General features: G+C 44.8%; 2 protein-coding genes across 12 annotated transcripts; both read left to right on the top strand.

The window, feature by feature from the left end:
- The first annotated feature begins 10,407 nt into the window (after positions 1–10,407).
- Positions 10,408–42,204, top strand: CEP43 (centrosomal protein 43). 4 transcript variants are annotated; one of them, XM_044760946.1, is made up of 13 exons: positions 10,427–10,634; positions 11,769–11,822; positions 14,592–14,646; positions 15,106–15,194; positions 15,644–15,781; positions 20,338–20,418; positions 22,666–22,725; positions 29,704–29,930; positions 32,162–32,274; positions 33,682–33,750; positions 37,803–37,842; positions 38,718–38,814; positions 40,125–42,204. In XM_044760946.1, exons 1-13 carry the CDS (start codon positions 10,533–10,535, stop codon positions 40,197–40,199), a joined length of 1,200 nt encoding a protein of 399 aa, XP_044616881.1. In that variant the 5' UTR covers positions 10,427–10,532; the 3' UTR covers positions 40,200–42,204. The 4 variants fall into 4 exon arrangements, with proteins under 4 accessions (XP_044616883.1, XP_070373604.1, XP_070373578.1 ...); XM_044760948.2 differs by lacking the exon at positions 22,666–22,725 and having other exon boundaries at positions 10,408–10,634; XM_070517477.1 differs by lacking the exons at positions 38,718–38,814; positions 40,125–42,204 and adding an exon at positions 38,030–38,203 and having other exon boundaries at positions 10,425–10,634.
- Positions 42,205–54,566: 12,362 nt separating this feature from the next.
- On the top strand, positions 54,567–128,993 carry CCR6 (C-C motif chemokine receptor 6). 8 transcript variants are annotated; one of them, XM_070517130.1, is made up of 5 exons: positions 97,610–97,826; positions 100,604–100,738; positions 110,209–110,313; positions 126,292–126,392; positions 126,492–128,993. In XM_070517130.1, the coding sequence occupies exons 4-5, from the start codon at positions 126,384–126,386 to the stop codon at positions 127,605–127,607; spliced, it is 1,125 nt and encodes a 374-aa protein (XP_070373231.1). In that variant the 5' UTR covers positions 97,610–97,826; positions 100,604–100,738; positions 110,209–110,313; positions 126,292–126,383; the 3' UTR covers positions 127,608–128,993. The 8 variants fall into 8 exon arrangements, with proteins under 8 accessions (XP_070373440.1, XP_014713875.3, XP_070373231.1 ...); XM_070517196.1 differs by lacking the exon at positions 100,604–100,738 and adding an exon at positions 111,412–111,451 and having other exon boundaries at positions 97,623–97,826; XM_070517264.1 differs by lacking the exons at positions 97,610–97,826; positions 100,604–100,738 and adding exons at positions 107,734–107,869; positions 111,412–111,451.
- Positions 128,994–135,480: the final 6,487 nt, after the last annotated feature.

Genomic DNA, 135,480 nt, shown 5'->3' with positions numbered 1-135,480 from the left:
TAACAGTTTTTGTGGGTCTGGGGCTGGGGAAAGCTTTGCTGGGTGGTTCTGGCTCAGGGCTCATGAGGTTGCAGCAAGATGGTGGCCGAGGCTGCATTTCCCTGAAGGTTTGACTTGGGGATTAGTTCCAAGATGGTGCCCTTACATGGCTACTGGCAGGAGGTCTCAATTCCTCACCATGTGCACTCTCCTTAGGGCTGCTTGAGTGTCCTCAGGGCATGACAGCTGGCTTCTCTAGAGCAAGTGATTTAAGGAAGCAAGGTGGAAGGCAGAGGGTCTTTCTTTAGGACCTAGCCTCAGAAGTCAAACTTCGTTATTTCCTCCACATCTTACCGGTTGCACAAGTCATCCCTATTCTGTGTGGGAAGGGATCACACAAGGATGTAAGTGCCAGGAATTGAGATCCTTGGGGCCGTCTTGGAGGATGGCTACCAGATGCTAAAATTAGTCAGTAAAAGTTTAATGGGGGAGAAGATATTTGCACTATGTTGCTCATAAAATGCTTATTAATCAAAGAGGAAAACAATAATTATACCATGGAGAAACCTGACAAATATCACTTAACCAAGAGTCGTAGTCAGTTTGGGCTGCTAGCACAGACAGGGTGGCTTATGAACCACAGACATTGATGTTCTCACAGTTCTGGAGGCTGGAAGTCCAGATCAGGGCACAGCATGGTCAGGTTCTGGTGAGAACCTGCTTCCAAGGGTTGCAGACTGACAACTTCTCCTAGCATCCTCACACAGTGGGAAGAGACCTAGAGAGCTCTCTGGGGTGATCCCATTCATGAGGGCTCCACCCTCACGATCTAGTCACCTCTTACAGACCCACCACCTAACACCATCGCATTAGGAGTTAAGACAACATATGAATTTTGGGGGGACCCAAATATTCAGTCCATTGCATTAAGCGATCAAAATTTGCCTCACCAATAATGGGACAAACTGACATCATGTGCTTCTTATCTCGTGAATTGAGGACACATCACTTATGTGATACTCCTGCCCCAAATGTATAATGTAATCTAATCATGAGAAGACATCAGATGAACCCCAACTGAAGGACATTCTATAAAATATCTGATTTGTACTCTTCAAAAATGACAATGTCTTGATGACAAAGAAAGGCTGGAGACACTCCAGATTTAAGGAGACTTGACAAGTGATGATTGTGGATTGAATCCTGAACTGGGAAAAACATCTGCTATTAAGAACATTATTGGAGCAAGTGGCAAAATTTGAATATGAACGGTCGATTAGATGTCCGTAGTGGTGTGCCCAGTTATATCAGAGCTGATTGTTAAATATTCAGGATTTTTGAAAACTTGATGTTAAACTGTTGGCAACCTGAAATCAGCCATGAGGAGCCATTTACCATGGAAACTGGCAAATATTATGAATCAGCTTCCTCCTCCTCCGGGGTACCAGCAATGCCAGTCGACAGTTGTATTGTAACAATGTTTATTTCCTGATTTTGATCATCATACTGTGGAGGGCAACGTTCTTGTTCTTGGGGAATACACAGTGAAGTATTTAACAGTAAAGGGACTCAGTGTCTGCAACTGACTCTCAAATAGTTCAGGAGAGATCAATAGATCGATCGATAGATGATAGATAATGATAAACCTAATATGATAAAATAGTGACCATTGGTAAATCAGGGGAAACAGTTCTTTGTACTATTCTTGCCACTTTCTGTAAGTTTTAAATTTTTTCAAAGTAAAAAGTCAAGCAAAAAAGCCTTGTAACACTTAATGTTCATAGGTTATTAAGTCCGGGAAATAGGACTGACTTGCTCAAAGTCACACGGAATGTAGATCTTTGATCCAAAGCTCTCGTGACGCCTTGAAGTGGCTTTTTCTTAAAAATTTAAAAATTTCTTTAAAATTTCTTATGATAAAATTAATGTGTGAATACTTTTTTTAAAAGATTTTATTTTTCCTTTTTCTCCCAAAGCCCCCCAGACACAGTTGTGCAATTTTAGTTCTTCTAGTTGTGGCATGTGGGATGCCACCTCAGCATGGCTTGATGAGCCGTGCCATGTCGGTGCCCAGGATCCAAACTGATGAAACCCCGGGCCACCGAAGCAGAGTGAGAGAACATAACCACTCTGTCACGGGGCGGGCCCCTTGTGAATACTTTTTATATTTTAAAAATAATCGGTTACACGTAAATTTTTCTGTTAAAAACTAAGTTGTCATTTTGTTTCCTTTTGGAATTAAAGTTGCCAAGTTTCATTGGGTTCTGAATTCAGAGGTGCTAAGAAGAGCTGGCAGTCACTTGACCGGGTGGGAAAGAGAGGACTTATATTAGGAGGCAAAGGGAATTTAACCTGGACCAAAAAATTTACTCAAAGGCCACAAAGTTGATAGATAACTTGTACTCACATCATGCTAATAATTAGGGTACTGTTCTACAGTGGGGTTTCTCGACATTGGTTTGACTGATATTTGGGGCCTGATAATCCTTTGTTGTGAGCGGCTCTGGGCATTGCAGCATCCCCAGCCTCTATCCATTGGATGCCAGTAGCAGGGACCCCTCCTCCCCAGTAACTAAAATGTCTCAGACATTGCCCGATGACCCCTGGGGGAGCAAAATGGCCCCAACTGAGAACCACTGTTGCAGTCAGTGCTATAGAAAAGTCAGAGAAAAAGAGGAAGCTGGTGTACATACATAGACATACATAAGTGAAAGACGTTTTAAGAGGCTCAGGGTCTCTGTTGGTGGACATACCCCAATCTTTGTGTGCTGTGTGTATTTTAATCTTCCCGTGTATTTTTTTGATTCACCAATTAAATCGGCCTAATTTTCTATTTCACCCATGTTTTAGAGAATGAATTCACATCCATTTTGGAATTAAAATAGTGCTGGCATCTAATGGTTTTAATTAATTTGTCTTAGCCCTGGTATATTGGTCAAATTCTGAGCTTCGATGTTGAAGATATTTAATTAATGCATTAAAAGAGTACGTCAAAATAGTAACAGCAATTCAGAGTAATTTTTAAAGTCCCCATTCTTCAAGTTTGAGTAGTACACAATTTCTGGACACACTGAGGATATGCATTTCCAAAGTTTGAATGCGCCATAGTCTGGTATGATAGCTATGGTGTTTGTACCAATGGATTATGCACAGACACGCACTTAGCAAGAAGAGAATTAAATTCATAAAGAGAGCTAGGCATTGCAAAGCCAACTAAATAAATAAAACCTCAGAGAAGCAGCAGAGTAGAAGAAAACCACTTTCATATTGTTCTCAGCATTGAGGCGTGTCTAATTTAAAGGTGTCCGTTAAACGGAGAGCCCACTAACTGATGGTAATAGCTGTCCACTTCCATGTCACATCTTTGAGCAGTTAACGAAAAATAATGAGAAAGGGGATCCCTGCTGTTGTCCTGGTGCACACTGTCCCCTGGTGGCACTGAACGTGTCTTGGCAAGATAGACTCACCGTTCCTATCTCTTAAATTCCATATCTCCCTCATTCAATCATTTTCTTCTATTTTATTTAATTCGACTTGATTTGATGAAGTTACATTCTATAAATATTGAGAGAAGCAAAATATGGAAAGAAAATGGGCTGGGAACAAAATAGACTTGGATAGTTAATCTTGGCTGCTACCAAGCTGTGTGACTGCAGGTAAAATACCTAACTTTTCTGAGCATTAGCTATCTCATTAGAAAATGGAGTTAAAAAACAAAAAACAAAAAAAAACTAGCTCAGTGTGTCATGGGGAAAATGAAGTGAGGCTGTGTATACAAAATAACTAATAGCTAGTAAACAGCTAATGACTAAGAAAATAATCATAGCTAATATTCATATCGTGTTTTCTATGTTTCCAAACTTGAATACTATTTAGCAATCTTTCTAACTGTACATATTCACACTCCGCCACACACACACACACGAAGACTTTGACCCCATTTAGAAATGGGAAACTAAGAGATTAAGAAGCTTGCTAGAGTCAATACAACCAGTAAGTGGATTTGAACCCATGCAATGTGGCTCAGAAGCCAATACTTGCAACCACCACACAAATCCGGTTATGGATAAACCCTTGTTAAAATAAGGAACTAAGTAATTTCAATAAGGTATGATGAATATTCCAACAGAGGAAATTTCCCAGCATGTTACTGTCTTTTGCACAATCTATAAAATATTTATGAAGACTCATTGGTTATTAAGAACCTTACTCATTCTCCACCTCTATTTGAACTATCCTGACCCTTGCAAGCAAAGGATGGCTGACCTCAAGGGAGAAAGCATTCATGCTCCTGAGGGCAGACTGAAAGACTATCTGTGTGATTCAATGTACATTTTCAATTTTTTAATATTAAGGAATCAGGAACTTTCTATGCCAAGAATATACAGGTGGGAATTCACAGGCATTTCTTTATTCTAACTTCCTGAGTTTATTATCAGAATCTAGCTATTTAAAGAGTTTGTTTCTATAACACATTCATATTTCTCAAATCCATCCTCTTCTCTGAACCTTCACTTCTGCAGCATGAGTCTAGGCTCCCCGCCTTTTTTTTCCCTGAAGGCAAATTTTCATTATTTCTAGGTGCCAATCAGAAATATATTGAATACACATATGTTCACACAAGAACTTGTACACGTATTCATAGAAGCATTATTCGTTATAGCTCAAACTAGGAAATAAACCAGATGTCCATCCACTGATGAATAGATAAATAAAATATGGTACATACATACAACAGAATATTACTCGGCATTAATAGGAGGTGAAGGACGGATACAGGCTACAACATGGATCAACCTTGAAAACATTATGCCAAGTGAAAGAAGCCGGTCACAAAGGCCACGTGTTACAGATTTCATTTATAGATATTTACTGGAATACGCAAAATGGCAGAGACCTGAGTAGATTATCGGTTGCATAGGACTGAGGGGTAGGGTGGAGAGTGACTGCTAATGGGTGTGGGATTTGTTTTAGGAGGGGCAAAAATATTCTAAAATTAGAATGTGCTCATGTTGCACAACTCTGTAAATATACTAAAATCATTGAATTGTACACCTTCGGTGGATGAATGCATGGTATGTAAGTTATTTCTCAATAAAGCTGTGAAAAAGAGAGCAATACATCGAACGGCTTGGATAAGGAGATGAGTTAACAATGTAAAACTGTCAATTGTGCAGTTGTTTCTTCTTTATAACATTCTTAAATAATATATGGAGACTAAATTGGTTAATGAACCCCAAAATTAGTAACGTATTTAAGGGCATCTTTTCATTGTTTTATTTTAAATATAGTTTAACTTCAATCCATCAGTTTTGGTGAGATATGAAGATTAATAAATTAATAGCTCTCTACCTCCTTAGCTCATCAGTGATTCACTCCCCGTTTCTCCCTCCTATGAGTGTCTCTTTAATTTAATTTATTTGGGGGGTTCTTTGAATTTAATAGTGTTTTCCTTCCATTATTAAAATGAATTGTAAGCCACAGTATTAAAAATCCCACGTTGACAAGTGTATAAGGAGTGATATCTTCAGCCTTAAATTCCTCAAGGAAATGAATGTTTTTGGACTGAGCTTCTATTTTATTGATTTTATGATAGGAAAAAACACATGAATTTTAGGGCCAATTCCCTCACAGTGTAAAACTACTCGCTGGCAGTAAATAAGGAGTTACATTACCTCTTTTGAGGAATTAGTAATTGAAATTATACCCTAGTGACTTAGAAGGAGTTACCTTCTTAAGCTGCTAAAAGAAATGAAATGGAGGATTGTAGTTTAGCTGAAAGAGGAACTCTAGTTGCAGACTTAGGAACCACTAAATAAAAACCAAGGTGACGGGCCTGCCTGCCCACTTAGTTCCTTCCTTCCTCTCTTGGTTGGCCCTTCCCTCCCTCCATCCCTTCCCCAGCATCCCCGCCCCCTCCGTCCCTCATTCTTCCATTTTTCATTCCTTATGAACGTATTCACGGAGCCCCTGCCACATGCTGGACGCACATTCCTCTTACTGCGGCCAGAGTTTCACTTCTCATTACTTAGCATGTTTATGTTGATTATGTAACATTCAGCTCCTGCTGTTCATTCAGAGTATTTGGCAAAGTTCTCATCTTTCCCTAATTTATGTCAACTTGTTATACGACGTGGGCTGTATCATTTTATCCCTTCATTTTCGGAGTAATTATTTGATCTTAGATACACCTTTCTAAGTCCCAGCTGACTCATCTTAATAATGATAATAATAGCAATGATAATATACAATGTTCATGGTTATATGCAGATAAAATTGAATGGTTTAATGTATGGAGCTTAAATCGTGGCTCATTGTGGATGGTGAATGACACTTTTTATTGAAGACCCTCTGTATACATAATATCATACTGGGGAATAACAGTTTTACAAAAGAAATGTGTTACAGTCTCTGACCGACTTTTAGAAACTTATGTTCTTTATTATTTTTCAAATTTAGAATAATGTAATTTTGTTATTTCTTTTATTACACGGCATGTGGCAACAAGTTCAAAGAATTTTGAGCTATTCCATAGGGAAAGAAATTAGTGAGCTATTTCTCCTTGATATCCAGTGAATTCTTGATACATAAATAGCCTCCTCTTTTGAGTGGATTCCAGGCCTGGCTTAATCCTCCCTGGGCCACTGGACTAATTCTCTGGCCTCCAGTATCACTATATCCAACCCACCCACCCCCTCTTGCTTCTGGATGCTTTCTAAAATCCAAATGGGCCAATGCCACATTCCTTTCAAAAGTATGTTTAGCAGGTTATTTTGCACCTTCGTGATAAAAGTCAAACTCATTTTACTTTCTCGACAAAGGCTTCGGCGATCCAGTCGTTTCCCATCTCCATTACTTGCCGAACTTGCGAAGAGCACGCTGCCCTAGGCCTCTTGGCCCTGGTTCTGGTATGTGTGGCTCCTTCTGCCTAGAATGCCCCTTTCTTCCTCAATCATCGGGAAAGCTCCCATTATGATCGTGCTTGTGTCTCTCGTTAAGTGTCATCTCCATCAGGCAGCCATCCCTTGTCCCTTCCAGGCCCACAAGCTGCTCCTTCCTCTGCGCTCCCAGAGGCCTCACCTGAGTCTTCACATGCTGTCGTAAGAGTATGTCCTTTGTCTGGATCCCTGAGACTGCCAGCTCCTCAGCTGTGGGAACTGGGTCTTGTCTGTCTCCTCACCACCTAACCCATCTGAGGTTCCATCTAGAGCGCTGAATCCATAAACGGTCTCAAACTGTCTTCTGACATCCAAACCTGGATACTCGGCAGACCCCTCAAACTCTTCCTTCCCCCAAAATGCATCATCGTCTGCGTGGACCCAGCTCCTCCTGGTGCTGCTCCTGTCATTGATACAGTTTTCTCCCCTACCCACAATATTGTCTCCTCTGTCTAAAGGCCACATATTCCATGGTCTGCTCCCATTGTTTTTGGACCCACTGGTTCCCGTTTTCTCTCATGCATCCTAGTTCTAACACATCGGGTCCCCTGTTCACCCACGTGGGCCCCGCTTCCCCTCCCTTCCCTCTTATATTGTCCTTGACGTTTGGAATGACCTTCCTTCTCTCACCTTGTTCTGATTTGTTCTCCTCCTTAAGGCCGTTCTCGAAATTAAGCTTCTTAATGAATCCTTGCTTTCCTGATCTCAGGAAAGAGGTGTCATTTCCAACAAAGTATCTTATTTTACATTACGAAACTCCGAAGTAGGTTACTACTTCACAGTTGAGGGGACTGAGGCTTAGAAAGGCTTATTAAATGGTATAAATCCTCAGATTCAGGAAGCCTGATGGATGCCATGCTGTGCTGGTAAATGTTTAACAACTGGCTCTCTGTGAAAAGAAAAAAAAGCCCCAATTCATAGTATTTGCCAGTCTCCGTGGTGTTTCCTACCATAGTGGATTTCAAGCTACCAATGTGACATCAGGGGAGCTTCAGGCTCAACAAATAGCTTGTACACCATGCCCTAGGTTGATACTTGGCTGTCATATTCTTCCTTCTGCAATTTGATATTTTTAAAAAAACCAAAACTGACTGCAGTCTTTAAAATTACCATTGCCCCATATCCCCAAATGCTAGAGAGATTGTGCCAGTCAGTGTGCCCTTTCCAGGGGTGTCCCCTCTCATTTAGTCATAACAGCAAAGCTGCTGCAACATTCCAGGGGGTACCACCACCCCACTGACCACCAACAGTGGGTCCTTCTTGCCACCTGGCTGGTGAGTGACCCAATTCCAGAACCCTATTCTGAGACTTGCTTCACAGGGCCAAATCTGGGGTAACTGGCTTGGTTTGAGTGCCATGGAGGCAGAGCCTGAGGTAAGGATTTGAGTGCCAACAGTTGATTTGGGACGGGATCCCAGGAAACCCCAGTGGGGGAGTGGGGAAATGGGACAAGGCAGGGACACGAACTAATAAGAGCTGTGCTATGGAGCAGGTTTCTGTGTAACTGGAGCTCAAAGCTGAACCACTGGAGCCATAGTAGAAAGCGCCTTACAGGTACCTCCCTCCTCTCTGGGGTGAGGGAGTTTGGGTCCTGATCCACTCACTGCCAGCATTTGCAGGTATGAATTCCCTGGCACTTCAGGTCTTCCCCAAACACAGGCAGAGCGGGTTCTGATGACCAGAAAAAGAAGATTATCTCAGGTGGGGGCAGTTGGAGGCTGGCTCAGGGCGCAGAAAAATATTCAGTTCAAGGGCATGTTTGCTCTGCCTAACGGCACTATTATACCCCAACAGTGTGGATGCTGTGGGTTGTTTTTCAACTGACCCATGGACAAAGCTTGAAGATGCACTTATAAATAAGAGAAGAAAGTAAACTCTTGGTAGTATAAAAATGAAACTCAAATTAACAACATTAGGAGCGGTAGGGGTGGAAAGGTGAGAGAGAGTATAAATATAGGAATTTCCTCATCTCCCACAGCACGGAGCCAATAGGCAAGGCGTGAAATTTATAAATAATGATTGAGGTAAACAATTTAAAGTCATGAAATCTTCCACCAGTCGAACTAAAAGGAACGTAATTTTTAAACTTAGGAGTTGGAAGAGAAGATAGATTTTTATCCTCTGGAAAGATGCTATTTGCAGCTGATAAGTCGAGACGTATAAGTATGTTACTTAGAGTTATAATGAAAAGGACAAGAAGAACTAAAACAAACAACTGTCACTGGGTCTAGGGAATGGTACCAGGTGATGGATAGGTGAGTAGGAAGGATCAGAGACTTCTACTTTTCCTTTAATATTTCCCCTTTTGTTTGGGTTTTTAACCAATGGTATGAATTACTTCCATAACAAACAAAACAAATGCAAACAAACCACAGTCTAATTACAAAAAAAAAGTTGGGAATACCCCTAAATAGAATACTATGCAGGAGTTAAAAAGAATGAGGCAGGATCTATATGTTCATACATCAAAAGATGATCAAGATTTATTAAGTGAAATTAGTAATCTAAAAGACCTTAAGCATAGGATCCAAACTATGGAAGGGGAAAAAGCTCATGTGTGTAGTAACCTATCTATGTACAAAGTTGTCTGGAAAGATACATACTGTACCAATTTTAACAGACGCTGCCAGTGGGGAGAAGAGTCCTGCTCGGCAGGAATCTCCACTTCTACTTTCTTACTTGACATACACCATTTGTGTCTCAGAGATGATCTGCAGCCCATCTGCTTTAGGACAACCAGAGCTCCTTGTGAAAATGATTCCTAAGACCTACTGCAGACCCACTGAGTGAGAACCCCTGGGGTGGAGTTCTAGAATCTGCACTTTTTTCTTGCACGCTTCCTGGTACGTAGCTTTGAATTTCCTTACCTTTCCCAACACGTTCTTGCAAAACTATGCAAACACACGGGGTATAAAGAACAGCCCAACAGTATATTGAACGTCCATACACCCTCCACTGTAGCCGACAGTGTAGACGCGCGCTCTCCCGGTGAGCGCGCGCACATACACATACCCGTATACGTGTACACGTTCTCTCTGCGCGTGCACACACACGCATGCATGTACGTGCCGGCCTGGTGAGAGGGTGCACACAGCGCAATGCGCACAAACGCATGCATGCACACACATTTCGGCCGCACTTTGGAGAGAGCAGGCGGCAGACATCAGGACTCTATCCGCCCCGCCCCCATCCTTCCTCTCCCCCGGCTTCCAGCACGCTCGTTTACACAGAACAGCCCGCAGGCGCACACCGGAAACATTTTAGACACCTCTGCTGCCCCAGTCTCCCCGCCCTCCCCTCCCCTCCCCTCCCCTCCCCTCCCACGCAGCTTCCAACGCAGTCCCTCAGCCTCCCGCCTCCGAATACCCTGAGGCCCCGCCTCGCGCTCGGAGGCCCCGCCCCCCGCCCTTCCGCGTCGCCCCCGAGCCCCGCCCATCACGCCTGGCGCCTAGGCCCCGCCCTCGCCCGCGGCCCCGCCCCCGGGCGTGAGGGCGGGCGGTGCGCGGGCGCCGGGGGCGTGGCCTCGGCCTCGTAGCCGCGCGCCGTGCGGAGTGTGCGGCGGCCGTTGGCCGTTGGCCGTTGGCGCGGCTTGGGCGGTTGTCTTGGAGAAGCAAGATGGCGGCGACGGCGGCCGCGGTGGTCGCGGAGGAGGACACGGAGCTGCGGGACCTGCTGGTGCAGACGCTGGAGAACAGTGGGGTGCTGAACCGTATCAAGGTGGAGCGGCGGCCGCGCCGGGCCTGACGAGGGGAGGCCGGCCGCGCGCGCCCGGGGCCTGCGTGCACGGCGGGCGTCACAAAGGGGCGCGGGGAGCGCCAGCCGGCCTCCCGGGCGGGGACGGAGGGCGGCCCACCTCGGGCCGACCGTGCGGGGGTCGAGGGTCACTTTCGGAGAGCCCCGCCGCGCGGCTGCGGGCGGGAGAGGCGCCCCGGCCCGGAGCCCTCGTCCGAGGAGGCCCGACCCCTGCCCTCTGCCCCGTGACCCCGCTCCTTGTCCGGGGTTCCAGCCACCCGCCGCCCCCCGACCCCTCTCCATGTCCGGTGGTCCAGTCGCCCGCTGCCCCCCTGACCCCGCCATTCGTCCGGGGATCCAGTCGCCAGCTGCCCCCGCTGCCCCTGCCATTCGTCCGGGCGTCCAGCCGCCCGCTGCCCCCCTGACCCCGCCATTCGTCCGGGGATCCAGTCGCCCGCTGCCCCCCGACTCCTCTACATGTCGAGGGTCCAGTCGCCCGCTGCTCTCCTGATCCCCGCCATTCGTCCGGGGATCCAGTCGCGCGCTGCCCCCCCGACCCTTCTCCACGTCCAGGGGTCCAGCCGCCCGCTGCCCCCCGACCCCGCCGTTCGTCCAGGTGTCTAGTCTCCCGCTGCTCCCTGACGCCGCCGTTCGTCCGGTGGTCCAGTCTCCCGCTGCCCCCTGACCCCTCTCCAGGTTCTGGGGTTTGGTCTCCTGCTGCCCCCCGGGTCCCTGCGCGGCTGCACCTGCTGGGCAGCGAGCACCTCCAGCTCGCGTTAAGCAGGCGGGTTGCCCGCGCTGGGGGCCTGTCTCTGGGAGTGGACCTCTCCGACGCTGTCCTGACTCTAGGCGGGATTCAGGTGGGGAAGCAGGGCTGAGAGTGCTGATGCTGAGAGAAGGTGCGAGGGGGCAGTCGTGGGCTTGGCCCGCGGAGCGTTAGCTCTTCAGAAGGCTCAGGATGCTCTTCCCACTTCCCTGCAGTGTCGTGGGGCTAGTTTTCCTTTCACCTGGCTTTTAGATGATGTGGATCGAGCCTGTCTTGGCTCGTATTGACTTCTTGTCATGAAAGTTGTCTTGAGATAATTTTTGTTCCTTTACCCTTTTTTTCCTTTTTTTAAGGCTGAACTCCGGGCAGCTGTGTTTTTAGCACTAGAGGAACAAGAAAAAGTAGAGGTATGAAATCCACAAATTTTAATATGATCGTATTCCTTGATGTTTAATTTCAAATTACTTAAAAACCATTCTCAAATGCTATTTATAGTAGTGTATAGCCAGGGATAACTTTGAACTATTATGGATTACATTTTTTTCTATTGGGAGAGAGTCAGAATTATTCTCTTCTTGTGTATATTTTAGAATTTTGCAGTAATTTAAAGAAAGTTAAGGTACCACAGGAGCTCTGAGGCCAGTACTAACTCTTAAGTGTCATAGATCCCTCTCCATAGGGGAAATCTGAGACACAAGGTCATAGGAGTTACATGAAGAAATGATTCTGTTGTCACTGAGTTTACTGTCTTGCAGGATCCCTCAGAACCTTCAGTACGCGAATGTGCATTGGGGAATATAGTATGTGGCTTTTCCCAAAGTTATTTCCACCCAGTTGTCTTAAAATCGTGTAGCCTTTCTTATTGTCACAGGTGCAGCCACTTCTCTGTACCAGTGTATGTCGTTTTTTCTCTCTACCCCAAGTCCCACCACCATCCTGAGTAAGCATCTTGGGCCTTGTGGTCAGCAAGAATCACTCCACAGTCCAGATCTTGAACTTGGTCTGTGACGAGTCGGTCCCCTCCCCAGCTCGCTTCTGTAGACCTGGATGCCCGCTCCTCTGTAACTCCATGGAGCTCTTCAGTTCTCAGCTCTTCTGTTTGTCCAGGCATCAGTCTTCTCTTGGCTGTCTTTTGTTCTTGACTGCCCTGGACCCTATGGTCTGTATCTCAGAAACCCTAGCTACCTTGCCTTCCGGCCATACTTGGTCTGGGAAGAAGTCCTGATGCTCATTTAATTCAGCAAAGTAACTCCCTTCCCGGTGCGCACTGGAGCAATGTCTCCCAGCGCCGTGCTGGCTGATGTCCCTAATGGGTGGATGGCGACCTCAGCGAGGTCCTGAGCAGGCCCTGCGCTCCACTCTGTACCAGCACCTCCCGGCAGCTCCACCGTAGCCTCCACACACTGTTTCCTTCACTCCCCACAGGCGGCCTTGTCTCTTCCGTCACAGGGGACATGGGAGCATCAGGGCCTAACTGGTGCCCTCCTCCGCAGTCTGTCGCTCGCCTCAGGAGAAGCTGCCCCGCGTCTGTGTTTCACTGTTCCTCCTTCCTTCCTGCTTCGCTAGGGAAGGCTCTGTGTCGTTCGAAAAGGATCGCTTCCACTGGGTTTGCCTTCTAGGTGCTGTCACCTTCTCTGCAATTTGCTGGATCTTTGGCCTCCCCCCTTCTGTTGGTTCTTCTCTTGAGCCTGGAGTCAAGGAAAAAGCTGTTCCCTTGACTCATGTTCTGCTTTTAATACCTCTCTTTTTTTTCCCCTCATGACCTAGTTTTGAAAGAATGTGTGTGTCTTATACCATTTCTTATGTTCTAGGCACCCTTTACTCCATTAACATCTTAAATCCATCGCTACTGCACTGAAGTAATTGCTCTTGCTGCGGTCAAGAAGAATCTCCTAATTGAGTGTATTTTACTTCTTATTTATCTTAGTTGCTCTTGGTGGCATTTGATATTCTTAATTCCTCCTTCCTTCTTGAAAATCTCCCTTGACTTTTGGAACCTTTTTCTGTTGTTTTTCTTTTTCCTTTTGATCAGTTCTTGGTTTCTTTAGCATGGTCTTTTTCCTGGACTCCTCCCTTAAATCGTTGGTGTATTTTCCCATAGTTCTCATTCTCTGTTCTCTCCCAGGATGGCCTCAACCACACCAGTAATTTCAGCCCTCTATCTCTGGTCCGTATCTCCCTCCGGAGCTTCAGACCTGTATGGCACACTGCTTCCTAGTCCGTTCTTCCTTATAGGGACCATACTTTATCCAGACAGGAAATCGGAGAGCCCCTGGACCTCGCCCTTCTCTCCACCTGTTCAGTCGGTCACATGGTTCTGTGTCTGTCACTTCTGTACTTGAAATGTCTCAGGAGTTTCTCTGCTGCCCCCTTTGCCTACACTTAGTTATTTCTTTTCCAGGTTACTTTACCCCTTTCTTCTCTCCATTGTTCCCTTCGCTGGTGTCCCTCACCAGCTTCCTAAAGTCCTTTCTCCGCATTGCTCCTAGATTGGCTATTTACAGTACACATCTGATCTTGTCCCTCCATTTTCTTTAAATATTTCAGGTTACTCAGTGCCATTTTACATCCGCATCAGCAGTGTGTGAGACTACCACTATACCTGTAATTCATGTGGTCTGCTTAAAGAAGCCCTGATGTGCTAGAAGTATTTTTCTGTATTTTTTCAAATAAACGTGTAATGACAAAAATAAGTAAGATGGCCTATGCACTACATAAAATCATCTCACATACTCCTGGTGGACTAGGACTTGCAAGTGTGAATTCAGAGTCTTGTTCATAGGAAGTATGGTGTAAGTATAGTGGTATAAAGTGACAAAGGATCAGACGTCATGTTTTTGAAATGAAGTTTTTATAAGTAAATTTAATGTCATTTCACGTGAGTATTTGAAGATCTAGCTTCTAAAGTAGTTTAATAAGCAATTTATAAAACATTCAAAAAATTTAAAATAAATACAAGTCTTCATACATGGTTTTGTTTTACTAACTTTGGGGTATTTTTAAATGGCACGAAACAGTTCTTGTAGTAATCAATAGTTGTGAAATGGATTTAACCATAATTCTATGAGTTACAATATTCTACTTACATCTTTGCCCGAAAATTAAACTTTAATTTACATTTTGTAGTGGTTTTTAGGAATATATATGACACTTAAACAAATTTCATTTTTTAACAGAACAAAACTCCTTTAGTCAACGAGAGCCTGAAAAAGTTTTTAAATACGAAAGATGGTAAGATGTTCAGTTGTTCTTGTTGTCTGTCTCTGAATTTTCAAATCTTGACTCCATTTGGGAGAAATCAGGAATTTCAGATTATTTTTTGAAGTCTGATTCTTATACATCTTTGTTTTAAGAATGTATTTTATTGTACAACTGTTGCTGTTAAATATTATTGGTCATGGGAAATTGTTGGTTAAAGCCAGTTTTACTATAAAAAGCAGAACACTAATCTGTCTATGAAATATCACATTGTCTTACTAATAGTTCCAGACTAGTGAGCCTAATGAAAAAATGGGGAGACGGAGATTTTCATTACTTAATTGTATTATTCAAAGAGAAGAAATTTGTAATTAAACAACTGTAGAAACCTCTTTTCTCCCTTGAATTTGGTTTGTTTTATTTCACAGTGTTTGTGCAGAGGCTCCAGGGTTCTTAATGATTTGCTCACCGCTTCTCTTTCACTCTTTGCAGGCCGGCTGGTGGCCAGTCTTGTGGCCGAGTTCCTTCAGTTCTTTCATCTTGACTTTACCTTAGCTGTTTTTCAGCCAGAAACTAGCACAGTAAGAATAATGATTTTTGCATCTACCTTTGAAACCATCTTTGATACAAATGAGTTCATTGTAAGCTGAAAGTTAACAAAATTTGACAGCCTATAGTGTCTTGTGAGAAGATTATTTTTTGCAGTTGATTATCTGTTTTTCTTAAAAGCCATCTGAGCTGGCAGATAGCTGGCCCCACTGTCCTGGCTTCTTATGACTTGAAAGGAGCATTACTGTAGAGTTAATTCGTTATGATGTTAGACTGCATCTGTTCATCGAGACTTTGGAGCAGAGACTTAGTAAAGAAATATTTAATTTTTAAAAATGGATACTTCATTCATTAGAAAAACAGTCTCAGAATTTAGAGATGTCTTTAAGTTCTGAAAATTTTTTCCTTTAATCTCTGAAAATAATTTTGCTGTATTTTTGTGCACTTGTGTTTTACTTCTTCCATCTTACTTCTTCCCTAGTTTCAAGGTCTCGAAGGTCGAGAGAATTTAGCACGAGATTTGGGTATTATTGAAGCAGAAGGTACTGTGGGTGGACCCTTATTATTAGAAGTGATCAGACGCTGCCAGCAGAAAGAAAAAGGACCCGCCAATGGGGAAGTGAGTACCACTCTATTCGTTACCTTTTTCTGTTTTAATTGGCGGCCTGGTGTAGCCATGCAGGCATCACTGCATGCACAGTGAATCAAGGCTTAAATAAGAAGACGCTATTCCTTAAAAACGAAAGGAGACACACTCAGGTTGTCTGCACGCACTTTGTAAAGAAGACTGGGCATGTGGTAGCTCTCAGGCTGCTGCTGTGCCTGCTTTGGGGGTTGTCATCTGAGGGTTGATTTCAGGAGCCTGGCTGTGCGCAACCAGTCCCAGCTCCTCTTCTGACTCGCCGCGGGCCCTGGACACACTACCCCTCTGGCTCCTCCTCTGTAGCATGGGGCTCGGAGCCCACCTCCCGGGCCGTGTGAGTGAAGCTCGCACGCAGGAGCTGGTGGGTGTGAGATGCTGGAAGCACTCGCCTCACTGGTAGTCATTATAAAAGGGCTGAAAGACAGGCGAGTTCATAATTTTTGAACTTAAAGACTTTTTTAAACTAGGTTTAAAACTGTTTAAGCTGTTGATTTTGCTTAGTTTCTAAACATTTTCAAACTTCAGTTTTTTTTGATTGGCCGTTACCTTTCTTATTTTTTTTCTTTTTAGAAATCCTGCTAATGAGATTAATGGTGTGATTTCTATTTACAAACATTAGCTTTACATAAAGATACTGTTTCGCAGACGTAAACAACATCATAATGGTTCTAGATAGCTGGTTAAATGTATGCTTTTAGTCTGTTCATAGGTAAAAATATGGAAGGTTATGGGCTGCCATTTGTCCATTTGGAGGGTCTCAGAGTGTGGTTTCTGTTAGATCTTTGAAAATCAGCAACGCTTGACTGAGTACCTATTGCATGTAAGACATAATAAACAGATTTTATTAATTGAAAGATAAAAATATAAGCAAGTTACTTGTCCTAGAAGAGTTGAGAGCTATTCAAGAGAAGATATGCTCACATAAGGAAAGGGACGTTTAAGTGATAGTTTACAATTTCACAGGAAGTGTCGTACGATACATGATCAGTTCCAAACGCTTCATGGGGAGTGCTTCTTAGTTCAGTGGAGCGGTGGCTGTCTCCTGTTGAAGTTTTGTTGAATTCACCCTTGTGTGAGGGCAGGAGGTCGTCCAGGAGAGGACTGGGAAGGGTGTTGCAAGAGTGCTGTGGCTGCCGGGCACGGGCCGGGAAGCGGGGAACCTGATCCCGGAGGAGAGCGCACGCCTGCCCCTCAGCTCATGCGTTTTAACTTCGTCCATTCGTCATTCGTAATTATTTCATAAGTTTTTGGTGTGTGCTAATTATATGAGGAGCATCGTGCTAGCTACTAGCGCATACAGAACAAACAAATGTAAAGAGCCCAGTCTTGGTTCCTGCTGTCTCCTGGGCCACAGTCTGTAGTTGGTGGTGACATCCCTTGGCTTCTGTGGCCCTGACCTCTGTCTCTGTACCTGCCCTTTCATTTCCCTTCCTGGCTGCTCTTCGGTTCACCTCACGCAGGGGTGGTTGCCCACATTTTTCTTTCTGGTTTACTCTCCCTTCTGTAGCGTGTGGCCTCTGGAACCAGACAGCCGAGTTTCACGTCCCAGCTCTGCCACATGCTCTGAGTGGCCCTCTTGAGTCCTGAAGTTTCCTCCTGTGCAGTGGGGATGAGAAAAGTGCCGCCCTGGTGGGCTGGTAGGGGGACCACAGGGCTCAGTGTGTGGAAAGCTCTGGGGACAGCACTCGGCAGTGGCGGTCATATAGAGGGCCATTATTATTCTTACTGCTTCTTGCCTTCTTTTCATTACTGTATGATGGCCCCCTAAGTCCAGCCCCTTCCTTTCCCCCAGCTGGAGACCAGAGTTTCCAGCCCTTCACAAAACATTCCACCTGGTTAACCCATTAGTGCGTTTGGATCCTGTGTCAAAAACTGACTTTATTCTCTTCTAACAAAGTGAAAGTCACACAAGGCCAAAAAAAGTCCTCCCTCCCCACTAAAAACCATGTAGTTTTAGTTGTTCCGCACTTCTCAGTTTGTACCGATTATGTTCCTGTGACTCCTTGGTTTCAGCCCGAGGAGCTCCCTCTCCTTTCGTGCCCTGGGTTCAGTCGGTCTGCCAGTAGACTTGCTTTCCCTCCCGTCCCGGGCAGCTCTGGCGACAGGTCAGGGGTGAAAGGTGGATTCCTGGAAAGCTGTCTGTGCTCTGCTGAACAGGATGTCTGCCTCAAACTGAGAGACTCAGTAAGAGCTTTCCTGTCTAGTTGGTTTGACTTGAAAACCAAAGCTCAGGAAACGTATTCTTCAGCACACCTTTCTGCTGTCTGGGTCCAGAGCCTCCCCAGTCAGTGCACCTTGTTTCATGGCTGCGATTCTGTCAGACAGACTCAGAATAGGATTTCTGGAGCTTCAAAAGGTAATTGTTTGACACTCTCAGAATGCAAAACAGTTAATTTGGACATTTCATCTCCACTTTTGCTAGCTTTCCCCCCTAATGTCTGGGTATCTCACTTTAATGGTTCGTGTGTGTATGTGTACACATATAAATAAATCAACAAATTAATATTTAAAGTATGGAGCTCACAGCTATCCATTTTTGCCCTTCCATCATCTACGAGTGTTTATCACTTTGAGAGAAAATGTGATTTATAATGAAATAAGAAATTATAGCTTTTATTGACCTTTTTTTGACTTGCTGTTGGAGAAGAAAACTAGCTGTGGATTAGTCCGTTGAGCTCAGTTAGTGATGCTTTTACCAAAAGTGCATTTTAAAACTCCCTTCAGAATCAGGTTCCTGTGCCCCACGACCTTTAACATGACTTTGGTTAGTTTTGGAGGATGCCCTCCAGCCGTAGATAATTAAAGCGCTTTGTTCTCGAAGCTCCTCCGTGAGCCGTTTTCATTCCCATTAGCAGCTTACAGTCTGGTCCCTGTCCCAGTTCAGCAGCATCTTTCCTCCTAGGTCTTCTCATCTTTTCAGTCTTTACTATTCACTGTTGCTGAGTTAATTTTAAAATTCAGCTCTTGATCTATTCCTTTCCTCTTTAAAAATTGCCGTGCCTATATAATGGCAACTAAATAATCTCCAGATTCCTCAACTTTAAGGTCCTGTGTGATGTGACGCCAACCTGTCTTTCTAGCCTTGTGCCTTGTTTTGAGATGTGGAAACTTGTACCTAAGCCAAACTGAGCTTATCCTTAAAGTGGCTTGCTCTCTTGCCTTCTCCTGTGTCTCCGCCCCAATGCTACGTCGTGCCCTGCCCAGCTGTGGGGTTCCTCATTCCCATCCCCTCCTCAGCCCTGACTTTTAGGAGTGTTTCCCCACACTCTTGCTCCCTGCCTGCTGGCAGCTCTTGGAACTGAGCACCTCTTCTGCACGACTGTCATGGTCGTCTCTGTCCCTGCGTCATGCGTTCACTGGGAGCGGGGCTTTGTTCTGTCCTGTAGCCCCTGCAGGGGTTCTTCACAGATTGGTGCTTGTGGTCACTGGGAGGCTTTTGAAGACTTTGTGCAGGAGTGCCCATTTTGAAGACAGATCTGAGAAGGTGTTAGATTAGTGAAATTGAAAGAAGTTAGAAGACGAGAAGAAGCGAGATCCCTTAGAAGGAGATGTGGCCAAGAGTGGCAGCAGTGGGGACAGACAGCTGGGCAGGGAGGGCCCTTTCCAGGCAGGACGGACAAGACGCGGTAGATTCACATTCAGGCAGGGGGACAGGGCTTAGAGCCCAATATGGGAAAAAGGAAGGCGTTCAAAGGCGAGATTGAGCTTTTTAGCCCAGAGAAGATGTTGCCTTTACCAGAAATTATGGGACTTAGGGAGAGCCGAAGGGGTGGAGAGCAGCATGTTTTCTTATTTAAAAAGTTGTAGTTGTTGAAAGGATTTTTGTAACAGAAAGCCAATTTTTAATATGCACAGTGTATAGAGCTTGTGATGATAGAGTGGATCAATTTTAGGAGGTGATTTCCATTCAAGAAACGTTAAAAAAAGAAATTCCTTCTTTGCGTTTCGCATAGTGCTGAGAACCTAACAGGTCCTTCTCTGAAGTTTGTGGTTCTGTGGTGACGGTGCAGGAGGCAGCTGGACAGGAGTAAGTGCTGTAAGAAATGACAAAACCATGGGAGCATAAAGGAGGAGGATGCGTCCTGCCGTGTGAGAGGGGACGTGTTATATGACAGCGTTGCTATTGGAAATTTTTCTTGAGACAAAATGAAGTCAGGGCGCAAATCCAGGGAGGGGAGAAAGAGTGACCATGTGGCTCCCACACAGTGTTCCTGTGGGGTCGGGATGGGACTGTGGAGGGGAACGCCTGTCCCTGGGAAAGGAACATTGGAGGCCATTAATGCGGAGGCGGCAGCCTGTTCAAGGTGATTGAGTGAAATACTTTGCAGGTAATTAGAATCTAAGTGTGTTTTGCTTCGTTTTTTTGGTAAAATAAGGGGAAAATCTAAAAAGAGTATTTACGTTAATAGGAAGAAGTAAAAATACCAACGTTGTGTAGTGACTTTAAATGCTAAAATTCGGTTGAAGTATAATTAGTTTATTCATGTTTTGTTTTTAAATATGTTTTAATTTTAAACTGTGAAATATTTTAGGGTGCGCTCGAGCTGTCTGACACACATTCTCCGCCAAAGTCCCCGGAAGGAAAAGCAAGTGCGCACACCGTTCCCAGTAAGGTGAGTGGGCGCGGGGCACCCTGACGGGGGCTCCACGGCTCTGCGTGTCTCTCTAGTTTTCTTACAAGTCCTCTTGTGGTTTGGTAACACAAGTGCTGTTTAGTTTCTGGAAAGTGCTTTTTTCCCTTTGATGAATTTTGTATTTTTTAAAAATTAATCTTTGACTTCGTTGCTGTTTTGAATTTTGTATTGTAGAAAGGAATATGCTCTTAAGAAAATTCTAGGATGTTTGGATTCATTTGGTACTTTAAACATTTTTTTCTTCAATTAACAAGGAGGTTTACTTATTTTTTTTTGATAAATTCCTAGTTTGAGAGTATTAGGTTCCAGAATATGAAATTATTGTGTTCAATATTGTTGGCCAGATTTGGAATTGTAAATCATTTTGGTTTTTTATATTAATGAGCTATTTTTTGAGGATTTATAAGAAAATCTATGTGCTCTGGCTACGTGTGTGTGTGTGTGAGAGAGAGAGAGAGTTGTTAAAGTTAAGGCCTTCTGATTTTGGGGATTTGGCATAATGGAGAAAAAACTTGCGTGGCACACTCCAAGTTCAAGTCAAGGATATGTACTAACAGGAGTGGATGGAGGGGCGATGTCAGGAGTGTGCTGTCTCCTGCAGCTGGCCAGGGTCCAACCTGCTTGAGAGCCCCAGCTGGCTCCCCAGAGCGTGGTTTGGGCAGATTGTGCTGTGTGACTTCCTCAAATGGCCATTCCGCAGAAGTAGACCAATGCCCTGGAGTACCTTCCAGAAGTGGTTCCTGGTGCTGCGTTGATTCGTAGATACAAGCTGTATCTTTTTAAATTTGGTCAACTTCTGGAAGGTGGAAATTAGGCTGCTAGAGTTCTTTTTTTCAGATGCCCAGGCACAGACACCGATGAATGCTTCCTATTGTTATTTGTCGCTGGTTCTTTGATGTTGTTGCTCCATTTTATTTTTTAAATTTAGAAATCAAAGGAAATCTATGCTTTATTTCTAACCAAGGAAAGAGACTGTCATGTGGTTTGTAGTTGTTCGTTTTCCCTGAGATCTAATTAGCCCTTTTCTGTAGGGAAGGTTTGTCCTCAGTGTTCATGGGAGGCTGTAACGACGATAACGGAGAGAAGAGATTGGGAGTAAACTTAAAACATCTCTTTAAAGTAACTGCCAGTTAAAAGAGCCTTTGTAAAAAAGCTTTGCTTTCTATGAAAATGTCTGGCTTTAGAGGGATTAAAATTAGCATATTCCGAAATACTTACCAGTACCTATAGCATTGAGCTATTTGGAAGTTCTTTTTTTAGCAAATTAATATTTTTTAAAGCAAATTAGCAATACTAACCTTCCACATATGGTGTGTCTGCAAGATAAAATATTGTCTGGTTTCCATATTCTCTCTACATAAAATTTATTTTTAAGATCTAAAAGTTATGGTGAGAGTCTTAAGTTTTAAATTGGTTAGGAAATGTGGCTGTAAATACAGAGAAGTGATGGTAATTTTTGAGATTAATTTGGAGAACAGAAATCTGTTTGTAGGTGGATCACAGTCCTACCACCTTCTGAGGGTTTCATCCGTGGAGGCTCGGCTCCCAGCACCCCAGCCTGTGTCAGCAGTGGGCTCTTTCTGAACACAATAGCTTCTCTCTGGGGGAGCTGGGGCAGGGTCTGTTTTAAGAGAAGGCCTTCTTTTGGCAATTAAAAGATAATTCCCCGTCGTCCTAAAGGATGTGGATTTGGGCTTCTGGTACTTGCCCCACTCTTGGCTCGCCAGCTTTTTTCTTTCTCTCAGTGGTCTTTGAATAATTTGGGTGTCTCAGTAGGGCCTGTGCCTTCGGGTACCTCATCAGTCTTGAGGACACTAGGGACTCTGGGAAGTTGTGGCCAAGAGCAGGATCCAGCCCGACCTTTAGGAACTCCCTTTGTGTGCTCCTGTGGAAGGTGGGGTTGGGCCAGGGCACTTCTTGAAGGGGGCTGCGTAGGAGCTTGAGCCTGGCTGTCTTAGAATGCTGCTGAGTGGCGCGTGAAGTGAGAGGCTCTGCAAGCCATGGAGGTTGACGGGGAGGCTTCAGTGTCCACACTGGACACGGGGGAACCTCTGTAGGAAGAGAGTTAAGAAAAGACAAAAAAAGTGGGTTTCAAAGAATGTATTAATTAGATTTTCCATTTTTAAGAAATTTTCTAATAGGAATCTTAATTGGTTTGGGTATAAATTAGTTTATTTTTACAGATTTGTATTTTGTGGTAAAATGTCATTTTATTCTCATGCTCAGATACCAAGGTATAGAGGACAAGGTAAGAAGAAGACGAGCGGGCAGAAGCCTGGTGCCAAGGTAACCGCACGAGGGCGGGGGGAGCGGGCTGCCTGTGGCGCCCCCGCGGCCTTGGCCGGAGCCCTCTGTGAAATGTCGCTTCCTTTTGTCTCTTACCAGACCGTGCTAGTCACGGTGGCGTAAAACAAACAGTGACTTCACTGCAGTTTTTACCCAGGTGAAAGCATACTGTGGTGTTTGAAAACTGTGCTGTCAGCTTTACTTTGAGAATTCCTTGTTTTGCTGGCAACAAAAAGTTGAAAATGTTTCTTTTCCTTTTGAATGGACAGTCATTTACATATTCCTAACTTTATGATTCTTATCTGAGGTAAAAAAACATCAAACTGCATTTTGGATAAGTTGCAGTCAATAAATTAAAGGCTAACCTTAGCCTTCCCTTGCAGACGTCTGTGTCCGTGTCGAGCAGCTGACTGGGCGGCTGTGCACCATTAGCCGTCCTCAGCCCCGGCTCGCCCTGCTGCTGCCTCCCCGACAGATCGCAAAAATCGACTAAGCCAGGAGATTAGCCCTTTATAGCATTTAAACATGAGAGGTCTTAGAAGCATTATTAATGGGTATGGTTCTTCCATTTACTTGGAATAAGGTAAAACTAACTTTCGGTTCTGAGAGATTCATTAGTCCTTGTGCAACCTGGCTTTATTTATACATTATTTTCACTAAGTTGAGGACCTCCAAAATTAAAGGGTTTTAAAAAGTCCTCTTTGCTGTGTTACGTGGCTTTCGTGCTAGTGGTTTCAGTGGTCACCCCGTCACTGGATTTGTTCACACTGTTCCTTATGCACCCTTGCACGAGAAGACGTTTTAAAATGTTACGCACAAGGTGTTTGAACGTTCACGTACTGAAAGCCGTTGTGTTCAGTGCTGTGGGGAAGACAGATTTAACACGGTTCTCACTTAAGCAGTCTTCGTCTGATTAAGAAACGTAATATAAAACAGCATTTTTTTATAGATGCTTTTAGTCAGTTTCTTGTACTTTTTTTTAAAGTTAAAAGTGTATTTCATATTAAATTTTTATAATCTTGTTGGTGTCATGGGTTTTAAAGAAGTTAAGCCATTTTGAAGAAGTTGACTCCTGGAACCAAAGCACGCTGAGAGACACACGGGCACTTTGTGTGGGGGACGCAGCCACGGCGGTCCTCCTGTGGCCTGCCCCGGGGGCTGGCGGAGGAACCTGCCACCCGTAGCCTGGGCTTGTGGGCTGTAAGTCGGGCCCCTCTTATGTCAGTGTTGGACTCCTGAGCCCAAGGTGCTTCCTCGATCACTCAGAACCTTTCCTGCTGCTTGCCCGATCATGTTTCTGAAGTGCCTTAAACGAAGTCTGCATTGTACCAGCATTGCCTGTTTCCAGCCTGAGAGATGAGCCCTTAACTCTTCATCCCTCTGCCCTTCTGCTTTGCCCTGTGCATGCGGTGGGTTCCAAGTATCCTTAGTATCCTAACATTCTTAACATCTTAATAATCCAAACAACAAGCTGCGTGTGGTCTTTGAGATTGTACCCAGCCAGACTCCAGGGGGGAACCGTTCATAGGGGAAGTGAGTGGCATCTCCCAGTTGGGCAAAACCCTAAGTGGTAGCCCTGCCTTCCAGGAACCAGGCATGCAGAGCAGGGGCCGCGTGCAGAGCAGAGTCGCGGGAGGGCCCTGGGCACCCAGCAAGGAGCCCTGGTGTGTCTGCTTGTTTCTTTTGCATGTGGGAGGCACAAGTATTTGTGGTTCATTCAGAGACTCTGGGCTGTTTTCAGAGAAGCTATATTCATATTAGAGATAAACTTCTAAAACTCATTCATATATATATGTATATGTATGTATAATTGATTTGTACTTAGTATTATAAACCTGTCAATATGCAAAGCAAAATGTAAGGTTTTTGAACTAAATTAATTTCAGTAAAAACAAAAGTTACATTTCTTGTTTTTGTTATTATTGCAAAACAAAGTATGGATAGAAGAGTTGGAATACAAGGTGGATAAATATTAGATGAGATTTTTGCTAATGAGTTAAATGTTTTAAATATATACATATTTTTAATGAGTTATGTGTTTTAAATATATATTAACACTTCCAAAGTATCATCTGTAATAATGTATTTCATTATAAACTATTTAGTTGTACCAAACATGGTGCTGGTTGTCTGAAAAAAATACATACATATCAAAAATTAGACTTTTGGTAGACTCTACTAACTTAATTTTTTACCATTCAGTTGAAAAAGCTGAATGAGGTATTAGATGTTTTTTTGTTTGTTTTTAATATTTAGAATAAGCTGCTATTTATCATCACATTAAATGTAATATGAGAGGTTATCCTTTCTTTCCATAATCGGTTTTCAGGTGTCTTAAAACTAATGTATACTGAGGAGTTTTTTGCTTCAAGTTCTTAAACAACATTTCTTAATTCGTTGTTCCTTGTATTTGAAATTCTGGGGTACGCCAGGTTTATGTCGATTTAGGCAGCGATGGGGGTCACGTGACGTGTGTGTTTGGGGAGAGTGTTTCGGCGTCTTTTGCAGTCCCCTCGGTTTTCTAGATGAGCCAAGCATTATGATTCCCTCCCACGGAAACGCACCCACACCCGCCCCATCCTGAGTGAGTGAGCACCCGTGGGTGAGCCCGCTTCCCAGCACTTGGGCCTCAGCAGTCCTGCTGGCCAGCTGCTGCAGATCTGGGACCCGAAGTCTTGGCGCTCCTTGTTTGCCGAGCTCTGAGCTGCTAGCTGGAGAGGGTGAGAGTGGAGCCGCTGTGCAGGGGGTCGTCTTCAAATCTGATTGTGAAGCCAGAGGTCTAGTTGTCTTGTGCACTGATAGGAGTGACAGATTGTTTTAGAGCACAGGGAGAGAGCTTCTCTCGAAAAACTTGAGTTTTTAGAAAGGTGGGTTTAAGTGTTTTGTGGTTCATGTTTTACTTTCTGCGTGAATGAGTTAAACTTTTAAATATATGTGTGTGTTACAACAGTAGTAAAATTACTTCTCCAAGTAACTCATCAGTAAGTCATGGGGCAAACACTGCCTTTGGTGGAGTGGAGGAGGGGAACTGGGAGCTGAGGCGTTAAATATTGCATGAATTTTTTGAATACTTTTGCAAAACTGTGGGATTTCTTTGGCTTTGATATTTCTCTTTTATGAGCAGTGCAGATTAAGCTTTTAGTTTGGAAAAACAAAATTATTTTTTCTATGTTTTTAAGACATTCTAGTGATAAATCAGTTTTTGGCTATGGAAAGTTATTTTCACTGTAAAACTTCTCTGTGATGCTAATTTCTGTTAATCTAGAAATGATTGAAATCATGAATGTGTAAGTGTACTGTAGAAAATTAAAGATATACTAGAACTTTCGTAGAACTTTACTGTAATTTACCATAAAGGTTGCTAGTCGTTAGGTCCCTCCATGGGAATTTAATGGCTGCTGTAGTGGTGTTCAGTAGGTCTCTCGCTTTTACGAAAAGACAAAACTTTATTATAAAGTTTTAGTTATGTATTATAAATACCTCTCTGAGTTCCTGGTCTGCTGTAACAAAGTAGCACAAACTTGGTGGCTTGAAACAGCAGAGTGTATCGTCTGACTGTTCTGGAGGCTGGCAGTCCGAGATCCAGGCGTCTGCAGGATCCATTCCTTCTGAGGCTGTCGGGGAGAGTCCGCTCCAGGCCTCTCCTCCAGCTCCTGGTGGATCCCAGCACGTGGAGGCGCTCCTTGGCTTGTAGACACGTCACCGCAGTCTCTGCCGTCCTGAGCACATGGTGTTCTCCCTGTGTGTCTCTGTCCTCTCTTGTAAGGACACCAGGCATCTCGGGTTGGAGGGGTCGTGTGCTACTCCAGCATGGCCTCATCTTAACGAGTTATACCTGTAGTGGCCCTATTGGTAAAGAAGGGTGCACTCTGACGTCCTGGGAGTTAGCACTTGAACTTATCTTTTTTGGGGGGACACAGTTTAACCCATAACGACCTCCAAGGCCTCTGGGCTTGTCCAGAGAGTGAATTCTCAGCAGAGTCATGGGATTTTTTTTGGGCACACATCTTTGTTTTAAACCATTGTTGGCCTTGGCTATTTAGATTCCTCCTAAATCTTAACTCCACTTTATCCACATCTAGGCGATAGAAACGCAGGTAACTGAAGTTTATGTATGGAAGATACAGAGCTGTCTGGAGCCGTGAGAAAGGCTTTTTAAGCACATCCCGGGGTAGATCACGAGTGCTTTGTCGTTGCTCAGAAGCTTCGGGCTTCTCCAGGGAAGCTGCTCTGGAAGTTCTGCAGGCCTTTTGTTTCATCTGAAGAATATTTTGATAAGTCTTTCACCTCTTAGTGTGAATTTTCTTTTAATAGTAACAGTTATTTGGAATTAAATTTAGTGAATTCATTAGTAACCCAGTGGGGTTTTGGTCTTTTTGGTAAAAATGAGCCATAGTTATAATGACATGGTCGTATGTGGTTTAGAAATTGATTTTGAGAGTAGTTCCAAAGCAAATTGTTTTTAAAGTTTAATTTTACCCTATAGAGAAATAGAACTATAGTTTTAAGACAAATTATTATTTTTAAAAATATATATTGTGTTGAACATCATAATGTGCTTCTCCATGAAACTTATCTTTCTAAAACATCTTTCTTTCCATACCAGCAATATTGCTAAAACCAGTCAAAAAATAATCATGGGTATATATTGGTTACTAAGCTGAGATAGCTCATTTTGTGAGCTTCAATTCCGTTGGTAATGTGAATTCATGGGGAAGAAAGACTTCGTTGGAATAATTGTTGTTTCTTCTAATGTTGCTTTACGTTTATGTTTCAGTTTGTTTCATGTCAGTTATCCTTCTGAATTTTCTCAGGAGTGTTTTGAAGGAGAGAATTTGCTGCTGTCTCAGTATCCATAATTGTACGTGTGTCTGCATATGACAAGACTTCAGGGTGTTCAATTCCAAATGCATATATCTTTGAAAAGATGTCAGTCAATTTTAGAACATTTATAAGTCAGAAATTATAAGCATGTGAATCTAATTAAGAAATACATAAGGGGCCAGCCCAGTGGTGCAGCAGTTAAGTTTGCATGTTCTGCTTTGGTGGCCCAAGGTTCGCTGGTTTGGATCCCAGGTGTGGACCTACACACCGCTTGTCAAGCCATACTGTGGGAGGCGTCCCACATATAAAGTAGAGGAAGATGGGCATAGATGTTAGCTCAGGGCCAGTCTTCCTCAGCAAAAAAGAGGAGGATTGGTGGCAGATGTTAGCTTAGGGCTCATCTTCCTCAAAAAAAAAAAAAAAAGAAATACATAAGTATATTTGATAATACCAGGAAAACTTCAAGAAACTTGTTAGTAAATTTTTAAAAGTTTCTGCTTCTTTGAAAATATCCTGTGTTGTCTAAAGGATGCTTTGTATTTGTTTTTCCAGACATGTCTTTTTACAATCATTAATTTGTCTATATTAATAGCATACGGAATGTATAGCACTATACAAGGCCCTAAAAATTGTATGGCATGCATCTTGGCTGCTGTCAGCTAATCATGGCCTCTAACTAGTGTAAAACTGTAAGCGTAACTCTTAATGCAAACACAATACATTGTCTAGACACACATTAAAAGTGAAGTCATCCTTGGAGTGTCTTATTCTGTAATTTCTAGCCCACGTTATTACCACCCTGCTTCAGCAGTCAGTAACTTTTCCCCAGCCACCCAGCCCTTCTTTGTTAATTCCTAGTAATAATTCGAGTTGGAAAGTACTAAGCTAGTTCAGTTCTTGAGGAAATCTGTGCCTGGGAAAATTAAACTCCTTTGGATTGTGTAGGTGGTAGCAGAGCATGGGCTGCGTTCCTGCTGCGTTTCAGGAGAGTGCTTTTCTCCTACACACAGCCACTGCTCTCTTTAGTGTGGAAGGCTGAATCGTGGGCAGTTGCTGTTTTTAACCCACAAACACTGCAATTTCACGTGACTCAACCTAATATCATAAGATAAGTATTAATCACACTTTGGTGTTGACCTGACCCCATAACTCCCTGGGGACCTTGGCAAGTCACTGAAATGTCACTACATCTCCTTTTCCATGTCTGCCGAGAAAACAGGACCTACCCCCACACCATAGGGTTATTTTGAGCATTAAATGACAACACGTGAGAAGCAATTGAATGCTTTCCATAAATGTTAGCTACTTGCATTTTTATTCTCATGATTTTTTTTTATTATTATTATTGTTGACATAAACATGCGTAAGGGCAAAAAGAAATCTGACCGAGGGTAGAATAAAATGAGGTTGTGAAGGTCGGAGCTACCTGTGAACAAGAAATCCAGTGTGCTGAGAACACCGTCGATGAGGAAGACGTGGGTACAAGTGCGGAGCATTTTGTTCGTTGGTTTAAGATACGTAGAAACACACACACAGGTGTCCGAGGGCGCTTAAGGGAGGTGGATGAGGGAGCTCCTCAGAAAGTGGATGAAGGCCCTCGCTTCCCCTGGCAGGTCTGTCCGCTAGAGATGCGCATGGGAAAGGCGGCACCTTTCACCTTGGCGCTGGATGGAAACTGCCGCTCTTACTGACGAACACTTTGTTTTCATACTTGGTTCACTTGTGTGAACTAATCTTCCTTTTCTCCTTTACTAGTAATGACTTCTTCTATTTTCAAGTTGAAAACATGTTAAGATAATTTATGATGCAATGATATATATGTAAGAGGAAATGGGGAAGTTGTTTATAAATGGGAAAGGTATAGTAAAGAAACTTCCAATTAGGGAGGGAGAAAAGGAATGGGAGAAACATATTTCTTTGACATTTTTCCCCTTCAAAAGTTAGCCATGCTATGAAGCCTGGGGATGAACTGATAGGTTGTGGGGTTACTCTGCACCTCTTGCAGTTGCAGGACTCCACACCCACACGCACACACGCAGACACACATACACAGAGATTTGCGTATGTTCATGAGTTCTTTTCATTACTTAAAGTATCTTATTAAAGTTTGTTTCACCACGGAGACCTTTTCTCTTTCCTTCTCTCTTTTTCTAGAGGGCCAGCAGCGATGCTAGTCAGAGTGATACAAGTACCTCCTCATCAGAACCGAAGAGCAAAAGTAGTCTCCACTTATTGGGCCATGAAACAAAAATTGGATCTTTCTTAAGTAACAAAAGTCTAGATGTCAAAGACAAAGCTGGTCTTTGTCCAGATGAAGATGACATGGAAGGAGATTCTTTCTTTGATGATCCCATTCCTAAACCAGAAAAAACTTATGGTTGGTGAGTAAACTGTGGTTTTGGATTATCAGACTAGACATTTAAAACTATCATTTCTGAATGTTTTATTTTATATGGTTCTATAATTATTGAATTCATAAGTTTGATTTTGTGTCATTAAAGCTTTTTCTGTTATAAAACAATTCCAGGTTTTAAAGACCCTAGATAGTAATGATTTCAGTGGATAAGTGTATACTGAGTGCCTCCCAGGGGCCAGGTGCTGTTTCAGGTGCAGGGGACAGCAGTGATGCCACTGGCACAGATCCCTGCCTCGGGAAGCGCATCCTCTTGTGGACGGAGGCAGCAGTAAGTAGGAGTCACAACATGCTGTGCCAGGACACAGCCGCTGCTACAGAGAAGGGAGGGAGTGTGAGGTGTCAGAGGACGCTCGCTTCGGCTGCTGTTTGGGCAGAGAGCTCAAGGAGAGGAGGGAGTGAACCAGGCAGATATCTGGGCTTCTGGAACTCTGGGGAGAGGAAGCAGCAGATGCAGAGGTGTGTGGCAGGCCGGAGAACGGCAAGGGAGAGTCGGAGGAGGTGGCCTCAGGCGAGGGGGCTGGACTGACCGGATGGGGGGTTCGGCTTGACTTTCAGGAGAACTGGAAGCTCTGGGGGTCTGAGCAGCAGAGTGACTAGATCCGATGTGCATTATGATGGGATAACCGGCTGCTGGGTCTCCAGGTGTGGATTCGGGGTGTCCAGGTGGGAAGCTGTTAGGATAATCTGGGTGAGAGATGATGGTGGAAGTACAGAAATGGGTGGTTTTGGATGTCTTTTGAGGTTAGATCCAAAAGGATTTGCTGATAAGTGTTAGAGAAAAAAAAGTAGTATCAAGGGGAGCTCCATGGTTTTCAGGCTGCCTAACTAGAAGGTTGGAGGCACCGTTTGCTGAGATGAAGAGTGGAAAGAGCAAGACTGGATTGCACAGGTTGGGGATTCAGCAGTCTAAAACTCACTTTCGACATGTGAAGTTAGAGAGGGTTGTTAGTGGAGAGGTGAAATCGGCTATCAGATAGGGGTCTGGGGGTTAGGGAGGGCGTCTGGGCTAGAGAGACAAATTAGGGAGTTTTCAGTTTTAGAGAACGTTGAAAGCCGGGAGACTGCAGGAGGTCACCGCACAAGTGGGCATTGTGACGCCTCGAGGTCAGCGAGATGAGGAGGAAATGGAGAAGGGGACCAGAGGAACCTGGGGAGGGAGGCCTGGAAGGAGGAGGCCCGAGCAAGCAGCCGAATTCAGTTCAGCTGGAAATCAGCCATTGCATTTAGCAACATGGAGGTCAGAGATGACCTTGACAAGCAGAGCAGTTAGGCGGCATGGGGCAGTGGGTGTTAAAGGATTCGAGTGGGGTCAAGAAAGAATGAGAGAAGAGGATTGTAGCTGATGAATAATCTTCTGATGAGTTTTATTGTAAGGGGTGCAGAGGAATGGCTGGTGGCTGGCGGCGGGGATGTGAGGCTGAGAAACATTGAGGTGGGAAACAGCAGCATGTGTGTGTGTTGATGAGAACAGTCTGGTTCCAGAGAGGGACAATTACAGGTGTAAGGGGGTGAGAGACGGTCCCTGGAGCACTGCGTGTTCGTGCCCAGTGCCGGAATCCAGCGTCTTTGCTGCTGCGTGGGCACAGTTCGGGTGGGCTGGATGTGAGGGTAGGGGCCTGTGGAAGCTCTTATCTGAGTTCACAGTTGAGGAGGGAGAGAGGGGGCTGGAGATGTGAGGGCCGAAGGTAGTATGAAGTCATCGATAACGAGGTGAGGAGAGTGGGCTGGGGGAGAGTGTAGGGTGCTGGGCCCCGTTAGATGTCTGCTTGAGGGTGGCGCTCGTGCCTGGGAGAGGGCTCAGCTGCGGGGCTGTTGGGGCTCTTCTCAGCAGTGTCATGGCGGAGGTGTAGTGGCCTGTGCTAGTCGACTCTTGTGCTGTCCCCTGCCTGTGTTTCTGGGCGATGGTAGGGGCTTCTGATAAAATCACAGACGGTGCAGATGGTGAAGAAGAGCAATTTAACCTGTCAGCCCAGACAGAAGTCTAGAGAGGGGAGCTGATTTCCCCTGGTAACTTGCTGAGTGATTTGTGATTGCTCCTTAGTCTGCACTGCCTTGTAGGTATACTTGATGCTTTTGCAAAATCTGTGAGATGTATCTATGTCCCAGCCACTGTGTGCCTATAAGATGTATTGCAGTTGCTTGTGTTGCAGGGGCAGAGGATGAGTACCATTTAACTGTACGCTTGTTTCTTGTCAGGAGAAGTGAACCTAGTAAGCCAGTAGGAAGCCTGGCATCGCTCTCTGACGCCCCGCCCTTAAAGAGCGGACTCAGCTCCCTAGCTGGAGCCCCCTCATTGAAGGACTCTGAAAGTGAGTGCCCCAAAGTCCCCAGATTTGCTGACTGAAGATGTGGACTTTGAATACTGATGATATTTTTTTCTCTGATTGATTAAGTAGTCTATAATCATCGTTTACTTTTTCAGAAAAATGTGTGTAAAATCATAAAACTAGATAATAATTTTATCACTCAGATATTTCCTGTTAATATTTTATTTTTTTGTTTCTTTTTAATATGGTTTTATTCTCTATATTGTTTTGTATTTTGCTTTTCCTATGCCATCAAAATACTTTTAGGAAGTTGACTTTTTAGCTGCCTTACACAATAAATAGATATTATAATTTTAAACCATCTCTCTTGTTGGATATTTAGATTGACCTGAGTAGGATTTGAATTCAATTAATTTCTAAGAATTTGTTTTTGTAGATTCTGTGATGTATGGTAATCATCATAGGAGCGTTGAAGTGTTGTGCTGCCTTCAGTGATTTGGATCTGGTGTCTCTTTATGTGTGGCAGAGGCGGGGCTGCCTAGCGGCCCTGGAATAGCCTGTGGCTGCAGGACTCACTTTCCTGCCCCTCCCCACGTGGGTGGTGACGAGACCAGGGATTTAAAAAGCATGGCCCCAACATGTAGATGTGTAGATGAACTTTGTGTGCTGTTATCCTAGTAAATACAGGGTTTATTTGGCAAAGTGTTTAGAGCATTAATGTGCCTCTTTTGAGAAAGTTTCCTAAAAAGTCGATCTTTGTTAGGAAATTGCATTGTGAGTTTTGCAGGATTTTTCCCTGCTTACTAACCTTTTTCTATCCCACGATACAGCTGTAGGATTTCCCGGGACAGGTAAAGGAGATGGTCCGTGGCTTCTCTTAGCCTGTAGTAAATTAGCCATGTATCTGTTAATACGGCCCACGTCAGTTTCCCTCTTTTTCTTCTTTGCCCTGGTTGTTGTCACCTTCAATAAAGGAATCTAGAATGTCCTTGTCATGTCACTCTTTAACTAGGCAATAAGGATTTAGAGAGGACATTGAAACTAGGGACTGAAGAAATAAAACCATTGAGGACACCAGTTTGGTAAACGAAACAGCAATTGAATTGAAACAAGATGTAGAAGTTCAAAGGGAGAATAAAATTGATGAGAAGAATTAAGGGTAGTTCGTGAATTCATGCCCAGTGGGGCTTCTTAGAGAAGATGAAATCTGATAGTTGGGCAAAACATTATTTTGATCACCATATTTCAATAGTAGTATTACGTTTGGTTAAAAAGGGATGTAATGCCTGATGTAAGCAACCATTAGTCACCGTTTGTAATTTTTTCTTGGTTTTCAGTTACTATGTTTCTGTCATAAAGAATCCCTATCCTAAAAAAAAAAATGACACGGTTTAGAGACTGTTGTAGTTTAAAAGTCAATTTAATGTGAATATTTTTTCCTGTTCACAGGTAAAAAGGGAAACACGGTTTTGAAAGATCTGAAATTGGTCAGTGATAAAATTGGATCACTTGGATTAGGTAAGTAGATTTCCAGTTTTAGTGCTGATGACTCTGGGGTGGGTATCTTTTTAGAGTAAAATCGTCGGCGGAGTGACTCGATCAGCTTGCAGGGAGCACCTCCCAAGCAGATGTGTGATGGTTTGTATGTCTCTGGGGCTCCTGCATATGCCAGGGAGGGAGCTGGCAGCAAGCGGGCTCTGTCCTCGTGGGGTTCAGTCCAGCAGGGGAGACAGGCATCAGACAGGTCCCTGCAGATTCCTCAGTGTCGGGAGAGTCAGGACGCACTGGGATGTGGATGGGTGGTCAGTGGGCTTAACCGAGCCTTGCCATTCGGGAAGCCCTCTCCTAGGAAGTGACTTCTCTGCCGAGACCTGGCGGGTGAGGGAGAGGGACAGAGACTGCAGTGTGGACTGAGAGGACAGCTTGTGCAAAGGCAGTCACTTCTGGGTGCTGGGAGTCCGTGGTCTAGGCCCCAGGGAGCCGGTCTAAGAGGGAGGCAGACTTGTAACAGGAAAAGCTGGGGTTCGACACTGGGTGTTGTGTTCAGTTCTGCTGTGTGGGAACAGTGGTTTGTGACCCTGAGGAATTAAATTCGTCCTTCCAGAAGGAAGAGCCTCAGTGTGAGTGCTACAGAGCCCTGGGCCTGGTTCTCACCCAGTGCTCTGTTCTGTGCAGAACGGCAGGCAGGCAGGCATGACGGGCGTGCTTTAGGCACACCTGCCTCCACGGCCGCCCGGAAGGGGCTGGTTCAGCGCAGGTTCCCTGTGAGACGGGAAGTCTGCACGACCTGCTGCTGGGGTCTCCCCATCTGAGTGCTACGCGACAGGGCACTGGGCCTGGCTTTACAGGCACGCTGGGAGGAGGAAGGATGTGGCCCCTGCACGCCGTTTGCTCTTACAGCTGCAAGGGCTGAGTGGGACAGCTCAGAGAAATGCCCCTCCCTCTTCTGGAGAAACAGTCTAGAGAGTGGGAAGAACTGGGGTTTGGAAGTGGGTAGGTTTCAGTAAAATCCCAGAGGTGGTCCTGATTGTTGAGTAAGGTAGGTAGGTAAACAGGCATTTCCTCATCAGTTAGGTGGACCTAGTAATGTCCACTTCGCTTTAGAGAGTGACCAGACAAAAGTACAGCGCCCAGCACGGTGGATTCCTCATAAATGTTAGTTCCCTTTTTGTGTTCCTCTCTCTCCCCATTTGCAGCAGAATAGGCCTTCCCTGGGCTGCCGGACTCTGTTCAGCAGGGACCTGGACTCGTGCTAACGGCTGAGGTGGTGGTTACTGGCCGGCCCGCTGGGTGGGCCTGCTCCCTCCTTCCGTTTGTCTTTCCCCGTTCGGTGTGATTGAGTTTTCAGTTAGACGTTCTTGCCCACGGCCCGATGGAAAGTCTGCTCCCAGGTTTTCACCATAGGCCCTATCTCCATGGACAGCCACACCCAGAGACACACTTCTAGCCTCCACATCTCCACAGCCGGCCCACCCCCGTCCACTTCTGGGTTTGTTTGTGTCTCACCTTTGTGGTGCTTCCCTCTGTTGCCGAGTCGTTTATCTTCTCTCCGCCTGCTCTGTTCTCTCTCAGAGCGAGGCGGTCTGCAGTCTGGTTTAAGGCGGAGCTGCTGAGAATTCCCCTTGGCGAGGGGAGGGCTTCTCCTGCCTCTGCGGCCAATGGCTGCGGTCGTGGCGCGCTCTGCGGCCTCGCTCCACTCTGCCGGGACTCTGTGGACCTCGGCTGGGTGTTGGGACCTTGGGTGGGTGAGGTGAGACTCACCAGGTCACCAGCCAAGGGTCAGGATTCTGTGTAAAGAAGCATTTTTATTTAGTTTTGTTTCATAGCATTGTAATAGTATTGTTTTCTGTTTGTTTTTTATTTTCATTGTAGTACACAGTATTCTCAGTATTTTAAGTGATACATAATGTCAGAATAAACATGACTAGTGATACGTGCCTGGCAGTGTATCAAGAAACGGTCTATTGAATTCACATCCTGTGAGGTGGGTTCTGTTGTTCGCTCTGTTTTTACAGATGAAGAACCCCAGGGAGGGAGGTTGCCTAAGATCATACATACCGCTTTCAGAACCCTCATATGGCAGCGAAGAGCCCTAACCACGGGGTTTCACTGCCTAGACATTATTTAAATACCACTTCAGTGGGAAAATAAATTCTGAGTTCCAAAGGAATAATTACAAATAAAGCTTTACAGTACAACTTACGTTGCCTGTTGAAAGCAGGACTCAGCTGACTTTTTCCATAAAGGCCAAATAGTAGCTACTGTAGACTTCCTGGGCCACGTGAGGCCAATTCAAAGACAAATATTTACTGAGTACCGTGCTGGAACACAACCTGAGATCCTGACTTCCAGAAGGCAGGGGGTCTCTCAGCTCTGTCATCCACCTGCAGCCTGGCCCTCCCCCGCCTGAGCGAGTGCTCCCCTCTGCTCTCTGCTCGTGTTCTTGTGGGCGCTGTGGCTGGTTGGGAGGCTGCCTCAAGATTGAGGAGGAGCGCCTGCTGCCGACTCCCTTGCCGCTTCCCGACCAGCCGCTGGTTTGTTTAATCGGAAGGCTTTGGCTGGCGCTGTGGCCAAGTGGTTAAGTTTGTGCGCTCTGCATTGGCGTCCCAGGGAAACCACAGGTTCGGATCCTGGGCGCAGACATTGCACCGCTCATCAGGCCATGCTGAAGCAGCGTCCCACATGCCACAACTAGAGGGACCCACAACAGGAATATACAGCTGTGTACTGGGCTCTTTGGGGAGAAGAAGAAAAAGAGGATGATTGATAACAGATGTTAGCGCAGGGCTAGTCTTCCTCACCAAAACATACCTTGGAGAAAAAAAAAGGTTTCTACACCTCAGCCTCCCCTCTTCTCCGCCTGGCAGCTGCTCTCTCAAGTGCTGTACACCCCTTCACCTGTGAGGCTGCGAGTCCCCTGGGCGGCGAGTGCAGCTCGGCTCTTTCTTCGAGAGAGGAGAGCAGTCTGGAAAGCTGACGCCCACGTGCTGCCGATTGCCTGGGACCCTCGTTCGCTGTCGGCAGTGATGTGGGTGTAGCCGTAGCTGTGATTCCTGCTTTTTCCGTTTTCCGGTGTTCTCTCCTCCCACCCCATACGGTCCATCCGTCTGTCTGTCTGATTGTTAGGACGCTTGCCTCCCCCCAGCCCTTACCCCAGTCATCTCTGGCCTGGACTTCGCAGTAGCCTTTTGTGTCCTCTGCGTTCTTGCCTCCCCTGAGCACGTGTCTTCCTTCCTGCAGTGGTCAGAGTGTCTGTGGAAAACAGAAGTCAGCTAGCGCTCTCCTGCCCTCTCTCACTCCTGCCCCCTCCCGCTTTGCGTTGGGCTGAAGTCCTGATCCGGCGCAGGAGGTCCTAAACGGCCTCTGCTGTCCCTTCGGCTCTGCACACCTTTTGTCTCCCCCCACGTTCGGTATTTGATGGTGACACTAGCTTCCTCAGCGTTTTCAAACCACTGCGCCTTCCCCATCTCAGGGCCTTTGCACATGTTTCTGCTTCTTGGAAAACACTGTCCCCAATAATCTGTACATCTGGTACCTTCTTCAGGTTTCAACTCAGCTGTCACCTCAGAGAGTTCCTCCTGAACACTCAAACAGCATCTCATTTGTTCAGCTGTTGGCTGCCCCTTTCCCACCACGACAGTGTCAGCCCCTTGAGATTAGAGATGCCGGCTTTTCCGCTGCCATGTGGGCTTCAGTGGCCCAGCAGTCACTCACATGCTTGATAGTGAATAAGTCGTGGGCTTTTGCTGGGAGAGGGTCACTGTCTGGCTGGCCACGCAGGACTTGAATCCCCTCCACAATGCCCTGACCTAGAGCAGGTCCGGTCTGACACTTGGAAGGACTCCAGGGGTGGTACCAGTAGCACCTCTGAACAGCGCGGTGTTGAGCCAGGCCGCCGAGGCAGATGTGTGAACTTAACTGCTGCGCCACCCGGCTGGCCCCTGAGACTTTGTGTTTATGATGCAGTATTCAGTAATGTAGGTTTTTTGAAGGAAATCTGTATGTGTAATTGTAGATAAAGCATGAAGTGTGTGCATATAAATATGTATATCTTTTCTTAAACTTGTCAGGGACTGGAGAAGAAGATGACTACGCTGATGACTTTAACAGGTGAGAAAAATAGTTGGGCGGCAGCTCTGTAAGCACTAAACGATTTCTGAACGCAGGACAGGGCGACGGGATTACAGGGCGCTTATGTTAGTGTATTGGAGTCTCTTGTTCAGATTGATTGAAGGGGGGTAAAAGAGGGAGAACCCCAAATCGTACACGGGACTTTGAGGCGTGTTTTTGATTTTAGCTTAGAATGTGGAGGTCTGCATTACGTTCAGGAATCTTGGTGAGGATGCGATGAAGAGACAGCGCTGCCGGCGGGGCTCGGGAGCCACTCCGTCTTCACCGTGTTGTGGGAGCGCCGTCTCTCCTCCCCCGTCTCTGCTGGGAATTGTCTGCATTCACCTTCGAGAACTTATCCCTCAAATTATTGTTGTGATTCAGATGACATTTCTTAATTTTTTTCAGATAACTTTTTTGTAAACAGAAAGACAGTATCATCTGTGAGTTGGCTAATAATTAATTTGGAAGTAATATTTGGTGTGGATATGATTAGAAATTTTAAATTTGAGTCTAAGAATCCTAGATAATTGCCAGTTTTTCCATTTGGGAATTTTTAAATCTTTTTACAGTAATTTACAGCTTTTTGAGAGATGGCCGATGTAGTAGAAGAAACTTTACAAATCTGGGCTGGCTTCCTCCTTGCCACGGTGACCAGAGTCACTGCCGTGGACCTTAGTTTCCTCACCTGTGAGACTGACTCGACTGTCCCTGTCCCTGTGCTAGTTATGTTAAGGGTCACGTGAGATAATGTGTATGAAATGAATGCTATTTAATATTTTATATTTATTTGAAGGATTAAAATAAATCTTTGAAAGGTGGAAGTGGTCGTTGGTCTCTTTAAATGTTCTTGTTTTTCTTTCCCCTGAAATTAGTACCAGCCATCGCTCAGAAAAAAGTGAGCTCAGCATCGGTGAGGAGATCGAGGAGGACCTGTCTGCGGAGATCGAGGACGTCAACACCAGTGACAAAGTACGGGGCGAGCGTTTCCCACGTGTGCTGTTTGTGCCCATTGGTCGCCTTGATTTAAGTGTAAAGCTTCAAAAATTTACACAGATTAGGAGAAAAACAATTGAAATTGTGAAAGGTTATGACACAGTTACCTGGTCCAAGTCTCAAAAGAATGTCTTTAATGAATGTGTAAGATCGTTTTCAGGTGTCACTTCCTTTGGTAACTGAGTGCTTCTGAAATGTCTGTGCATTGTTCTGGGGACCAATTGCTATGGGTTTAGGTGGCCCCAGTGGGTCAGGACTAGAGTCAGAATCAACCCCCTCAGTGGTGTGGGCAGTCGGTATAGGCAAGAGGTCACCTTCAGAGGAGACGGGGGAACCGGTGTGTGCGTGCGAGCACTGTGAGTGCAGGAGGCGAAGCGGAGCTTGGGGCACAGGCCGTTGGTGAGCTCTGAACAGGCGGGTCCAGGCTGGTGCTGGGACCCACGGGAGACAAGACAGCAAAAACGCAGTCAGCCTGTACAATTAGGAGTCCATTGGAGATCCACATTTTGCCTTTTTTCTTGGGCAGAGAGCAGAATATTCTTAGATGTGTGTTGCATGTGAGGGGTAAGGCAGCCTCTCAGGGTCGCACGTCCGAGCCCATGGAGAGCTGGCTCGCTGGCTCAGGCGAGCCTGCGTCTCGGGCCGGGGTCTGCTCGCCACAGCCGGGATGGGAAAGCTGCTTTCCAGAATGTGGAGGGAGTCTCCGAAGGCTTGTACCCGTCAAGTGATGATCACCCAGGGAGAAGGCCTCTGAGGAACACAGCACTTTCAACAAAAATGACGCAATCTGAGCCAGCAAAATCTGGGCTTGCCTTTTTGTTCTTTCATGTACTGGTTTGCCTAGGCAAGCTTCAGCCTTTGGTCCTCACTTGGTGTATTCGTAGGTGGAAGTGTTAATGCCTGCTCGTAGGATTGGTGAAGGTTGTGGCAGCGTGTAAAGCACCTTCTCTAACTGCTGACACATTGTAGGCTCATAATGATTTGTCTTTCTCTTTCCTTTGGATCTCATGTCATCCTTCAGAGGCCTAAACATGTCGCTTTAAAGTTACCAAAGAATTCCAGAAGGGTTACTTTAGCCACCAGTTTTCTCGTTAATGTAGAGTTTAGCTATTAGCTCAGCTTTTTGGTATTATCACAAATTTCAAAACAGGAAGAAGAAGCTGAGGTAAAGGACTCAGGAATGTGAAGCAGTTTGTAGAGTATAAAAGAGGGAAATATATTTGAAAAAGTATTTCAGACTCTGCTTGCATCCTGACACCAGTTCTTTTCTTTCTTTTGAACAACAGCTTGATGACCTCACACAGGACCTGACTGTGTCCCAGCTCAGCGATGTTGCAGATTATCTGGAAGATGTTGCATAGACGTGAAAGAAGGAAGTATTCCAATCAACAAAGGACAAAGGACTCTGATTGGTTCCATTTTTTTTTTTCCAGACAATCATTCTTTGCTGGAATGTCTGCTCCCTATTGGTGCCTTGTGTTTCAAGAAGACTGCAGATATTTTTAAAAATTAACTTTTCATTATACTAAACAAGATGCTTCCAATTTGAGCCCATGTGTGGAAGATTTAATATTCTTAATTTGGTTTAGCTACACGTTTCTCTCTGGAAGTTATCTACACTCAAATTCATTACAAGGAGCGAACCCGTGAAATTACCAGTATTAAGAGCATCTGAAAGGTGTCAGTAAAGCTGCAGGCTCACCCAGCTGCGCGTGCGCGTGGCCTCAGCCGTGTGGAGTCCGAGCCTGCTGGCTGCTAGGTGGCTCTGCAGAGCGCTGGCAGATGACCTGGTAAATTTGTGGTACTGAAGCCTATTGCTGTCAGTTAAATTGGATGTGTCAGCTTTATTTTGTATTTCCTTCCATTTGGAAGGTTCGTTAGACCATTAAGGTTATATTAAAATATTCTTCTGTGTGCTACTTAGTTTTGCTTGTTTTAAAGAAATCTGGAGGTGGTTATGACTTTAAATTTGTGGAATTGTCACTGGCAGCATTTGCAGTCGCCGCCCCTGTGTCCATGTGAGAAGCTTTAGTCACAGGTTCTCTTTGTTATGGTTATAATTTATTATTTGTAAAGATGCCTCAAAACATATTAAATACCAAAACGCATCTGAAACCATTAAGCAATGCTTTTATTTCAGATCTGTAAGGTGCTTCTATTAAAATCCAAATTGGACTGTAACAGTAGTAATGGCCTAAGACCAGATCCAGTGTGCCGAGCTGTTGACACTGTACATAGTTTCCTTGTAACCCTTTAAAAATGGAGCCAGTGAGAGAATGCCAGACAGTCTCAGTTATACTGTGCCCGTCTGCTGTTTCTGTAGGTTACTGATGTGCTGCAGTGTTGAAAGAATGACAGGAAGTGGTGCCCGCGTGTTCATATGAGTAAAGCTGTGATTGTGTGTTACATTTTGTACTTTTCAATTTCACTTAAATCATGGCTTTTTATTAAAAGTCACCTTTATTAATAAAAGGAACAAATTAGACCTAATTCATTGATATCAGTAAGTGACCAGCAGACTTCATGGTTTGTGTAATGCCAGCTTTTGATTTCATGTTAGCCTAAGTATTACAGAAATCTTTGCTGGACCCTAAAATATCAAGGTAAATGATAATGTAAGGATTAAGCTTATGTAACATTAGAATCTGACTTTATCAAATTTAAGTGAAACTGAGCCATCCATATCAAGAGGAAGTAGGACAGAAACTGGGCACGGGTGGCCTGGAAGCCTGGCCCTCGGCCCTCAGTCTGGGGGCCGCTGGCTCGGATGCAGTCGGCCTTTCCTGTCTGAGCAAATGGCGCTGTGTGAGGACGTCGTCTGTGGTGCCCGCTCGCCGCATGCTTGTTACAGCGCATCCCCGTGGGTGCCATCTGGCCTCCAGTCACTGCTGTGAAGGCCAGAGTCCGTGTGGCGCTCCGGAAGCTCTGTCAACGGTGTGCTCCTGTCTTACAGGCTGGGAGCAGCTCCATTTCAGTGAAGTGATTTGAAAGTTTAGCAGGGGCAGCTGTTTGTGGAACATTTTTGAACAGTAGCATCAAAACTTGTCATTTTTCTATTTCCCAGAGAATCTGACCTTTTGATAATATCTGGGAGGATAGCGAGAAAAATGCCGAACATGAAACTTCCTTTGTCATCAGCACGACATGCATCTGAGTGAACAATTTTAAGTAGCTCAAGCTGTGAGAAAGTTTTGTCTGCACCTGTGTTCCTTGACTAGATAGAAGGTTTTGAGTGTGACCAGTGTTTTCTTTTTGTTACAAAATACATGTTTATGGTAAAATCTGTATTTTAGAGTGGAGTTTTTCAAATGCTAGATCTTGTTTATGTATGCGGACTCACAGTGAATAAAACGCTCCTGCCTTCTGTTTTGTGGTGTGTGACAGCACGCGTCAGGTGCGGGCGCGCTCTCATCCTGCCCCACAGTGGCCTGTCTGCAGCACTCTTCACCGTCTTCTCCTTGCCCCTGCCCCAGCCCCCCGAACCAGCCCTGCCGCGTGGGCCTGTCTGCCGAGGCGGTCCCCTGCTGGGTGTATTTGCTTCGAGTCTGAATCGCCCTCCCCCAGAGCTGCCCCAGCTGGCCTATTTCCGTTTCGTTCTCAGGAGCTCCAGCCTGAAGGGGATGACCGTTTTCCCTCCCCTCGTGTCACCGTCACCGTGCCCTGTGTGGTTTACTCCTCTCCGCTCTAACTGCACGGGGCCTGTGGATTGTCCATGAGCTCCATTGGAGCAGGCACTTCTTTACCCACTGCGTACCCGTGGTACCTAGAGGAGCATTTCGCCCCAGCATGTGCTCAGTAAGGGTCCCTGGGGATGTGAATGGACGCTGGCAAGGGGGCCTGGGAAGTGCAGTTTCTGCTGGGCAGCTGCCTCCCAAGGACCAGGCTACTCAGGGGACAGCTGTCCAGACCCTAAACCTGGAAGCCCAGCTTCAAGTCTGAGGGGTGGGCTCATGGCTCAGTAAAGGCCATCTAATGGACAGTGGGTCCCTGGCGGCCCCTCCCACCACCAGGGCTCATTGGAACATTGCTCCTGAGGGAAGTGGACTGTCATCTTGTCTGTGGCTCGGCGTGGATGTTGGCACAGGAGAGGAACAGAGCAGGATCCACAGGGGCTGGGTTGATGACCCCCCTGGACCTGCACGCGAGGGTGCTCAGCCCCCCTGCCGCTGGCTAGGTAGGGTTGCCCCGTGTCCTCTGCCACTGCACCCTGACCCACCCCTGCCATCTTGACACTCTACTGCCGGCCTCCTTCTAAGAAGGGGCATGTTTGGGGAAACAAGTGCCGGGGACATCCAGGCAGCCACACTTAGGCATCCTCCACACCTCTCAGAACTGCACGGCCCAGCCAGGAGCCCTGCACGTGAGGAGAAGGAGCGGCATGTTGCGAAAGGCTGAGGCGAGCAAATGGAGCAGCTTAGGTTAAAGGAAACGGTCAGAGAACAAAGTCATTTAAAAGTAAAAACCTAATTACATGACCAGAGATTTGAGAAAACTTGAACCTAAAAGAGGCTTGTATGAAAAAGGTACAGTCAAGATAATTTTTGATTAAAAACTTGGGCTAAGTCATTCAGTCCAAGGGCTGACTGATGAGATAAGTAAAAAAAAATATTAGTAACCTCAAAGGTAAAGAATCTGCCTGTTTACCAAAAATGACCAAGATGGGCGCAGTATAGCCAAGAGATGAAAACAGAAGGTGGATTGAGGACCACAGCATCCACATCCAGGAGAGGAGTTGCAGGGTTGAAACCAGGACAGTCAGACATCGGCAAGGATGCCCTTAGGTTCAGGGACAGCTGAGTGCTGAGCTGGGTGACGGAAGACAAGGCCCGTGGCTGGATGTCCCCCCGTGAAACTGGACAATTTTTATTGCCAAAAAAAAGACTTCCAAGATTCCTTGAAAGAAATGAGAATGAGAATTGCCAACACTGGATGCTAGAAGTAACAGAGCCATGATTACAAAGCTAGGAGGAAAAAATGATTTTTGAGCATAGAATTTCTGCCCTGCTGAGAAAAGAGTCTCCCTGCCAATGGGAAATGCGTCGCAAGGCAAGAGAAGCTGAGCCTGGCATCTCATGGGCCAGCCTCGGGCGGGCGGGCAGGGAGAGAGGCCGAGGGCTTTGCTGGGCCTGAATCTCAGGAAGGACTGGAAGAAAAGGGACAGGTGGGAGCAACAGACACCAGGATAAAGGGTCCAGGTGACGTCTAGGGGGTCTTTCGGATATTCTAGCTCGAGACAGTTGTTTTTGGCAATTTTTGACAATTTATGCAATCTTCAGATTTGATGATGAAATTATTTTTTCCATGAATGTTTGACTTTCAAACACTTGTAGTTTCTAAAAAGCCCATTTTGGAATGTTTTGTAAGTTGCCAGACAATTGGACGTAGATCTTAATCATACTTGTTTTCTTGTAAGTCACTTATACTTTGTAAAACTGAGTGGTTTTACAGATGAGTAATACAGATGAGGGTAGCTCTCCTGAAATGAAGATTTTTGAAGAAGTTGTCTTCTCACTTAAAGAATTTGGCATCTCTCTCCCCTTCTACTCTGGGTCCACGTGGTATGTGGTTTTTGATCTTTTTATCTGACTAAAGTTTTTTTTTTTAAAGATTGGCACCTGAACTAACAACCGTTACCAATCTTCTTTTTTTCTGCTTTTTCTCCCCAAATCCCCCCAGTACATAGCTGTATGTTTTAGCTGTGGGTCCTTCTAGTTGTGACATGTGGGATGCCGCCTCAGCATGGCCTGATGAGCGGTGCCATGTCCACACCCAGGATCCAAACCAGTGAAACCTTGGGCCGCCAAAGCAGAGTGCGAGGACTTAACCACTCAGCCACGGGGCCGGCCCTTGACTAAAGTTTTAGCTTTGGTACAGAGAATGACCTGTGCCAACCACGCTGAGTCTCGTGTTGGCCCTGATGCCACATGCTCCCTCACACCTGTGCTTTGCCTTCACACCCTGTTGAAACACGTCGTTGCTTCTGCGTAGGACACACCACTTTCCTCTCCCCTCTCCTCCCTCAACCCCCCTTCCCAACTCACACACATGGGCAACTCCTGGTCTCCTCCTCTTCCCAGGCCTAGCGGCCCAGCGGCTTGCCATCTGTTCCCTCTTACTCCCTGCACACCCCATTGTAAGGAAAACATTACCAATATTCCAACAATGCCTCACCCATGTTCGGGATGCTAAGTGCCCGTGCACACCACATGGCACAGCCGCACGCGGGGTTGTCCCCAGCTGACCTCTTAGCCTTACTCAGGGAGAGAAAGGGACTTGCCGTCTCACCCTTGGCTGGATGGAGGCCCAGGGTGTGGGCATTATCGTCCAGCTCATGTCTTTTGGGGGTGGAGTGGCAGTAGAGGAGCAGAGTGAGGGCAGTGAAGGCCCCTGAAAGCTCAAGAAATCAAGAGGCCAGCGGGGATGACTGGCTTTGTGGAGTGTGTCTGGCCATCTTCGGGGATGGATATGAACATGCCCTGAAGGTACGGTGCTTCTCTCTGGCTTTGCTGTTCTGAAAGAAGAAGCATTTACATTAAATATTTTAAGTCTCCTCCTTCCACGGAGCAAAAGTAAAACCAAGGACAGATCTGAATGGCATGGCTTCTAGCTGTGCTCGGGGGGGTGGGTCTGCCCCGGAGCTGTAACTCTCTCTCATCTGTCTCAGATTTCTAGCCCTCAGTCTGTACGGCCTGAGCTCCGTTATCTGACGTGGCCTTTTCCTCTACCTCCCCTTCATGCCCTCGTCCCCCAGTGCCAGGCATCGTCACCAGCCCCGCAGCTCGTCTCTGCTGGGCGTGGCTCCCCCAAGCCGTCCTGTCCCTTGAACAAGTAAGTGGCACGTAATTGTTTCTCTAATATTTTTTCTTTACATTTTAAGGTATGCTATTGTGCACAAATATATTGATTACATTTATAGAGGTTGCTGTATACGAAAGATTATAAATGAATGTGAATGACATCCACTACTTTCATTTATCATGATTTATTATGGGACACATTCGCTTGACCTACCTTGATTTATTAAGCACATGTTTCTAAGAAAATATTCATCAGATTACAAAGAAACAAAAAGACCGCCTGTACCTAAAGCTGTCTCCATCAAGTTTCTTAGAGAAAATGTATTCCTGGGGTTAAACGACACACTTGTGAATGGAATTTCTCAGCATAATCCCAAACTTTGGAACTGCTTATGCAAATTAATACTCTGTACATTTCAGCAAACATTTGCTGGTTGATTGCTGTCCTATGAGTCCTGCAAACATGGAGAAGATGTGGTCCCTGTCCTGTGGTGAGCCACCAGGTCCCTTTTCAGTGAAGGGCTGCGCAACCCAGCTGCTTGGGCACTTTGACGGCCCCACCAAGGCCCACCTGGGCTGCAGAGAGCCACGTCACCCAAGGTGGACCCCCGCCCTGGTGGCCCTCATCCAGTGATTACAGTGGCTGATCTGTGTGTGGACATAAAGGCCTGGCCAGCTCACCCTAAGTCTTAAGGGCCATTCTGGCATGGGGGGCCCTGTGGGCTCTGCAGAGGCTGCTGTTGACTCGCTTGGTGACCTCTCCTCCTGCCTCCTCCAACTTCCCTCCCACCACTGCAGCCATCAGGGCATTTCTGAGCAGGCACAACACCCTGCTGCAAAACTCGGTCTCCAAGAGATGGCTTCCTGGAGAGCCCGCTCTGCGCCACCTAGTAATGGGGCCCTGGGAAAGCAAGGTCTATGCAACCGTGTGCTGAGGGCTGGGATACAAGAGAGCTGCCCGCCGTGCCTCTTAGAGACGTGACAGAGAAGAAGGAACCTGGACCCTGCGCGGGCACTGGAAGAGTGTCACGCATGACTACCAGAAAGATGGTGTTTGAGATAATCTTTGAACTTTGGTATCCTGGAAAATCGATGGGCTGGTGAGGTCTGCCCAGGATTGGCATCCCTCCTGGAATCACAGGGAATGAGCAAAAGGCCATTCTCAGAAGGACGGGTATCCCCAACAAGGAAGTGAGGTGGGTTGCAGGGAGGTGGGAGGCAGGTGAAGAGTGATGGAGTGCATGAGCAGAGTGATGGAGTGCATGAGCAGAGTGAAGGAGTGCACGAGCAGAGTGAAGGAGTGCACGAGCAGAGTGAAGGAGTGCATGAGCAGAGTGAAGGAGTGCATGAGCAGAGTGAAGGAGGCAAGAGCAGAGTGAAGGAGGCACGAGCAGAGTGAAGGAGTGCACGAGCAGAGTGAAGGAGTGCACGAGCAGAGTGAAGGAGTGCACGAGCAGAGTGATGGAGTGCACGAGCAGAGTGATGGAGTGCATGAGCAGAGTGAAAGAGTGCAAGAGCAGAGTGATGGAGTGCACGAGCAGAGTGAAGGAGTGCACGAGCAGAGTGATGGAGGCATGAGCAGAGTGATGGAGTGCATGAGCAGAGTGAAGGAGTGCTCGAGCAGAGTGATGGAGTGCATGAGCAGAGTGAAGGAGTGCTCGAGCAGAGTGATGGAGTGCACGAGCAGAGTGAAGGAGTGCATGAGCAGAGTGATGGAGGCCAGAGCAGAGTGATGGAGGCAAGAGCAGAGTGATGGAGGCAAGAGCAGAGTGATGGAGGCAAGAGCAGAGTGAAGGAGTGCACGAGCAGAGTGATGGAGGCCAGAGCAGAGTGAAGGAGGCAAGAGCAGAGTGATGGAGGCAAGAGCAGAGTGAAGGAGTGCACGAGCAGAGTGATGGAGGCAAGAGCAGAGTGAAGGAGTGCACGAGCAGAGTGATGGAGTGCACGAGCAGAGTGATGGAGGCAAGAGCAGAACAATGGAGTGCACGAGCAGAGTGATGGAGGCAAGAGCAGAACAATGGAGTGCACGAGCAGAGTGATGGAGGCAAGAGCAGAGTGATGGAGTGCACGAGCAGAGTGATGGAGGCAAGAGCAGAGTGATGGAGTGCACGAGCTGAGTGATGGAGGCAAGAGCAGAACGATGGAGTGCACGAGCAGAGTGATGGAGTGCACACATGAACTCTACTCCATGGGTCAGAATCCCGGATGCTTAACTTACTGGCTGAGTGCTGTGGGCAAGTTATCTATTAGAATTCTCAGTCTCCTCATCTGTAAAAGGGAGCGTAAATGCATCCTGACCTCACAGGGCTGCCGTTGTATAAAGCAGATAGTGCTGTAGAGTGTTCAGCGTCGTTCTTGGCAGACAATAAGCACTCTGTAAATATGAACGACTCTTACTAAGGAGGTGAGAGTCCCAGGTCTTAGCTTTACGTGACTGTTGAGGGAAGGAGAAGAGAGAGTGCTTTGGGTGATGGCTTAGTTTCTGATGAATTTCTGTTCCTCTTCCAAGGCTTGATTAAGATGTCACTTCCCCCAGCAAGTCTTTCTTCATCCCTGAGCTGCCTCCCGCGTAATGTGTTTCCATGATCAGGTTTGCTCTCATGTCCCTGTCGATGGTATCATAACTTGGAGTTCTTGTCGTGACTCCACCACCACTTAAAAAAGACTTTGGTATATTAGCAAAATGAAAACCACCAAAAAAGTTGCAAAAATCACGGTATGCCATAAAAGTTTACATTGAATATGGTTTTAACATGCAAACATGCATTGTCATAGGATTGAAAAATCAGCACTCTTAGTGCACTCCACGCTGGGCTGTCCAGGGGTGAGGTTCAAGCTTAAACTTGCATTATGAGCATCTTTATTCCATCCTGCTTGATTCAGGCTGTGTGATAAAGAAGCCTGATGAAACATCAGGAATTGTCCCGATGTTAAAAACTAATAGAAAGAAAATACTTTTCAGATTGTGCTGAAAATAATAATTCATGAGATAAATTTTGAATAGAAATAATGAATAGGTTCTTGTATTATTTGATCATTCAATTAATGGAGAGGAAGGCATCATGTAAACAGATTGTAAAACTATTTAAATGAGTTACTGATTTGACATAAAATATTGAAGATAAAACCATAATATGCCCTTATGATGAGAATACTAATGAAAAACTGGTTAATGAATATCATTGAAAGAACATTTATATTACTAAAATTATATGAGTCATTGAAAGAAAATTTGAAATGCCCTAAGACCTAAACTTATATGTAAAAAAAGAACTTGGAAAAGCTTTCCAGAATTTTACAATTCTGAAACTTAGATGTTTCCAAAAATGAATTATAAAGATTGATGAAACTCTTAAAATACATCAATAATTGAAGAACCATTTTGATCATTCTAGAGTAAAATTATTTTCTTTTATTTCCATAGAAAGGTATTTTAAAAAGTCATTCTGATGTGAACACGTGATATCAAAAAGTACACCTCTAAAGCAGTGTAGGAAATATGTATTATAACGATATGTCAGGCAGTAAATAAAAATGTTTTATTACTTTCCTACATTTTGTGATGTTTGTGGCATTTGTCAGATTTTTAAAATTTATAATTTGTTGGGATTTTGTTTCTTGTTCAAACTATTTACATTCATAGCTAATTTTGTATACGTAATTTTGCATTCCTTTTCTAAAAGAAGGTAATCCCAAATTTTATAAGCTTCAAACACTACAAAACAAGGCTTTCCCTGGTCAGTAGGCTAGGAGTCTACTGAAAAGAAAACAGTGGAGATGGAAAAATCAGTTTAAATCTATTCTCAAGTAGCATTGGTTAGTGAAAATATGTAGTAGTCTCAAATTTGAGCAGATCTGTGCCTCAAATAACTTTGAGAAATATTGAAAGTTTCCTGAAACTCAGGCCCTGAGAACCTTTGATGGAAGCGTCTGTGACTGACATTATCACCCCTCGTCGTCCGTCATCCTCACCCACCATAGTGCCATGGGAATACAGCATGCTGAGCTTGGTCCAAGAGAAACGCGCCTGATCGTCTCGCGGTCTGACGGAGGCCCAGCTTCTCTCGGGTATGATGCCTGCTCCAGGGTTTCACCCGCATCAGCTGCTTACTTTGCAGCTCTCTGTTGTCGTAACATCAAGGTTCTCGGTTGCAAACAACAGGCTCAGTCTGTCGCTAACTTAGACAGAAATGGAATTTCTTGGAAAGACAAAGGACAGAGAATCAGGCAAGAACAGGCAGAAACCTGGGGAGGTTTGTCACAGAAACGGTCTGGCGCGGCTGTGGCAGGACACTGGACGCGCTGTGGTAGACTCTCTCCGCCAACACTGCTGTGCCGTCCCCTGGCCCTACTTGGGCAGTCCAAGTGCTGAGCCCGGCCCTCGCCCTGAAGAGGCTGGGAAGGAGGAACCTCTGGTTTCCTGTGGCTTCAGTAGTGTGCGCTGCCTCCTGCAAAGACTCACATGGTAGAGAACATTCCCCAATGAGACGATGAAAGTGGAAGAGCATGGGGAGTGGCCACTGCAGCCGCTCCTCTCAAAACTGCACCACTGCGACTTCTCAGATGTCTCGTGGTGGGGAGAATGGGTATAGTTACTGCTTACTGAGTGATTACTACGTGCCTGGACTGCGTGAAGCACTTTGTGTGGATTCTTATATCACCCTCATGATAACTCGACAAGACAGCAAATCAGTGAGAATAAGCTAGACTATGGTGCAAAGTCTCAATGGCTTCACCCAACACACGTCTATTTTTGTGCTCATGTTGAGTCCACTGCAGACCTGGGCAGCCATTCTCCATATGGCAGGTCAGGCCCCATCCTCCATCCTCCATCCTCCATCCTCCACCCTCCATCCTCCATGTGGACGCTCAGCCCCCATCCTCCATCCCCCATCTTCCACTTGGAGGTTCAGCCCCCATCCTCCATCCCCCATCCTCCACATGGAGGCTCAGCCCCCATCCTCCATCCCCCATCCTCCACTTGGAGGCTCAGCCCCCATCCTCCATCCCCCATCCTCCACATGGAGGCTCAGCCCTCATCCCCCATCCTCCACATGGAGGCTCAGCCCCCATCCTCCATCCCCCATCCTCCACATGCAGGCTCAGCCCCCATCCCGCATCCTCCACATGGAGGCTCAGCCCCCATCCTCCATCCCCCATCCTCCACATGGAGGCTCAGCCCCCATCCCCCATCCTCCACATGGAGGCTCAGCCCCCATCCCCCATCCTCCACATGGAGGCTCAGCCCCCATCCCCCATCCTCCACATGGAGGCTCAGCCCCCATCCCCCATCCTCCACCTGGTGGCTCAGCCCCCATCCCCCATCCTCCACATGGAGGCTCAGCCCCCATCCCCCATCCTCCACATGGAGGCTCAGCCCCCATCCTCTATCTCTACTCAGAAGCTTGGCCCTCGACCTGCATCCTCTAACTAATAATGAGTGTTGGCGGGGATATGAAGAAATTGGAAGCCTTATACATTGTGAGTGAGGATGTAAAATGGTGCAGCTGCTTAGAAATTCCTTTAAAATACTAAATGTAGAATTATCCTATGACTCAGAAACTCCACTCGTATGTATGCGCCCAAGAGGAAAGAAAACTTATGTCCACAAAAACTTGTACGTGAATGTTCTTAGCCATACTGCTCATAACAGTAAAAAGTGGAAACAACCCAAATGTCAACTTATGAACGGATGTGTCAAGTGTAGTGTATTCACACCGTGGAATACTGTTTGGCAATAGAAGGAAATGAAGTACTGATGGACGCTACAACATGGATGAGCCTTGAAGACATTACGCTGAGTGAAAGAAGCCAGTCACAAAAGCCCACATATTATAAGATTTTGTATAATTCCATTTACATCAAATGTCCAGAATAGGCAACTCTTTAGAGACAGGAAGCGGTTGTCTAGGGGAAAGCAGACGGGTGAGCGGACTATGGGAGGGAGTGCTAATGGCTAATGGGTATGAGGCTCTTTTTGGGTAATTAAAACCTCTCAAAATTGATTGTAGTGATGGTGCCATGACTGTGAATACCCTGAAAACTATAGAATTATACGGGTGAATTGTATGGAGTGTGAATGATGCCTCAACGAAGCTGGTAAAGTAAGCATTGGACCGTGATATGAGCTGCATTATGGTATGCTCTGGCCTGCCATGCACAGCCGGGCCTTTCTCCTGGACCCTAAGTTTGTCTCAGCCATTCCAGCTCGCTGCTAGCCCACTTGCCCTTTGGTAGGTCATGCCCAGTAATGGGCATGGGACTGTAGGCTGTGGAGAAAATATTTTTGTGTTTCTGCCAGTTAGGGCTTTCTGAACACACTTTACTGGGACCCGGGACAAAGAACAGACCTTGGAAGTGACTGAACAGATAGAGATTCACCTCTCTTGTGGTCTGTGCTTCCATTTCCAAAGGGTTAGGGGTCCAGGAGCCAGGGAGACACTCCAGGGGGCTCTCCTTCTGCAGACATTTAATCACATTCTTAAGAGGAAGAAAGAACCCAGGATTCTTCCCCCTCCTTTTCCTCAGGAGGATTTATTTCCACTGGGAAGACTAAGCGTCTTTTCCTCTCTCAGGAAGGGAGAGGAACAATGTGTATAGAAGCCCCAGATTCAAATTTTGGGGGATCCTCACCTACAATACAGACCCCGGAATGGGTGAGGTGATGTCAGCCTGGCCCTCAGTGCACTGCCACAGAAGGGAGAAGAATTAGAGGAGAGGAAATCAAAAGGGTTATTGCTCTCAGGAATAATTTGTCCCTGCCCCAGCAATCTGTTGATGCAAATAATCCATAATAAATCTCTAAATCAAAATTGGAGTGAGTTTATTATATGAGCCAGGTTGAGGACTATAGCTTGGGGCTTCCTTCCCCAACGAAGGAAGCTTTGTGAAGAGGCAGGGTGTACGGAGTGGTTATATACCGTCTTGGAACAAAGAACATACATCACATATGACAGGAATCTCTCTTTTACTGCTGTCAGGGGACAGTTTGCTGGCACAGCAGGTCAGCGTCACAAAGTGAGCACAGCAGGTCAGTGATCACGAGATGAGTTAAACCAGGTCAGTAATTAGTCCTTAGTTTCCGAGAAGAAATGCTTATCCCTGAAGAAATGCTGATATGGGGGAGTCAACATCCCTGTTTTAAGGTCATCATTCTTGGCTTTGGGACATTGTCAATGTTTAAAGCACATGTACAGCAGATGCTCAGCAGGCCACATCAGGCCTTTCTGAAGAAACAGGGTCAGGCCGAATTAGTGTTAAGCCAAATGGCTCCCTCAAATATGCCAATATATCTTATTGCTTTATATTATTTCATCAAATTCCATGTCTACTTTCAAGACAATAGAAAAAAATACAGCTATGGAAAACTTACCAAGGCCGTGTCCATTTCTGCCCTTGTCACTATCAGAATCAATTTAAGGCCACTATATGATTGATCGTGGTGGCATCTCAGAATGACTCAAAGTGCTCCTGGTTTGATCTCAAACTTTGTCAACATAGTCATGTGATGTGCCCCCTACTGTGATTTCTCACAAACGATTTGGATTACTTCCATTGAATTTAAATAAAGTTGAGGCAACCACCTTTCTTAGCTGTCTATGATCTTTCAAGGAGTTGTACAAGTGTACACGATGAGTCTGAAGGATGATCTGGTGTGTGTGCTGCAAAGCCTCAGATCAGGAAGCAGAGCTGAAACAGTAAATTGGGAGATGGAGTGACTTTTGGAGGTCGGGCCCTTGTTTTCTACATTTCACTACACATATTGCTATAGAAAGATGAATGTCAATACACTGACTGCCTAGTGACGTTTTGAAATGTAATTCTTTCAAAAAACGGAAGCCTGAGTAATTTTCTTTGGTCGTACTCTGTATCAGCAGAGAAGGGGTCTGTTATACAATCAAGATAAATCATAGTAAATGGACGTCTGAATGGCTTCATTGGCCCATCCATTACCTTGAAACCAAATGATTATTTAGTGAAATCTGGATAGTTCCTAGGAAGTCAGTGGCCAAAATATTCTGAGCTTTAAGTGCCAAGTCAAAATATGTGATGAAAGGAGCCTCAGGCGAAAGGAATGGTCAATTTTTGCCCATAAAATACGTGTTTTTGGTGAAATAGCAAATAAACATAGTGAATGAACGAATCTGAGTGGCAAATTGGAAGAGGGCTTGTTTGAAAGAAGGAATCCTGGGCCACAGTCAGAATAACTGCTGTATGACCACCTCTCTGCACGGCCCACTTCTCTGGAGTCTGCCTCTCTCAAATGAACTGAGGGTCCTGACACCGTGGCTGGTGTGTTCACACTGGAATGGAGAACCCCAGCCTCTCATGGGACCTCGGGGGCTGTGGAGAGGGTACTAGAGCACCCTCTAGTACCTATAACATACAATCAAGTTCTAAAATTTAAAAAGAAGACTTTGCCTAAAACACCTGCTTTGTGAGAAGCTATTGCGCTAAGTGTCTCCAGCCTCAACCTTCTACGACCTTGAGAACTGCCCATTTCCGTGGTGCATGTAGAGCTGCTGGCCCCCGTGAGGTCGCGGTCAACATGCTGCCTGGAAGGTGCAAGCACCTAGTAAATGAAAGCAACACTTCGTAAAGACAGCAGATGGGACTTCTAAGTGACCAAGAGAACACCTTCTGGAGAACATCCATTCCCGATGCTCCAGAAGGAGCCTTGGGACTCCGTAAGACGACGAGCCGGCATGCTGTTGGCTGGGGCAACAGTGCTCAAAGTCAGGCAGAAGGATCAGCGAAGTTATTTAATGTCTTAGAAGCAGCCCTCCCTTCCCCAACCCTCCACACCCCCACCCCGCCAACTGCCTAAAACCACTTCACGTTTTTCTGGTCATATTTGGGTATTTAAATAAGATCATCTACATAATGTGCCCAGTTGTAGAGACAAGTAAAATTAGGTCACCTACCCATTTCGCATTTTCAGTCATAGTACTTGAGTAGAAGGGGCAGCTTAACTCCAGCTATTCCATTTCTTTGAAAAAGAAAGTGATAAAATGTTGCCATGGGCTTATAAAAATATTTGGCAATGTACCTCCCAAGAAACAGCAAAGAAACTTACAATTTTTTCTACCGAGAAAATAAATTGAAGGCTCAGAAAACTAGGAAATAGAGTGCTTGACCAACTTTCTCCAAAGGAAGGAATAGATATTCAGTTGATTTACTGTGGTCAAGCGTTGGGAGGAGAAGGTACAAGGATGAGAGGGATGGGCAAGGACAGGAGAGGTGAATGCTGGGAAGCTGGACGGCAGGAGGGTGAGGACACACGCAGGGACCGCAGGAGTGGGGGCCCCGGGGAAGAAAGGTAAGTTGTTTTTGTTCTCATGGCGCTACTGGTGTGGGGCTCCTCTTAGAGGGGGCTGTCGAGTGATGTCACTGCTGAGTCTTGTGTCAGTCATGGGCCCCCACACACAGTGCTCTAATCACTTCTACTAATTATTGACTTTTCTGGATCAGTCAGTCACAGAAGCTTCCTGGGAGGAAATATTCTCCGCTGTGGTTTTGTAGACAAAATAGTCTCATGTCTTGAAGGACCTGCTTCAGGACGTGAAATCCAGCAATTTCCCCAGCCCACTTCTGAGACTACTGCAGTACAAAGGGAATATGTATATATAGACATATTTATATGTGTTTAACCGGTTGTTTTTATAGCTGACGTCTACTCCTTGACCTACGTGGTTCTCAAAAAAGCGGTCGATACAGATCTTCAGAATTCTCAGGAATTTATTCGTATATTGAGAAAGCAGTGAAATCTTAAGTCTCATGAAATATTTTAAATATCTCACGAATACTCAAGGCCTGTCTGTGAGATTGAACACAGAGCCAAAGAAGCAAAGCCTTTGCCAAGATCTAAGCACCAGGACTCCCGATCCTTTTCCACAAAGCATGGTGCTACGAGTGCTATTTAGCACGCCATCTGCCCTCGACTTTAACCATCGTAATATGAAGTTTGCGCATATACTTTGTGCATAGAGGCTAACTCCTCCTTAATCCTGTGGCCTTTAAGAGGCATTAGAAATATAGGCCACCTTAGAATGCATAGCAGAATAGGAAACTTTGCAGACAATTATCTTGCTATTTCTCTCCAGAGTAGCAGAATTTTCCACTGTGGTTTGGCTTCTGTGGTTTCAGAAATAATGTGTGTGCTGAGAGTGTGCCCTGTTATGTAATCGCCAGTCTTTATTCAGCCATACTTACACAGGTAAAACTCTGGTGAGTAAAATGACTCAGAGATGCAGCGCTCCGGCTTATTATATTTTCTCTTTAAATGAGAGATTTGGAAATTTTAACATTGCAAACGTATTTAAAATGCGAATTAGTTTACTAATAATCTTAATGCATGTCCACGTTTTTAGCTGGTTTCTGCAATGATCTAGGCTGTCTCATTAATTCAGGGTCATCATCCTCAGTGTCGATTACTGTTTGGTACCTCAGTTCCTGCTGCAGGGCTGTAAGGAAACAATACATTAAGCATCTAAATGCTGCCATTTTCCAGCTGCCACCTCTTCTGTGGCCTTTGAAGTCACCTTGCAAATGCCGTAGAGAATGTGGAGCCACAGAGAGAGGAGCCTGGGGCCCTGAAGAGCTGTGTGGAGGCAGATTCCTCTCCCTCTAAAGGCTGAGAGGTGATGAGATTTTCACACGCATGAGAAACAAAGCTCTAGTGTGTGAAGTCACTGAGGTTGGAAAGCTGACTGTTACAGCTGCTGTTACAACTCACCCTCCAGCCAACACAAATTTTCATTTCGCAAGAATCATGAAAGGTCAGGCGGAATGTATACCAACACGTTCCTTAAAAATCCCTTTTGACGTTCATTCGTGCTTTCAACACGATTAGGAGTCTGCTCTCTGCCAGGCATTTTACAAAAATAAATCCCTTCTTTTAAGTTGTTTTCTTGTTATTTGCTTTACTCCTAAAGGTATGAGTAGGAAGAAATTTCAGTAGCACGTTTCTTATCAGTGGGGTTCAACCAAATACAAGGTTTACTGAAGAGGTGAAAATAACACCGTGGAAGGAAATAATTGCCCTAAGAGCGGGGAGGCGGATGGCAATACCCATCACGGAGGGATCCCATTTTCTCGCTCTTTTTCGTGGATCATCAAGAATAGTTCTTGTTCACCAAAAAAGTTAGTCATGCTAAGAGCTTGAGCAGGACTTTTTCTTTTGTTATTAAAAACAATTGGTATACCACTTAAGTCCATAATCCGGGTCAAAGCGATCTGTTGGAAAATCACGGGGAACGTTGTACTCCGTGGACGGCGTTAGCAGCATTCCGCCCAACAGAATCCTATTTGCAATAAAACACCAATGTATATGATTAAACTTAATAGATTTGCAAGACCCATTTATATGGAACATGCACAAAACTACATATCTACGCTAGAGAGGAAACAGGAATACCTAAATAATTAGATGTACCACGGATTTGGGCAAGAAGATTCAGTAATGTAAGTGTGTCAATTCTCTAAAACTCTATAAAGTCAGTGTACGCTCTTTCAATTCTCATAGAGTTTTAAAAAAATGGAACTTGACAAACTACTGCTGAATTCATATGGTAGGAAATACATTGACGGATTATCCTTTCCACTCAGTCGCCCATTTTCCTCTGTTTACCACCTGCCTGTTCCCTTTATAACCTTTACACCATTTAAAATCGTAGGGTTTTTCTGTCCATTTCCCTCGCAGACAATAAACTCCATAATGGCAGGGATGAGGGATAATCTATCTTGTTGATCTTTGGATGTCCAAGTGGTCCAGCGCCTGGCTTATAGTAGGCATTCAATAAATACCATTGAAAGAAAACCTAAGGCACATTTGAAAAGTAATTTTGTATGCTTATTAAGAAACACAGGAAGAGAAAGTGAAAATTGTTGGTTTAGGGTAATGGATTTGAGCTGGGATTTTAGGTAATGAATTTAGTGTTGTTACATGGTTCTCAAAAGGAAAACAAGTCTCTTAATTTAAATATGAAGGGGCCAGCCCTGTGGCCAAGTGGTTAAGTTTGGGTGCTCTGCTTCAGGAGCCCAGGGTTTCACCAATTCGGATCCTGGGCACAGACTTAGTACCGCTCATCAAGTCATGCTGAGGTGGCGTCCCATATAGCAGAGCCAGAAAGACCTATGACTAGAATCTCTAACTAGGTACTGGGGGGCTTTGGGGAGAAGAAGAAACCAAAAAAAAGAAGATTGGCAACAGATGTTAATACAGGTGCCAATCTCTAAATAAATAAATAAATAAAAATTTTAAAAAATGAAATGGTCCTCATCACCTAGGCACTATTGACTCTATAATTTCAGTCAAATGGCATCAGATGTGAGGGAAGAAGTGATTTAGTAGGTGTGGATAGAAAAAGCACTAGCAGGGGCTGGCCCCGTGGCCGAGTGGTTAAGTTCGCGCGCTCTGCTGCAGGCGGCCCAGTGTTTCGTCGGTTCGAATCCTGGGCACGGACATGGCACTGCTCGTCAGACCACGCTGAGGCAGCGTCCCACATGCCACAACTAGAGGAACCCACAATGAAGAATACACAACTATGTACCGGGGGGCTTTGGGGAGAAAAAGGAAAAAATAAAATCTTAAAAAAAAAAAAAAAAAGAAAAAGCACTAGCAGAAACCAGCTAGTTCTGGCTCAAAGATTTGGAAATGGGATGCCCAGTGCTGAGATTGGGTGGGCATCCCCCACTTTTCTTATCCTGTGCCCCAGCCCTCAGACAACCCCAGTGGCAGTGGAAGTGCACAGCTGCCTCATCTCTGAGGGAGGAAGGAGAACCCTCCTCTCTGATGGGAGGAAATGAGGTCCCAAGAGGGGGGAACAGATCCACCTGAGATTTTCTCTCCATCTCTGCTCCTGCAGCTTGGCCCTGGAGGCAGACACAATCCAAGGGAGTGAGGGGTGATGTGGGTTATTGAAGCCAGAGCTGTCTGGTGGGGGGACCAAAGGAATCGTTGGAATCCTGGGAGCTTTCAGAGAGGGAGGAGCCCAGAAAAGTGACCCCATAACATTGTTTGTGAATCCTGGGCACCCCTGAGCTGTGCATGCATGGATCTGACCCTGTACAGCTTACTGTAAGACATCTGGTGCTGAACTATGGAACTGTGGGACAAGTCACCACCCAGGCCCGAGACTGGCTACTGGGTGCCATATACATAGGACAGATGTGAATAGTCCTGCCACAGCTCTGAAAACTGATCTGTCTTTGGAAACACAATCCATGGAAGGCCGGCAGGAACTTGGAGCTGGAACCCGAGTGGATTGATTGTCTGCGAAATAAAAAAATACCAATATTCTTCATGGAAGTGAAGCAAGACCCAGAAGCTTATGGTATTCAAATTTGCCAGATACAAGCCAAAATTATGCTGTGTACAAAGAACCAGGAAAATCTCAACTTGCACAGGAAAAGACAATCAACAATTGCACATACTGAGAGGACGCCGAGGATGGAATTATCAGATTAAGACTTTAAATAGTTATTATAATAATGCTCCTTGAAATGAATGGAAAGATAGAAATTATCAGCAAAGAAAGAGAAGACATCAAGAAGAACTAAGTGGAAATTAGAACTGAAAATGAAATAATGAAAATGAGAAAATGAGTAAAAGACTTCACTGGGTGGGTTCGATAGCAGACAGAGGAATGAGTCAGTGAACCGGAAGATTAATCAACAAAGTTATCCAACTTGAACAACAGAAAGAAAAGAGACTGAAAAAAACCGAACAGAGCCAGGGAACTTTGAGATAGCACCAAGAGAGCCAACATTTGTATCATCGGAATACCAGAAAGAGTAGGGAAAGAGTTTGCTCCTCACTGCAAAGGAAATCATCAACAAAATGAAAAGAAAACCCTGGGAGAAAACATTTGCAAGTCAAATATCTGATAAGGGGCTAATATCCAAAATATATAAAGAACCCAAACAACTCAATAGCAAAAAAGCAAACAATCTGATTAAAAAATAGGCAGAAGATCTGAAATAGACAATTTCTCAAAGAAGACATACAGACGGCCAAGAGGCACATGAAAAAATGCTCTACATCATTAATCATCAGGGAAATGCAAATCAAAACCACACTGAGATATCAGCTCACATCTGTTAGCATGGTTACTTTCAAAAAGACTAGAAATAGCAAGGGTCGACAAGGATGTGGAGAAAAGGGAACCCTCGTGCACTGTTGGTGGGAATGTAAATTGGTGCAGCCACTGGAAAAAAGTATGGAGGTTTCTCAAAAAATTAAAAATAGAACTACCATATAATCTAGCAATTCCACTTCTGGGTATTTATCCGAAGGAAATAAAAACACTAACCTGAAAGATATCTGCACTCCACGTTCATTGCAGCATTATTTACAACAGCCAAGATACGGAAATAACCTAAGGGTCCATCGATGGATGAATGGATAAAGAAGATGTGGTATATACACAATGGAATATTATTCAGCCATAAAAAAGAATGAAATCATGCCATTGACAATGACATGGATGGACCTTGAGGTCCATCACCAAAATAACCCAATTCAAAGATGGACAAAGGATCTGAGTAGATTTCTTCAAGGAAGATATAAAAATGCCCAATAAGTACATGAAAAGATGTTTGGCATCATTAGTCATCAGGGAAATGCAAATCAAAACCACAATGCTACCACTTCTCATTCAGTAGGATGTCTAGAGTTAAAAAGTCAATAAGAACAAATATTGTTGAGAATGTGGAGAAACTGAAACCCTCATACACCACTAGTGGGAACACAAAATGGTGCAGTTCCTTTGGAAAACAGGCTGGCAGTCCTGCAAATGATTAAACAGAGTTACCAAATGACCCAGAAATTCTACTTTTAGGTGTACCCCCAAGATAAATGAAAATATATGTCCACATAAGAACTTGCACATGGATATTTACAGCAGCGTTATTCGTAGTAACCAAAAAGTGGAAACAACCCAGATGTCTATTACTGGATGAATGGATAAATAAAATGTGATATATCCATACAATGGAGTATTATTTGGCCAAAAAAAGGGGATGAAGTACTGATACATGCTGTAACTTGGATGAAATTTGAAAACACTATGCTAAGTGCAAAAGCCATTCACAACATGCATGTACCATATGATTCCAGTGATAGGAAAGTCCAGAATGGGTAAATCTATAGGGACAGAAAGTAGATTAGCAGTTGCTGTCTGGGGATGGTGTGGCAGGGGGCAGGAATAAGGAGTGGGTGCTAAAAAGCGTGGGGTTTCTTTTTGAAGTAATGAAAATACTCTAAAATTGACTTGGAGATGGGTGCACATATCTACGAATATCCTAAGAACCTATTGAATGGCACTTAAATAGAGGAACTGTATGGTATGTGAACTATATCTCAATAAAGCCATTTTAAAAAAACACAAAAGAGAAAAAAAAGCATGGAAAAGACAAGGCTGTCCACTCTCGTCACTCCCATTTCACATTGTACTAGAGATGATAGTCAGTGCAGCAAAGCAAGAAAAAGAAAGCACACAGATCTGAAAGAAGATGCAAACTGTTCCTATCCACAGACTTCATGATTTTCTGTGTATAAAGCCCTTGGGCTTGGCATTCCATGCAGCCTTCATCCCCTGCACCTTATCTGGCTCCTTGCTCATGCATGTGTTTAGCTCTGTGACGAAGGGCCCTGGCTTCTGCAGGACACTCTTGTCACTAAGGTCCATGGCAACAAGAACTGACCTTGGTGTCATCCATCCTCGTGGGGTTCCAGCTCATGACTTAGGGTCCAGCTGCCTTTGATCTCTCCTGTTCTTTATCCATTCTCCTTCCTTCCTGTCTGTCCTGTGGACTTCAATCTCCAGCATCAGATGCAGAGAAAATGGGCTTACAGACCAGTTATGCACCTATTCTACTGGTTTTGCTTCTCTGGTTGAACTCTGACCCAGTTATCCAACCTCTCAGTTTGATCATCACAAAAATGGGGATAATGCATCAGTTCATATATGTTAAATTGAGACAGCATACGTTAGAAGTCTGTATTTCTCACGTAAGACTCTTGGAGGATTCTCTGTTTTCGTCATGTAGTGATTTTTGGTTTTATTTTAGAAATCGAATGGTGTTAATAAACTGTTTTGTTTATTTCTGTGTGCTTCTTCCCCAAAGACAAAAGATGCACGTTGTGTGTCGTGGCTGTGAGATGAGGGTGTTGACAAAATGTATTGTGTTTACAAAGTTCCTGTGAAAATTCCCTTTGTTTCTAGAAATATTCTGGCTTGTTACTTTTTCTATTAGAGAAAAGAGAGGGATCTACTTTTTCTTTCTTTTTTCGCTTCAGACACAGTGAAAAGGATGTTTAATGTCCCCAGGAATATCTGCTCAAAGAGAGACGAGAATCATATTTGGGTAACAACACTGGTCCACATGTCTACACAGTGGGACTTATTTAAACGGGTCAAAATTCCTCCCCTTTTTGAAGGAGACCACAGAGTCCCATTGTGGGCAGGGCTCCTCCCAGTGTCCGTCCCTCAAACCATGTGGGCCCATGCCAGGGGGTAGGGCGGTGTGAAGTGGTTGGGTCGGGCTATTGAGACAACAAAAAGCTCCCGCTTTCAACAGTGGGTGGAGGCAAAGCAAATGATGCTTGGACACTGATGAACGTTGCATCCCACAGGGACAAAGGGACAGCAGGATGGTTCGGTCGGACTCGTTTTCTCAGTGCCCTCGAACGTGCCTCACAGCAATGAAACCAACGTAATGTAGGCTTTTCCCAAGGGGGAGAAGCAACGTCTGCTTTTGTTAAGATTCTAAGGCAATTCCTGAAGGAAAGGTGACACTCAGGACTCAGAGGGAGGAGATTTCCTCGTCTTCCCACTCCTGCCAATTTACGTAGAGTGCCATCATCTCCAGAGTTCTTAGAGCAGAGAAATTTAGACATGTGTTCTATAAATCCCAGTTAGTAGGTTTCTTAACTTAAAATTTGGGATAGTTTTTGTCTAAACTAAAGTCATAGTTCCCTGGGTATTAATTAAAGTAATAAATCAAATTAAATTAGCTTAATGAAATTAAAAGGCACCATTATAGAAATCAAGTTGATTCTCCGATTTTTGCAAATGTATTCTCCAGCTGAGTGACCATGTGTCCAGAAAGAAGGGGACAATGGATTTGGTGGGAAGAGCCATCAGCTAAATTGCCTTTTGCTGTTTAAAATGAAACCTCACCAGTTTGTCAAAAAAGCAGCAAAATTTTGATGTCTCATTAAAAGAACTTGGTGATCTGGGTCAGATGTGAGAGGTAAGCACAACATCTTCACTCTGTCCGGGCCTGGCCATGAGGTGGAATTATGGAGCAGATGGGTTTTCATCCGTTCTCAGTGTCCCGGGGCCTTACTCCCTATTCCTGGCGCAGCTGTCCAGATGCCTGACCTTTCTAGTGATTTCTGGAAAGACCTGCCTTTCCCATAACCCAGTTCTATAAAATCTCGCACGATGGTATGGGGGAAAGAGCACGGGCTCCATAGAGGGCACATTCTGGATCGAAATCTAGTTCTGACGTGCACTAGATGCTTTAGGGTCCCGTTATTTAATGTCTCTCCAAGCCTCAGTTTCTGCATCTGTAAAATGGAGATAGCATCTAGTCTGCATAAAGCTTGTGAGTTTTAAACGAGAATGCGACATCCAGGACACAGGAGGTTCTCCATATTAATGCGTTGCTTTCGTCCTCGCTTCTGTGCTGTCCGAGGTGTCTAGATTATTCAGCTTAACCTGCTCTTACTGAGACCTGTTGCTCCTAAGCCACATGTGTGGATATTAACAACGATCTGTGGGACCACCAGCATAAAGTCAGCGTCTCTGCATGGTACTTCTTCCAGTCGTAGGATGTGGGTATGGAAATGGATCAATATGTTGTGAGTACTCTACTACGAGCCTAAGGCGGACCCCCAGCTTCATTGCTTCCTGGTTATGCAAGCTTGGGTGAGTTTCCCCTCCTCTCTCAATTCCACTTTCCTTGTCTGTAATCTTTCCTCCTCAAAGGCAGGAGTGAAAAATAGCAGAAAAGCCATGCACAGTGCTTGGCACGGAGCAGACACTCCAGCGTGTTAGCCAGAATTGTGAACGCACCTTTCTGATGCCTTCTGGGAGGTGGAGGACACTTGCTTCACAAGGCAAGGAGGAGTAAAATGACCCAAGCATTTATGTGGCCTTTAGAGCCACTGGAACACCTCTCTTGAGGAAGTCTTTGAAGAGGTTAAGAAAGTTTTAAGGCCATTTCTCTTTAGGGAAATCTTTGCTTGCCTTTGGAATTTTCTAACCCTGTCCCTTAGGATAAACTAGCCTAGGATAGTCAGGATGCTGCTATGGTGACAAACAATCTCATTTCCTGCTCATGCCACCTACCCATCCCAGGTCTGCCCCGACTGCCCTCCCTCAGGGAGGCAAGCTGACATGGTTCCACCATTTGGAGACCCCTGGAGAGGAGAGAGAATGGGGCAGACTGAACACCAGAACCTAAGGGCTTTGCCCAAAAGTGCAACATATCTCCTCTGGCCTCATTGTATGAACCAAAGCGAGTCATGTGGCAACACCTAATGATAAGTGGGTGGAGAAGGGCAATCGATGCTCCGAAGGCAGAGAACTGGAAATACTGATGAGCACCAGTTATTAGCACTCAGACATTAACAAGAATGCAGGGCATCTGAGCACACCCGTTCCATTTGACCCATAAAACAGCGCTGATGCCCGACGCCCGCACCACAACCATGGCAGAACAGATGGCACTGTTTGATTCCCGGAAGAAAATTCAAAACAAGACTCACCATTTTATAGTCGAATTTAAAGCGATTTTTAGGAATAGCTTTTTCTAGGAACTAACGATCAGATAAAGATGGATTTGGGACGGATAGACTTGCAACTTGAAGCGGTGGGTGATCTTATCTATAAATGAAAACCTGCATGTAGTTTCTCCTAATAGCAATTAAGTATCTAATACGTAATTTGTGTCACTGAGGGGCTGATAATAAAACCTCAGAGGAAAAGACCACAGATTGGTGGAGACCATATCGCCATTGTAAGCATCAGCAGGATGTTCTTTTTTTTTTTGGTGATAACTTTCATGCCGACAGATCTGTTGTTAAGGAGACCCCAGGTGTTCTACGTTATGTTGGCAAATTGGCCTTTCCTAAGCTCTCTCTTTAAATATATCATGTATCCCCAGTGTGTGCACTTTCAAACAAGTGTAGGTTTAGAAGAGCTCACCAGTAGCATCAGATGGCCAGTTACCTTTAGCATAAACTACGTCCACTGATAGAAATATCGCTGAATATCGAGGAATACGCACAGCAGAAATGCTAGAAGGATTGTGGATAATGGGATGGCTAGGAAAGTCCTATTGCTGGCGGGGTAAATTTGAAGGATTAAGAGCAGGACTAGAAATATGCAGACAAAACAAACTGAAATTTGCAAATAAGAAATTTGCAACATTTCCCAGGCTTGTGGTAATATATTCATTCATATAGAGTGTGTTAGTTTGGAAAAGCAAGTCGATAATGAAGATTGGGATAACAACATACCTAAAAATGCTCAGCTTAGCGTCAGGCTCAGAGTGGGTGGTTGTATTGATCACAGCCCTGTTGAATGGAACTGCCGTTGCTGCTTTTGCTGTGCCTTAGATCTGTCTTGGAAACCTGGGGAAGTCCCAGTCGTTCCAGCAAGGCCCTTGATAAAATCTCAGTTTCAGGTCCTCAAGGTGACGCATCCTTTCGTCACCTTGTGGTGTCTCTAACTATGTGCCCCTGCCTCTCACAAAGCTGTGAGCATGTGCATCCTCTGGGATGCTCAACAAGCCCTGGCTCCAGCTCTTGGTTTGTGTTCCAGAATCCTGCTGCCAAGAGTGTGGTCCCCACACTGTGTCATGTCAGCATTGTGTCACCCAGGGCTTATGGGAAACATACTCTGGGGCTCTAGCCCAGGGCTGTGGTATGAAAATCTGCGAATTCCCAAGATTTCAGGGAACTCAAATACACACGAAAGTTTGAGAAACACCAGCCCAGAGAACAACTCAGCATTCCTTCCAGATTTAGAAACGTTACTTTTCTGGTGTTCTTATTTAAAAATGGGAAGTTGCACAGCTAATCAAGGAAGGCTGCTTTGCAGCCCCTGAATTTTAAACTTCTGGTTGGAGGAGAAATGGCTTCCTTTTTTCCCACACTTTGATCTCCAATGACCACAATTGGAGGTCCTCATGGAACAGAGAGATGACACACAACTCCGTCCATGGCAGATGACCTGAAGACAACCCTGATTCGAATATTCTCTTGTCTGCGGTGCTTAGACACGTCAGTCAGCCTCTTCTACTCTGGCCATCCTGAATCTTTCTCAATTGAATAGCAAGTACTTGCAGCATCCTAACTAAGTCCATGAGGGAAAATGGCCGTACCCTGCTGAAGCAGTACCAAAAAGAGGGAACCTCAAGTTCTGCGCTGTCTTCAGGCCGTTTCCCGGAATTACGACTCTGCCCTTGCTTTGATTTCACAAGCGGCTCTGGAGGTGTATTTCCTTGATTCGCAACTTTCATTGCTTTTTGTCATCTTTTTGGCCCTGCACTTGAGAGCTAGTCCCTGGTTTCACTGTCTGCCTCTCCTGGGACACAGCTCATGCTCATTCTCTTCAGGGGACTCAAGTACCTTCTGGGCTCTGCTAAACCCTAACCCTGGTGAGTCATCTCCTCTGCCTGGTTAGGGACCTTCTGGATTTTACCCAGTCCCCAGAATAAGTGGAATCAGATGCATTCTTAAAGCGTGAGCTTCTTGGGCTGGCCTAGTGGTTAAGTTTGGCACACTCTGCTTAGGCTGTCCTGGTTCAGTTCCCGGGTGTGGACCTACAGCCCTCATTGGCTGCCACGCTGTGGCAGTGACCCACATACAAAATAGAGGAAGATGGGCATAGGTATTAGCTCAGCGACAATCTTCCTCAAGCAAAAAGAGGAAGATTAGCAACAGATGTTAGCTCAGGGCGAATCTTCCTCAGCAAAAAATAAATAAATAAATAAATAAAATGTGAGCTTCTTATGTGAAGAGGTTGAGTCTACTTGTGTGACCCAGAATCACCCAAATATTAAATGCCAAATATTAAACGTCTGCTTCCTCTTACTATGTAGAAAGCCTCAGGGGAGAATCACACCCATCCTCTCAACTCCAGGTTGTCTACAAAATCACAGCTTTGCTTGAGCCCCTGTGAGAGCTTCGGGTGCAAGAAAACTATGTGAGCTGAATTCCAAACAGAGGAAAGCCCCTTTGAGGAGAGATGGGAGGCATAAACTACACCAAACTTAGCAAAGGAGGGAGAAAGGTGGCTGTCATACCACGGGGAAGAGCAAAGCAGCTGGTTTTAAGGAATCCTTAAAGGTCAGATACCGGCCAGTGGATCAGGTTCAAGTATTGGAAGGCCTGGGACATGGGGAAGTTCAGACTCGCTTGCAGGCTCTTTTCTACTGGCCTTCTTGAGGGAGTTTGGGGGTGGGGCAGGAGCCTGGAAGTTGCCCCCTCAGTGGCGCAGGCCTGCATGAGGCCATCAGCGGCTCCTGGGAAACAGACACCAAACTCTGTCCTTTCTCCATTATCCTTTCCTGCTAGTAAGCGAAAGCCTTGAGCGACTGAGAGAAGGGCAGTGGAGACCCTCATCCCAGGACGAATGCAAAGATGCAATGAGCAGGATGAGGAACAGGGAAACTTCCTCCCACCTGAGACTGACCTCAAATACAAAGCTGAGTTCAGCCTCCATGGAAACGAGGAGCAGGAATGTTTAGAAAACCCGAACTCCAAGGTCCAGACTCACAGGGTTTGCCTAAGCTCAGAACAACAGAACGTCCCTCCTTCCACCACCAGGAGCTCAGCAGGAATAACAAGCAATAGCCACCTGTTTCTGTGGGAGGGGCGAGAGCAGGAGAGAGGAGAGCTCTCTGGCACAGGCATCCAGGAGCGGCTGAGAGCAGAAGACGGAGCGGGAACATTGAGAACAGCCCCCCAGGGCTTCAGCCCACTGGAAGCTTACGCGGCCCATCACTGGAGGGTTTTGAAGCCGGTGGTGCATTGAAGGTAATGATTTAAAACTCAACTGCTGGCTAGGTCAACAACCACCTCTCTGCTTGCACCACACATGAAATAATGTTTCTAAGGGCATAAAAATTATTTACTTCAGTCTCTCTACTGTTTATGCATAATTTTCAGCAGTTGATTGAAAGTTAACACTTAAAACAAAACGAAAAAAAACCCAACTCATTGATAATAGATAAAGCAATCAACAAAAGCAGAACTAGAGATGACCGAGATGTTGAAACCCTAACACAGAGACTTTTAAACCAGGCATGATAAATATGTTAAATGATCTAGAGAAATAGGTATATAGCATGCATGAACAGAAGGGAAATTTCAACAGCAAGATAGAAACTATAAGAAAGAGACCAATAGGAATGCCACAAATAAAAATGATGTAAAACATAAAGAAATACTTTGGCAGCCTTATCAGTAGACTTGGCTGAAGAAAGATTAATGAACTTAAAGACAGGTCAACAGAAATTATATAAAGTGATATGCAAAAAGAATAAAAAAGGGAAAAAATAGGGCATCCAAGAGCTGTGAAACAATATAAAATGATCTGACAGGGGCCAGCCCCATGGCCTAGTGGTTAAGTTGGGTGTGCCCCACTTTGGCAGCCTGGGTTCAGTTCCTGGGCACAAACCTACACCACTCATTGGCAGCCATGCTGTGGCAGGGACCCACATACAAAACAGAGGAAGATTGTCATGGATGTTCACTCAGGGCGAATCTTCCTCAGGAAAAAATAAATAAATAAGAGATCTAAGATACACTCAATTGGAGTCCCAGAATGAAAGAGAAAGAATAGAGCATAAGGAATATTTAAAGAGGGGCTGGCCCTGGGGCCGAGTGGTTAAGTTTGTGCTCTCTGCTTTGGTGGCCCTGGGTTTCACTGGTTCGGATCCTGGGCGTGGACATGGCACCACTCATCAGGCCATGCTGAGGTGGCATCCTACATAGCAGAGCCAGAAGGACCTACAACTAGAATATACAACTATGTGCTGGGGGGCTTTGAGGAGAAGAAGAAAAAAAAGGAAAATTGGCAACAGATGTTAGCTCAGGTGCCAATCTTTAAAAAGAAAAAAGAAATATTTAAAGAGATAATGACTAATAATCTTCCAAAAATAATGCAAGACAACAAATTTCAGATCCACAATGCTCAGAGAACTCCAAAAGTATAAACACAAAAAAACAAAAATTAAAAAAAAAAACATACCTAGACATATCGTAACTAAACTGTCGAAACCCAAAGACAAACTGAAAATATAAAATGCACCCAGAGTGGGGGGAAAACACTACATACAGGAGAAGACAGACAATTACAATAATTTCTTGTCAGATATTACATAAGCTAGAGGATAATGGTGTGACGCCTTTGAAGTACTGAAAGAAAAATATCTCTTAACCCAAAGTTCTATACCCAGGAAGAATGTTTTTCAAAAGTGACAGCAGAAAATGAAACTTTTTCAGACAAGCAAAAGCTGAGATAACTCATTGCCAACAGATCTGCGCTACGAGAAATATCAAAGGACATTCACAGGGTGTAGGAAGATTACACAAGAAATAGTAAACATTAAAGTAGACATTAAAAACATTTTTCTTATAATTAATTCTTTAAAAGATTGTTGACTAAAGTGAAGACAGTAAACGGGATTTATTTTATCTGTAGAAACAAACTGCATGAAAATAAGTGCACCAAGGACAGGAGGGAGGGGTTGGAAGTATAATGTCAATGCGGACTACTAAGGAATGATGATATTTTGAAATTTTCAGATTTTTTTGGGCTTAAAGTAGTAATTTCAGATCATTTGCTAGAATCAGTGAATATGGTTATACATGAAAACGTATAAACAGTAGAAGGGTCAATCTGAGACTTAGATTTTGAGGGAAAATAAGGCTTCTCATCATTTAATTCAGTGGTTCTCAAATTTAACTAATGGCAGAGTCCCTTGAGGGAGTTTGTTTAAAAACCAAGCTTTCTGGCCGCCATCCCTGAAAAGCCCAATGTGGCAGGTGTCTTAGGTAACGCCTGTCGTAACACGCAGCCTCCCACCCACATGTCCTCCAGTAGGGCGTGCGGCGTTCCTCCAGGCAGGAGATGCTGTGTCGTTGGTTACTGGGCCAAGTCAGGATAGGCCAGAGTCAAAGAGGAGTGAACTGATGCTCTAGCTGCTGAGAGACTGCAGCCTGGGGGAATGCCAGGAAAGCTCCTGCCTTTTAACAAGAAGTCCTATTCCTGTGCTGGCCAGCATGGAGAAATAGAAATCCCTGGAAACAGCTGGATGTTCTTGATAAGTCTAAAGACCTTCAACTCCAGCAACTTGGGGACCATGGAAACTGTGGGCCAAGGGCAGCCGACCAGACCACACCAGCCTCTTGGTGTGGGCCTCTGGGTCACGGCGACTGGCCCTTTTCCTCCAGAGCCCCCAAATGAGCAGCATCTCTTCAGGTTCCCATGTTGGCTTTGGGCCATGTGTACAGCCTATTCCGTGGGGCCGGGGTTGAGTAGACAAGGTTGCCAAGAGGTCCTTAGTCAACCATGGCTTTAGTCTGGAGGTGAAGATGAGGGCGGAAGTAGCCATCAGTGTTGGGCCGAATCACCAGGCTCAGAAGATGGGTGGAGACACGGGAGGAGGGGCTTCTGATACAAGCAGCCGTGGATCAAGGCTGGGCTCCTTGGGCTGTGGGGCATGGCCAGGACAGCGCTGCTTAGAGGCCAGAGTGTGCCATTCCTTCCTTGGAGGACCTCAAACGGAGGCAAGAACTGGATTTGTCTCCTTCCCTCTGTGAAACAGCAGATGAAGGATTTTCTTTCTTCCACTTAGGGGAAGTTTTAGGCTCTGCCAAATAATAACCAAAATAATAGAAACTCTGGTGTCTCCTTAATTAGCCTTGTATTTCCTCCAGGTGGCAGGAAGAGGAGTAGTTGCCCCACCTCTTGTGGCTGTTTTGTTTTTCCCTTCTTTTCTTGTTCCTCCATACCCACTTCCTCCATTTTGGGGGTTCCTGTATGTAAAGCACCGACCGACACAGTGATTGTGTCTGTCAACCTTATACCTGAATGAGTAATTTTCCCACCAACTTTCTGAAGAGATGGTTCCCAAAACGTGTTATGAGCCTCAAGTCAGCAATAACAATCTGGAGCTGTCGCTGAGCTGTTCTGTCGAAGCCTTGAGCCATCTTCTGAGAAGTTGGATCAATATAAGATTAGATCTCTGTCATTAATCTCTTAAGATGACTTAGGCATAACCTATCTGGTCTTTCTCCTCTTAGCTCTTCAATTTATAGCATCCCGGTGAAGTGGCTACATCCGCATACATCACACAAGAGGAAAGAGAGGCTGGGAGAGATTAAGTAATTGACACAAATCTCCCAGTGACTAAGGAGTAGAGCCAAGATTCAGATGTGGATCAAGTTCCAACGTTTGTTAAGGTGCATTACATCCTATTCCAGTCAAGACCTGCGTTTGTGTGTCTTTACCCCATGATCCCGTCTACTGTACTCACATCCTGCACGGCCCTGTGTCTCATTGACGTCCAAAGTCCTAGGCTTGTGCCCTTTAATTTAACCAAGAGGGAATGTCAACTTGAAAAGCAAATCCCAAAGTAGGATAGCCCAGTGTGGGATTCCGTGCATCTCTCTGCAACGTATTTGCCCGATGGCCAGAAGCATCTTTGCGTATTCTGTCCAATGAAGCAGCTTTATTTAACATGATGTTTCTGCATCTCTGTGGCCACTGGCAAGGGGGTAAATATGTGCAGGGAGGTCTGGAGCAAGGAGAAGTCGGGAAGGAAGTTGCCTGGCCCCCCACCGAGCTTCGGCTAAGTGTCCCACATAAAGGCCGCCTACCTTTTTTCCTCTTTCAAGTTAAAACCTCTTCCCCTTTTGAGATGACAAATCACAAAATCGGCTTGCCCCAGATTTCAGTGATCTCCCATTATCTCTGCATCAACTTGAGGCTGATACAAGATCAGGTCTGAAGATTGTTGCAGAAATGAGATAAGCTTTAAAAAACCCACACTCTTTAATTTTCCATGCCGATCACCGCTTCATTCATTTATTCACTCAGCAAACGTTTCTGGAGCACCTGCCGTGGGCGAGGCCCTGTTGCAGAGGGTTGGGGGTCAGCATTGAACAAAACAGACTCCCTTCCTTCCTGGGGCTTGGACGTTAGTGCCCACAAACAAGCAAATGTGCCGGGCTGGGAGAAATAGAGAAGGTAGGAGCCAGAAGTGAGGTTGGAGCTGGAAGCCACTGTGAGTCAGATGGTCCGGGAAGAAGCAGCATTTGAATAGACAGCTAAGGAAGTGAGGGGCCAGCCCTGCGGTCATCTGGGGGAGGCATTCTTGGCAGAGAAATAGCGAGGACCAAGACCTTGAATCAGGAGTGTGGCTGAGCAAACTCAAGGAGAAGCTGGGTTGCCTGGGTGACCAACATCAACAATAGTGGGTGTCAGAGATAAAGGAGGGAGGGGCGAGTCCTGTGGGTGCCCTGTAGGTGATGGTTAGGCTGCAAGGTTTTATTCTGATGTATTTGGGGCACCCCTGGAAAATTTTGAAAGGGAGACAGATGTGATCTGAATAATTTTAAAAGTCCCACTCTGTCAAGGAGGGCAGGAGACCACTTGGAAGATGAAAGCCCTGGTCCAGGATGTCAGGAGGGAAGGGAGTGAGAAGCCACTGGATTTGGGATACAGGATGTACACTAGGGCCTGAAGAGAGAGCTAAGAGGGTGTGCCGATGTGTTTGATGGGGAGCAAGAGAGAATTAGGACAGTTCCCGGGTTTGTGGCCTGAGCAACTAGGAGTCATCTGTCGCTGAGATAAACAGGACTGTGGAGGGGCAAGTCTGGGGAAGGGGAAACTGAGTTTGGTTTTAGACAGGAGATAATTGATATTCTTCTGAATGTTCTGGTGTCTGGAGTTCCAGAGAGGGATCTGGCCTGGAGATACAATTTAGAGGGTGCAGTTGAACAGTGTGTCCCCAAATTTCTTGTCCACCTGGACCGTCAGAACATGACCTTCCTCGGAAATAGGGTCTTTACAGATGTAATCAGTTAGGAGTCTCAAGAGGAAGTCATCTTGGCTTAAGGGTGAGGCATGCAGCCCACCCTAAATCAATGTCCTTATAAGAGGAGAGGACACAGAGAGACACAGAGAAGAAGGCGCTGTGGGGAGGGAGGCAGGGACCGGAGTGTTGCATCTCCAAGTCAAGGAAAACCGAGGATCGCAGGTAACAACTGGGAGCTATGAGAGAGGCACGGATGGATTCTCTGTCAGAGCGAACCAACCCTGACTTTGGACTTTTGGCTTCCTGAACTGTGAGAAAATAAATTTCTATTGTTTTTAAACCACCAAGTTGGTGGTACTTTGTTAAGACATCCCCCGGAAACTGAAGCAGGGTCTCAGGGTGTAGACGACGTTTAAAATGTTGATCTGGATGAAGTCATACAAGACCCAGCCCAGGGCACCCTGCTCTTCAGGGTGAGAGAAGGTGAGGAGGACCCAGCAGAGGAGCCTGACAGATCTCTTTTCTTTCATCGTTCCGATGGAATTTAGAAATAGGGACCGGTGGAAAACCCTGGGAAGAAATAAAAGGTAAGTTTGCAAAGTAAACAAACATTCCGGCTACGGGAATGAAGCTTTGTGCCAAGATGACCATCATTAAATCTCGTTCCTACCCCTATGCCCAGGACTAGAAAACAACTTAACAATATCTTTACTAGCTTGGGAGAGGTGTCACATGTTTTTAAAATCCACTTTACTGAGATATAATGTACATGCAACAGAATGCATTCATTTTCAGGCTTATTTCAATGAGTTGTGACAAATTGATACCCATGTAACCACAACCAAAATTCAAATATAAAATATTTCTGCCACTCCTCGAAAATTTCCTGTGCTCCTTTCCTATCAATTCTTGCCTCCCTTTCTGCTCCAATCTGTTTTCTGTCACTGTATATTAGCCGTTTCTGCTAGAATTTCACGTACATGGCATCTTACAGGATGCATTCTTCTGTGCGCGCTGTTTTCAGCATCTCCTGTGTGTGGTGTTGCATCCAGGAGTGGGCTGGAGCCCGCTGGTACAGGCTGTGCATCTCTTCCAATACTGCATCCAGTGGCATCATGTAGGCTGCTTGGCGTTGGCCAAGGCGGGACTATTTACATCACAGGAATCGGCAAGTGCTGTCAGTCAGTGTTTTTTTTCTCCTGAGAACCACTTAGCCCACCACTGGTCATGTCTTTGAATATTCAGAGTAACTTCCTGATCACTCTTCTGGCCACATTAGCAGAAAACCCAGCACCTGTTGCTGCTCCTGCTCCCCAGCTCGGCTCACACCTCACTCCCCCGCACATCCCAAGAATCCTGGGAGCTTGTCCTTGAGGGGCATGTTCTGCTTGCAAAGCCACTCAGAGAGAGAAATGAAGACTCTGATCCACCCCTGAGGCTGAATGCACCGGGGTGTCTTTTCTGTTGTCATTGCTCTGCTCACACGTTGTGGCAGGCGGACGAGTGGTGCCCTGCTAGGATAGTCTAGAACCTTGCTCAGGCCAGAGGAGTTTCAAAGGAAGTTGATGCCACCACTGAGTTAAGGGTGGATTCTGTGCTCACACAGACTCCATGTTCTTCTCCAGTGTGCTCGGCTCCCCGAGCTCCTCTGATCCATCTTGTGCAAGAGCTTTGAGCCCTGCTCACCTGTCAGGCATCCTTTTTTCGTGGTTTATTTCCCCTGGGGGTGCCCAATATTCTTTTGGCCAATGGACTCTGGTTGAGACCACCCTAATCATCAGAGCAGTTTTAGCAATGCCGAACCAAAGAAGGAAAGGCATTTCTTTTCTCCTAGGGGTGCCTTGTTTCTGATGCAACTTCTGCACCTTCTTCCCAGAGCCTCACAGTTTTGCAAACTCAGAGTCAAAGGGCAGCGCTGGTGGAGCCAGCTACAAAAAGTCTCGTCACCACCTGCCGCCATGACCTACTTGTTCTGTTTACACAACTTCTGAGAATCAAGAAGATCTGTTTCAGGGCTTTTGCTGTTTCCACTGACACAGAAAGGAGGCTGTGCCCTGGTCACCAACAGCCTCTCCAGCCATGTGTGTGTATAATTCCTGCAGTGTGCACTCTCAGTGCCCATGTCTGCCGCAGCCGTTCCCATTGTGAAGGCCTCGAAGTTTCACGAATGATCGTTCATCTGTAAGAAACTGAAACAGTTCAGTGGGATGCTCTTGCTCTTTCCACGAAAACCCTGCCTCTTGTAGTTCTGAATTCTCTTCTGGTTCTGCCAACAATTTGCTCTGTCAGCCTAGATAAAGTCAAATTGTTTCTCTGCATGAAGGAATCAACCCATGAGAACGAGGAACACACTAAGAATCCAGGACCCCCTGGCCGTCCCTCTGGGTTTGTGGTTCGACGGTGCTGGGACCATGTGAACTCCCAGAGCAGCCCCCCACGGTATCTGTTTCACTTCCAGTTTGTCCACTCGGTCCACGTGATCTCAAGTCACTTACCACTCTGTCCTTTTTCACTTCTTAGAATAACAAAACAATCTACTGAATGCCTAGCAACTTGTGGCTGATTTTAAGACGATTGGTGTGCCTCTTATCCGAGCGCTTGAGATGTCTAAATGTGGACCCATGAAGCGTGCTGCGATGCATCCCAACAAACTCAACAATCACAACCATAAGACCAGCTTCCAGGGTTGAGAGCTGGAAGCCCCTTAGAAGGTAGCTCTGGGACCCGCACTGGAGAAGGGATCCCTCTATAATGCCTCTTTTCAGTTTCCGAACTCGTCGGAGGCAGGTGAATTATTTGATAGTAATGATTCGTTTCGTTTGTTAGAAAGTTCTCCTTCGACTGAGCCGCTATCTTCTGAGACTTACTCGGTCTGCTCTAGTCTCTGCGTCTAACACAGTTCCCGGCACAGAACAAGCTCACAGAAAATATTAGGGGAACTGAGAATGAGACTGTTCCTTGCACACAGTACCTCTTCACATTTTGAGGGTAGCTTTCACATCGCCCCCTAATTTTCTCATTTGGAGACTGAACACGTTCTGTTCCTCTAATTCTTCACAAAGAGGCATGGCGCCAAGTGCTCAACCGTTCAGGCTGAGTTCCTGAATCCAGCTCATATCATTTCTTCTTCTTCTTCTGTTTTTTTTTTTTTTTTTTTTTTTTGGTGAGGAAGATTGGCCCTGAGCTAACATCTGTTGCCAATCTTCCTCTTTTTTTCTTCCCAAAACCCCAGTACATAGCTGTATATTCTAGCTACAGGTCATTCTAGTTTTTCTATGTGGGATGCTGCCACAACATGGCTTGATGAGTAGTGTGTAGGTCTGCACCCAGGATCCCAAGCAGAGCATGTGAACTTAACCACTCAGCCATGGGGCCAGCCTCTCACATCTCATCTAAGATGTGGTATTGAGATTTGGAAGAAACGATCCACCTGTCATCGGATCAGCATAGACATCTGTAGTACACCACCTGCGGTTGAGTGATGGCCCCAAATAATGAGCTCCCAACATGCCTGTCCTTTGTCATGTCATCTCACAGCAGAAGGCAGACTCAGCTTCTTGGCCTGAAGCTTGCTTTGGTCAATAGGATGTGGCAAAGGGATGGTGTGCAGTTCGGAGGCTAGCCCCTGAGAGGTCTCCATTGGAAATCACCATAATCATGAGAGCAGATTGGGCTAGCCTTGTGAGGGTGAGAGAGCACATGGGGCAGAGACGAGTTGTCCCAGCTGAGGCCGTTGCAGACCAGCCGGCAGCAGCTGACCTGTCGGCTGAACAGAGGTACACGAGTGGGTCCAGTCACACTGGCTGTCTGGCCTGGGTCCATCGAACCACCCAGCTCACCTGCAGACTTGTGAGCAATAATAAGGGGTTAGTGTTCCATGCCGCTGAGGTTTTAGGGTTGGTTCTTACGCAGTGTTATTTTGGCCATAGATAAGTGACACACCATACTATCAGTGCCACTCAAGATTATATTATGATAGAGACTTGCATCAAACTTGTGATCAATTACTCTCATCTGATAATTTTCACTTATACCAATTTCCTGACCGGGCCTGCCCACTACAGTAGCTACTAGCCATATGTGGCAATGGAGCATTCGAAATGTGGTCAGTCTAAGTTGAGATGTGCTATAAATATCAAATGCAAATTTGATTTTGAAGACTGAGTACTAAAAGAAGGGTAAAATATCCCATTGCTAATTTTTATATTGATTATATGTTAAAATGATTATATTTTAGATATATCGAGTTAAAAATATTTTGAAGATTAATTTCCCCAGTCGCTTTTGACCTTTTTAAATGTGACTACTAGAAACTTTAAAATTACATGTGACTCACGTCATATCTCTACAGGAGAGCACCACTCAAGACAGTGTCTTTCTAGCCTATGTGTTTATAGTTTTCTTGTCTGTGTATCTTATTGCTTTCAGCTCAGAATTTCAGCCAAAGGAAATAACATGGAGTCTTGAGCATTATCTGTACTATTAGTTATTCGTTGCAAATCTTAAAATTCAGCAAATCTGATAAGCCTCTCTTCCTTATCTTCATCTAAGCGATTGATTTAAAATAATTTTGATGAGCACAAGATAAATACCATAAGCCCATAGTATTTCATTAATCAGTTCCTTTCACTCTGAAAAAATGATTTACCAGTCTTGGTTGTACGCAGTGACTCAATCAGAGAAGAAGAATCTGCCTGAGAGGAGTGCCATTCAGCCTGCATTTTACCATTTTATCCAGAAGGGTTTAAAAAGAATCTTTGTGAAATGCTTTGCTAAAATCAAGATCCACTTGTGGAAATCAAGATGTGCAGTACAGGAGAAAAAATCAATATCTGGAGTATGTGAGGTGTACTCAATGCACCAACAAACTAACACATCAAGAAAGGAAATGAGGCAGGAGTCGACCAAGATGGTGCCGTAAGATGGTCCTGAGCTCCCCTCATCCCATTGAGGCACCAAATGGACAGCTACACACGGAGCAGTTCCTTCTAAAGAGATCCAGAAATGAGCTGAGTGACTCCTGAGTGACACTTTAGATGGATGAGAAAAATACCCACATCTAATTGGGTAGGAAAGGCTGAGACACACTCTCACCATAAACCCACACCTGACACAGTGCCACACCATTTGGAGGGACGCCTGACTCTTAGCTTCCCCCTGAGGAGCAAAGCATTTGGATCCTACATTTAGTGCCCCAGGTTTTAAGGTTCCTACCAGGGGACAGGTCCCCAAAACAATCAGCTCTGAAGACCGGTGGGGCATGTGTCCATGAGACACACAAGACTATGGCAAATGGAGGAGCGATTCTTAATGGATGAGCCAGCATTGACCTGGCAAATCCCCCAGGGTTCAGCAAAGAGACAGCAGGCAAAATCACCCATCTGTTGGTCTTTCCCTGAAAAGAGTTTATCTGCATACTTTAGAGCTGCGGTCCAAGGACCAAGTTTCTAATCCAGCAGACATCAAAGGGCTGGCTGCAGGCTTCCCCAGAGACCGGGGAAGCTGGTGGACAGCTCTCATGCCTCCTCCCTCCAGACCACTCCAAGAATAAAACCTGGTCACTGGAGGGAGCATATATATATATATATGTGGCTCCCCAGATTTTTTGGCTGCCACCCAAGGGACAAGCCCCCAGATCACCTGGCCCTAATAGCCAAGGCGGGTTGCATTCATGATTTCCCCAGGACTGTAGCAAACAAAGATATAGTTCTTAACAGGCACAGGACCATTTCTCCCCTCCCCCCACCATGGTTATACAGCCAGGCCCAGCACAGAGGAAACAGGCAAAAATTCCAATCTCCAACTTTCTCTCCGGAAGGGGCTTAACTGCCTCCTTTCCCAGCTGCTGCCTGAAGACACAGCTTCTAATTAGCCTGCATCTAAGTGCTAACTGTCATCCTCCCCTTAGGACATGGACAGGTCTTGGCATACCCTCAACTACTGGAAACCACTAAGCACAAAGAAGACTTGGACAATCACAGAAGTTTGAGAGACAGCTGGGAACATGGGCCAGGCTGATCGATGACGTTCGTCTCCTACAAGAGACCATTCTTGTCAAGTCTGGGAGAGGTGACTGTTTCATCTAATGTGCAGAACCCAACACAGAGAGTCAAGGAAAATGAGAAACAAAGGAATATGTTCCAAAGAAAAGTCAAGATAATTATTCAGAAACAGAGATAAGTGATTTATTTGATAGAGAATTCAAAAGAATGGTCATGAAGACGCTCGCTGAGGTCAGGAGGGCAATACGTGGACAAAGTGAGAATTTCCACAAAGAGATAGGAAATATTAAAAAAATATCAAACAAAATCACCAGAACTGAAAAATACCATAACTGAAGTGAAAAATTCAGAAGAGGGGCTCAACAGCAGACTAGATAAAGCAGAAGAAAAGATCAGAAACTCAAAGACAGGGCAATGAAATTCACCCAATAAGAGGATCAAAAAGAAAAAAGAATGAAAGAGAGTGAAGATAGCTTCAGGGACTTATGGGACACCATCAAACAGACCAATGTCTGCATTGTAGAGGTCCCAGATGAAAAACAGAGAGAAAGGGGCAGAAAGTTTATTCAAATAAATAATGGCTGAAAATTTCCCTAACCTGGGGAAAGAAACAGATATCCAGATCTAGGAAACCAAGAGAGTTCCAAAGAAAGTGAATCGAAAGAGACCCACACTGACACATATTATAATTAAATTGTCAAAGGTTAAAAGCAAGGAGGGAATCTTAAAAGAAGCAAGAAAAAGCCACGTGCCATGTACAAAGGAACCACCATAAGACTATGAGCAGATTTTTCAAGAGAAACTTGGCAGGCCAGAAGGGAGTAGGGTAACATATTCAAAGTGCTGAAAGAAAAATATTGCCAACCAAAAATATACTACCTGGCAAAGTTGTCCTTCAGAATGGAAGGAGAGAGAAAAATTTTCCAGACAAACAAAAGCTGAAGGAGTTCATTACCAAGAGACCAGCCTTACAAGAAATGTTCAAGGGAGTTCTTCAAGCTGAAACAAAAGGACACTAATTAGTAACAGGGAAACATATGAAAGGATAAAACTCATTGGTAAAGGCAAATATGTAGTTAAATTCAGAATACTCTAATGTTGCAATGATGGTGGATAAATTACTTATAACTCTAATATAGAGGTTAAAAAGAAAAAGTATTAAACATAACTATAACTATAGTAATTTGTTAATGGATTCACAATGTAAAAAGATGAAAATTGTGACATAAAAAAATAAAATGTGGGGTGGGGGAGATTTGGTATGTGTTCAGAGTTATTATCAGCTTAAAACAGATTGTTGTGAATATAAGATGTTTTATGTAAGCCTTGTGGTAACCACAAAGCAAAAATCTATAGTACATACACAAAAGATGAAGAGAAAGAAATCTAAACACACCATTCCAGAAAATCATCAGATCACAAAAGAGGAGTGCAAGAGAGGAAGAAAAGAACAAAGGAAGACAAAACAAGCAGAAAACAGTTGACAAGATGGCAACAAACCTATCAATAATTACTTTAAATGTTAGTGGACTAAATTCTTTAACCAAAAGACGTAAAGTGAAAAAATAGATAAAAATATAAGACCAAACTATGTGTTGCCTACAAGAGACTCACTTCAGCTTTAAGGACAGAAGTAGACTGAAAGGGAAGAGATGAAAAAAAGATATTCCATTCTAATGGAAATGTTAAAAAAGCAGAGGTAGGGATGGGCCCCTTGGCCTAGTGGTTAACTTCTGTGTGCTCTGCTTCAGTGGTCTAGGTTTCGTTCCCAGGTGTGGACCTAGACATCTCATCAGCAGCCATGCTGTGGCCGCAACCCACATACAAAATAGAGGAAGATTGGCACAGATGTTAGCTCAGGGTTAATCTTCCTCAAGTAAAAAGAGGAAGATTGGCAGTAGATGTTAGCTCAGGGCAAATCTTCCTCAGCAAAAAAAAAAAAAAAAGAGAGAGAGAGAAAAGAAGATGTGGCTATCCTTATATCAGACAAGATAGACTTTAAGCTAAAGATTGTAACAAGTGACCAGGAAAGTCATCATATAGTGATAAAGAGATCACTTCATCAAAAGGATATAACAATTATAAATATTTATGGACCCAACATAGGGGCCCTAAATATAAAAAGCAAATTTCAACAGATCTGAAGGAAGAAATAGATAGCAATACAACAATAGCAAGGTCCTTCAATACCCTACTTTAAGTAATGGATAGATTATTCAGACAGAAAATCGATAAAGACACATTGGACTTAACTATGTATTAGACCAGAAGGACCTAAGAGACATATACAGAACCTTCCATCCAACAGCAGCAGAACACACATTCTTCTCAAGTGCACATGGAACATTCTCCAGGATAGATCACATGTCAGGCCACAAAACAAGTCGTAATAAATTTAAGAAGATTGAAATCACAGCAAGCATCTTTTCCAAACACCATGTTATGAAACTAGAAATCAATTACAAGAAGGAAACTAGAACATTCACAAATGTGTGGAGATTAAACAACATGCTCCTGAACAACCAATGTGCCAAAGAAGAAATCAAAAAGTATATTGAGACAAATGAAAACAGAAACACATCTCCCAAAACTTAAGTGATGCAGCAGAAAAACAGTTCCAAGAGGGAAGTTTGTAGTGATAATTGTGTACACTGAGAAAAAAAAGAGAGTTCCCAAATAAACAACCTGAGTTTACACCTCAAGGAACTTTACACCTCAAGGAACTTGAAAAAGCAGAACAAACTAAGTCTAATGTTAGTAGAAGGAAGGAAATAGCGAAGATCCGACATAAATTAAATAGAGACTAAAAATACAGTTTCAAAGATCATGAAACTAAGAGCTGATTTTTTGAAGTGATAAACAAAGTAGACAAACCTTTAACTAGACTTCCCAAGAAAAAAAGAGAGAGGACTCAAGTAAATACAATTGGAAATGAAAGAGGAGACACTACCACTGACACCGTAGAAATACAAAGGATCAAAAGAGACTACTATGAACAATTACATAGCAAAAGATTGCACAACTTAGAAGAAATAGATAAATCCCTAGCAACATACAACCTACCAAGATTGAATCATGAAGAAACAGAAAATCTGAATAGGTCAGTTACTAGTAAGGAGATTGAATCAATAATCAAAAAACTGCCCAACAAACCAAAGTCCAGGACCAGATGGCTTCACTGGCGAATTCTACTAAACATTTACCAAAGAATTAATACCAATCTTCTCAAACTCTTCCAAAAAATACAACAGGAGGAAACATTTCCAGACTCGTTTTATGAGGCCAGCATTACCCTGACACCAAAGTCAAAGACATTACAAGAAAGGAATATTACAAGCCAATAACCCTGATGAACGTAGATGCAAAAATCCTCAATAAAGTATTAGCAAACCAAATTCAACGATACATGAAAGGGATTATATACCATGATCAAATGGGATTTATTCCAGGGATGCAAAGATGGTTCAACATCTGCAAATGAATAAATGTGATACACCACATTAACAAAATAAAGGATAAACATCACACCATTATCTCAATAGATGCCAAAAAAGCATTTGACAAAATGTAACATTCTTTCATGATCAAAGTTCTCAACAAACTGAGTATAGAGGAAACGTAACTTAACATAATGAAGGCCATTATGTGACAAGTCCACAGACAACATCGTACTCAACGGGGGAACACTGGAGGCATCATACTTCCTGATTTCAAACTCTATTACAAAGCTATAGCAATCAAAACAGGATGGTATTGGCATAAAACAGACACAAATCCATGGAAGAGAATAGAGAGCCCAGAAATAAACCCATCTACATGTGCTCAGTTGATTTCTACAAAGGAGCCAAGAATATACAATGAGGAAAGGACAGTCTCTTCAATCAATGGTCTTGGGAAAACTGGACAGTCTCATGTGAAAGAGTGAAACTGGATCCCTATCTTATTCCATACACAAAAATTAAATTAACCAAAAATGGATTAAAGACTTGAAACTAAGACGTGGAACCTTAAAACTCCTAGAAGAAAACATGGAGGTAAGCTCCTTGACGTTGGTCTTGGCGATGTTTTTTGGATTTGACACCAAAAGCAAGGGGAACAAAAGCAAAATTAACAATGGGACTATATCAACCTAAAAAGCTTCTGCATAGCAAAGAAAACCATCAACAAAATGAAAAGGTAAACTATGAGCTGGAGAAAATATCTGCAAACCACATATCTGATAAGGAATTAATATCCAAAATGTACAAGGAACACATACAATTCAATAGCAAAAAAAAAAAACTCAATTAAAAAAATGGGCAAAGGACTTAAATAGACATTTTTCCAAAGAAGATATACAAATGGTCAATAAGTATGTGAAAATGTGCTCAACATTACTAATTATCGGGGAAATGCAAATCAAAACCTCAATGAGATATCACCCCACACCTGTTGGGATGTCTGCTATCAAAAAGACAAGAGATAACAATTGCAGGCGAGGATGTGGAGAAAAAGGAACTCCTGTACGCTGCTAGTGGGAATGTCAACTGGTAAAGCCATTAAGGAAATCAATATAGAGGTTCCTCAAGTAGTTAAAAATAGAACTACCTTGTGATCCAGAAATCCCACTTCTGGATATCTATCCAAAGGAATTGAAATCATTATCTCAAAGAGATACCCCTCTTCCCATGTTCATTGCAGCATTATTCACAATAGCCAAGGTATAGAACACCTAAGTGTCCATAAACAGATATATGGATAAAGAAAACGTGGCCTATTTATGCAATGGGATATTATTCACCCTTAAAAAAGAAGGAAATCCCATCATTTGCAACGACATGGATGAACCTAGAGGGTATTATCCCAAGCAAAATAATCCAGGCAGAGAAAGACAAATACTGAATGGTATTAGAGCCCACTTATATGTGGGATCTAAAAAAGAGTCAAACTCATAGAAACAGAGAGCAGAAAAGCAGTTGCTAGGGGTTAGGGGGTGGGGGAAATAGGGAGGAGTTGTTTTAAAGACTGCAAACTTACAGTTATGAGATGAACAAGGTCTGAGAATCTAACGTGTAACATGGCAACGATAGTTGACAGCACTGTATCGTATAACTGAAATCTGCTAAGAGAGTAGAACTTAAATGTTCTCACCCCGGCTCCCCAATAAAGTTAATTATGTGAGGTGAGGAATGCATTAATTAACTCAATGGTGAGAATCTTTTCACAATGTATATGCATATCAAATCATCACATTGTGTACTTTAAATATCTTATTACCATTTTATTTGTCAATTACACCTCAATAAAAAATAAAGAAATGAAGCTGTTTACGATGACACACTCACCGCGTTTACCACACACTTTTCTAAGTGCTCACAAAACTACTTGTGAAACAATATGTTCTAAAATACTTCTTGGGTGTCAAGTCATGCCTAGTCTTCAGTGACCGTTTTCCAAGCTTCTTCACACCTTTCTTTTGAGAAATTAGGATGTTTGTCGTCTCTGGTTTCATGGGCGTGGTTTCCCATTCTCCAGTTCTTCCCCCATACTCAGGACATTTGTCTTCTTTAATTCTGTGAGCATCCTGTCCCGTCCTCCAGTCCTTGTCAAGTATTCGAGGCCAGTAGACTCTGCATGAAACTCATGCTGACTGTGAAGAGCCTGAAGACATCATTACTGAAATGTCAATCAAGGGAATGTGGGTAGCCATTTCCACCCTAAAACCAGATACAAAAGGTGATGTGCCTGGAGGCGAGCTCAGTTTTTCACTTAAAACATGAAGAAAATTTCACTTGAAAGTTTGGTAAACTTCAATACTTTCCCTAATACCCTCTATTTGACTTTTCTCATATATAGTACGTTCTCACAGCTCAAGGACATGTAACAAACTTTCGCTAGGTGTCTCCACCCCCACCCTGCGAGCCCTGGTGTGTCTCCTGCGAGTATGAGGGTTCTGTGGGCAGCTGGACCTGAATAGGTGGGGAGCCCCTGCTCTAGCGTATCTGACTCCCTTTGCCTCCGGGCTCTGCTTGGGCTTTCCCTCAAGCCTGGAATGTTCTCCTCCCACTCACCTTAGTGGGAAATTCCTCCTCATCCTCCACCCTTCAAGGGTAACTTCTTCAGGGAAGCTGCCCTGAGCCCCACCCAAGTCCCACGCCTAGGATGCTCTCCAAGGATCCTCACTTCTCCAGACCTTTCGTTGCACCTTGAGCTTGTGTGTGGACTTTTCTTCAGTCTTTTGGGCTGTGCTACTGTTCTTAGGGTGGGGACCACCTCTCTGCTCATCGCAGATCAGAGGTGCTCAGCCCAACATGCACCCATAGCACGTGCCCAGCATCCAGCGAGCGACAAGAGGATGCACAATTGACACCTGGGCATCATCCTTGCCCTTCGAGTTCTAAGCTGAATCATCAGTTCTGCGAATTCTTCCTTCAAAATGCTTCTCTTGCATTTCTATCTTTCTCTCTCCTTATCCCTCTGATCTGTGTAGGGGAGGAGAAAATCCTTTTTCCTGCTACCCTCTGGGGTTCTCCTGCTGGGGCCCTGTAAATTGAACTAGCCAGAGAACAGAGAGAAAAACCGAAGTTTATGAACATGGCATCACGCTTACACACGGGAGCACACCGAGATGAGTCGCTCACACAAGTGGCCAGAACTTGGGTCTATGCCTCATCTTTGGGGATTTCTGGGCAGCAGAGGCAAGTTATGGGAAGATGATGAGGAAAAATGTGGTAAACAGGGCTGTGTAGTAAGGTTTGTCATGCAGATTCAGGTTGGAGCCTTCTGCCTAACAAGAATTGCTGGGGCCAGTCCAGTGGTGCAGCAGTTAAGTTCACATGCTCTGCTTCAGCGCCTCAGGGTTTGCTTGTTCAGATCCCGGGTGTGGACCTACACACTGCTCATGAAGCCGTACTGTGACAAGCGTCCCACGTATAAAGTAGAGGAAAATGGGCACAGATGTTAGCTCAGGGCTAGTCTTCCTCAGCACAAAGAGGAGGATTGGTGGCAGATGTTAACTCAGGGCTAATCTTCCTCTAAAAAAAAAATAAAGAAAAAGAAAGATTGTTGAGGGTCCCCTTCTTCCTGGTATGGGGGAGGGAACCATGTTACAAGTGGAAATTCCCTTTACAAAAGAGAAGTGTTGTGTTTTTAGAGTTTTTCCTATGGGTTCTCAGTGGCTTTGGTTCAAAATAATCCATATGCCAAAGAGCCATACTAGGGGTGGCATGTTCTGGACTCCTCGGCCACAGGTCAGGACCACCGCACTGGCTCATTTAACTCGTCTGCCTGCACCTGTTTCTCCCAACCCAGATGACCTCCCACCTCGCTCAGACGGACTTCACTACAGCGTGGCAGCATGAACCTGCTCACTTGTGTGTGTGACCTTCAGAGGCTCCAAAGGCCCCCGGGGTTAAAGGTCAGATTCCTGACTCAGGCCCCGCCCCGTATCTCTTACAGCTGGGTTGACCAGATCTCGCTTCTCCAAGGACGCGTCCTGTTGACCGGCTGTTTGGCGTGACTGACTCTCTGTTGTTGTGTGTAGGGTTTTTAAAGATGTTTTGGGGACTTATTCTTGTATGACCAAGATAACCCAAGGATATTTTGACATGGCATAAAACCCACTGAGTTTTTATCTTTTAAAAAAATTGCCCAATGATGGACACGACAGAAATGCTCTCCTTCTCCTTAATCCTTGTCTTTTCTCTCGACCCCAGCTCTCTTCGCTGCCGCTCACGGGCGGGTGAGGTTTGGGGGTAGGTGTTGGTGGCTTATTATTGTAACACCTTGAAGTGAGTTTCCTAATATGGACGAGCACAGTGTCCTCCACAGGAAATGCTGGCTTTAAAAAGCCCGAGTCAAAACCTCTTTGTTCCGGTCTCCTCTCCAGGACAGACCGTGTTAACTCTGCTCCCACACTGTCCCCAGACCACTCAGGACTGTCCTCTCTCTGTGCCTTTCCTCATCCGCTTATTCCCAACCACATCGTGACTCCTCCGCCCCTTTTCCTGTCCGGGCATCCTCCAGGAGAAAGCGCAGGTGTCCCACTGTTTACATCATCCCCTGCAGGCCTGTCGCCAGGGGTCCTACTCAGAATCCCATGCTTGGTTATCTGTATTGATCAACCAAACTTTGTCACATCCCCCGGAAACCCCCTTGTGGTTGGTTTCAGCTATCTTTCATCTCTCGTGCTTGTATCAGTTAGCACTGAATGGTCCTACACATCACAGAAAACTTCAAGTCACAGAGTCTTCAGCGGGCTGGAATTGGGGTTTTCTGTCCTACAAAGTCCTGTAGGTACGCCGTCCAGGACAGGTGGGCCAGCTCTGCTCCACGGTCCTCACACAGCCCAGCTCTTCCCGTTCAGCCATCTGCTGTCCCTGGAGGGTGGCCCTGTCCTCACAAGGAAGGTGGTACCCTTGTTCCAGCCTGTTGGATGGTCGGTCAGACAAAGAAGGGGGCAAAGGCCATCCATCAGTTGACTCAAACTGTCCAGTACTCTGTCAACATCTCAGCCAGAGTTTCATTGTGTTGCCACACCCAGAGGCCATTGTATAGAGTCACAGTCTTCTTCCCAGGTGCCTGTGTGTCCAGGCAACACTTTTACCACCATGGAAGAAGGAGAGAACGGAAACTGGGGGAAATTAGTCTCTGACAGCCCTCGCCTTCGCAATCTTCACATACGCATGTCTTAAAGGGGACAGGGACCTCTCTCACACATCTTAACTCACCCATGTGGCCACCCATGGGCCTGAAGACAAAACAAATAATCGGAAAGTTTCAGCTGCTCGTTTCAGGGGTTTGTGCTCATTCGAATGTGATGCTCTGACCCAGCCATCATCCTTGAGCTCAACCTCTAGTAAGCACGTTGTCTCCATTCTTCCTAAAAAGGATGCAGTTTTAGCCAGTTCAAAATCAGAAAGTGAACACGTAAACGGTGAGCGTCTCATGCTATCAAGGGAGGAGAAGCTGTTGCCCTTTGAGATTTGCCCTGCAAATGGGACGGGCACAGTTGAGACCCTAAAGAGCTGGGGTAACGGGCTCGGCACCTGCCCCCCGAGGCACGTCGAGGGAAGAGGAAGAACGTAGAAAGTGCATGTGGTACAGGAGGCCCTCCCACCACTGGTGACAACCAACACGCTCAGGTTTGTTTGCTTAAAACCGCGACCCCCCAGGAAGTGAAGGAGAGACTTGAGGAGAAAAGTAAGAAACAAAAGTGATTGTGAACAAGAAAAGTAGGCTTTGTTTCCAGGCCACTCAGAGAAAGTATGTAAATAATGACTTTTACTGGTAATAACTAGAATGACTCGTCGTGGACAAAAGTCATTTCTATCGTTTTTGTATGTCCACAGAAATATCCCAGAAACCAAAGGTCGTGGTCCCAGAAGATGTCCTGATTCTAGGAAATAAGTGAAACATAGAAGTCTGGAGTCAGAACAATCCCAGTAAATCTTAATAAAAGGGTTTATATTTTAGCACAAAGCAGACACTAGGAAGAATTGACAAAGTAAGTGAAAGAAAAATATTTGAAGAAGATACTTATCAAGTGGTTGGAGAGAAACAATGTTCATGAGTTTGTTATTATAGACATCATTTCAGAAGTGCTAATATGTTAGTAAATGTCTGAAGAAAGTTGAGGAACCTGGGAAGGAAGCTATGGTCAGAGGTGGCAGGTCAAAAGACTCCACAGGCTGTGATTTGAATGCTGCTCCCAGGAGTTGTGCAGTGCACTTCCTGTGCAACTGTGAACAGCAGCCCTGTTTACAGTCACTTATGTTTAAATTAACATTCAAGCGCCCAGGGGGTCTGTGGCAGTGGACCCTTCTATGTCTGTGTGGGGGTGTGTGGATGACAACCCAGAGTGGGATGTTACAACCAAAGCAAGGAGAGAGGATAGCTGCTCAGGAGGGCAGAGAGGGGATGGGAGATTGGTTACACAGAGGAAAGATTGCTCAGATAGGTAAATATCCTTAGAATTAATGAAAGCCATGTTTCTCATGGTCAAAGAAGGACATTATGAATGTGGAAAGAGAGAAGACTAGAATAAATACATAGTGCTGAGTGAAAATTGGAGATATTGGTGGGAAGTCATGGTTTCAACATATGTAGATAGATGCAGATGCAAGTATAGATGTCAATGTGTGTGTGTGCACTAGTGTGGGAGTACGTGTGTGCGCGTGTGTGTAATATAAATACATTACCCAGTTTTTCCACCCGGAGGGCCTGGGAGCAGATACTCCAGTAGCAATCAACATGCTAGAGCCTGGGTATCAATTTCTACATCACATTCTCCACAGAAAGGATCCAGACTTGGCGAAATGGCAGATTCCAGGGCTGGGGCTGGGATGTTGCAAGATGGGCTGAAAACAGTAAGTAGCAAGTGCTCAAATAATGAGGGATTGTCAAAAAGTTACAGTGGCCACCTTTAAGGGTGACTTGGTCAAATATGCATGAATTTACATCAAAATAAATAACGTTATCATATTAATAAAAATAATAGTAGGTTATTCAGTAACCCACTGAATAAAGAAGGAATCCATGACGCCATTTTGACTTAAATAGGGAGAAGAGGATGCTTTTGGTAGTAGAATGTCAACCTCTTGGTGTAGAAGGGCTGGAGGAATGCAGAATCACCATTGGGCACCCTCATGATAACAAGTGATCCAAGAAATATCCAGGGATGCTGGACCTGGAGGGTGAGAGCTTGATGAAGAGAGGAATATTTACAGAGTTTCAAAGCTTCTCCTCATAAAATACTACTTCGTTACAGATGGGAAAAGAATGACTTGACAGTGATGACATCTGGCAGATGCCACCTTCATCATAAGGCCACAATTCATACAAGCCATGGGACCAGTCGAACCCATTCACCACCCGGTAGGACCCAGCGAGGAGAGCATGACATCATTTTTGTGATACTTCTGCCAGGAATGTGTATCCTGAATCCAGCCAGAGGAAACACTAGACAGACCCAACATTCTACAATTTGCAATCATCTAAAGGGCATGAGACCAGGGAAAGACTGAGAAACTGGTTTTGAAGAAAATCAAGGAGACTTTGAGAACCAAACACGACACGAGATTCTATACTGGATCCCTTTAGTATGAAGGACTTTAGTGGGACAAGTGGTGAAACTTGAAGGGTATTGGGGACTGGATGGTGGGGAGGGCTCTGTGCTAATTGCGCAGGTATCAATTCTTCTTGCCTCAGCTTATCAATCAATCCTTACCAATAATTAGTAAGACTGCAAAATGAAATTAAACAGTTTCCTTTACATTTTCTGCCTACTGAGAGCTGTAAAACATGATGATGATAAAGCAAATAGAAAAATAATGTTAGTAAAAGATGGAAATATAAAAGCATATTTGGAAGAAATTATTCAATGGAGAATAAGAAATGAGAGAAATATGTTCAGTGGTGGAATAGTGCAGCCAGTGGGATCAATATTTTATTTTTATCGTCATTTATCCTTTTAGCATCAGACATTTTGGGACCTTGACCTACTTTTTAGGCTTGACATTTCATTTACTTTTATTGATTAACTTTTTGTTTTTTTGTTTATTTAGTTCTGAAGCACTAACATGCAGGAACAGGAAAAAAAACACTGGAAAATTTGCTCTCAGGAGCTCCCATCTGTGCCCTAATGTGACAGATGCTTAGAAATTCAGTCCTGAGAAATAATGGGATTATGCTTGGGAATAATAATGATGACGTTCAGTTTATTCAGAGTCTCACTGAGACTTCACATTGGCACCTTTTCTTAGGAGAGGTGGAAGGGAAAAGGAGCAAGTGAAAGACAACCTTTTTGTTCTAATCATTGAAACTTTGCTTTTGGTTAATAATTAGGTCAATCTAACACATAATAATAGATGCCAGCAGGCAATACTTCTAAATAATTAGATCTTAATATATATTAAAGGAAGTAATTACCATGAGGATTAGAATGAATGTCTTGATTACTTATATTCACACCAAATCTCCAAATTCCTTGCATGTAACAGCACATTCTTCAGTCATCACAATTCAAGAATTATTACTAATTAATGGTTCTTATTAAAAAATAATTGAGTCCTACAATATTGTCCTGCTTGACTCTAGGAGGCAGAAATGGGACCATTTTATTCTTTCAGAGCAAATGAATTTTGTGGCTAGAACTGGTTTCTTCTGCAAACACAAAGGACCTTTGTTTCCAAATGGTCATTTTATTCATTCCGCCAGAGTCCCATTGGCACCCTTATAATTGTGTATTTCAACAAACCGAACAAAATGTTTAACTGTAAAATATTTTTTGTGTGTATTGAAAAAAAAAGTATGTTTTAAAACAATAAAACCGTACGTTTATCTCAGGACAATGTTTACAACGTTCGTAAGTTCTGTCTTGGTTTGGGGTTTGCTAGAAGCAGCTCCTGGATTTGAGTGGGTGTATTTCACCTGGTGGGCAGTCCAGGACCCTGGAGAGCGGCTGGAGGGGGGAGGGCAGCCAATGAGAGGCGAAGGAGGGTGCTATTCAGCCGAGCCCCACTGCGGGTAACTGGCCTGATTCCTCTAGGAAACTGGCCAAGCCAGGATAGAAGACATGCCTCAAGGGTTACCCCACCCAAAGGAGAGGGAGTGGCGTATTTAGGCACCACTGCTCGCCAGACATGGAGTGGGGCTGCTCCTGTGGGCGTTATTCCCCAGCGCCTTCTTCCTGTATTGCTTCAGCCAGCAGCCTCTGGTTTCAGAGGGAGTCCTCAGGCACGGAGGCTGGAAGGATGGCCGTCTGGACCAGAAAGACAAGGCCTGAGAGCATATGAAGGGGGCACCCACAATATGTGCTAGAAAATCACTTTCACTCATGTAGAAACAGTAAGCATAAGGCAAAGCATCTAGAGAAAGAATATGAAAAAAAAAACTGTCACTTGCCACATCATCTCTCTATTATCTGATCAAACAAACGAATGTCTTATTGATGATGAAAATGTAACTCTTAAACTTATAATAAGACTATTATGACTGCATTCTTTTGAGCTGTGTGTCTTCTTTGGCTCTTCCAATTTTTTTTCAGCAATGGCAAATATTGTCAGAAGCTAATTTACAGGTTTATAATAATGAAAGTTGGGTTTAATACCTTCTTGGAAGGCATATTCATATTCTAAACAATTCTTAACACTTTTTGGGGGGGAATTGGGGGCAAATTATCAAATTTTCCTGAGTTTACTATGTCTTCATCAATAAATGAAGACAATAATGACTACCTCACAGGATATGATATCAGAGATGAAGTATAAAATGCGTGCATGCCACAGGTGCTTAATAGATGACTATGTTACTGCCTTAGCAGGCTGTCCCAACTCTAATACATATATATTTTTTACCCTGATGGAAGATTTCATGATTTGAGTGAATTTTAATTTTTAAGAGATGGAGACTTGAACATTCACTGAAACAGGCAGCCGCCCCTGCTGCGGGTTTGTCAGTGAACCACACGTCATTCTCTTGGGGGAGAATGAGGACGTGTGAATGCAGATGTTTCCGAATGTCCAGGGTCTCATTAGTCATGCAGATGAGGTATGTGTGACAGCAATGCCTCTGCAGAATTCTTGCTTCCCCGGAGGAACACATGAGCTTGCAACAGATTCCAGGATGACACCTTCCTTCATTGCGGGGGGTTGTCAGTTCTCTGGGGAGAGTTTTCAGGAGATCTGGTAGCAAGAAAGACAGGCAAGTGTGACCTTCACCTGGAGCTGGAGGAGAGTCTGTGCCAGACACTGGATGGGGCTTGGGGCAGCCCCGGGCTGGGCTGGACGAGCGAGGTCGTCCAGGGAGTGTGATGTTTGAAGGTGACATCTAGCCCAGGTAAACTGGCCCTGACGCTACGAGATGACTGTTCTGCAAGGAGTAGGTGCGCCAGGCTCCCTGCGTGGTCTGGACGGAGTGGTGATGCCCATGGTTTCTGAAGGCAGTAGAAATTCTCGCTGTTAATTGTCCTGGAAAAGAGCAGATCTTGGAACGAGAACTCAGGGCCCCAGAGGAGGTTGCTGGGCTGGGGGATGTGTGAACGTCCTCTTCCCATGGGGCCTCTGGAGCTGGGACTAGGGCTCTGAGGCTGACTGACTCCACTTCCAGTGGGAGTGACTGGTGCCTTGCCCAGTAAGATGGCAGCCAGGGGACCACCTAGGAGGTGAGCAAAGAGGTCCTCTGTGGGTCCCCTGAAGACAGCTCTGGAGACATGAAGATGGAGGTCACTTCTAATAGGAAGCTGAGGTCCCGCATGGATTGTAGCTTCTTTTATTATTCCCAAACCTTCAGTAAGATCTTGTTTAAGGACTGGTCTTCATCATACTTTGGGAATCTAGAAAGGGCTCATTCCGTGCTTGCAGGGAAAGAGAGAAGGGAGACCAAAAGCCGTCTCCCACAGCTAGAACGGCAGTGGCAGCAAATACACCGTGGACGACGGCTGCCCCTCCAGCCTGGGCCACCCTGGAAGTCTTGTCTTGTCTCAGGCCCACTGAGAGCTGGCATCTTTTCAGGTCACCCAGGAAATGGTTTGGAATAAGATAGTCCCATACGTTGCTTCAAAATCCGAAGAAGCCTAGATAGAGTGGAGCCTTCTTCTCAGTGGTAAGGCATTTCGAGGCCAGACACCCGGCTCCACAGGAACATCTATGAGGATGTGGGCCCCTTTGACATTGGAAGACTTGTTTCCCTTCCTCTGACCCATGAATGTCTTTTCAAAGCCATTCAACTTTCTGCTCCTCGGTCTTCTCAGCAATCAGTGCGTCAAGGCAGAGAACCAGCATCATTATGTCTGAGGGGCTATGCTTTGATCAGTTCTAGACTTTTCCATGTGCTCAGGTGACTGAACTATTCCAGATGGTAAGAAGTCAAGTAACCCAACCTGATGGAGAAGAACTCAAAATCACCTCCCAACTTCACACTTCTTTGTAGTATGCCAAAAGCTGTTAGAGTAACATGAACCCCTGCAAGACAGAACTCTAGGAAAATGCTCAGGGATGGCAGATATCCCGGCCATGCCACTCACTCCGCTGATGTCCCTTGGTTTATGACATCTCTTTTCCCTGACCACTCTTCTCCTTTCACTTTAGGTCTTAATTCTGAAGAGCGTCTCTTTTCTTCTTTCCTCTAAAGCACCTCTAACATATGTCTAACATATGCGACAGGATTTTACTTAAGGTTTGGATTTATTGGAGAGCTGGCTACATCAAAGAAAAGGCCAGGATGACCTAAAATTAAATATTAGAAATTTCTGCCCCGAAATTTATGTTATTTTAATGTGCAGAGTAATGTCTTCCAAACCCCTGCCCAGATTGGTCTCTGGGCCTACATTTGATGTCCAGAGCACCCAATAGCAAGTATCCTTATCAATGAGGACAGATAACCCAAGAATACTTACATTGTTTATTGTCCTACCCAAGAAGGCACAAGCAATGTCAGTTAGCTGTTGCTTAAATAGCATTTTTACTTTTCTGAAATTTTTCTATAGTATGAACAGCCTGATACAGCAATAATTATTATCAAGGATATTGCTATACTATGCATGGGCTTGCTTGCTAAATATCAGATTTTTAGAATGTATTAGATGTACAGGAAAAGTAAGTTAGGGTAAAAAAAAAAAAAAGAAAACGTTGCTTTTATAGATGATAGCAAAATTCAACAATTAATTGCCCTAAGAACTGGCAGGGGCAAAATTAATTAAAAAAAAAAGATTTAAATGTTTTGGATGTTAAAAACCATCATTGATTTTTAGAGGAAGCAAGGGTTTTGATTAGTAATGTTGTTGAATTTGTACTTGACACCAAGGAGTAGAATTACACCCCATCGCAGTGTTTTCCTTAGTGCCAAAATCAGAGACGAAACTGGGTTGAACAGACCCTGTGTCTGAAACCAGATGGTGATCATTATGCTTCTTTTCAGCTAATCTGATTTTGGGCCACCACTAGAATATTCTGGAGTGGAGTGGTTAGAAGGCAATATAATACTTTTATTGCACACACTCTCAACCCGCTGGCCCCCTCTCTGTCTTACTCAGTTGGCTAAACCACAGCTCGGGTTGAATTCAGCTCTCCTCCTATTCAGATCTTGCACCTACATAACTGAATTTGTCTAGAAAAAGATAACAAACAATGGTGGTGTCTGATCTCTCTTTAAATTCGTGGTTGCTCACCTATTGTTGCCTGGTGGTTATATAATTCTCTACCATCTCCCCTTCATGGCTGTTTCATTCCTTTCCCTCTCTCCTCAAAGTTCTGACAACACTTTTTGCATCTTCATTCTCAGCTGATGACCTGTTTTATTATCTCACTGAGAACACAGGAACAATCAGAAAAGAACCTGCATAGCATCACCACCACACCCACTTGTCTACTGGCTTCTGTGCCCAAGGATGCTGCCTTTGAGCCTACAACTGTGGGAGAACCACCCCGCTCCTGACACAGTCCAGGTCCTCGCTGGGCACTGCCTCCCAGCCTCTTTGGTCTACTCAAGGATGGCAAACAGTCACTTCTTTCTCTTTCTCGTAGAGTCAACATTTTCTTCTTCACTGGGTCATTCCCACCAATATGCAAATGTCTCATCTCTCCCATCTTAACAAAACATTTTTGGACTCTTGTGTCATCTCTAGCTGCTGGCTGTTTCTCTTTCCCCTTTTGCACACTCCCTGAAATAAACATTCATATTCCCTCCTATCTTCAACTCTCTTCCAGTCAGGTTTCTTTTCCTATACCACTCAACAAAAAACTACATCAAGGTTGAAATGATTTGCATGTTGCTAAATCTAATGGTCAATTTTTCCAGTTTGGCATTGCTTGGTCTCCAGCAGTATTGCCATGACTGATTATTCTCTCCTTGAAACGCTTTTGCCCTTGGCCTCCAGATCTCAGATCCTGGACCTCTTCTCTTGTCCATCTATACCCACCCCCTTGGTGATCTGGCCCGCTCATAAGCTGATGACTCCTAAATTTACATCTCCAGCCCAGTGCTCCCTTCTGAACTTCATATTCAAATAAGCAACTACATATTTATATCTCCACTGGGATAGTCTAATAGGTATCTCTAACTTCTCAAGTTCCTAACTAACTTCCTGATATCCTTCTCTACCCCCAACCTGCTTCTTCTGCAGTATTTCACACTTTATTTAATGAACCCCATCCTTCCATCATTCAGGTCAAACATCTAGGAAGCATCTCTTGTGCTTCTCTTTTTCTCAAACCCCATATCCTGTCTTTCAGCAAATCCTGTTGATTTTATTTCCAAAATAGACCCTTCATATCTTACTGGGATGGTCTTCCTAATTCTACCCAGGTCCCCCCAGTATACTTTTAGCATGGCCACTAGGGTAATCTCTTTAAAACGCAAGTCAGATAATGTTACTCAAAACCTTCTACTAGCTTCCCATCTTACCCTGAGGAGAAGGTGAAGTCATTATGATGAGCTGTAAGGCCCCACGACCTGTCTCCTATCACCTATTTGACCTTAATCCCTTTTGCCTTCCCCCTGGCTCACTTCAGCCACACTGGTCTTGAACATGTTAGGCAGATGTCTGCATCAGGGACACTGCCCTTGCTGTTGCTTCATCCTGAAATGCTCCTCCCCCAGATAAAGACATGGCTCACTCCCACGCCTCCCTCAGGGCTCTAATTAGATGTTGCCTTGTTGGCGAAACCTTCTCTGTTCATTCTACTTAAAATTGCCTCAGCATTCCCTACCTGATTTCAGGCTTGATTTTTCTTCATGGCACTTATCACCATCTACCATATTATATATCTTTTTATTTATTTTGTTTATTGTCCAGCTCCCAGGACTGGGATGTGAAGCCCAGGAGGTCAAGGATTTTATCTGTTTTATACACTGCTGTAACCCTTTGGCTTAGAAAAGGGCCGAACACATAGCAAGTGTTTGCTGTAGGAACAAATGAATTGTGATACGGAGCAAAGAGGTCTTATTTGTCGAATCCACTACCCCTGATTTATACACTCTTGGGTAAATTACTTAACATATGGACATGCAAGTTTCTTCCCATCCATAAAACTTTTCCATCTGTAGAACAGTTTACCAAAATTGTCAAGATTAGATGAAATGATAAACATGAAAAGTACTTTCTAATTTGTATTACACAAGTGTTAATCAACATTAACAGTACTATTTATAATCACCGGAAAAAGGAGACAGTTGGGACAGACCAGAGATGTATATTCTCACTACTCGCCCAGCAGAGTCTTTGGGGTTTCATATCAAGGGCCAATTTGGGACTTTACGTGGGGAAATTTGTAACTTGACAAATGCTTATTTTAGACCTAGGTGGAGAGGGTAACCCAGAGTCCCCCTCAAATCACAGTGCTGTTCCCAAACAGAATGCTCACAATCGCTCCAGGGATATGGAGATTCAGGGTTTTGCTGTCCTTAAGCAGTTCAGGTTATGACTTAATGGGCACATGTTGTAGAAGATGGTTAATGAAGCCACATGAATCTTTTGAGGGTGACACGTCTCCTCTACAACTAGGTCATGTCTCCTTTTGGAGCCGATCACAGACCTACAATATGTGTGACATGCTAATTCTGTCTTCATTACATCTTTACCTACAAAAGCATAAGTCATATAGGTTTTTTTGGGCTTTTTATTCTTTTAAGAATAGGAACGTGGGTAGTTGATTATAAAGTTCATTAGGTCGTGTGTGGAGCTTTTCAGAGAACTTTACAATCATTCTAATTGATTTGGAGTTTCCAAGAAGAATCAAAAAACATTCCACAGACTAATAATTCTGAAACAAAAAAAAAAAATTTGTATCTAAAATTGAAATTATCAAGTGACCTAGTTGCATAAACTTGCCTTCCTTCCTCCACCTTATTTGTTACCTTTATATGATCTGAAGTATGTGTTGGAAGAATAAAACTTGTGGTAAGGCAGTTCACCACAGCACCCCGTGTGTGGGTAAAGAATGAGAGAGTACTCAGTTGAGATGATAGCTGAGCAAGGATGTGCAAAGGCCAGGAATCCTTTAAGTAGCACAGCATCTGTACTGCTTTAATCAGTAAGAAGGCCAGCGTGTTTGCACTGGTGAAGAGAAATCTAAAGGTTTAAGAAATCTGAAATTTAAGAGACAAACTCGGTGGCTGCTCATTTGTGGAAGGAAACGCTCCTTCTTTGTCGGTAAGTTTTTGTTTTGTCTCGGAATTTAGAAACTATTGTATCTCTGTTGTCTTAATAACCACTTTATGCTTTAAAGGTAAAAGAATATCGCAGTTTGTATGATCAAGTCAGACATTGATTCGATGCTTGTGTGTTTAGACTCCGTTAGTCATGCCACGGAAGAGAGAAGTGATGCGGACTTTTGTCGAGTCTGTTAGGTGCTACACGCTATTCTAGAGACTTCATGTGTGTTATTTTATGTAATTCCAACAACATCCTGGGAGGTAGGTGTGATTAAAGAGTTAGAGAGATGAAGTCCATCTGTGTGTGACAATGGAGGTATTCGAGTCCAGATTTTTCTGATTCCAGAGTCTGTGCTCTTTCTGTCTCACAAAGACATTAAATGTAATCTTCAAGTTACCTGTGGCCTTATGTGCAGTGTACACCATGTAGGCGTGTGCACATGTAGCACTTGTGAAAGAACTGTAGTAACATTTCCAAAGACCCTGATGAGCCATAGCCACCTTTGAAAGAGCAGTCATCTCTATGAGCCGTAACTATAAAGGAGAAACACAGATTCTACAAGCCCAAAACACACGTTCCCTAATGTGACTTGCGTGCACGCTGCAGGGCTGTACCTGTGTTCCAGAATAAGGGGTTCTGGGTGGATCCAAACATGGATGAAGCACAGAGGGAGTCAACTGGGTGAGGGGAGATGGAAATTGACTTAGAAGAGCAGGGACGTGGTCTAGGGGTGGAGAATGGAGCAGGAGCAAGCCCCATATGGACAGAGAAGAGAGAGACAGGGTGCTGATGAACAGGGGTGATAAAATGGGAGGAAAGAGCGGGTGAGCCTGGAGCCAGCGCAGCAGAAGACACAAATCCATATGTGAACACGCATCCATGTGTGGATATACTTATGCGTCTAGTTCAAGAGAATTCATGTTGTAACCCATGGGAAGAAGTTCTCGTGATAACATCATCTTCCAAGTGAAAGTGACAAATAGGTGGCAATCAGTTTCACTGTGTTGTGGGTTAATGTATTTATAGCATTTTAAAAATACCATGAACGCATTTATATGACCATATTAGAGGCATCAGTTTTAATCTTGCTTTATATCTTCTCTTATTAAATGTCTTAAAACTTCTAAGCCCTCATTTACCTGGAGGTTTTTTTTTTTTATCTAATAATCTCAACTCTCTAAGACAAACTGAGAAAGAGGAAATGAACAGGACTCTGCTGCCAAAATAGATACCACAATGCTCATGCCTTACGGCTTGTGAGCCTCTCTCCCAGGGGAGCCCCTCAGGTGCACATTCAGACACACTGACATTTATTTTAGGTGCAGTTCTGATAGGCAGGGCAGTTTGGTTTCCCAGCCCAGAGCTTATTAGAAGCAAAAGGTTAAAAGTGGGAAGGTCATCTGCTGGAGTCAGACACTGGGAGTAAGGAGGCATGAGAGAGGATGGGCTGCCAGCAAAAGTTAGGGTGGGAGACCCCAAAATACGGATAGGACAACTCAATATACTTAACCTGGGGCTACTTAATGCAGGAGCAAATAGTCCCAAGTGTTTGAACCATTTCTGCTTGGAATTTGGTGCTCGGTTGCAGAGAAGAAAAGCTCATGCCCACAGTGGTGACCACCAAAGAAAGGCATTTGAGGATGGACTGGACAACTGTGATTTTACCAGAAGATGCATTTGAGCAAGAATTTCATTAGGCAGGCGTCAAAATGCTAGTGAAGCATCTCAGTTGAAAGTTAATTCAGAATAACCCTCCCCAGGAAGAAGATTAATTAGACATTGCTGTGTTCCTAGACATCCAGTGCATTGTTCAGAGCTCGGAGGATGGAAAGGCCAGCCAGGCGAGGTTTAAAATCTAAAGAGGATTCCATATCAGAGACGATTAGATGTCTGTAGAATAAATACATGCCTTTTTGCTTTTTAAAATGTTTCCTGTTTTGGGAGTAGAGTGAGGATTTGGATACACCAAGAAAGAGAAAACGGCACAAAGAAAGAAGAAAGATGGAAAAGTGGAGGCAGGATGAGGAAGAAGGCAAGGAATAAAATAAAGGGAGAGATGTTAAGACAAGGAGCGGAGGCTGCAAGGAGGGAGGCGGCCACCCAGGACCAAGAGAGGGGCCCCATTGGGCACTGTGGACGTGGTTCTGGGCTCTGCAGAGCCTCATCCAGCAAATAGCCCAGGCGCAGAGCAGGGTCACCCATAGCCGTGGGCACAGGGTTACCTGGACTTGGGGGAGGGAGCAGGCCACTCTGGCAGCCTCCTGCATTTCCCTTTCCAGTGCATTTCATGCTCCCAGGCCCTCCCTTTCTACTTGCTGTACCCAACCATCTGAAATTCTGGGGGAGAAGGGACGATGAGCTTAATAAGTTACAAATTATGTTCACTTACTAGAGGCCTTCTAGATCCTTCCTGCTCACGGTAGTATTAAGAATTGCAGGATCTCAGGTCCCTCCCAGGCTTCAGTCAGAATCTGCATTTTAACCCCTTGGCCAGGTGATTCATAGGCATCGTATGCTTGGAAACCCCTCTTCTGGGCGTAGACGGCCTCGATCCAAAGGGATCAGTGAATGCACGGCAGGCGGTTGTTGCTGCTGCTGTTGTGTTTGCCTTCTAAACATGGCACAGAGATGAGCAGGACCCCTTTTCTATCCGAAACCATCTTAGCAGCTGCCTGCTGTGACTACCGGGAAGGGTTGGGGCGGGGTGGTGGTGGGGGGAGCAGTCTGCGACCATCGGCACGTTATCACAACATCATTCTTTCTCATTTCGGTAGCACCTTTATAAATCAGCCTGGCTGTTCCCATTAGGCAGACTGAAAATGAAGCCCTGAATCTGGGTCACTGAGGAATGCAATGAATCAGTGGAAGCCCCAGGCCCTTTGCTCTGCCTCTCTCCCCTGTCATGCATGGTGAGTGCCATTAGGAACTGAGGTGACGATATCTTCACAGATTTAGATTTTATTTGTGGCTTTATCTAACATCAAAGTTGTTTGACTCGAGGCCCCAACATTAAAAAGGATGTGTGGCTTTCAGATTTCTTTCTGACAGATAAACAGATATTTTAGTAAATCTAAAAATCACTGTCACGTGTGTAATTAAATGAAAATGCAAGAAAATAAGTCAGTCTCCTTTGGTCTTTTTATCGGTTTAGGCCTTTTCAGGTTCTGTAAAAGAGGCTGAGATGATTTGCATTTCTCCTCCCACATACTTTTCTGAGACAGTGGTTAGCAAACGGCCACTCTGACATCCTCTCTGCAGTCTTGCAGTGGAGTTCCTGCCTCCCCCCTGGGAGGTTGGCTGGAGGATGAGAGCCCGGACTGGCTGGGTTACCCTGTCCTTCAAGCTCCCAATTTGGTAGAACAGGTGAGCAGGAGGACTTTCTGTCATCCCCACACTGTCCATTCTGACGAAATGAATCACGCCCCTGTCGAAGAATTTTGTGACATTTTTAAAGTCACTCAAGAAAAGTCAATTCCACTGGAAGTTAGTTTGGAGCTACTTAGAGCCATTTCATTGATGGTGACAATCTCATTAGGTCCACAGTACTGTGCGTTCTCCCTTCCTTTTACTGAGCAAGGGTTGGTGCTGGTCAATTTGGGGTCATTTCAGCATTTCCTGTATCTGACCTGCAGCAAAATAGCATGTTCACTGTTCTGGAAACTGAAAAAAAAAAAAGAAATTGTATGACAGGAGCCCTCAGACAATGAAGATTGTCAGGAAATATCTAGAAGGTGTAATTTTTCCAGCAGTGAACATTAGTGATCTCTGTAATGTCTGTACACTGCTCTTAGAAATTGTTTCATTATACAAACAACGTATCTCATTGTTAAACACGTGGAAAGCACAGAAACATGGAAACAAAATTACATTTCTTACATCTTCACCTCCCCAAGCAACCACCATTACCATTTCAATATATTTCTGCCCAGGCTGTATTCTGAGCAGAGTTTTGTCATCGTTTTTCACTTTTACTTAGAAATGTTGGTAAGAATAAGGCTGTGTCTAGAATGCTGTGGTTAGAGTCAGAACTTTAAGTTGGGGACCTCAAACGAAATTTGGAAAATTTCTATATGCATGAGGCTAACTCAAAATTTTGAAAAACTCCCTCCTCCTCCCGTTTCAAAGATCCCCAGGCATTATAAAAAGAGTGAAAATTGGTTTAATTGAATTCATCTTTAGAACAGTAGCTGTGACTAGCTGGACACAACCACAGATCATCATGTGCAAGTGGGTAATAGCATCTCTCCATTCTCCAGAAGGTTCCAGAAGGCATGAAGAAGAGAGAATTCCAACCTCTGGTTGTGTCTCTTGAAGACATCCAGGGGGTTGACTCTGTAAGGCCGGCTTCCTCGCCTCCCTAATTCTCTCAGACTCTCCAGCTGCCCAGGAACCTTTCACAGAGCCCCCGGCTCCCTCACCCACATTCCGCCCTCCCGGCTTTCCTCTCCTTCCACCACTCCCTGGCTCTTTATTTTTTGAGGTTAGATTGATCTTTTTGGCTTAGCCTCCCTTTCTTCGGCACACGAGGTGACAGAATTTCTCTCCAGTCTCTTGACTCAGCTCCCTAGCACATATGGGGAGGGAGAGACAGGCAGCAAAGGAAAACACACATGCTCTGATTGGATGGGCTGACTGTCACAAAATTCCTCCTTCCTCCCAGCTGAAACCATCTCCTTCCGCCTTCCTATCCTTGGGCCCGTGTTTTCCTTTTGGCACAATGAGAATAAGCCCAGCTAGCATTCTTCAAGTATTTAAGGCAGCTGTCTTCCCCATGGGCTCCCACTCCACCCCTGGTCTTGCCACCCTCCTCCTTCCTTGATGTCCAGGTTTCAGGCCCCTTCACCACCCTAATCCTGCTCTGCAATGAGGCCCCCTCCATGCCCCAACCAGCTTCATCCCTTCCTCATCCCATTCCTCAGTGCCATTACTTCCAGACCCAGAGCGACCAACCTTCCTGGTTGGCCAGGACTGTCCTGACTTTGGCACTGAAGTTTCCATGTTCCAGAAACTCCTTCAGTTCCTGGCAAACCAGGGTAGTTGGCCACCCTAATCCTGACAGCCCCACAAGGAGAAGAAGGGTTAAGGGTTGACTCCTTCCCCTCTGTTGGTTGAAGGGTCTCTGTTGGTCCATCAGGGGCCATTAACTCCTCTGTACTTCTGGGCTGTGCCTGAGGGCTGAGCAGAAAAAAACCTTGAGTCAGAAAATCAGAGCTTTGGGTGCTTAAGATGGGAACTGTCCAAGAGGGTGGTCTCTGTCCATCACAGCTGCAGCTGGGATCAGACGCGGGTCAAGAGGACATGACGTGGGAAATCAAAAGTGATGTCTGCTGACTCCCCAGGCTGAAAGAAATAAACTTTCACCGCGTCCGCTGCCCTCCCTAACTCCATCCTCTTTTTTCCAGTCTCACCGCCGATTTTTTAAAGACACATTTTCTACAACTGTGGTCTCCATTTCCTCAGTGTGCTCTCTCAAATCCTTGTAATGAACTTTCCACTCAGACATTCATACTGAAAGCCGATCTTCAAAGAACACAGCAAACCCTGGTGATGAATACAAAGGGCAGTTTTCAGCCCTCGAATTCCCCACTCTGCAGGTTTTTCTTGAAATACTTTCCTCCCTTGATGGCCCCAATAACACTGACCTAATTTTTGAGAGACCTAATCCTTGGGGCCACTTGTTTTCTGTCTTTTTTCCTCACTTCCACTTGTTCTTCTGCTCCATAAGCACACGCACAGGTTCCCAGAGCTTTCGTCCGCATCTCTGAGATCAATGACAACCTCTCTGTTCATAACTATTCCCACATTTCTTTCTAAAGTCCCTCTTTAGGACTCCATCATCATCATCACCATCATCACCATCATCACCATCACTGCCACCATCCTCAGCTGTTCCTGTGTGTCAAACACTGTGGGACGTATGCACTCTACATGTCTCTAATCCTCACATGGATCCCCTAGAAATCTCTAATCTTCATTTCATCCAGGTGGAAACCCAGAGATTAACTTCAAAAACAGCCAACATATGGTTGACACAGATCTGAAGTCACATCAAGACTTTCCCGTTACACAATAGCTCCTCACATTCTGTGTACCTCACATTAAACTCATTTCCTTCCCCCTTTGATCGGTTTCTATAACTTCTCCATGTAGAAATGAGTTAGAAACTGAGAAATGAGTTTCCGGTCCTGATTTCCCTATTTCTGTGGAGATGGGAAACTTGGCGTCATCGTCATTCCTGCTTCCTCTTGCTCCTTACTGATGTTTCAAAATATCTCCCAAACATCACTTCTTCTTCACATTGATCCCAGAAGTGCATCAACGTTGAGATCAGAAGACATGGCTTTGAGCCTTGGCTCTTCAAGTTATGAAGCCCATGAATTTGAGGAAGTTGCTTTATTTCTCTGAGTTTCGATCTGACAACACCAACACTGTCTAGGCTTGTTGTGAAGATTAATGAAACAGAATAAGGGAAATATCAAGGTATCAACCCAAAAACCCAGAAGGCGTCATTAGCACTGCCAGTCAACTGGCCATCGTGCCTCTGCTGTGTGATGTGGGCAGGCCCGCCTTCTGGATGGCTTCCTCTCCTTGTCAGTCTTGTGAACTTGGCCTTGTCCCCCCAGAGCTCCAAGAGTCCCCCTTCAGTCCAGTCGCTCACCCTGGTCTGAGTTCGTACCTTCTTTAACTCATGCCGTTTGCCTGCCTACCCCTTCCTGCCTGGCCAGATTGCCATCTTGTCTCCTTGTTGAACTCTGGCCTTCCTCCTTCACAAAGATGGCTCAGACCATTGCAGCAGACAGAGCCCCCTCTCTCTCCCTCCTTTAAGCCCTTCACATGATTGATATTGGCTCCTCAGTGATCAACCACATACAGCCTTGCCTCATCACATTGCATGTCTTGTCATGTATGTATGCCTCAACTTTGCAACCAGGGAAGTTCCTTAAAGGCAGGAAACACATTGCACACTTCTACGTGTCTCTGGACGTAGTATAGTGCATGCAGTGGGTTTCGGAAATAATAATTTATAACAGGCAAGGTAGGTTGGTGTGCCCCTGGCTCTTTAGGTGGACAATTTTTAGACCAGACAGTTGAGGGTGTAGAGTAACAAACAGTTTCAAACCTCTGTAATCCCAAAGCTCCAGGATTCACAGTGAATATCAAAGATATACACTTGAAATCTTTGTAAATTTCAAAATTTGAGATGTCAGCACAGCTAGCAATTCTCCCTGTAAAAATGCACTTTGTCTCTGTTGGGGCACTTGCTGACATAATTTGGTGAATAGGGTTTTCTTGCTTCTCTATAGAGGAAAAGAGATGGATCCAAACTACACAGCACAGGTCCAAACCACTGCTGGATCAGATATTCTGTTTTTAAATTTGTCCTGCTACCAACTCTCCAACAGCATCATTATTTTAGATTTCTTACTTTCCTCCCCTTACTTCTAGCCCATGTTCTAACTTTTTGTTTTTATTTTATTTTTAATACATCTTCATTACTTCAGAAGAGGTTTAGAGTGTGTGATGAGGAGTAAAGGGGTGTCCCAGTTATCTACTGTTGCTTAGCAAGCCACTTCCAACTGTGGTGCCTTAAGGCAATGATTTATTACTGTCTCTTGTGGCTCTGGGGATAGTCTAGGCTCAGCTGAGTGCTTCTCAGTTGGGGTCTCTCTTGCAGTTATAGTCAGAGGGCGGCTGAGACTTGAATCATCTGAAGTTTCCACTGGGCTGGTTTGCTCCCCATGGGGCTGGCTGCTGGGTGGCATTTCAGCGGGAGTTCTCCACTGGCCCGCCCACATGTGGCCTCTCCATGTTCGGTCTTCTCAACCCAGCATGGAGACCGGGTTCCAAAAGGGAGCATGCATTCCACGAGGTCCAGTGGGAGCTGCAAGGTTCCTTGTGTCTTAGCCTCGGAAATCCCAGATTGTTACTTTCCATACTCTATCAGTCGAGCAAGTCACCAAGGCCAATGCAGATTCAAGAAGAGGCAAACTAAATTTCACCTCTTAATATGCGAGGAGCATGCCTATTTTGGGAATAGAGGCATTGAAGTTGGTCATCTTCAAAGACTGTCACAAGATGTAAACATCTCATTAAGATACAGGTAACACCCAGATCACCAGCCCTGGTGGCCCAGTGGTTAAGATTCGGTGCTCTCACTGTCACAGCCCAGGTGCATTTCCAGTCAGGGAACCACACCCACCCCCCCCCCCCATCTGTCAGTTGTCATACTTTGGTGGCTGCTTGTTGCTGTGATGCTGAAAGCTATGCCACCAGGATTTCAAATACCAGCAGGGTCACCCATGGTGGACAGGTTTCAGCGGAACTGCCAGACTAAGACAGACCAGGAGGGAGGCCCTGGCCACCCACTTCTGAAAACAATGGCCATGGAAACCCTATGAATAGCAGGAAAGCATTGTCTGATGCGGCACCGGAAGGGAAGAGGATGGTGCAGAAAGACCAGGCACGGTTCTGCTCTGCCATGCACCGAGTCTCTGGGAGTCTGAATCGACTGGCTGGTACAAACATCCAAAACACCAAGGTCAGCCAGGTTCATTTCCCAGGGCTCGGCGACTCTCGCACACCAGCCACCCAAAACCAGACTCAAGTGTGTTCCTCAGAAATATTGCAAATTACTACGTTTTAGCCCTGCACGGCACTAGCAAATATTAAACGCAGGTCCTGTTAAATCAGTGAGGGCCAAGGCGCTACTCACTTGCCGAAGGGCTGTCAGCTTTTCCAGCCACGTGCTCATCAGCAGATTTTGATCATCTGTCTGTCAATCATCTTTTGAAATTATCCCCAGAGTTGAAAACATACTAAATCCTTTGTCATCTCTTAAGGACCACTCCACATAAACTATGAGGAAGTCACTTTGACCGAAAAACTTTCTTTACACAATGGTTGCTTGAGGTCATTTGAAGTTTTACAATTTTATGATTTAAAAATTTGTTTAGGGGCAGGCCCGGTGGCACAGTGGTTAAGTTCACATGCTCCGCTTCAGTGGCCCGGGGTTTGCTGGTTTGGATCCTGGGCGTGGACCTACGCTCCGCTTGTCAAGCCACGCTGTGACAGGTGTCCCACATATAAAGTGGAGGAAGATGGGCACAGATGTTAGCTCAGGGCTAATCTTCCTCAGCAAAAAATATAAAATAAATCAATAAATTTGTTTATTCATAACCTACACACATTTCCTAAGGACCTATTTTTCCTTTTAAATTCTTCTTCCTTCTTCAGGGGACCTATTTGTATTCTCTGCTGCACCTGCATAGCGCAAGACTCCTTTCCAGTCTAAGTTTTGTAGGGTCCTGCAGTTGAAAGTGCTGTCTTTTTACACTACCATGGTGAGACCTGGCAGTTAGAATAAACGGTCACTGCAACCCTGAACCACAGGTGACATCCTCAGGGGTGCTGCACACAGTCTCAGCACAAATTGAAAGCAATTCCTTATGGCTGTGATATTAACCTGCCAGACTGTCCCTGGGCTTTGTTCCGAATGAAGTTTTCACATTCACTGTCAAATTTTCAGGCTGGAAAATTGCTTGTATAAAATGCCAAACTGTACACTGTACTTCTTGTTTTTTATGCACCTCACAATGTCATGCAAATGAGCAGGGTAATCCTAAATTTGCAGAAGATTAAATAAGTTTGAGATCTCACAGGATCTTTACCATGGGGCATTTTCTAGAGAGATAACAACAAAACGGGTCTTAGCTTCCTACGGATGACCTATAATTTGGATTTTACTTTGCAATACAGAAGGAATCTTGGGGCAAAGAATATACCAGTCGCTTTATAGGCCAGTGAGTGCCACCGAGCAGCAACCTCAGTCATCAATCGAATGGAAAGGCAAGAGACCTGGGCTGGGAGCTGGTCGAAGGCCAGGTCTGAATTCTCTACCATTCACTTCCCATCTGGGGGCAGAGAAGGAGCACGAGAGGAGGAAGTCGCTGCTGGGGAGATTCCTCCCACCTCCCTCCCTCTTTGCTCTCTACTTCTGGAAGGTGGCCCACATACTGGTCCTGAGTTCCATTGTGTTCCAGGTAAGGAAGGGTAATTGAGCCATCCCAGTCCCTCAGCTTCTCTGTATGGCTGCACAATACTGCCTTTATCAACATGCTGCACTCTATTTACTATTCTTTCTTGGTCCTTAGCAAAGTCACATCTTTTCTTTTCTTTTTCTTTTTTTTTTTTTTGAGGAAGATTAGCCCTGAGCTAACATCTGCCACCAATCCTCCTCTTTTTGCTGAGGAAGATTGGCCCTGAGCTAACATCCATGCCCATCTTCCTCTACTTTATATGTGGGATGCCTACCACAGCATGGCTTGATGAGCAGTGTGTAGGTCCATGCCCAGGATCTGAACCAGCAAACCCCAGGCCACTGAAGTGGAATGTGCGAACTTAACTTCTGCACCACTGGGCTGGCCCCTGTTTTCCTTTTTTTCAGGCAGGTCAAATCCAGGGCTACAACTAGCTCTAAAGGGTTTACCTTCTCACCTTCATGCTAAACAAGACCATCGAAGGGGAGGTTCAGGGAACAGGTAGAAAGGATGGAGCTAGAGAATGTGTGATGTGTGTGTCCCCAAATTCCACAGGTGGCCTGCATGTTCCTCCACAGGGAGTCTGGGGCCCCTAGGCAGCCCTTTTAGCAGCTTCCTTCCACAGCAAGAAGCAGAACCTCAGTGGAGCCGGTGGAGGTGAGGACAGAGGGATGATGACAAGGCGGCAGTGGGAAGGGCAGAAAAGAGGTGTTTGCTTTTCTCTCCTTCTCTCCATCCCATGATCAGCCAGTTCCAGGTCAGAGACAACCAGGGAAGTCACATGGAAGGTTCTCTTCAAACAGAAGAGAGGACTGGGCATCCCTTGTGGAGGGGAATCTTATGCTCTTTCAAAGAAAAACAACTCAGGACTTAGTGAGAAGAGTCTTTTATTCAAAAGGATTATCATAAGCGGGGAAGAGACCATCGCAACAGGTGCCCTGTAGTGGTGAGGTCTGCAGGCATCTCAAAATCAGACAGAAAAAGACTTTTCTTCCACAGGGTCCAGGAAGGCAAATGGATGAGTGGACTCTTTGGAGGGAAATGACTAATGGGGTCTGCCAGGAAAGGGGTCCGGCTGTGGTCAGCGGATTCCCAAGAAAGGCTGACGAGGGGGCAGGTTCCACTCTTCAGGGTTCACTAGGGCTTGGGGGACAAGCTGGGTCAGGGATCTGCAGGAAGGAGAGAAGCCTGACCAATGTTTCATCGAGACAAAGCAGAGGGTCAGCCACGGGCAGCAGTGAGCTCTTGGCCAGCTCACAAGTGAAAGGAGGCACGGGGTTCCGAAGGAGGGAAGGTGGGAATCAACCCAGGGTTGCTTTCATTGATCTCCAGGTCCCTTTGCTATAAATCTTCCCGTATTTCTTAAGACTTGATTGACAGAAACAATTTATGATGGGGAAGACCTTTATGACTCCAGAATTCTTTGCCCCTTTTAAAATTTTTTTTAACCATTCACACCTAAAAATGGGTTCCCCAAATGAATCATCAATTGTTAGATTGAATGACAGGGCACACGTTAGATTTGTCACCCGTCATCTCATAATGATCATGTGCTTGGCTTTTTAGGGACCAATGTTTATTTTTTTAATTGAGGTATAATTAACATGTAATATTATATTAGTTGCAGGTGTACAATATAATGATTCAATATTTGTATATATTGCAAAATGACAGCCACAGTAAGTCGAGTTAACATCCACCACCACACGGGGTGTCTTCGATCTCAAATGATACAATAATGGCTAATATTTACTGACGACCCACTCTGTGCCAGCACTGTTCTAACTGCCTTACCTGGACTGACCAGTCATTTCTTACGACACTGTGAGGTTAGAAACATTACGGTCTTTATCTTACAGAGGAGGGAACCGTGGCATTGAGAGGGTCAGTAACTTATCTGTGGGTGCACAGCTTTTGGGGTGAATTGAGAACAGAGGCTCCAGAGGCTGCATCAGTAACCACAGTGCTCACGTGGCCTTATCTCAACATTTTCAAATCTTCCAGGCAGCTTGCAAAGTGTCCTTGCCCACAGAGATAATTAGGCAAAGAAGTGTGAACGTTTGAGTACAAACTCAGTTGAAAAGCAACTCACAGAGTCATTCTCCAGAGGAACTACCACACCCAGGGCTCTCCGTCCTCATCACTTTTGCTCCTGGTTTGACTTTGTTTCCAGGGAGTCATATGATGGTTTTATAACCTACAGGATATACATGGTTAACCATCTGCATTTGGGCAAATAGGCGTTACTTTTAAGTAGGAAGTGGTACTTTCAATTTTTCAATTCAGCAATTTTCTTTTGGCCAGTTCTGGTCTCTCACTGCCTTTTTCTTAATGACCATTAGAAAGTGCATCTTGGTAAGAGACTCACATTGGCGATGTGGGCTCCTGGAACATCACTGAGGGGAGCATAACAGAACAATTCACTTCGGATCACAGCATCTCTCAAGGTGAGCTTGGCTTTACAACCTTCACTCCTTTCAAAAATGCCTTAAATTCTGTAATATCTGAGTCTAGGAAGTACTGGACGTGGAATTGTTTCTCTTAAGAATTCCAGAATTCTGGCATATTGACTGTGTTAACACTTAATAAAACATTCTCACCTTCACGAATACCTTGACCTTATAGGTTTAATGATAGTACAGTGTTTTCAAGAAGTTCGCTTTCCCTCTAAATGTACCATATGTGACTTGATAATCATCGCCTTGCATGAGAACACAGGTGATGGTTTTGGCTTTGCTTGTTCATACGGTAAATATCGATATCTGGAGAGATATGCAACTCTTTATTTAACAAAGTGCATGAAAAGATTTTGAAAAGCTAAAAAATAAGCTAAGAAACATTTTGGAGGCACTGCTAAAAGTGATCTATGCGATGAAAGGTAATGAGTGAGCGTCTCGAACAGCTGGAGGTTGAGTGGGAAGGAGCTTGTAAGGAGAGCTGTTTAAGAAACATTGATGGGGGGAAGTTTTTATGAGACTCAGTGCATTACAGGAAAAGCTCTGATAAAGGCTGCAAATGCCATAATGATCATGAAACTGCTGTCTCATGGCCATAAAAGAATAATACATAATGATCTTTAAGAGAGCTTGCCACAGGTTACCTCCACAGCCTTGTAGCAGCAGAAAATAGATGTTGTAGAGATCAGCACTCTAAAGAAAGAGATAAATGCAAGGTCTGAATTCAAGCCATTCTTGAAATGATTGAAGGTATAATTTCTGCAAATAAAAAAGAAAATGTCAATCTGAGCTTCCAAAGAAGCAAAAGGAACCAAAAGGAAAAAAAAAAACTTATATACAAATCACTGGAAAAAACCTTTTGGCTTCTTTCTTAACCACTCTTATTCAAAAGCAGAAGGAAGCCAGCGTAAAGTTTCAGCTCCACTGAGGTTTATCTAAAAAAGGATAAAAAACTGTGTGTTCATGATTCAAATGAATTAAGAGAACATAAATTTATTAAATACCTACCGTTGCAGTATATGAGAATCTGATATCAATAAAAGGTATTGAAATAAAGCTATTATTTAAGATCTTGTGGGAATTTTACAGCCCTTCAGTAAGACTTGCTGCAGACAAAGTGAATTAGAAGGTGAGTAAGAGATGATATGAAAAGTATCACTATTACTCAGAGCCCTGTGTGAGCCACTGTCTTCCCATCTATACAATGGGTATAACATCTACCTTGAAGGGTTTTTATGAGGTTGAAAGAATAGATACAAAGCAGTGGTCCCAATGCCGGCATGTAATTAGAAGTTAATTTGCAGCACACACACAAATATGCACATATAAGACATTTACACACTCACACACTCATGCACACACATAAGATATATACACATGCATAATATATACATGCACACCCATGCACACACATACATGCACACACATAGCCTAACACACATATGCACGCTCATATACCCACTCTTTTTTAGTTCTCGTTCCTTGTCTCGTTAGGCCATCACTATTTACGAAAGTAAGCATCGATTTAAAATCTTCTGCTTTAATTTTAACAAGCTGTCAACTTGTTATGGAGTTTCTTTAAATTAAAACTTTAACACACTTTTCCTTGCTGATAATATTTTGATAAATATTATTAACGGTTTCCCCGTACTTAATTTTCTTGGGTAATGTCTGCCCTTGGCCAAATGGACCAACAAAAGAGAGCTGGTCTGTCAGCCACTCCCTTCTGCTTTGTCAGGCTCCTTCTCTCTTCTCTGGGGGACCCCACTTCCCTTTTGCTGTCCTTCTGTCTGCTGCCACCTCTGCTGGTCCCACCAGAGAGCCGACTTGTAATTTGTCTCCCGAAGACTGTATCCTCAGTCAACTGGCGCCAGTTAAGATGCTTGCTACTAAGGACTTGAACTGTTTCCCACCTGTCGCTGGTCGTCTGCGTTTGACTAGACAATTCACAAAGCCATCAAAGTCCAAAGAAATGGTTTTCTACGAAGTTGAGTCACCGTGGAAGGCCTGGTGGAGATGAGTGTGGCTGTGTGGCAAGAAGGGAGCACAGCCTCGTGTTTCTTAAACTGCACAGTCTGGGTTATGACCCTGTTCTCCGGCTCACTGGGCTGGTTCTGCTTTTCAGGGTGCATATTACTAGGTGTTCTTTCATTTTTGAGTGAATTAACCAATTAGCGGTTAGTTTCTGAGACTCTTTTGCCATTGTACCTAGTAAAAATGGTACTAGGCAGCCAAATTATTCTGTTGCAACAAAGTAAGTTCATATTTTAAATACTGCGTTAAAAATGCTACTCTGTCACATTGTTATTCTTAAAGTAACACTTTGTTTTCAAGCATGGCAACAAAATCTTTGAAACATTAACATGGAAAGGCAGAAGCTGTTCCCACTTACCCTGTGTGTACGATTACCCTTAGGATGGTGGCACACTGGCTTTTCATTTAAAAGGGTAATATACATATATATACATGGTTTTAAACCTTAAATGCAAAAGTCACATGAAGGTTTAACTTTTCATTATACGCCTCTAAAAAAGGAAGAAAAGCCATTCAGAGATGTATCTTTTAATAAAAGTTGGTTTCCAAGTATATCCACGGTGAGAAGAGAATCAATCAGGAGGTAGCCCGAGGCCGGCATAATTTCTGTCTCAAGCAATTTGTGAGGGATTGGATACCCTCCCAGGCAGACACCGGCATGGAGACCAGCTTGCTGCCTAAGGATGGATAACCCGCTTGGCTTGGTGGCACCTCTCGCCACGCTCGCCTCAGTGGCAGTGTCAGCACTGGAGAGACCGCGAGCTGCAGAGGTGAGAAGCCTGTGTGCCTGGCACTTACACCTGCCTTCGAAGGAATGAATTGGCGAATATCTCCTTTAGGCCAGCTTTTCCCGAAGTGTTTCCCGAAGAACACTGGCTCTAAAGGGTCTGGAGGCAAGCAGGTCTGGGAGATCGTGCTTACTCAAGCAGGGCTCCGAAGAGCCGTGGATAATAAACTGTGATTCAAATATCCAAGAGGAGGAGCCATTTATTAGCATGGCCCAAACTCATTTAACCCCAGAGCAATGTTTCACCCTCCTTTCCTCTCTCCTCTCTCCCTCCTACCTTCTACCCAGAGCATCTCTGGGAACGGACTTGTAAATGCCGATCTATTCTAGTGGTATAGTCGTTTGATGATGGAATTCTCTGTGAAGCAACCATTCCAGTGCTCACACATCAATATGCGTTTGAATAATATGGAGATTGTGTGAATGTGAAGAGATAAATGATCAAAGCAGACATCCATAGGACGTATGGATGTCACCTAACATCAAACTTGACTAATGATTCAAAAGACACAGACAAGCGTGAGGCCCAGAGAAACATCCCTTTCCTGGAGGAGCCCCAAACCATCAGTCATAGCTTACTAAAAATGGGTTTTGGTTACAGATTAATATGAAGTGTGTGGACACTATATGTGAACACCTTGCTCTCAAAGGCTCCCCACTCGTCATACAAGTAGAATCTGCCTGTGTGCCTGCTTCCCCTCCTCCCGTGTACTATGCTCCAGCTGTCCATAAAATCTGTGTTTGTGTGCAGTAAGAAATCTAGGTACACAGGGAGAGTTTGTTTAAAGGTGTTTTTAGATAAGAACTTCTAGGTACTTTCCAAGTGCCATTAGCCTGTTTCCAAGGCGGGCTGGTCAAGGTTAATCATTCCTGGTGTCCCTAGCCGCTGGGAACCCTTTCCTCCCCAAAGAGCTCTAGCTTCAGAGATTCTTATTCAAGAGGTCTGATCCACCCCATTTTCAGTAACGACTCGCCCCTCTCTGCTTTCGAGATAACCATCTCCTGAGGTGGCCCAACACCATTCTTGCTAAGCTGTTCAACGATTCTTCCTAACGTTGGGTCAAAATCTGTTTATATGATCTCTACTCATTGGTTATTTTCTTACGCTGGAGGGGGGAGGGATCCTTAGCCTACACCCTCTTTCAAATGACCACCTTGCAAGTAGCTGATAACTTCATTCCTACCTGGCCCTTCACCTTTTTAGGCTAAACAAGTCCAGTTCTGATATGCAGTGGTTTCTTTTCATCATCATGATCACTTTGCTACAGCTGATGCCAGTGGGTCATTTTTTCCATAGCTCGACTCAGAATTATTGTGTAAACCTGACCTGTGCCGGGTTGATGGGACTGTTGCTTATCTCATTCTAAACCTTACAGTTTTCATAATTTAGCCTAAAAGTTAAACCTGAATTAATTTTAACAGGCTACATTTATCGAGCACTGTTTTAGGTTTCTATTGGTGCCATGACCAATTACCACAAACTTAGCAGCTTAAACATCACAAGCTCAGTATCTTACCGTTCTGTAGCTCAGAAGCCTGATAGCAGTCTCACCGGGCTCAAATCGAGGTGTTGGAAGGGCTGCCTCTCTTTTGTAGTTTCTAAAGAAGGATCTGTTTCCTTGCTCCATTGAATTGCTGCGAGAATTCACCTCTTTGCTGGCTGTGGGACTGAGATCCTCATTTGCGTATTGGCTGTCAGCTGAAGGCCATTCCTAGCTCCCAGAGGTCACCCACATTGCTTGGTTTGTGGCCCCTTCTTCTGTCTTCAAGGCCAGCAACAATAGACTGAGTCCCTCTCGCGCTTTGAATCTCTTCTCCTCCTTCTCCGTCTCAGCTGGGAAAGATTCTCCACATTTAAGGACTCACAATCATGGGTCCCACCTGGGACTCACCAGTCCCATCCATCAGGCCCACCTGGATAAGCCAGGATCCTCTCTCCATCTCAAGGTTTGCACCCTTAGTCCATCTGCAAAGTCCCCTTGGCCATGGAAAGTCACAAGTTCATGGGTTCTGCAGATTAGAGCATGGATATCTTTGGGGCCATGATTCTGCTGACTGCAAGCATTGTCCCTGTCCATCAGCATCGTGCCTCTGTTATTAAACATGAAAGTAATGCGTCATCGAGATGGGGAAATACGATCCAGATGAAAGTAAAGTCAGATGGTTAGATGGTTAGATGATGAACTGCGGCCATTCTGCTGATTCACCCACCTCTTAGTGAACTTACTATCCAATAAAACTCTTAAAATTTCGGCTGCTGCTGAACTCCCATTTTGCATCTGTGTAGTGGACTATCCAAATGCAAGTGCAGATTCTATTTTCCCTACAAAATTTTACCATACTAGGTTTGACCCATTGATTCTGTCCAGAGATTTTGCACATTGATTCTGCCAACCAATATAATAATTACACTTTTAGGCTTCTTGTCATCTTCAGACCTGATGAGCTTGCCTCCTCTCTTTTTGTCCCTAACATCCAGAAAAATAATGGGCAGCACACAGCTGAAGACAAAGACTGGCACGATGTCAACGAGGGTAGAAGTGGTACCATGTGGGCAGTCACTCAAACAACTAGCAAACCATATAACTGTACTCTCACCTAGATTGTACCTCCACATCTTGATTACTTACAAATTTCAGATTTAATCATAGATTCGAATTGTCACAATGCCTCTCTAATCTGCAGTCTAGTGACCATGACAACCAAGGCTAGGACCGTGACAGGGCTGTGAGCAAGCCCGTGCTGGCTGAGTGCTCACCACTTCCGTCCGCAAGCTCTCCAATCATTTCTTCACGATACACTTCAGCATCCTGCCTACAATCCACAGCAAATGCGCTACCTCAACTGGAGGCATTTGTCTTCTCTCTCTGCAGGTGAGTTTTGAGAGTTCTTACACAAGCCTGGTCTCTGGAACCCCCACAGGCATCAGTCATTGGCTCAGGCACCCTAACTTCCAGTGTCTCATTTGGTGGAGTGCCACGTTGGGCCTTGCATGATACCCCAGGAGCCTGACAGGATTAAGAAGTCCTGTGAGAGGTTAACACTCAGGCAGGTGGTGACAGCTAGTCACTGAGACGGCAACAATTACCGCTTTACTCAAGACAGCTGACTACTGGCAAAGAAGGCTCTTTGCAAAACCACCTCGAATAAAACAACACCTCTAAGTGTATCATATGATTTCCCCTTAGATGCCTCAAAACTCTTGCTCCAAAGGGCAATTTAGAACAGTTTGTCCTAAACATTCCCTTCCTACCAACTAATTTTGTAGAAGTTTTTGTAAACTCATCTGTTTGAGAAACACTGACTTAGGAAATATTTAAATTTCAAAGATCAGCAAAGTACATTTTAAGAATCAGTTGAGCGAAATGCTTTTTTATATGCAATTTACTGAGTTCAAAATAAGATCTAGCAAGGATGGTGGTGATGAGGAGGCTGTGCAAGAAAGAAAATGATGAGCCTTCCAAACGAGATGGAACAAGACTCCTGTTTCAAGTAGCTTGACGATTGTTGATTTGTTTGTTTGCCAAGAAATGGAAGAAAGACTTAATGCATTCACTGTCATCTCTCGTCAAACAATGTTATCCATCTCATCATCAAGATAACAGGATATTTCACTCTCAGCTCATTAAACAAAGTGCAGAAACCATGCTTAAAACTTCTTTATGTCTTTACCATCACAATTTTCATAACAGAAAGTCCAGAGAGCTGACCGTTGCTATTCAAGACTGGAGGTAATTTACTTGAACAAAACGTGTATAGGCTTCTTTACACGTTGTGGTGGCACAGACGCCAATCTGTCACCAACGCAATTTCCTTAAGACAATTCACATGATTTTTGTGGTAAGAGCAGTGGTCTGGGGCACACTGAATCATTTCCAATCACCGTGGGTAACTGGCACACACCTGAAATTGACAGTAATCATTTTTTTTTTTTTTGAGAACACTGGTTCTTAACCACAACAGCTTTAAATTCGTCATTATCCAGATTTGCATATTGCTTATACCCAACAGGTACATAACACTATCCCTAAGAGATATGAAACTTACAAATTTTGGCTTATTGGGGTTTATTCTGCCATTCTAACCAGAAATAAGAGTAAATCAAAAGAAATTAAAATCACGTCTCATGAATAGACATAATTCAGACCAAACTTGTAATGTCTGCCTGCGCGGCCCCAGGACGCAGACACCAGCCCAGCTCCTCCTGCTGACATCATTGCAAAGCCTTTCCCGACATTGAACTTCTCTTCACCAAGAGCTAGTCACTTGTTTTTCTGTAAATTTCACTATTCTTGTTGGTATTACATAGTTTACAATGGTTATAATGACAGTTTCTTGGAGCTTCTGTTTGATTTTTGTTTGCATCCTCAGTGCCTACCCTCAGGAGATGTTTCATAAATAGTTGTTGAACTGAGTTAAATGTGAATTCAGAAAACATTATATATCACAGTGGGGTTTAAAAATATTTTCCTTAGGGGCTGGCCCCGTGGCCGAGTGGTTAAGTTCGCGCGCTCCGCTGCAGGTGGCCCAGTGTTTCGTTAGTTCGAATCCTGGGCGCGGACATGGCACTGCTCATCAGACCACGCTGAGGCAGCGTCCCACATGCCACAACTAGAAGAACCCACAACGAAGAATACACAACTATGTACCAGGGGGCTTTGGGGAGAAAAAGGAAAAAATAAAATCTTTAAAAAAAAAAATATTTTCCTTAAGTGGGGGCGCAGCTGGGCATTGAGTACGCAGGATGCCGGGGCATCCCTCGCAAACTTCTAATTGCCACTGCATGCCCATCATTATGAACACCACCTCATATGATATGAATGTCATTATGCCCCTTCTCACCCCAACCCCATCTCACTAAGGAACCCATATTGACACCCTCTTGGTCTGGCATTCGGTCTGACCTCTCGGGAACCACATCCTCTTCCGCAGCTCCCTGACTGCACCTTCTCGGGAGTCTCCTGTGACCCCCACTTGATGCCTTCTCCTCCTGCTGCTCTTCCCAACCCCCGTCCCATTCACCTGTACCCCACCCCTTCCCACAGTCTGTATCTTTTCCTCCTTCAGTGATCTTCTGCCGTCCTACTTGCCCCGTGAAGCTTTTCCAACCTCCTCAGTCCTCAGCGAAGACTTTGACCTATAGCATCTGCTATCTGTTGACAGCACATTAAATGGAACTATGCGCAGTTACTTTTAAATGAGCTTTATTGAGGTACAATTTACATACAACAAATGTCACCAATTTGAAGTATCCGGTTTAGTGGACCAACGCTCACCACCATCATAATCCTGATGGGGAACATTTCTTTCCATCACCACACAAAGTTCTCTGCGTCCCTTTCCAGCCAATCTCTTCTTCCCATCCCTGACCCACAACAATCACTGACTTGATTTCCATCACTACTGTTCTGCCTTTTCTAGAATTTCGTATAAATGGAGTAAAGCAGGCCCTGGGCTTCTATGTCTGGACTCTTTACCCAGCAAAGCACCTTTGAGATTAACCCACGCTGAAGCATGTATCATTAGTTTCTCGTTGTTGTTGAAAGGTGTTCTACTACACGGATATAACACAATGTACTAATCTGTTCATCAGCTGATAGACATTTGGGTTTTTTCCAGTTTCGGGCTATTAAGACTAAACCTGCTGTGAATATTTAAGTGCGAATCTTTCGTTTTCAATTCTCTTGGGTGAATACGTAAGAGTCAGTTGCTGATTCATTTGGTAAGTCGAGGCTTAACTTAGAAGAAACTGCCACCTTGTCTTCTCAAAGCAAAGCAGGTATATGATTTTGCATTCCCACCGCCAAAGTGCATCAATGGCTCCTCATCTTCATCCATGCTTCTCGTCTTGTCTGCCTCTTGATTTTAGCCGTTCTAGCAGGTGTGAAATGATATCTCTTTGAGTTTTAATTTGCATTTCGCTAATTAATGCATTAATTAATGCATTAAGATGCATCGAGCATCTTTTCTTGTGCTTATTTGCCATCCATGTATTTTCTTTGGTGAATTGACTTAAAATATTTTGCCTGTTTCTTACTGAGTTCTGTATTGACATTGAGTTGATGCTGAGTTGTAAGAGTTCTTTTTTTTTTATTGAGGTCATAATAGTTTATAATGTTGTGAAATTTCTGTTGTACATTATTATTTCTCAGTCACCATATATATATGCTCCTTTACCCCTTGTGCCTGTCCCCCAATCCCTTCCCCTCTGGTAACCACTAATCTGTTCTCTTTGTCCGTGTGTTTGTCTATCTTCCAAATTTGAGTGAAATAATGTGGTGTTTGTATTTCTCTGTCTGGCTTATTTCACTTAGCATAATACCCTTCAGGTCCATCCATGTTGTTGCAAATGGGACAATTTTGTCTTTTTTACGGCTGAGCAGTATTCCATTGTATATATATACCACATCTTCTTTATCCACTCATCAGTTGATGGGCACTTAGGTTGCTTCCACGTCTCGGCTATTGTAAATAATGCTGCAATGAACATAGGGGTACATAAGTCTCTTTGAATTGTTGACCTCAAGTTCTTTGGATAAATGCCCAGTAGTGGAATAGCTGGATCATGTAGTATTTCTATTTTTAACTTTTTAAGGAATCTCTATACTCTTTTCCAGAGTGGCTGCACCAGTTTGTGTTCCCACTAGCAGTGTATGAGGGTTCCCTTTTCTCCACATCCTCTCCAACAATGCTATTTTTTGTCTTGTTAATTAGAGCCATTCTGACAGGTGTAAGGTGATATCTCATTGTAGTTTTGATTTGCATTTCCTTGATGATTAGTGATGATGAGCATCTTTTCATGTGCCTGTTGGCCATCTGTATATCTTCTTCAGAAAAAAATATCTGTTCATACCCTCCGGCCATTTTTTGATTTGTTTGTTTGTTTTTTTGTTGTTGATTTGTATGAGTTCCTTATATATTTTGGAGATTAACCCCTTGTGGGATGTATATGATTTGCAAATATTTTCTTCCAGTTGGTGGCTTGTCTTTTTGTTTTGTTTCTGATTTCCTTTGCCTTCCAGAAGCTGTTTGGTCTGATGAAATCCCATTTGTTTCTTTTTCCTTTTGTTTCCCTTGCCTGAGTAGCCACGGTATTTGAAAAGATCCTTCTAGGAGTGATGTCAAAGAGTGTACTGCCTATATTTTCTTCTAGGAGTTTTATGTTTTCACATCTTACCTTCAAGTTTTTAATCCAGTTTGAGTTAATTTTTGTGTATGATGAAAGATAATGGTCTATCTTCAACCTTTTGCATGTGGCTGTCCAGTTTTCCCAGCACCATTTAATGAAGAGATTTTCTTTTCTCTATTGTATATTTTTAGCTCCCTTGTCGAAGATTAGCTGTCTGTAGATGTGTGGTTTTATTTCTGGGCTTTCAGTTCTGTTCCATTGATCTATGTGTCTGTTTTTGTACCAACACCATGCTGTTTTGATTACTATGGCTTTATAGTATATTTTGAAGGCAGGGATTGTGATGCCTCCAGCTTTGTTCTTTTTTCTCAGGATTGCTTTAACTATTTGGGGTCTTTTGTTTCCCCATATGAATTTTAGATTCTTTGTTCTCTTCCCATGAAGAATGTCATTGGCATTCTGATTGGGATTGCACTGAATCTGTAGATTGCTTTAGCTAATATGGACATTTTAACCAAGTTTATTCTGCCAATCCATGTGCATGGAATATCTTTCCATTTCTTTATGCCATCATAGATTTCTTTCAATCATGTCTTATGGTTTCCATTGTATAGGTCTTTCACCTCCTTGGTTAAATTTATTCCTAGATATTTTATTCTTCTTGTTGTGATTGCTGGAGTGGATTTTTCCCATTGCATAGGGATATTATCTGGTCGCAGGTTCCACTTGCCTCCACTAGGGGATGGGGTGCAGGAGCTGTGTATTCTGAGCTTGCCACCATCCCTGTCAGCTGTGCCTGTCCGAGCCTGGGCCACTCCTTGGGACCCCAGCAGCCACGTGGGGCTTCCCCACCAAATGGAAAGCAATCATGCAGGGGCTCAGGGTTTCTGCCACCTGCTTCCACAGTCCCACGGAGAAGCACTTCCCACTTTGGGGCCACAGTGGTGCTGTGGGTGTTTCAGCTGGGAGAGCCATCACACGTGTGTACTGGGCTGTCTGCTGGCCAGAGAGTGCTCACTTGTCTCCACCAACACCTCAGGGATAGTCCATCCACCTTTAGGTCTATAGCTGCATGAGTCTCTTGGGGTGACCTGATGTGCTGTGTGGGTATCTTCCACTGATCAAAGAATGTTCACTTTGTTGTAATTCAAACAGGGAGAGACAAAGGGAACAGCTTGCTCCGCCATATTGCTGACGTCACTCTGTTAGTCTTAATATTGAGTTGTAAAGAGTTCTTTTTATATTCTGGATCCAATCATGGTCAAATGTAAGTTTATAATTTTTTTCTCATTAATTTTTTGTTTCATTTTCTTAAGTATCTCTCAAAGAGCAGGTGTTTTGAATTCTGATCAATTACAATTTATGAATTTTTTTACACTTCATGCCTTTTGCAATTTATATTAGAAGTCTCTTTTATTCCCCAGGGCACAAAGATTTTTCTCCTATGTTTTCTTCTAGATGTTTTATGGTTTTAGCTCTTCCATTTAGATCTACAGCTCATTTTGAGTTTTCGTTTTTACCTATGGTGTGAGATGAGGGGTAAGGATCAATTTTTTATACATAAATATCAAATTGTTATTCCAACACCATTTATTAAAAAACACCGTTTCCCCCCCATTAAATTATCTTGGCATGTTAAGAATTAGTCAATCATTTATGTGTGAGACTATTTCTGAACTCTCTATTCTGTCCCATTGATTATACGTCCATCCTCTCACCAATACCGTACTGTCATGATTATTGTAGCTTCACAGTAAGTCTTGAAATCAGGTAGTTTGAGTCCTACAATTTTGTTCTCTTTTTCAAAATTCTTTTGGCTGTTTCTAAGCCCCTTGAATCTCTCTATAAATTTTAGGATCAGCTTGTCAATTTCTACCAAAAAAACCCTGCCACAATTTCCATTTGGATTATGTTGTGTTTGTAGATTAATTCAGAGAGAACTGACCTCTTAATATTGAATTGTTAAATCTTGAACACGATAGATCTCTCCATTAACTTAGATCTTATTTAATTACTCTCAGCAATGGTTTGCAGTCCTCAGTGTGTAAATCCCGTATAAATTTTGTTAATTGTATTGATAAGTATTTCACTTCATGGTTTTTGATGCTATTATAATTACTTTTTTTCACTTTCAATTCCCGAATTTTCCATATGTTGCTACAATACAGAATCACAATCAGTTTGTGTATGTGGACAGTGTCTCATCTGTATGAATCACAGTGTATTTTTCTCTGTACATATTTTATATTTCATCTGTAGAATCTTCATTTGGATCTTTTTTTAAATATCTTTCATTCCTCTCTTCAGCACCTTTATGCATTCCTCTACCTTCTTGAACACATGCAAAACATCTACAGCCGCTAACGCAGCATCTTTTTCCATGAATCTTATCATCTCTGTCATTTTTCTGTTTCTTTATGTAGATTGTGGGTCATATTTACTTGTTTTTTTAAATGTCTGTGTCTTAGTCAGTTGGAGCGGCTATAACAAATTACCATAGAGTGGGGGGCTTAGACAACAAACATTTATTTCTCACAGTTCTGGAGGCTGGCAAATCCAAGAGGAAGGTGCTGGCAGATCCAGGCTCTGATGAGGACACGCTTCCTGGTTTGCTTTCTTCTCGCCATGTCCTCACATGGTGGAGAGCAGAGAGCGAGGAAGCAAGCTTGCTTGTGTCTCTTCTTTTTTTGATTATTTATTTATTTATTTATTTTTCAATTATTTTATTGAGGTCATATTGGTTTATAACATGGGGTAAATTTCAGCTGTACCTTTTTATATATCAGTTTCTGTAGAGACTGCATTGTGCGCACACCACCAATAGTCTAGTTTTTGTCCGTCATCATACACATGTGCCCCTTTACCCTTTTCACCCTCCCCCCACCCCCTTCCCCTCTGGTAACCACTAATCTGTTCTCTTTATCCATGTGTTTGTTTATCTTCCACATCTGAGCGAAATCATGTGGTGTTTGTATTTCTCTTTCTGGCTTATTTTACTTATCATCATACCCTCAAGGTCCATCCATGTTGTTGCAAATGGGAGGATTTCAGTCTTTTTTATGGCTGAGTAGTATTCCATTGTATATATATATATATACCACATCTTCTTTATCCATTCATCTGTTGATGGGCACTTGGGCTGCTTCCAAATCTTGGCTACTGTGAATAATGCTGCAACGAACATAGAGGTGCATAAGCCTCTTTGGATCATTGATTTCAAGTTCTTTGGATAAACACCCAGTAGTGGAAAAGCTAGCTCATACGGTATTTCTATTTTTAGCTTTTTGAGAGATCTCCATACTGTTTTCCATAGTGGCTGCACCACTTTGCACTCCCACCAGCAGTGGATGAGGATTCCCTTTTTTCCATGTCGTCTCATGTTTCTTCTTATAAGGGTACCAATCCCATTCGTGAGAGGAGGTCCCACCTCCAAATGCTAACACATTGGACATTAGGATTCAGCATATGAATTTCATGGAGACACAATCATTCAATCTATGGCAGTCTAGAAATTTTTGTTTGGATGCCAGACATTATGAATTTTATATTGTCGAGAGCTGCATTTTGTTGTATTTCTCTGCATAATGTTGGGCTTTGCTCTGCAATGTAGTTATATTATTGGAATAGGTTAGATCATCTGACACTTTTCTCAAGCTTTGTCATGGCGGGTCCAGAGCAGCATTCAGTGCAGGATTACTTTAGCTCCTTGACTCCTAAGGTGGTACCCTACTGAGGATGCTATCCAGTGCCCTGTGACTTGGAAGTTGTCGCTAATCTGCCTGTGAAGAGAACTATTTCCAGCCTGTGAGAACTCCGGGAATTTTTCTGCCCCTCCATTCTGGTAGTTCTTTATCCAGTCTTGCGTCGATTCCTCTCATGGACACTTTTCTGCAGTCTCCTGAGTTCTCTGTATATAGCTTCCTTCTTTCTCTTGTCATGCTTGCAGATTATAGTTGCCTGTACTCTTTGAACTCTGATCCATGTCTCCTCAACTTGGCAAGATCGCCATTCTCCATTTGGGCCCCTTGCTCTGCAGCTTGGAAACTGCTTTCAGTGTCTGCTGGGGCCTCCAGAGCTCAGATCCTTGTTCACTTCGCTTCTGTCAGAGACCATAATCCTGGGATGTCTGTCACCCAATGCCTGAAGTCTATTATTTAATATATTTTATAGGTTTTTCTGGTTGTTTCATACAATTGAGTACATTTGGTCTCTGTTCATCCAATGTGGCTGGAAGCACAAGTCTTGCAGTCACGTTTTGATTGACAGGTTAAATCTGATCATCTGATGGATGCATTTATCTCCTCACAAGCTGTTGCACCATGGGAGGTTTAAATTATGCTTCTTCTGCACACTCTAAAGCCCTCAGAAGTGTGCCCTTGCAGGCGAGTGCAAAAGTGCAGAGAAGATCCAGACTCCCCCCGGCTCCCCCGCAGTCTTCTGTCCAGAGCAGTCACAGAGAACAGAACATTTGCTCTCCAAGTGACGTGCCAGGCATCAGGGAAGGAACGGGGTGGAGGCCACCCCATCCGCGACTGTGTAAGCAACAAAATGAAATCAAATGCTGCCAGAAGTGTGTTCAGAAAGTCCTTCAGGGAGAGCCTTGTGTTATACCGACTTCTCTTCCCAAATGTCAGGTTCCACCTCGGCTCCGTGGGTGAGGACCGATTCGGCAGAGAATGACGAATTGTGGGAGTATTTTGCCTTTGTGCTCTTGCGTCTGAAGCCTGCCTTTCTGGTGCTTCTCCTTCTTCTTGACCTTGTCAGTCCACATGGTAGGGGGGAAGAGAGGAAGAAGAGAATGAATGAACTTGAATATCAGAGGATTTGAGGCCAGGGATTGGACTGAGGATCGGGTGGGGGGGGGGTGGATAATAAAGTAGGATGATGATCAACAGCAAATAAAGCAAAATGAGCGAGTCTGAGAAGAGCCAAGAATTCTTCCTCCCTTCCTGCTTGAGTCAGTTTCAAACGATAGATTTCAGAATCCTTCACTCTGAGATGCCAGCTCCATCCTTCACACTCTCCCGGTGAACTTCTGTGCCTGGCCCCGTGCATTGTCCCTCTTAGTGTTCCCAGCACATCTTATGCTAAGTCAAGGTTGTTTGATGACAGTTAAGCTGACCCGGCTTGGCTGGTTGCACCGTTTCACAAACACACGATGCTCAGTGTTCCTTTTCAGCTGGGGCCGTATCGGTCACCTGCAGGAGGTCACCTTCTCTGACAGCCCTTTGCCCGGAGCCTGCCTGCTCTCCAAGGACCCACAGTGGGCCCGTGCGTGGAGCCTTTCCCCACTGTGCCAGCCTTAACCTTCCTTTGCACACTCTGGTTTCTGACAACGATGATGCATCTGCCCCAGCAGATGAGTGGTTGTAAACGAGAGAATACACTGGAAATATCTGTGCCTGTTAAGAAACACACATACATCCCTACAGCCTTTCCAGGCCAGACAGTCTTCTTCAGTCCATCTTGAGAATGACCTTCACAGTCACCCACATGGGGGAAAAATTGATGAACTACATTGTAAACTATTTGCAGGCCAGGAGTATAAATTCTGCGTTTTCTAGACATATCTCTACTTCTATAGATTTTGTTCGGTGGAATCTCGTTGAACGTAATTAAATTGAATTTTGAACAAAGATTTCTGAGCAGATGAAAATCTGTGGTTTTGCTGGTATCATCCTTCTTTATACAACAGATCAGGGGCCAGCAAGTTACAGCCCGTGGCCACCCAGGTCAGGTCAGCCCATTCCTTTGCGTCATCGCTGTGACTGCTGTAAAGCTCCAAGGTCAGGGTTGGGTAGTTGTGACAGAGACGATATGAAGTGCAGAGCCTAAAATGTTTACTATCTGGCCCTTCAAAGAAAGAGGTTGCTGACAGCTGTTCTAAGTAAATATTTTTGTGTAAGATAGCGTGCTGTGCACTCTTTGCGTTCAAATGGGATGGCACGCTGCTAACGAAATTCTCTGGCTCTCTCAGAATTTTGTCTTAACTCGAGTGTGTTTTGCTTTCTCTCCTTAGATTCACTTCCCTCCCGTCATCTCCGCTGGTGAGTCAGACGGGTTGGATCCTCTGTACGGGGCCTGGATTCCCTGTGCAGATCGAGTAGCACCATGAGTGGGGTAAGCATCTATTTTGTTTTGTCTGGGGGTATGATTTTGGTCAGTTTTGACTACTTGAACATTGCACTCCAGCTAACTCTATCTTCATTCATTTTCCAGGAACTCATGAATTTCAGCAACAACTACGAATTAAGTGAGGATTATTTTGGGTCAGCTAATAATTCAGATTATCCATTTGAGGAGGACACATTATGTTCCTTGCAAGAGGTCAGGAAGTTCTCTGGGCTATTTTTGCCAATTGCTTACTCCTTGATATGTGTCTCTGGCCTCCTGGGCAATATTTTGGTGGTGGTCACTTTTGCTTTTTATAAGAAAGCCAAGTCGATGACAGATGTTTATCTCTTGAATATGGCCATCGCCGACATACTCTTCGTGCTCACTCTCCCATTCTGGGCAGTGTATCATGCTACTGGTGAGTGGACTTTCAGCAATGCCATGTGCAAACTGATTAGAGGTATCTACACCATCAACTTTAACTGTGGAATGCTGCTCTTGACCTTCATCAGCATAGACCGCTATGTTGCCATTGTCCAAGCGACCAAGTCTTTCAGACTCCGGTCGCGAACATTAGCACACCGTAAATTGATCTGTTTCGTTGTGTGGGCAGTGTCCATCCTCATCTCCGGTTGGACTTTTACATTCAATGAGAAATACAACGTGCAAGACAGCCAGGTCTGTGAGCCCAGGTACCCCCCAGCCTCAGAGCCGATCAAGTGGAAGCTGCTGATGCTAGGCCTTCAGCTCCTTTTCGGTTTCTTCATCCCACTGGTGTTTATGATCTTCTGCTACATGTTTATTGTCAAAACCTTAGTGCAGGCTCAGAATTCTAAGAGGCACAAAGCCATCCGCGTGATCATAGCGGTGGTCCTGGTGTTTCTCGCTTGCCAGATTCCCCATAACGTGGTGCTCCTTGTGACCGCGGCCAACTTGGGTAAAATAAACAGGTCCTGCAGCAGCGAAAAGCTGATTGGCTACACCAACAACATCACTGAAGTCTTGGCTTTCCTGCACTGCTGTCTCAACCCCGTGCTCTATGCATTTATCGGTCAGAAGTTTAGAAACTACTTTCTGAAGATCATGAAGGACCTGTGGTGTGTGAGAAGAAAGCAGACATCCCAGGGCTTCTCCTGCTCCAGGCTGTACTCAGAAACCTTCATCTCCAGGCAGAACAGCGAGACGATTGACAACGATAACGCGTCATCCTTTACTATGTGATGTTCCTGGAAGCGTGGTGTGGACATGCTAACAGACATGGGGCCAAAAGGCATGGGAAATGCGGAACTTACACAAAAGCAGGCCGGTGTCTTTCCTGCGGGGTCAGGACTGCACCTGCTCCTGGACTCCATAAGTCTGTATGCAGGGTGGTGGGTGGGCTCCGAGATGTAGTGTCTCCCCAATTTAGGCGACCAGGTTGCTCGGTGACTCCGGAAACCTTACAGCTGGCATTCCACAGAACAGGATTTGGGAAGTTCGGAATGAAAGTGAATTGTTTACAAATGGGAACATTTTCAGAAATATTCACACAGCAGTCGTGGCCCACAGTTTCTTCTGGTCATAGCAAAAATCATCACGTGGTTTGGCAGACTCAAACAGGCAAAAACAAATGAAAGCCCTCACGCAACTTGTTTTAGGCAGAAGGTTAAATGTTTTATCTATCAAAATGTTTACCGTTGCTAATTATAAGCAGCATAATCGACCGGCTTGCTTTTTCTCTCATTTCCCTATGATTCACTGAACGAGCATGAGATTGTAAAAGGCAGAGGAAAAGTAAGCTCAAGAAACTCTGCAGGAAGAGACAGAAGAGGTGGATGGATAAGTATTGGTGACAATCGTCCCCACAGATAAGGCACTTCAAGTTCTAACGGGCCAACAGCAAAGTGTGTTTGTTGAATTTCCTTGAGAACCTGTTCTCTGTATGGCTAACTCTTCCCCAAAAGTCGGTTGGACTGAGGGTTCTACAAAGATGGGGGTCCCTCAGGATACAGAAGGGGCTTAATAAATACGTGTTGAACAAATCATAATGAAATTGGAGTTTATAGGGCAGTTTAAAGTGTTAGGTGTTTTAAATTTTTTAAAAAAATAAACAGATACTTTTTTAAAATAAAGAGCCAGGGAACCTCACTGCAACAATATGGAAAGAACCTTCGTTCCTTTTCCACAGTGGAGACGGAGAAGGATGGTCCTGTTGGAGGACTCTGGTTATAAAGAGCTTCAAACTAGCTGGTGGGTAGCCAGCCTCCTGTGGGCTTCTGATGCTGATCGTTAGTGCTTTTACCTAAAGTCTAAGGTTAATTATGGAATCAGATTTTAACCACTCTCTTCAGCGTGGTGGAAAGTTCATAGAACTCATATTTTGCAAGTGCTGTGTACATATTTGAACATAAGTGGAACAGTATCAACATGTATTACAAAAACACAGACACATATTCAAAAGATACTGACATGTTTTATCCTGACAAACGCGTTACTTGAAACTTTCTATGTTCTCTCAAGCTTTAACTACGTCTGTATATGAAATTCAAAGTGACATCTTAGAACTCAAAGTCTGTATTTTGAAAACATGGTTTTGGCTTTGCAAAATAAAACTATTTTGTGTGTGAAGTAGGAATGTTCTTTCAGATTCGCGTTGTGGTGGGGGAGACCGTGGTGCCCCGGGGTCTCACATCCTTCAGATCTGTTAGCATTCGACTCCAGAAATCAAAGCATCGAGATGTTACTCTGATGCTGCTTGCGGTATAACCCACGCACTGATACGACCTATGGAACTAAGTTTGGTTTATAAACCGGCACAGAAACTTCTTGCTTATTAGCACAGCTGGGAAATTCTGTACAATTAACATCTTCAGAGAAATGAAGCTTATTTCTTTAAGCAATAGCCTTTTAAAATTCCAGCACAATGAATAAAAATGTTTCTAAACTGTACTACATACTTTGTGTCATTAAATAGCATTGTTTTTTCTCGCTGCCTAGGGGATCACGACAGGTACATCGATGCCTGTTTGGGGCTGCAATGCGTTGACGCCCTCAGGAGACACGGCTCTGGTGGGCGGTGTCTATGCTCTCACAGTAAATGTCTCTGGCTTGTTCCTTAACAGCTCCCGTGTCTTCTTTTCATCGATTTCCCCATCTCTCTCTCACTGTCAGGCTCTGGCTGGATCCTAAGGGGTCTGCCTTTAGTCTCTCCTCTACACTCTTTGCAAACATGGTTCTATGATGTTTAGAGAACCAGCTCTCTGCACACATCAGAACTGTGTCCTAATATAGACAGTGAGTTAGGACCCTCTAGTCTATTATTAGTAAATTAATCATATACACATGCATACGTTTACTACATACACTTATGTGTGTGTGTTTATGTGAAATCACACCTATTTGTGCTGAGCAGAAGACAAATTTCTTGGTTCCCATTACAAAGTAGTTAAGACGGTCTTGATCAATTATTTTTGGATAAATGAGATTTTATTACACATAAGTCTCAACAAAGGGGAAAATTTAGGCACTACAGTATAATCTTGCAAATTGCACACCTTGACAATAGGCACTTAAATGTCACCTTGCAAACTGCATGTTGATTTGCTTCTGAGGACTTATTAGTTTTTAAGTGAGGCCAGAAAAGGATAATATTTTCAAATCATGTTAAGATTTCTGATAATGTGTGCAAATTCTAGGCACTCTGAAGGTATAAGTACAGAGAACCTGGTGGAAATGGATACAGTGTATATGCTTGTATAATATTAGTGCATTAGTTTGGCATGGCTGCCATAATGAAATATCCCAGACCCGGCAGCTTAACCAAGAGAAATGTATTCTCTCACAGTCTGGAGGCTGGAATTCTGAGACGGAGGTATCGGCAGGGCTGGTGCCTCCTGAGGCCTCTCTCCTGGCGTGTAGATGGCGGTCTCCTCCCCGTGTCCGCACATGGTTGTCCCTCTGTGTGTGTCCGTGTCCTGATCTCCTCTTCTTACAGGGACACCAGTCACATTAGGTTGGGGCCACCCTAATGACCTCATTTTACCTTGATCACCTCTTTAGAGGCCCCATCTCCAGATACAGTCCCATCCTGATGTCCTGGGGGTCTGGGCTCTAACAGGTGAATTTTGAGAATTTTGAGGGACATAATTCAGCTCCTAACAGCTGGTTTTCTGAAGGTAGAGAGACTTTCCACATTAATTTCAAACACTTGAGAATTCGTTGCCAGGTATTTTTTCCCTTCTAACAAATTGTGTTCCAAATATTCAGTCCTGTTTCAGTTTGTCAGACGTATATCCCCGCAGAACGAAGACGACAGAAGTCAGTGGTGATCTAAGGTCAGACCACACCCATGTGTGTAACCTGCACGGTAACCGAACTCCAGTACCCAGGTCACAGTTCTCGTGGCCAATCTGCTGCCCCCACGCCCCACCCCCTCCAGTCCTCCTGCAGGGCAGTGGGAATTTCCCCAAACCCAAGCCGCTTCTGTCCCCCATGCAGAGAGCTCCCTCTTTTCCAAGGACCACAGGATGGTAGCAGCAGCTGTGGCTGCAGAAGGCAGTTGACACAGTGCCCGTGGAGGCCAGGACCCCATTCTGTGCACTCACTAGTATAAACAGGGCATTCCTGGCTTGTGACTTCAGAGTGGCCTCTGGTGTCATAATTCAGTTCCTGGAGCACCTCAGATCTTACACGTCTGGGCAGAACGGTGATGTTTCACATTTACGGCTAGACTACTGGAATCCTCGTAGCCCCCCCAAAAGTTCAGCCCCTCTGATGTAGTCTACGCTCTGCTGGAGGGCCCTCGGGGGACCTGTATCCCTTGCTGCCAATTGCCAGATTGCTTTCTGACATTCTTCCTTGATTTGCTTTTGCTAATATAGTAATTTTCCTGATGTTTTATTTAGGTAAATCCATGAGAGAACTAAAAGCAAGAGCTATATCTTTTCTAATCCCTTGATCTATTTCTTTATGATATTACAGTCAGGTCGACAACCTAGGACGACCAGCAGGATGCTGTTGTCCTCAACTCCAGGCTGTCCTCAGGCTGCAAGGGGGCTGCTCTAGCTCCCTCCATCACATTCCTACCCCAGCCAACAGAAAGAGCAAGAAGAGGACCTTTATCCTTAGGGGCACAACCTGAAAGCTGTGGGACTCACTTCTCCCAACCTATTGGCTTTAACTTAGTCACGTGGTTACAACCAGGTGACAGAAAGCTGGGGAAATGTCTCCCGCTGTGTGGCCACGTGTCTACATACACGCAATCACAGTGAACACACGGTACTTCTGTTACTATGTAGCAGGGGAGGAGAGATGCTGGGAAAACGAACTTCAGTGGAAGCAGGAACAGCTGGACCACTCACTTCAAAAAAAGAACAGATTGTCAATTGTAAAGAAATAGCTGGATCTGCAGGAAAAGAGAGCCCAAAGCGGGCTCAGCAAAGGCCTCTAGGAAGGGTTCCAGGGAGGCAGGGTCAGCCCTCTGCCCCTGAGCGGACCTCTCCACCCACATCTCACTGATGACCTCCCCTGCATCTGCCCTGGTCAGTCTGGATTGTCTACATTTGCAATTAGGGTTAATATTTTCTTTAGAAAGTTTCATTTCTCTGCCTCTTTTTGAAAGATTACCAGGATTCTTGAATTTAGCATGACATTTGGGGTCCTCTTTCTGAGCCCATCATGTAAGGAGAGGGGCCCCGTCTTCCCGCGGAGAACGAGAAATGCGTCTATGAGATGCTGTAAGCAAGTTCTGGCTTCACCCGGGATGCAGGGATGTGCCTCTTCGGCGGGGCGCTGCCGCCCTCTGGTGGCCGCGAGCCGCACTCACAGGTCCAGAACCGGGTTCCCGCGGTGCCACGAATTCTCCAGAATCCCAGGTGGCGAATTTGGCGTGTATGTCTTCCTGCAAACACTTTGAAGTCTACTTTCAAAAACGAATCCATAAAATGGATAGAATGTTATACTACGTTCTCTGAAGATTGGTATAAAATCTTTAGAACAATGATGAAGCTTAAAAATCTGATTGCAATATTGCTACAATTCATTTTTTTCTTGCCTTTAACATTCATACAATAGTAGATTGGCTCTTTGACTTTTTTTTTTTTTTTTTTTGCTGTGCGACCACCTATATTGTGGTTTTTCGGTGTTTGCTTTTTTGTTTTGGTGATAGCATATGTGTTTATGAATGTGTCTATGTTTACATACGACTTAGGAAATAGAGCATATATATATTTTTAAGATATATATTTTAGGGCAGTTTTTAGGGTATTCTAACTAATAAAGAAGAGTTGTTTTTTTTTTAAAGTGATATAGTCTCCTACTAATTAATTCTAAAGTTAGGCATCTCTTTTTTCTAGCTTTCTAAATTCTGGGGATATCAGAGTTTGCCTTCCCCTGATTACTAGGACAACAGAGGGACAGGGTGGCATTTGGGGTGAGTCAGTATTCACTGGGAACTGTTACTGCTTCTGGTCTGTGCTGCGTGAGGAGTAGGGAAAGGAGGGGGTCCGCTCTGGAGACACCCTGTCTAAGCTGACAATGACACTCTTGCCGAAACTCGGGAGCCTGGCCTTGGGGACACACGGGAGCTGTCTCTCAGTCATCCACAGTCACCTACAGATCAGACTTCGAATGATTCCCATCCAACTGTGAGCCAGCAGCCCAGCCAGAGGCTCTGCATCAGGACCACCAGGCAGCGCCCTGCTGAAGGGAGCAGGGGCTATGGGCTCATGGTGACGGAGATGTCCATGGCCTCTTCGGCCATCGCATCAGCCCTTTTGTCCCTTCTCACTGATTACTCTCAAATGACCCATCCCTGTGGGGTAGACAGTCACCCCCACAGGCTCTGTGTCCTGGGCACACAGCCGGACCACACTCCCCACGGCCCTGGGCGTGGGACTCAGTTCTAGCCAGAAATCCTGAGTGACAGGTGCAGTGCTGCATGTCTGGGTCTAGCCCAAAATAACGCCCGGTGAATGCTCTTTGTTGGCTGGGATGGAGCCGACCCCCAGGGCACCTTGGGAACCAGTGGGTAAAACCAGCAGAATTCCCACTCGGTCTGAATTCCCACTGACCGGTCCCCTTCCCGGGGCTCCCATGTGAACCAGAGTTAACTCCTATTAGGTTTGAGACAAATTGTATTATTCCGGTTCTGTTTGCACCATTGAGCCCATGCACGCAGAGCGATCGCTCTGGGCCGGGCTGTCCTCCCCCCACAAAGGATGCCCCCCCCATCCCTGCAGATGCTCCTGCTTCCCTCTGCTCACTCCTCCACGCTCCCCTGTCCCCACGCATGCTCCCGTGCTCCCCTGGTCGGCACTTCCCCAAGGGGTGGGGCTGTCAAGCAGGAGCCCACCATTCTCTGCCCAATTCTGAATCCTCTGTGTCTGCACCCGCAGACCTCTGTCCCCTGTTTCAGACGTGGGAGTGGCCCCCTCCCTGACAAGGGCCATCTGGCGGATCGATTCTGGGTCTCGATTCCTCCCTCCCTGCGTATTGCACAGCCACCTGCTGGCTGCGGCCCCTCGTGGGTCCAGTGTACACGAACCCCCCTGATTTGGGACTTTGCCTTATGACTTGTTGTGGCAAGGGGTCGTCGGCAGATGAGCCCTGAGCGGAGGCTGGAAATGGGCTCTGGGGTTGGGCTCGTCCTCGTGGCCTTTGCCGGGTGGACCCTGAGTGCCTAGAGCCATTGGACACCCTGTGAACCTGGACCAGCAGCCCGGAGCCACGCAGGGAGAGCGGCTTTCCAAGGACCCCCTGACACCAAGGGGAGAAACATCGATGTTTCTGCGGTCTGCTCTGAGATGCTCTGGCGGTGGCCTCTGCTCTCCCGTCCCCACCCCTCGTGTCCCTGTGTCCCCTCCCACCAGCTCAGCAGCATCAGTGGACCAGCAGATGGTGTTGCTCCCGTCTAATAATACAACATAAAAACATAAAGCCACCTCTTTACACCACCCTGCCTCCGTCTCCGCCCCTTCCTGCCTCGGTGCTCGGCTGTGCTCCAGCTCACTCCACCTCGGAGTTAGGTCCTGTCCCCACCACCCCACTGACCTGGAACCGTCAAGGTTGCTGTGACCTTGGTGTTCCAGACTCAAGGAATGCGCGCCTCTGGTCAGCCTCCCAGACCGCCCTCACTGGTGACCCCGTGGGGAGGGGGTCATGTTTCTGTCTGTGGCCCCTCCCCTGTGTTGCTGTTGCCCCCCTGCTCTGTCTGACCCCTCAATGCGGAGCTGCCCCGACTCAGTGTTGTGTTGTTCTGCCTCCCCTCCCTGTGCCCTCCTCGCTGGGGCCACGTCCTCATCCTTGCATTTCAGGCCCCCCCCCCCACATGCTGATGACAAGTCTGGACCTTTCTTTGAGGTTCCAGGCTCCCAAACAGACCTGCCTCTTGGAAGTGTCCTCCACACATCTCCAAGGGGTCTCAGATGCCACAGGGAGCTTGAGAGCTCTGCGTCTTTCCCAGAAGCCTCCTTTTGCCCCCGTCTTTCCCTTTTTGGTAAATGTCGCCTTTACCCACCTTGTTTACTAAGAGACACCACTGTCAGGCCACCCCCCAGGCCGGTCGGTTCTGTCTCCATAGACATCTCGGGATGTGTCTGTGCCTACTGCCCCTCGCCCCTGCTGCATCTTCTCATGCACAGACTATTGCAGTAGCACATTGGTTCATCTTGTCACTCTCTCGCCTGCCTTGTCCACACTGCAGCCAGAGCAGAATTTTAAACCTGTAGTGCATGCTCTTCCTCTCCTGCTTAACCCTTGTCGGTCACTGTCTTTGCTCTTAGAAGACAATCTTGACTTCCCCCTGCCAGGCTTGACACCATGGTCCCCACTGCCCCTTCCTTGTATCACGTGGCTCTCAGCTCTCACTCACAGCCTCCCACCCATGGCTCTGTTCCTTCCTCCCAGAGGCCCCATCTTCCTGCTTGGGCCTCTCCCACCTTCTGCCCTGTTGCTCCTCTCTGGCATAGATGGTGCTTGCCCATCCTGCCAGGTTTCACTGGAGCGCTACCTTCTTGGTGGGGCCCCCTGACCTCCCCACCCAGGAGGGTCCCCACTATTATCTTCTGACACTGCCGGCTCTTGGTGGCCTCCAAGCATCTCACATGCTCCTTCCTCC

Source organism: Equus asinus, chromosome 1, assembly GCF_041296235.1.
Source record: "Equus asinus isolate D_3611 breed Donkey chromosome 1, EquAss-T2T_v2, whole genome shotgun sequence".
NCBI classification, from domain to species: domain Eukaryota; kingdom Metazoa; phylum Chordata; class Mammalia; order Perissodactyla; family Equidae; genus Equus; species Equus asinus.
This window is presented reverse-complemented; position numbering and strand designations above follow the sequence as displayed.

What these genes read in the sequence shown, in the direction of transcription:
- CEP43 (XM_044760946.1), top strand. Translation starts at nt 10,533, where the DNA reads ATGGCGGCGACGGCGGCCGCGGTGGTCGCGGAGGAGGACACGGAGCTG. An exon ending in AAGGACCCGCCAATGGGGAA is followed by an intron (nt 15,782 to 20,337) that starts GTGAGTACCACT and finishes GAAATATTTTAG; the next exon opens with GGTGCGCTCGAGCTGTCTGA. An exon ending in ACGTCAACACCAGTGACAAA is followed by an intron (nt 38,815 to 40,124) that starts GTACGGGGCGAG and finishes TTTGAACAACAG; the next exon opens with CTTGATGACCTCACACAGGA.